Source organism: Pinus tabuliformis, chromosome 2_1 (assembly GCF_031772625.1).
Source record: "Pinus tabuliformis cultivar Carrire ecotype Pingquan chromosome 2_1, CPIR1, whole genome shotgun sequence".
NCBI lineage: Eukaryota > Viridiplantae > Streptophyta > Pinopsida > Pinales > Pinaceae > Pinus > Pinus tabuliformis.
The window spans coordinates 37,293,110-37,437,288 of NC_142299.1; the positions used below are offsets into that span (position 1 = coordinate 37,293,110).

At 39.8% G+C, this 144,179-nt stretch overlaps 1 protein-coding gene across 1 annotated transcript; it reads right to left on the reverse strand.

Moving 5' to 3' along the window:
• Positions 1–35,613: 35,613 nt before the first annotated feature.
• LOC149198658 (uncharacterized) lies at positions 35,614–99,864 on the reverse strand. Its single transcript, XM_089402101.1, has 2 exons — positions 99,444–99,864; positions 35,614–39,381 (listed from the first exon to the last, which is right to left on the reverse strand). The coding sequence occupies exons 1-2, from the start codon at positions 99,619–99,621 to the stop codon at positions 35,951–35,953; spliced, it is 3,609 nt and encodes a 1,202-aa protein (XP_089258227.1). The 5' UTR covers positions 99,622–99,864; the 3' UTR covers positions 35,614–35,950.
• Positions 99,865–144,179: the final 44,315 nt, after the last annotated feature.

Sequence of the window (144,179 nt, forward strand, 5' to 3'; positions counted from 1 at the left end):
AATTGCAAGGTCTGAAGCTTGCATTTTTGTTTTAGGGTTTTGGGCCTCAATCGCAAGCATGACATAGAAATATCTTAACTACAGACACTCATTGGTAAGCTCATATGTGTGACTAAAGCCTTCAGTCAGACACACAACTCGTCCTCCATGTGACTGGAAACTAGGGTTCTAGATTACAGTCATTGGCTTGACAAAGGATACTTTCGGCTGCAATCGTTGGCTTACAGGATCAAGGGAGCGACTGGAAACTCTCAGTTGCACACATGAATCCTCTTCCATGCAACTGGGACCTAAAGGTTGAAATTTCAGTTATCCAAAGTTTCCGCTCATTGGTTGTAGTGTTCGGCAGTTGACTGCAGACAGTGACAATTCTACAGGCTTCTGAATCAAGGTTTTGAGTATGAGCATTGTTGAATTCATTTTTGCTATATAGTTGTATGGATGAAGATATGGATCATTGTACTCTCTTTTGTTGAATCATTCAATGACAATCCAATAAGAAAAAGAAATTGAAAGGGTTTTCCCATAGTGGGTTTTGCCTTGGCCTCTGACCAATCCCGGTGTCTCTATGTGTGAATGTTTTTCTTCTATTGTGCCTTTATGTTCTGTTAGGGTCCTATAATAATAGGATTCATAATTTTGAATTGGCTATGGTTATTCTTGTAATATTGTACATATTTTTGCTTTCTGCAAAATGTTCCCATATTAAAATTAAAAAATGTAAAGAGGGTATGTCCTAAAAAAATAATCAAAGGACAAAAAGAAATAAAAATATCAAAAAAGAAAAAAAATATGAACACCAAAAAAGAGATAAAAATAGATCATGAAAGTGTGCAAATTCAAATGCCACGACTTTTTACTTTACTTTGCAAAATAATATTGTGTGCAGCTTGTCAAAAATGCCACAATCCATGATGGTCAAATAGTTTAATCCTCATTTATTCATGCTTTAAATTTCATGTTGATAGATAGAGAATAAAGATCTAGCCAAACTATTTAATCTTGGAAGATCAGTAGTTAGGTAGAGAATAAAAATGAGCTCAACAGTTTAATCTGAGCCATTGGAAGTTATAAGGTTAAAATTAGATAGTTTGCTTATCAAAAGAAAAAGAAATAAAGGGTCAGCAAGCTCAAATGAACCCAATGAATGAAGAGAAAATGCTAGGGTAAAAATTGAAATTCTGGCTTCCAAAAGAACACACTATACCAGAGCAAATTCAGATCCAAACCCTGCTACAATAGTTGATGATCCTGACAGAATTTTAAGAAAACCAAAAAAAGTAGAAACTCAAGGAAGTAGTAGTCAATTAATTAAAGCAAATGCACTCCCTAAGGAGATATCAAGTTTAGAGGATATTCAATTTGATCTATCATTTGAGCTTTCTTTGTTTAGAACCAAATCTCATAATTCAATTCATAATACTATAATAGACCCCAGTTTTATTCAATTTATTGAGTCAAAAAAGGTGCTTATACATCCTGATTTAGATCAACATGTTTTGGATACTTTTGATAAACTAGAAGCTTTAACCTCAACCTTGATAAGGCATATAGACGAGGCCTATCTTCAACAATCAGTTGAATTAGCTACCCTGACTGCTGCTACCCCTAAAATTTCTACAGAGTCTTCAAAAACTGTAAATACAACTTCATTTACTACCACCTCACCTATAATATCCACCACAGTTCATTCCCCTAAACTAGTTATTCCTCAACTTCCTCTTCAACTGAACATCTCAAGCTCATCTAGTTCATCCACAGCCATCTCAAGCTCTTCTCCAAGCACCACTACTTTACCCCCTAGCCAAGCTAGAACCTTGGCCATTGCAGACAAATATGCACCTTTGGTCTTGCCAGCTCAACTACATGCCATGCCCCAAGATTACCAAAGTAAAATATTTATGTTTGATGCTATTGGTCAGTACACTGCCCAACAGCATGTGAATAAAATGATTGATTACTTTGAGTTACATGAGATTGATGAGTCTGCTGTCCAAATGAGGTTATTTGCCCAAACACTGGCAGGGGATGTCAAGAAATGGTTTAAAGGTTTACCTACTAATCATATTGTTGATTTAGCTGCTTTCCATAGATTGTTTATTGACAGACAAGAAAAACCCTTTACAAATATTGTCTGAATATGAAAACATTATAAGAGCTCCTAATGAATCTGTTCAGGATTATTGTACTAGTTTCAACAGTATATACAATGTAATCCCTGCAAATATTAAACCTCCACCAGACCTAGCACTAAACAAATTTCCTGATGGTTTTGACACTAATATGCCTTACTAATTGAGAGAAAGAAACCCTGAAACATTGGAACAAATGAAAACTAATGTTGTTAGTGTAGAAGCCAATTTATTAGCTAAGAAAGCTAGGATGAGAAATGAGAAAAGAGTTACCATTAAGGAGGAGTCATCCACTTCAGATGGTAAAATAGACAGTTTAGCTAAAAGTGTAGAAAGGATAATGGATAGATTAGAAAATATGGAAAGAAAAACTTAGTGGGAAAATCAACAAGGACCCCCAATTAGAAACCCCAACTTTAGGAAAAATATTAATACTGGAAAAAATGTTATACCCGATCAACAGGTTAGACCACCTTTCTAGGAAAATTATGTTGAAGGTTCACAAAACCATGAAGAAGAGGATGACACCCAGATAAAACTATTGGGGATTAAAAATGAAGATATTGTTTTTCTTACTCAGGAAGAACATGAATTGTACATGTTACAACAATTACAATTAGAATATGGAGAGTCCTTTGACTTCAAACAAGGCTATGAATCTGCTATCTATGAAGTTCACAAACAGTATAGTTTTAGAAGTAAAAAGAATACAGAAGTTCCCACTAAGAAATCAATCCAAACCCAAACTAAAAAACAGAAGCTCCTGCGACCAAAGTTCTACAAATTCTCCCTAGAGGAACTCAGGAGACTTCTAGCCCAAAAATTGTAGATATAACTTCAGCTGAAACTCAAGCTGCAACTGTTAGTCAAACTATTCCAAATAAGAGAACTCAAAACAAAACTACTAGTGCCAAACTGAATTTCCAAGTGCTGATAAAGAAGATAGAAGTACACAGACCACAATTGCTCAAGAATATCTCATAAAATCAGGCAAAACTTAGTTTCCATTCAACATTAAGATTGAGATAGCCAAATTGAAAATATTAGTTCCTTTGACAGAGTTAGTGAAAAATGAATCATATAAAGCACAAATCATTCAAATACTAAACATAGGTGAAGGAGAAGATGTTGTAAACCTTAATGATGATCAACCTGAGTTATTATTTGGTCCAAAAATAAATGGCACACATCAGCAAGGGGATATTCCTCCATTCTACATTAGCTTAAATGTTCATGATAAAATTTTACATAATGTTATGCTAGATTCAGGGGCATCCTATAACCTAATGCCTAAAGCAATCATGAAAAGATTAAACTTAGATATCACCAGACCCTACAAGGACCTATTTTCCTTTGATTCCAACCAAGTCAAATGCCTTGGCCTGATTAAAGATTTGTGTGTGACTCTAGTCCAATGCCCAGCAAAGAGTATTGTTATGGACATAGTAGTTGCTGATATCCCACCCAAGTATGGAATGTTATTATCTTGCTCATCGGGAGAAAAATTGCAGGGATCTCTACAGTTAGACATGTCATATGCTACCATCTATATATTTGGTCAGCAAAGAAAGCTTTACAGAGAGACCTTGATGAAATACATGGTAAGTAGTGCAGAAAAACCACAGAATTACCCTATATACTCCATGCATTTTGATATGGACTCATTTATCTTGTATAATTCAGACAATGGCAAAAATGAAATCACAGTTGTAGAAGAAAAATACAAATCACCTGATAGTGAAAACATATTTCATGAGTCTCTATGGCATTTGGATTTTGATGGCTCTGTAAATAGATTAGGAGTAGGTGCAGGAGTTTGGATTCATAACATGGAAAATAATCATTTTGAAGGTTGTGCCTTTAAATTAAACTTTAAATGCACAAACAACATGGCAGAGTATGAGGCTTTAATCTTAGGAATGCAAATTGTAAGAAAACTTGGAGCCAAGAGAGTTTCTATCATGGGAGACTCGAAATTGATCATAAAACAAATTAAAGGAGAATATTCTGTGAATAATCATAGACTTAACCAATACAGAGGAATTGTTTTAGATCTTATTAAGGAACTTCTTGAAACTGATTTTGTTGTTATTCCTAGGAAACAGAACATGCAAGCTCACAGTTTGATCACTTTTGCTAGCACTTGCAAATTACCTTTTCAGCCCAACCACCAATACATTGTTGAAGTAAGACACAAACCTGTCATACTTGATAATCTGAAATATTGGCAGATTTTTTCACAATATTCTAAAATCTATGATTTCATGAATGTTGAAGGAGAGCTTCAAAACTGTAACATAGACACTGATTGTACAATAGATAACATCATAAATAGTGAGATAGATATAAATGTTTTATATGTAGATAAACCCACTAAATTCACTAAAGTAGAAATAGATAACTTAGAAAAAGTAGAAATAGAAGAAATAATCAATGATGATTCTAAGATTTTAAACCTTAAGAATAATTTTTTGCCTAAGGGATTAGTCCCATTAGAAGATTTGTTTGATTCAAATGATGTAGCTAGAAAACCAAAAATGGAGCCTTTAAGAGCAGACATAGAAGAATGTAACATAGGAACAGAAGAAAAACCCAAGCTTATCAAAATATCAAAAGCATTACCTCCAGATGAAAAGCTGAAATACATAAGTTTGTTCAAAGAGTTTCAAGATGTCTTTGCCTGGAGTTATGAAGACCTTAAGTCTTATGATACCAACATTATTCAACATAAGATACCCCTCAAAGAAGATCAAAAACCCTTTAAACAAAAGCTTAGGAGAATTAATCCAGTTCTTATGCCATTAATTGAAAAAGAAGTAAAAAGGATGTATGATGCACAAATCATAACACCAATTAGATATTCAGATTGGGTCTCTAATTTAGTCACTACTAGAAAGAAAACATGAGAAATTAGACTCTGTGTTGATTTCAAAAACTTGAACAAAGTGTCATTAAAAGATAACTACCCTCTCCCTAAAATGGACCACATTCTCCAGAGGGTAGTAGGGTCATCCAGAATTTCATTGCTTGATGGATTCTCTGGATACAACCAAATCTTAGTTCAACCAGAGGATCAAGTAAAGACTGCATTTACCACTCCCTGGGGTACTTTTATGTATTTAAAGATGCCTTTTGGACTAATGAATGTAGGGGCTACCTTCCAAAGAGAAATGGATATAGCTTTTGCAAAAGAAATCCATGACTTTCTAGTGGTTTACCAAGATGACATCACAGTGTTTTCCAAATCAGATAATGAACATCTAGATCATTTGAGAAAAGTTTTTATTAAATGTAGGAAAATTGGCATTTCCTTGAATCCCAAAAAGACATTCTTTGGTCTAGAATAAGGTAAACTCTTGGGATACATAATATCAAAATATGGAATTAGAATAGATCCAGCTAAAATAGAGGCAACCCTAAACATCACTCGTCCTAGAAACATAAAAGAATTACAATCATTTTTAGGCAAAATAAATTTTCTTAGGAGATTCATTTCTAACTTAGCAAAATTAATCAAAGAATTAAATAACATGTTAAAGAAATATTTAGCACTTAAGTGGACAGTACAGGCTAAACAGTGTTTTGAGGCAATCAAAGAAGCCCTTACTAAAACACCAGTCCTCGTAAGTCCTAATTTCAAAAAAGATTTTATAATTTTTTCTTTTGCTTATGAACATACTATTGCAGCAGTCTTGCTGCAAAAGAATGATCAAGGCTATGCGGAGCCTATTGCATTTTTCAACAAATCTTTGAGAGATGCTACATTAAAGTACAACATAATGGAAAAACAAGCACTTGCTTTAGTCAAATCTATTAAAGATTTCAGAGTGTACATCTTGTACTCACGCATCATTGCTTATGCTCCAAATTTAGTAGTAAAGGGCATTCTGACACAAAATGGGCCTGAAGGAAAGAGAGGCAAATGGATTGCCACTATTTTAGAATATGACATAGAAATAAATCCTACAAAACTTATCAAAGGCCAATGTTTAGCTAAACTCATGGTTGAATCGAACTATCAGACCTTAGATATAAATTGCATTGGTGCCCTAGATGATCAGGAAGAGATGGTGACTCCACAGATCAGTGAAGCTTTCATAGATTCACCTTGGTATGCAGATATCATATCTGTTTTACTAAATTTAAAATCTCCTCCTGGTTGAAAATGAAATTAATGAAATATTGTATCATAGACAATGCTTTATTTTGGAAAGATAATGGTGACATTTTATTGAATTGTTTATTAAAAGATGAAGCTAACAAAGTTATGCAAGAATTTCATGCAGGAGATTGTGGAGGACACCTATACTGGAAAACAAATGCTCATAATATTTCAAGGGCGGGTTTTTATTGGCCCGCCTTTTTTGCAGATATCAAGAAATATGTGACCTCCTATCACAAGTGCCAAATATTTGAGGGCAAAAGGAAACTCTTACCATTACCTATCAAATCCATCTCCACATAAAAGCATTTTCAACAATGGGGTTTGGATTTCATTGGGGAAATTCACCCATCATCTTCAGCCTAGCATAAATGGATTTTGACAACAATTGATTACTTTACTAAATGGATAGAAGTCATCCCTTCCAGACAAGCCACAGGCTCTATCATCATTTCATTCCTTGAGAACAACATCCTTTCTAGGTTTGGATTCCCCCAAAATCTCATTACTGATAATGCAGCTGCTTTCAAATCCAAGAAAATGGTAGACTTTTGTAACAGATATCACATTACCCTTGGCCATTCCACTGCCTATTACCCTCAAGGTAAGGGACTTGTATAATCCTAAAACAAAAGCCTTGTTAATATCATCAAGAAACTGTTAGAAGACAACAAAAAGACCTGGAACAAAAATTTGGTTAATGCCTTATGGGCAGAAGACTAACTACCAAAAAATTCATTGGTACATCTCCTTATCAGCTAGTATATGGAATGGATGTTGCTTTTTCCATCCTCTTTAGGAGTTCCAGTGATGAAAATGATTCAAGAGTTGCAATTAGAACCAAATGATATCCAAAGGAGGATAAATCAGACAATACATTTGCAGAAAACCAGAGATCTATGTCAAATCACAAGTGATCTAGGATAAAATAAAATAAAAATTGACAAGAAAACCAAAGTTGATGATTTTTACATAGGTGACAAAGTACTTAAATGGGATTCTAGAAGAGAAAAGGGTAAACATGGTAAATTTGATTTCCTATGGCAAGGCCCTTATATCATTTATGGTTACAGAGGTAACAATGCATTTTTCTTGAGACAGTTAGATGGAACAAATCTACCAGGAGGACCAGTCAATGGTAGAATGTTGAAGCATTACTTATCCACAGATTAACAGTAGTTCATTTTACTTTGCTCATTGTATATAACATTGCAAAGTTTAGATTGGATTGGATGGTAATATTTTGAGGTTGAAGCCCAGAGAGAAGGCCCTGAGCTTTGAAAGGTGTACCATCATATGTATGAATAAAGCAGATCATAGAGGAGCAGTTACAAGGAAACCACAATCAAAGTTTCAAAGGCTACTGATCTTAAAGTTCTTAACATTTCACCAGGAAATGCCATCTCCATGTGGAGCCACTGTTAGGGTCCTATAATAATAGGATTCATAATTTTGAATTGACTATGGTTAGTCTTGTAATATTGTACATACTTTTGCTTTCTGCAAAATGTTTTCCCATATTAAAATTAAAAAATGTAAAGAGGGTATGTCCTAAAAAATAATCAAAGGACAAAAATAAAGAAAAAGATTTTTAAAAAAAAAGTAAAAAATATGAACCCCAAAAAAGAGATAAAAATAGATCATGAAAGTGTGCAAATTCAAATGCCACCACTTTTTACTTTACTTTGAAAAATGAGATTGTGCAGCTTATCAAAAATGCCACAATCCATGATGGTCATTTAATCTTGATTCATTCATGCTTTAAATTTCATGTTGATAAATAGAAAATAAAGATCTAGCCAAACTGTTTAATCTTGGGAGATCAGTAATTAGGTAGAGGATAAAAATGAGCTCAACAGCGTAATCTAAGCCAATGAAAGTTATAAGGTTAGAATTAGATAGTTTGCTTATCAAAAGAAAAAGAAATAAAGGGTCAGCAAGCTCAAATACACCCAACGAATGAAGAGAAAATGTTAGGGTAAATCAAGGGTAGGTAGAAGAAGTTTTGCAAGTGCACAAGGTTGCTAAGTCAAAAATCACATTCATCATGCTTAATCCTATGTTTCATGTGCAAGAGGAATTGTCAAAGAGAAAGGATATTCATTAAAGCTTGTCTAAAAATTTCCCCACATTTCACTTCACCCCACATACTTACTTAATTAATTCCCCCTCATTATCCCTTCATTACTTGTAAAAGACCCTTTTCCTTGATTTTGACCTTTTATCCCTTTGTTTCACACATTTCCCTAGACATTAATCTTCAAAAATCATTCCCCCTTCCCAAAACCCCTTCCTTAAGTGTGAAACACATTCCCATCACAAATAATACATCCCCCCCTATTAATTTCCCTTTTTCCCCTTAAAAACCCACTAAACCCCTTTATCCTAAGTTATTTCCTAAAAGTCCCGCTTTATATTTCCCCACATTATAATTCCCCGACACCCTTTAACTCACCAAACCTTTGTGCATAGTTAAAATCCCCTGCCATATAAACCCATGGTCCCCACCTTTATTAACCCTTTGCTTATATTTAAAATCTCGTGATTACTTTTCAAATTAATCACGTTTTCATTATAATTAAATCCCGGGCCCCGCCAACCACATCCCAACTCCTTCCATGCAACTTCATCGTGTGATATCCCTCCGATCTCCCACCTCCAAATCCAACGGCGCATATCAATATCGCGTAGATTGACAATCCGACAGTTAACGGTTCAAAGGCACGCGAGATTTGCGGTTTTGGTTGGGCACTGTTTTACTACGTGGCAGCACCAGGTTATATCGCGTGCTTGTGAAAAATACAACCCCCCATCCAAAAGCGGTGTGATATGGCCTAAAACCACCTCCCCGCCTAAACAAAAACTATGCACTATTCATTCACCAATTCTCGCACCAAAATGTAACCATTATTAGTTAAAAGGCCAAAAAGCCCCATTTTGCTCTTTTTGCTCATTTTCGTTGCAAACCTCCGTTAACCAATTCCGATACCTTGCAACTTTGAACAACCAATTTAACCACCTCTTGCAAATAAAAGATGCTCCAGACACCAAATTGAAGCAATGAATTGACAATTAAAGCCTCAGTAACCTCTACTGCTACCACAGAACCCTGTTTGCGCACTAAATCGTCATTCTCTAGGTATTCTTGAAAGAACCAAAACGGCCCTGTAAATTCGAACTATGCACAATAGCTATTAAAAGATTAACTAATTAAATTAATTGAAATACCTTGTTAAACTCAAGAAAGTCTTATTGTGTGTCCAAAAACCATGTTCTACACACTGTAATTACCCTCCCCATTGTTTCAGACCTGCTGACCTTACTCATAAAGCCACAGAAAGAGTAATCCAGTTGAATATACCAAATTATGGCTTCTCAAACCTCTCTGGATGTAAGACCCCTACAAACCCCTCACCTGGATATTGACCATCTCCCATTAGCCCACGGAGAATTTCAAATTAAAGACATTGTTTCCCCTAGCTACCTACTGAAACTCCACTGCTGGAGTAAAGACAAGTTTTTGAACAAAATGATGACATTCACCTATGGGAGTCAAATCTGCCCAAGTACTTGTTCCCACAGGTACACCTATTCCCAGAAATCATCCACTTCTGCCAAGCTTGCTATGTTCCAAGTCAAAGAGCCATAGTCACCCCTGACCAACAGGTTTTATTCACCATTACTGCAAAGTCAATAAATCAAACGCTGCAGATCCAGCCAAACCCAAATGAGACCCCACTTTCCATTGAAGGCTTACTTGAACTCTACACAAAGCTAGACCATCCCAAGAAAGCTCATATCTTTCATACTTTCATCATAGAGGAGTCTCATACTCTTACAGATAGTCCTCCATATGTTGCCACCATTTTTCTAGGAGAGGCAGACATATTATTACCATGCTCTCTTGTGTTCTAAGATACACCACTGATGAGCATGTGGATGAGGTTGTTCTTGTTTTCCTTTCTATATTTTTCCCAGGCAAGCCTCCTACTACAGTTTATAACTATGCTCAGTTCTTGGCAGACATAATCCATGAACAATTTATCAAATTTCCAAATGAGAGTGTATTCAAATACTCATCTGTATTGTTTCACATGTTCCTTTATTTTCAGTCAAATAAGTTTCCAATCAGCATCCAAAAGATAGACACCAAGGGAAATCCAAGATCTGTCATCTTTTGGACACCATTGATCCAAATGTATTCCATTGTTTTTTCTTATAAAGAGTTTATTGATTCATTTGTTCATCCAGCTATAAAAATGCTAACCAGTAGCTATCAACCCAGGATAAGTGAGGAGATTAAGAGAGTTTTACAGTTGGCTAAGAATAGTAGAGTGGGAGACTGGTATCTATACCAGGACCACACAGAAATTAGAATATATGGATGCCAACTCACTCCCTACAAGTTGCCCAAATACCTCCCCGTGAGGATATTTGCATTAAAGTATTTTATGAAAATCATAAACTCTGATGAGGTTAACTTTCTGTCGGCTAGGGAGAAAACTCAGTTTAAAATCAAAAACCGATTGGGCCCTTTATTTGTAATAATAGGGAAGCTAGACAAGAAGCAGAGAAAATCTTACAGGAAATGAACTTCAAAAGCAGTTTCATGTGGCAGTATGACCCCAATGGAGTCAAACAAATCAAGGCTCAAGTTCAAATTGAGTCCTTTCATACATGATCCCAGGCCAGACATTGAAAGATATGCCAACTAGTCAGAATGGTTGGAGAATACATTGATAGATGTGGAAAATACTTTGATAGATGTGGAAAAGAAGATTGATACTAGTTCCTTCATGCAGGTTCCAGCCCTACAAGAACAGATGAGTATTACTCCCATCCTATAGACTCTAGCCAATGAGGACAGAAATGTAAAAAGAACCAGGGAAGAAGGTTCTAGCTTAGGGATGGACACTATAGATGACAGGTTTGAAATCAGTTACAGGAAGAGGCCCAAGCTTAATATTATAACTAAGCAAGAAGACACCATTGAGACAATTAAAATCACTGATACTAACACAATCGTGGGAAAGAGTAAAGGTCCAGCAGTTTTTTAGGAAACTCATCAACCCTCCACCTCAAACACTCAAATAATTGAAAAGCAGCTTAGCATTGAAGTCTCTTCATCCAGCAAGCCAGTGGATAGAGAAAGATATAAAAGAGAAATACAAGGAAATTAAGTTGAGGAATGAGGCATTAAAGGTTCAAACTTATGCCCAGTACTTCAAACAAACACCTACAAATCAAAATAGGTTAATGTCATCCTTTGACATTAAGACTGGTAAGATGAAAATGACCTTTATGCAGCCTATAGTGCAGCAGCCCGGATCATCAGTAGACTATAGGAAAACAGATTTTGAAGTTTTAGCTAGGGATGTTCACCCTATTGACCAAATTGACTTCCATAAACAGGCTGGTGAAATGATTTATTCCACCATGACTAACAAAGCAATGATTGTGCAGAAACTTCAAAGCTCACTGATAACATCACAACACAGTTAAAGCTAGAAAAGGCATCCTCACAGGCCAAGGACAACAGAATTAAGTCATTGGAAAACTTGGTGACTGAGATTGGATATAATCCCAATGATGTCAAGGTAGCAGAAAAACTAATAAAGAAGAATGAGGACATTGTTGCTTTGAAGAAGCAACTGAAGCTGCCTCATTCAGAACATCCACGGACCAAGGAGATCCTAGAGAGCCAAACCCAACATGAGGAAATGATGGATCTCATTCTTCAAATAAATGATCAATTGAAAGAAATGGAGAAGGAATTGGATAGCTTGATACAGCTGAAACAAGCCAGTCTTGAGACAACCACTGCCACTACTATCCCTACAGTAACTATAGCAGTTCCATCAACTTTGGCAACTTCATTGGCACCCACAGCTCCACTAGCTACAGCACTCCCAGCTACAATAGCATCTACATCAGCAACAGGTTCAACAACAGCAGCAGCTCAGCCAAGTGATGAGGCAAGTAAATTGGTCAAAGCCATGGAAGACATGTCCATTCAAACCATAGAAATAAATAAACTCAAACAGCAGATCACAAGTCTGGAGGATGAGAAGAAATTGGCCCAAATTATGCACAAAAATGAAGTACAGAAGTCAAACAGGTTGACTGAGAGGATGAAGAATTTGGAAAAAGAGTTAACATTGAAGGAGCCACTTGCCCAAGCTAAAGAACAGTTATGGGCCAATATCATTGACTCTGTCAATGATATTTGGCCATCTATACAAGTCATCTTTGAACAAAATGATTTAGTCAAAGAGGCTACTGAAGCAATTCAGAGAGTTAAGGCCGAACTTGGAGACATGCCAGAAGAAGCCTCAAGAATAATCCAATTCCTTAACTCTAAAAATAAATATGAATTGTAGGAGCTGGACATAGCTAACAGGACTGGCACTATACTAGAGGTGAAGAAAGTGCTCACCAAGAGGAACTTAATGATGCAGCTTGAGGACAAATGCCAAACCATGGAGCTGGCTATAGGCAGGTTCATGGTTAAGTTTGATATTTTGAGGCAGAAAGGTCTGCCAAATCCCTTGGTAATAAATGACAGATTAATGCCACATGAAGACTACAACAGGAAAATCAGAGAAGTGGCAAGAGAGTAGGCCAATAGTTCCTCTATGAAAGGGATGCCTACAGGAAAGGTTTTGTACCAGACATTTGAGAACCTATTTTATCTCCAGCATGAGATAAAACACCTTTTTGTGAACAAGCCCACCTTTTCAAAATACACAGAATCAGATGATGTCTACAGAAGAATGGTAAATATCAAATTACCAGATACAGAGACTTGGGAAAAATTAAATGATCTACTGTGAAATTGCAAGGTAAAAGTGAATACAAATAGTAAAAGAAAAGTTATAGGTCAACTAGGTCAAAGAGTATCAGATAAAAGGCAAAGTAAAAAGAACAGCCAACGTGGAATACCAACAGCAAAGGAGAAAAAATAGCAAAAGATCAGAGCATAAGACAGTACAGCCAAATAAATAGGGACAGCTTACAGCAGTTGAATATTTGTCTCTATCTTCTTGCATGAAGATATTTCTTTTTCCTAGAATAATTCCCTAAACAATTTGGGATATTTAGTAATAATTTTTTGTATAAATACTTCATAATTCGAAGTATAGAGTGTGGATTGCTTGACTTTACTATATTTGTATTGATCTGAAACCTAAGGGTTCATTGTACCAATTTTTCAAGTCAGCAGACGAGACTGAGTAATAAAGACATTGCATTACAGGATTCATGTGTTGGGCCACTTCAGTGAAGTATTTTTTGTTTTTCAAATTGTTATTTTTCTTAAGTGTTTCACAAACTTGCATGTTATCTAAATTGAATGAAATAACTGGAAATTTATTACAGAATTTGTTTAAGTACACTTTGTCTTGAACAGTGAAACATTTTAATGTTTTCTTCTGATATCCAAAGTAGGGAATCCTTCATTGCTCCCTAGTTTCGATTGACCCCTACCATTTCCCTCATTATCCGGTTTGAGGAACCCTTAATTGCTCCTTGACCGGGATTGAAAACCACTTCACCATCCAACCTAAAAGATCTGAATTCACTCAGCTACCTTGCCCTGTAAACACTATTTTTAGAACTTGATCCAGTCATGTTTTCTTGACACTTGACCCCATAGCCCAATGGTAAAAGACATTCCTCTATCCATCTAAGTCAGTGATTCCACCACCAACTCAAAATCAAAACCCAACCAAATCTTAAATAACTAGCCTAAAATCAATTAAATAAACATAGTTAAATCATAAAGAGAGAGCCCTCTCTGAGCATTAGGAAGGCTAGATCCTCATCTCAAAAGTAGGTTTGTGGTTACCTCTATTATTTCTTTCATAACAACTCTAGATAAATTTTGGAGTGATAACATGTTCCACAGCATTGATGATGATGATATTATTTTTTCTACATAGTTTCATATGTTGTTGAATAATGATGTAAATTTGAATAATGTTATGATGTTATGGAGCGAATTTAATGAGTTAAGAAAAATTAACATGGTATTAGAGTTGGGTTAAAAAAAGTCATGGAGATCACCCCTACGATGACACCATTGATGGAAGCAAGAGAGGATGGAGGAAACCTAGTATAATTTTAGGGTTTGAAGGAAACTCTAGGCAATTTGGTTATTAAGGTTTGATGGATACTATGAGGTTAGGGTTTGGAAGAAGCCCTGGTTTATGGCAAAGATCTGAGATATGAAATATAGAAACCCTAGCATGGTCAATGTAAAGATGCTCAAGCACTTGTGATAGATTTGATGAAGCCCTAGATGGGATAGTTTATATTAGGTTTGGTTGTTGATGAAGTTGGTGAACATATATTGAAGGCAACAAGTGGACAATGCACAGTGATTGATCCAGGTGGATATTGGTGGCCACCTGCCAAGTCCACCTGGACCCCCACCATTGTTTCTCTCAGCATTTTCAATTTCCTTAATTGTAGCACAACTTACTATTTTTAGCAGTTTTTCGAGTCCTAAACTTCCAGAGCCGTTTTGAGGCCCTAAATGACATTTTTTGGGAAATTTGGGGTCCATGGACCGATGTTGCCCTTCCCAAGGTGGTAGTGCTCGGATAGATATTTCTAACGAGCTATTGTACACGTCAAACGGAGATCGTATGCCAAAGTTATGACCCCGGGAAGTTGATGTACCAATTTACCCAAACGGGGCCCACAGTTTGGTGTTTCATCTTCTAGGGTTAGGCTTTGGAATGTTAAGGGTTTTCCATTGTTTCTCAACAATAAATAGGCCTTCGAGCCTCATTGTAACACAGTTCAGAGGCATGTAGCCACCACACATCTCTTCTCAAAGATAAGCTACCATCATCCTAGCTGGTTTATTTCCATTACTGTTTGTAAGCATATTTCAGTATTTTACATTAATGAAATGAAGTATTATTTCCGCTGCATATATGTGTTTATGGTTATCTTAGTAATTTGTTGCGTTCATGTTTGAGTCCAGATCAGTGGTATCAGAGTGGTCTGCTTTTTCTCTGTTTTCTTTGCATGTCCCCAACGAGGCCAGGATATAAGAAGTTAGGGCTTGAACTGGTCAAACCTTTGCAAGACCAGCCTCGCAAATCCCAACGGCCTCCCATGGCGGATGAGAAGAAAGACGAGGGGGCAGGAGATCCTATCAAAATCTTGCTCGAAGAAGCCCTCGAGCGACAACGGAACGCGATGATGGACAACTTTGCCCAGATCCTTCAGTGGCTACCCAGAAGCGACGCATCGCTTCCAACAGCTACTCTGGAAACGCCACGCCCTTTAAGGTACAAGTTAATTTTGAAATCCCCATATTCGAGGGTCAGATAGACGCAGACGCCGTAGATAAATGGTTAAATCTACTAGAGGTTTATTGTTGGGTCCCTATAATACTAGTGATTACCCCATTACTATTGTAGTTATACCCCTTATTTATATTGTTGTGCCCCTATTACCCCCATATTGTTATTTCTGTGCCCCATAGAATCCCTCTATTGTTATTTTTGTGGCTTTATATTATTATTGTTAGGTCGGCGGGATTATATTGTGACTCCTTAGACTCCTATATATAGTAAGGAGGTTTTGTCATTTGTATCATCGAAGAATTGTTCATTTATGTAATGTAAAGGAGGTTGCCCCCTCGAAGAGGCTGAATTCTAAGGCGTTGATCTATCTTTTCTATCTTTTCTTGAGCTGGTTTCATAACATTTGGTATCAGAGCTTTGGATTCTAGGGTTTCGTTGCTCCAAACAGGTCATCGTGGAATTTTCGCTATAACCTTTTTTCTGTGACGTTTCAGAAGTCGCAAAAAAAACCTATTTGAGAAGAAATCGTGCTGAACCTTGGGTCCAAATTTCAGAGCTTTTCGCGCGATATTTGCGGAGATATGATCTGATGAAGTTGGTCTTTTTGCAGACTCCTGAATTACATTCAAAATAGGTGTCCTGGGAAAAATCGTCATAACTTTCTCTCTGGGGATCGGATTGAAATTTCGTAAGAAGGTACAGAAAGAGGACGAGCTGTAGTTTCTTGTGTATGTGTTTCAGATTCAAAGGTGGAAACAGTGACTTGTGGAACATCGTACAAGTTCGCTCTAATGAACCAGTCTAAAAGCAAGTCACTGTGGAAGATTTCACATAACTCTTCCTTGGAGAATCCAATTTGGCTCAGACTTGTGGCATTGGAAAGAGGACACAGAAGGCTACTACAGGTAGCAATTTCAGAACTGGATGATCCGAAATTACAGAGATACATCAGATTCAATATCAGGCTTCTATAAAGTGAAAAAAGGTGTGTAGTTTTTTTTTAAATTTTTGTGTAAGCTTGGTTTAACGGAATTCAAAGGGCATAGTAAAGCATTATTATCGATAACTGATGCCCCGAGGAAAGAAAATGCAAACACCTAGTAAGGAACCTGAAAGCTCTAGCATGACTCATGAAGAAGAGGAAAAAATGCTACATGATATATCAAAATTACAAGAACAAGTGCAACAAATGTCACGCTCACAAAAGCTAACAGAAGCTAAGATAAGTGGCGTGGAATCTAAGATAAAGGGCATGGAAGCTAAGATGGATGATTCGAAGACAGATTTGAAGAGAGACATGGCAGATTTGAAGATAGATTTGAAGACAGACATGGAAGAATTGAAGAAGTTGCTACAAGAAAGGGTCACTAATGGTGAAAAGGTAGTAAAGGAAACTCATGATGAGAACAAAAGAAATGTTAATCATGATTCCATAGATGCTAATGTTGGATCGAAGAATCACCATATTCCAAAAATCGATATGATGGCAAGGATCCCGCCACATGGATATTACAGATGGAGCAATTCTTCGATCTCAATAATGTGCAAAACGCACAAAAGGTACGTATGGCAACTGTATATTTGGAACCAAATCAGTTTGTATGGTATCAATGGCTTTGCTCTCGTAAACAATTTATCACTTGGGAAATTTTTACGGAAGAATTGATAGCACATTATGAAGATACAAAAAGCAACACTTTTTTTAGCCAATTGATAAGTCTCAAACAAAAGGGTTCAGTAATGGAGCACATTGAGGAGTTCCAAAAATTGAACATAAGGGTAAAAGATATTCCAGAGGAGCATAGGATTGATGTGTTCATAGGGTCTTTAAAGGATAATATCCAACATGATGTTCGCCTTTGGGAACCTGATTCATTAGAGAAGGCATTCAGGTTAGCAAGAAAAATGGAAAGCAAAATTATGGCAACCAGGAAGCATACCACTCACAACTATAAAGACGGAAGTGTTGTTGCCCCTAGTCTTCCACAACCTATAAGGTTGACACCACAACAATTGGAAGAAAAAAGAGCAAAAGGGCTTTGTTACAGTTGTGATAGCAAATACACTAAAGGTCATAAGTGTGCTGAGAAGAAATTATTCTACATAGATTGTGAAGAGGAAGAAGAAAAGGAGCAAGAAAGGTCAAAAGAAGAAGATATACTCCAGGAACAAAGCCTAGATGAAGAACAAATAAATCTGACCATATCTTGTAATGCATTGGCAGGAATTACCACTCCTCAAACCATCAAGATAGAAGGACAAATCAAGAAGAAAAAGGTAATAGTGTTGATTGATTCAGGAAGCACCCACAATTTTATTCATTGTAGGGTAGCAAAAGAATTGAATTGCTTCCTATATCCAGCACCAGAGTGTCAAGTGATGATTGCAAATGGAGGAACAATAAATTTCTCTGGAAAGTGCCATAATATCAAGCTATCCATGGGAGAATATGTATTGACTAGCCCAATGCTTTCCATTCCAATGGGAGGTGCGGATGTTGTACTAGGAGTCCAATGGCTACAATCCTTGGGTACAATAGCTTTTAATTTTCAAGAACTTTTCATCAAATTTTCTACGGAAGGAAAGGAAGTTGAATTAAGGGGTATTGCAGGGAAACCAGGAAAGATAATCAGCTCTCATGGTATGACAAAGCTTCTAAAAAAGGAGCAAAGAGGTGTAATTGCACAATTATGCTCGCTAGATGTTTCCACATTGGAATCATCTATTTCTCCAGATCTCCAAAAAGTCCTGGACAATCATTCCAAGGTATTTGAGACTCCCAAGGGTCTCCCACCTATGCGTGATCATGATCATGCTATTCATCTGATTCCAGGAAGTGTTCCTCCAAACATCAGGCCGTACAGATATCCCTATGTCCAAAAAAGTGAAATTGAACGTATGGTTGCAGAAATGCTAGAGGCTGGTATAATTCAACCGAGTCAAAGTTCTTTCTCAGCTCCAGTAGTATTGGTGCACAAGAAGGATGGATCATGGCGCATGTGTCCGGATTATAGGGAGCTCAACAAGCTCACTATTAAAGATAAGTTCCCCATTCCTGTTATTGATGAATTACTGGATGAATTGCATGGATCAATTTACTTCACCAAGTTGGATCTTCGTTCGGGATATCATCAAATCAGAATGAAGATTGAAGACATTCCGAAAACGGCATTTAGAACTCATGAGGGTCATTATGAATTTTTGGTCATGCCTTTTGGCCTTACCAATGCACCTTCAACATTTCAAGGTTTGATGAATTCAATTTTCAAACCATTCCTTAGAAAATTTGTGTTAGTATTTTTTGATGATATACTAATCTACAGCAAGTCTTGGAAGGATCATGTTGAACATGTTGACAGGGTGCTACAACTATTGGAGGAAAAACAATTATATGCAAAAAGATCCAAATGTTTCTTTGGAGTCCAGGAGGTGGAATATTTGGGTCATATTGTATCTCATGAAGGAGTTAAGGTAGACCCTAGCAAAATTAAAGCCATTAAGGAATGGAAAATCCCCACATCCATAAAGCATCTGCGAGGATTTCTTGGGTTGACAGGGTATTATCGCAAGTTTGTTAAGAATTATGGGAGAATAGCAGCACCTCTAACAACATTATTGAAGAAAGATTCATTTTCATGGACTCCGGAAGCAACAAAGGCCTTTGAACATCTTAAAGAGGCAATGTGCCAAGCACCGGTCTTAGCTACACCGGACTTCACAAAAACCTTTATTGTGGAATGTGATGCTTCAGGAAATGGAATTGGTGCTGTTCTAATGCAAGATGAAAGACCCATTGCTTTTGAAAGTCGTCCAATCAAGGGAAAGTTTTTAAGCAAAGCTATTTATGAGAAGGAAATGTTGGCAATACTCCATGCACTTAAGAAATGGCGACCCTACCTAATGGGAAGACACTTCAAGGTAAAAACGGATCATGATAGCCTTAAATACTTTTTAGAACAAAGATTATCCTCTGAAGAGCAACAAAAGTGGGTCACAAAGATGTTGGGTTATGACTTTGAAATCATCTACAAAAAAGGGAAGCAAAATGTGGTGGCAGATGCACTCTCAAGAAAGGATGAGGATGTGGAAGCATTGTTGTGTGCCATTTCTATTATCCAACCAGATTGGATAAACGAAGCAAGGGAGGAATGGAAGAATGATGAAGAAGTGTGGGCACTTATTCGAAAGCTACAACAAGATTCCAGTACTTCTGATACATTTAGCTGGAAAAATGATTCGTTATGGTACAAAGATCGCTTATACCTCTGTAAGAATTCCCAGCTAAAACAAAAGATTCTTATGGAATTGCACACTTCTCCCTTAGGAGGGCACTCAGGATTTTTAAAAACTTACCACAGGGTTAAGAAGGAATTTTTTTGGGATGGCCTTAAATCAGATATTCAAAAGTTTGTGGCGGAATGTTTGGTTTTCCAGCAAAATAAAGTTGAAACAATTAAGACACCGGGTCTATTACAACCTTTATCCATTCCAAGCCAACGTTGGGAGGAGGTTTCAATGGATTTTATCACAGGTTTACCCAAGTCTGAGGGAAAGAGTGTCATCATGGTGGTAGTTGACAGACTTACCAAGTATGCACACTTTTGTGCATTATCACATCCATTTAAAGCCAGTACAGTTTCTACTGCATTTATGGAAACAGTTCAAAAGCTACATGGAAACCCAAAGATTATTGTAAGTGACAGAGATCCCATTTTCACTGGAAATTTTTGGACAGAATTATTTTCTTGTCTTGGTACTCAGTTAGCTCATAGCTCATCTTATCATCCTCAATCTGATGGGCAAACTGAGATAGTAAACAAATGTTTGGAAGGATATCTTCGTTGCTTTGTATCTGATAAACAGACACAATGGGTCAAATGGTTGCCTCTAGCTGAATGGTGGTATAACACTTCCTTCCATACAGCAACAAAAATGACCCCATTTATGGCACTTTATGGGTATCAACCACCATCCATCACATCATATTTAAGAGAAAATTCTAAGGTTCAGGCAGTGGAACATCACATCGAACATCAACAACAAGTCCTCCAACTCTTAAAGGATAACCTCGTGTTGGCACAAAATAGAATGAAACAACAGGTGGATCAACATCGCAGTGAAAGAAGTTTTGATGTAGGTGATTGGGTATTCCTACGGCTACAACCATATAAGCAAATGTCCCTAAAGCAAGCTAAGAAGGATAATAAATTATCACCAAAGTATTATGGTCCGTACAAGGTGTTGCAAAAGATTGGTACTATGGCATACAAATTGGAGCTTCCTGCAGCTTCTCGATTGCACCCAGTTTTCCATGTTTCATGTTTAAAGAAGGTTATAGGTGACAAGCTCCCAATTCAAACAATATTGCCAGAACTTGACGAGGAAGGAAAAATTATATTGGAACCGGAAGCAGTCACAGAAACAAGAACTCGACAACTACGAAATCGATCAATTTCAGAGTATCTTATCAAGTGGAAGAACTTATCCGCTGAAGATTCCACATGGGAGGATGAGAATTTTATGCAGAAGTATCCAGAACTACTCAAGCGTTGAGGACAACACTTTTTTGAAGGAGAGGGGCATGTTGGGTCCCTATAATACTAGTGATTACCCCATTACTATTGTAGTTATACTCCTTATTTATATTGTTGTGCCCCTATTACCCCCATATTGTTATTTCTGTGCCCCATATAATCCCTCTATTGTTATTTTTGTGGCTTTATATTATTATTGTTAGGTCGGCTGGATTATATTGTGACTCCTTAGACTCCTATATATAGTAAGGAGGTTTTGTCATTTGTATCATCGAAGAATTGTTCATTTATGTAATGTAAAGGAGGTTTCCCCCTCAAAGAGGCTGAATTCTAAGGCGTTGATCTATCTTTTCTATCTTTTCTTGAGCTGGTTTCATAACATTTATTTTTCTGTTCATGAATTTTCGAGTTGGGAAAAGATTGTTTTCGCTCTTCTCAAAGCAGCCCCCCACGTCAAGGACTGGTGGGAAACCTACTGCGAGTAGAAGGATGAAAATTCCGGCTCATTATTTTTAGCCGCACCCACCTGGAATTCATTCTGGGATGCCATCAAGGAGCAGTACTACCCTGTCAGAAGCTATGAGGATGAATACATAAAGTGGACCACGCTGCGACAGGGAAGGGACCAAGACGTGCCGAAGTTCACAAATATTTTCCATACCCTTCGCACAAACTTAGGTATCAAGGATTCGAAACAGCATTTGATACTCAAATATCGCGGCTGCCTGCACAAGTACATCCAGGAAGAAATAGAATTCCTGAATATCTCCTCGCTCAGCACAGCATATCGATATGTTGTCAAGGTCGAGCAGAAGTTTAAACAAAAGAAGTGAGACTTTGGATCCGCGAATCCGAAGCAAGGAAAAGGTGCCCCTAAACCACATAACAAAGGACAAAGCCAAGGTGGGGCAGCGCAAGACAACCCGCCAAATCTACAAGCAAAGAACAGTGCCACGAATCTGAAAAAGGACACGGGAAAATGGTGTGAGTTCCATAAGAGCTCCACTCACAACACAAGTGAGTGTCGGGCCATGCAGTCACTGGTGGCTGAGTTAAAGGTTTCAGAATCAGATGCATGTTCCGACTCTGAGTCAGAACCCGACAAGGGGAATGACAAAGGGAAGCAGATCATTGATGCGGATCCCAACGCCATTGTTGCTACCACCAAGATCCGGAAAAATGAACCCGAAGATCCAGAGGAGGAGGAGCGTCTCTTCCACTCCCAGATGTGGGTAAAGGGCTCCCCGCTACAGTTCATTGTCGATAGCAGAAGCCAAAAGAACCTCATTTCGGCAGAGGTCGTGAAGTGGTTGAGCTTACCGACCACAGCACATCCACAACCGTACACCATCGAGTGGCTTCACCAAGGACGGGATCTTCGTGTGAGCCAGCAGTGTCGCCTTCCATACAACATCAAGCCCTTCGCGGATGAGGTATTGTGTGACATTGCTCCCCTTGAAGTTTGTGATGTATTATTAGGACAACCATACTTGTGGAAGCGACATGTTGTGTATGAATCAAGGCCCCATGCTGTTATTATTACATTGGGAAATAAGTTGTACAGGATACCAGAGGTAGCACCACCTACCGCCATCTCTTTGATTACTACAAAACAATGCAGTAAGCTCATTTCCAAAACTGGGAAATTTGTTTTCCTGATGATACGCCCTCAAGGAAAGAAGAAGACGGTGGCCACGGCCTCCAGACAGGACCCCTCCGCACGACAACTACAGATGGACAAGGTCGTGGAGGAGTATGAGGACATCTTCACCTCCCCCGTAGGGGTTCCACTGCACTGTCAAGTCAAGCACTCCATCGATCTGACCCCAGGTGCACTGCTACCCAATGGACCAATTTATCGGTGCTTCGTTCTGGAGAATGATGAAATCAAAAGGCAGATTCAAAAGTTGCTGCAGAAAGGTCACATCCATCCAAGTTCATCGCCTTGTGGGAGCCCGATCGTGTTGTTACAGAAGAAGGATGGGACTTGGAGACTCTGTATTGACTATCAGGCGCTGAACAAGATCACTGTCCGTAATAGGTGCCCGATCTCGCGGATTGATGACCTCCTAGACCAACTAAAGGGGGCAAAATATTTCAGCAAGATCGACCTGAAGTCAGGATATCACCAGGTACCAATCGAACCCTCTGATGTGTGGAAGATTGCTTTCAAAGCCAAGGAGGGCCTTTTCGAATGGTTAGTTATGCCTTTCAGATTGACGAATGCTCCTGCAACCTTCATGAGGCTAATGGATGACATCTTGCATCCATTCACCAACTCATTTGTAGTGGTATACTTGGATGACCTTCTGATCTTCAGCCAAATTTGGGAAGAGCACCTCCAACACATCAGACAAGTTCTCCAAACACTGCGGCAACACAAGCTATGTGCCAATTTGGAGAAATGCAATTTTGGCATGACCCAGGTTCATTATCTGGGATACATTATTGATGAGCATGGGGTGCATGTGGATCCAGCCAAGATCCAAGTCATTCGGGATTGGCCATCTCCAACCACTCTAACAGAGCTCCGCAGCTTTCTAGGTCTTTCCAACTTCTACCGCAGGTTCATGTTGGGGTTTTCTCCTATCACTTGGCCTTGAGTCAAGTCACCAAGGGAGGAGCGAAGGCAAAATTCTTTAGGCCTGAATCTCAACAGAAGGCATTCATAGAGTTGAAAGATCGCCTCTACACAGCACCAGTGCTCGCGTTACCAGATTTACAACGACCATTTGAGGTCGAGACAGATGCCTCTGACTATGCTATTGGGGCAGTCCTTACTCAACACAGGCATCCAGTGGCATATCACAGTGAAACACTTTCAGACACAGTCCGGAAGTATCCCACTTATGATAAAGAGATGTATTCCATTATGCAGGCCTGCCGACAATGGAAGCATTACATTTTGGGGAAGGAAACGGTCATCCACACAGACCACCGACCCCTGTAGTTCATACAGACCCAAGGGAAATTGCAGAATGATCACCATCAGAAGTGGTCTACATACCTGCAACAGTTCCATTTGAATATCAAGTATAAGAAGGGCAGCACCAATAATGTTGCAGATTGCCTCAATCGACCACCAATCATGGCGTTAACCACCGTGCTCAACTCTTGTGGGCACAAGACTTCTGATTGGCCACTTCTCTACAAAAGCGACCTAGAATTCAACCACACGTACCAGACACTCTTGGAGGGTCGGCATGTTCCAGATTTTCACCTCCAGGATGCCCTGTTATGCCACCTGGGTCACCTTTGTGTTCCTTCAAGCGAGCGTGCCAAGATGATTTGGGAAGCACACTACAGTCAGGCTGTTGGGCATTTCAGGGTCGAGAAAACGGTGGCAGTACTGCATAAGTATTTCTATTGGCCGAATCTTCGACAAGATGTCGGGAAGTACATCAGATCATGTACTGCCTGTGCCATTTCCAAACCGACGATCAAGAAGCAAGGCCTTTATACCCCGCTGCCTACCCCTAGTCGACCTTGGGAATCCATCTCCATGGATTACATGTCAGGCCTTCCTTCCACTAAGCATGGAAATTACTGTGTTTTTGTGGTCGTCAACAAGTTCTCGAAGATGGCCATTATGGCGGCCTGCAAGAAGAATATTACAGGAGAGGCCACTGCTAAACTCTTCTTTGAACGAGTGTGGGTGCACTTTGGGATCCCACAGTCTATCATCTCAGATCGGGACAGTCAGTTCCTCAGTACATTTTGGTCCAGTCTCTGGTCAATGTTGGACACCAAACTCACTAAGTCCACAGCCTTCCATCCTCAAACTGATGGCCAGACAGAGGTTGTCAATAGGATGATTGTACACATTTTGCACATGTACAACTCAAAGCATCCACGCACATGGGACAAGAGCCTCCCCTATGTTCAGCACAACTACAACCGAGCTCTTCACAGCTCGACTGGCCACAGCCCTTTTCAGGTGGGCTTGGGATTCCAGCCACTATGCCCCATTGATGTGGCCATGCCACTTGCAACTACTCACACAGATTCGGCTCATGTCTAGTCTGAAACAGACAAGGCAACCAACTTCATTGAGCACATCCAACATATTCGCGAGCAAGTCGATGACATTCTAGAGAAATCAAATTCCAAGTACAAGCAGCGACATGATCAACATCGAGTGCCACACAAGTTTCAGGTGGGCGACAAAGTCTGGTTGCATTTGCAAAAGGAACGCCTTACTGGAGCCTATCGGAAACTGAGACCAATCCGCTATGGTCCTTACACCATTACTAAGGTTGTGGGAGACAATGCATTTGAGCTCAGCATTCCTCCATTCCTTGGCCTGCACCCAGTTTTCAATGTGGACCGCCTTCGGCCATACTTTCCACCATTGCTAGACACATCTGACATTGCAGAACAGCTCACACCCACAGAATTAAATCTAGATTGCATGGAACAAGCTGCAACTGATCGGATCATGGACACACAGATCAAGAACACTCGTCAATAGAATATCCAATTGTATAGAGTTGTTAAAGCGGGCCAACTCCTTCACCAGGGCAAGTGGCTCACCAAGGACCAAGTTCAGCAAAAGTTTCCTCATCTCATGGAGAAACTCAATGCAATGGGGACCATTGCTTCCTAGGGGGGAGGAATGATCTAGGTGGATATTGGTGGCCACCTGCCAAGTCCACCTGGACCCCCACCATTGTTTCTCTCAGCATTTTCAGTTTCCTTAATTGTAGCACAACTTACTATTTGTAGCAGTTTTTCAAGTCCTGAACTTCCGGAGCCGTTTTGAGGCCCTAAATGACATTTTTTGGGAAATCTAGGGGCAACATGGGTCCATGGACCGATGTTTCCCTTCCCAAAGTGGTAGTGCTCGGATAGATATTTCTAATGAGCTATTGTACGCGTCAAACGGAGATCATATGCCAAAGTTACGACTCCAGGAAGTTGATGTACCAATTTACCCAAACGAGGCCCACAATTTGGGGTTTCATCTTTTAGGGTTAGGTTTTGGAATGTTAAGGGTTTTCCAATGTTTCTCAATAATAAATAGGCCTTCGAGCCTCATTGTAACACAGTTCAGAGGCATGTAGCCACCACACATCTCTTCTCAGAGATAAGCTACCATCGCCCTAGCTGGTTTATTTCCATCATTGTTTGTAAGCATATTTCAATATTTTACATTAATTAAATGAAGTATTATTTCCGCTACATATATGTGTTTATGGTTATCTCTGTAATTTATTGCGTTCCTGTTTAAGTCCGGATCAGTGATGGCTCTTGAAGGCTGGTTCAAGAGGGAGATGATCACCTCTCATTAAAGATAAGTATTTTTCGATTTATGGTGCTCCTTTATGTCTTTACTTTTGCTTAGACTTACTAATCTAATTATTGTTTTCATTGTTACTTATACTTCCTGCATGTATATGCGAGTATTTGGATACCTCTAACTTCTTGATGAGATGTGATAAGTGGATCCTTCTTGAGGAATATGGCTAATGCAGAAAGACAAAAGCTAGTGTTGGAAAAGGAAAGAGGCACCTGATGAAAAGTTGACAAAATGTTGCAGCTGCCTATCTCAAATAGGAAGGTGCACGGGAATTTGAATACTATAAGGTACACATGGTATATTGTTTCATTATTGTGTTTCAGCTGCAATATTGATTGCAAGGTAAGCCCTCAAGTATGATGAGAATGTCATCTTCACAAATGACTCATGCATGCATATGAAAGTGATTTAGATTCATGAAATGGTGCACTTGGTATTGAACAAGTATCTTTCTTCTTAGACATGATGAATTTCTTAAATCTATGAAGCTACTTAGAAATATTGATTGATATACTTGATGTTTGGCTAACATCTATCATTATGGATATCTTGATCCCATTAAGAAGGCTAGCACCTTGATTCTAATAGATGGTAACTTGATACTACTGATAATGTTTGTATGGTAACCATGATATAGAAGTGTAATAATGAGATTATTGATATTTATTGTTGGTCGTGGTTAGGTTTTGATGAGCTTAGTAATTATGACATATGGTAAAATTGAATGACCTAACTTGATGAAAGTAATATTGTGTTCATGATCTTTGAAATATGAGGTTACACCTCTCACCTGCCCTAATCATATGACTCTTTCCCTTGATGAAAATTTGATGTCATGTTCATATATGATGATAAAGTAGTTGATGTTGACATGTCATGACCATGATGGATATATGTTTTAGAACTTGATATAGTTTGGTTCCATGATCTAATAATTTTGTTGATGCATGATAGTATTATGATAGAGAGGTTTATGAATTGAATAATAATGGCTAGATGGGTTGCTCATTCAAAGGGAGAATCTCTTCATAAGATCCCTACACCTATTTTCATTTGCATTATATAGAAGATTATTTATTGTTGAAGTAAGATTTATAGACATGAATAGACAAATATCTGATATTGTTGGTCTGCAGCCAAGCTCTGGTCTAAGAAGAAAGAGGTTTTCTTACTCTAAGCCTCCATTGCATGGAAGCAAGCCTAAGGGTGCGACGGTAGCCTTTCAACTACATGGAAGAAGACCTATGCGTGCGGTTATGCATGTAGGACACAAAAATGGCGTTGTGTATGAAATCAGAAGTTCACCTGAAGGATGGCAGTCCTACAAACATGGAGCAAACAACAGAAAGTTCTATGAGCAAGGAAGTTTGAATATTTGACTTACTATAGAGAATGTGAATGTGTTGACTAAACTTACGTTTGCAGGTGACCGGGATATGCATATCAATGTATCATTATGATTTAACCATTGAGGCGTGTGTATGACAGTATTTAATAACAATTGCAAAGGTTTAACTAGATTTGATTGATTGATATATATATAAGCAGTGTTTGGAGTTTTGACATGATGCTTGACAATAATTTAGAACTTTGACTTGATGTTGAGATATGTTTTGAGTTATAAATCTCACTGTGATAGCAAATTTTGGGTTTTGACCTGATTTCTAATGATTTGATTTGTCAACTAATTATTTGCCTTTGTAGCAATGCTATATGGGCATAGTGACTTTCAGTGACTTATATTGATACTCAATAGATATTCGATGTTGACATAATTAGCTTTGACATATTGGTTTAAGTATAAACAGTTGCAATTCAGTATGAAGTAATCTCACAATAAATGGATGGAACCTACATGACTTATCCTTGATGTATGCATCTATGATTTATATTATGATCATGAGGATGACTTGATGAAGTTTGGTTTGATATTACTTAATGATAATGTGTTGGCCTAACAATAGATGAAATCATAACTTGTTATTTGGATGTGAGCTCTACCTATCACCTGGTCCAAAGAATTTGATATAGTGATATTAAGGATTTTGGTATTAGTTTTGATTTGGCATCTAAGGCTTTGAGAAGCTGGCTTAGTTGATTTGATTGCACAATATTGATTTATGTAAGGTTGAGCATATTGGTTTGGTCAAGTGTTATGTTTGCAGAAAGCATTGTATGAAACAAATTCCTTGAGCCTACTATGCCTGTATTGACAGTGATCTAATGAAGCCAAGATGTGCCCATCCAAACCTCTACTTCAAAAGGGGTCCAAGGTATGACTTTGATTTTGGGTTTTATATACTGATGGTCTACTCTTGACAGGTAATGAGCCTCTGATGATCAAAGTAAGATGGAGTTGGCTTCTGAAGTTCAAAATAATGAATCATGGCATGATGAATCGATTTCTGATGTTGGGAAAAGAAAACCTATATTGTGAGGTTATTGAAGAGTTTTTTGAAAAAAGGAAATGTAAATCCTTGGACACTTCGATTGAATTTCAAGAAGTTGTGAAGAGATATTGTTGAACTTGACTCGAAAACGTATAGTTGATTGAAGCATTGATGTTCCATTTGAACACCCGTCTATATATATATATATATATATATATATATATATATATATATATATATATGTAGTGCATAGAACCTAAGTCAATTCATGATTGATCCGCTTCATACACATTGAGTTGTCATTGGGCACCCTTCGATATATTTGCATGGGATGGTCTATTTTTTAGCTGAGACATTCTTCTTATGATATGTGACTACATGGATGTATTGATGATGTTTGGGATCATTATTGGCGAGCACATTTGGTTGTTTCCTTAGTATGAGATCTTCCATGATATTTTGGATGAGAGGTTTGTAGCTTTAAGCACGATCGAGGTTGAGTATGATGTTGCTAGCATGGCTAGCTGTGAGGCAAGATGAAGAAGTTCTTTGGAAATTCGTTTGAAAAGGTTTTGGATATGACAAGGATACATTGTGATAATAATGAGTGTGATCTTATTGGAAGATATATTTAGTTGGTGTTGTTGTACGAGACAAGCTTAGACTTGTGGTTGCTACCCCCGTGAGAGGGAGGATGACTATGGTATATTTTTTTGTGATATGTATATTTTTGTTTATTTGATTTGATGTCCTATATGAACGGGAGACTGCTACTATTGAGACATGATGATTACCATATATGAGCACGATGATATGTTTATGATCTATAGAGACATTGAGCCAGCTCTTCCCCCTTGTTTGAGCTCCCGGGGTGTAGAATTGAGATGGAGGGCTCCTGGGGTTGAGAGATCTCTAGACAATACGGTATCACCCCTATCTGTTACCTATAAGGTTATAGATGTTTCTCCCCTATCTTGGTCTTTGTAGAGTATACCCCAGTTGGCATCATACCCACAAGTCAGGCTTGTTGGGATTGTCCCTCCCCGTCTAGCCAACGGGTTGAGGAGGCTTGGGGCATGTGATCTTTACCTTTTGGTAAGTCGGGTATCTAGCCCGAGCTCGGATTATGATGCAGGTGTTCTACCACATAACTCTTGAGGGTCAATGCTAGGAAGATTGGCAGGCAATAGGATGGGTTAAGATGTGCTCCTCTATATCACCTGTTGCTCGATATGGGGTTGTAGATGTTTAGCTCCCTCGTGAGATTTCGGGTTGAGATGTACTCCCCAATGTGATTTTGAGATGTGCTCTCTGATGTTGATGCGGGACATAGATTTGGCTCCCTGCTAATGCTTCCCAAGTGGTAGCCTTGGGCTCCCTGCTGGCAGTGATTCCGAGTGGTAGCAATGGCTCCCCAATAAATAAAGGGTGGTAGCTTAGGCTCCCCTTTGATGTCAAATTCTTCTTCTTTTAGATTCGAGAATGTTTAGCATATGTGCAAGGACAATCAAGAGGTAAGCAAGAATAAGCAATAGATGAATTAAGATGAACAGTGATAATACATTATGATGAGATACTTGAGATTGGATATGATATGATGACAGGATGACATGATGATCGATGGTCAGATATTGACATGTGGAATTCTCCCTAGTAGAGAGGGAGTGTTAAAATTTGCAACTAGGGCCAACTTCCACTTTGGATAGTTCATTTGATGGAGATAATGATTGCATTGAATTCCTTTTTTCGAGAGGACCAAAATCGACCTAAAGATCATCAAATTTGAATAAGGGAAGTATATTTTTGAATTATAAGGCCACATGCATATTTGATCAGGTCGGCCCTAAAGCAAATTGGACACTCTTGGAAGGCTATAAATACAAGTGACCTCCAACTCATTTGGACATCAACATGGAGCATTCTTCTATTCTCTTCTTTGTTTTGGCTCACACGGGTCTGAGGCTCATCCACAGAGAATTGGTTCGCACGAAGGAGAAATTGCAAGGTTTGAAGCTCACATTTTTGTTTTAGGGTTTTGGGCCTCAGTGGCAGGCATGACACATAAGGATCTCAACTGCAGTTGCTCACTGGCAGGCTCATCTGTGTGACTGAAGCCTTTCATTCACACGCACAACATGTCCTCCATATGATTGGAAACTACGGTTCTAGATTACAGTTGTTGGCTTAACAAATGCTACTTTTGGTTGCAGTCATTGGATTACAGGCTAAAGGGAGCGACAGGAACCTCTTAGTTGCACGCATGAATCCTCCTCCATGCGACTGGGATCTAAAGGTTGAAATTTCAGTTGTCTAAAGTTTGCGCTCATTGACTGCAGTGTTCAGTAGTTGACCGCAGACAGCGACAGTGCATTACAGGCTTCTAAATCAAGGTTTTGAGTATGAGCATTGTTGGGTTCATTTTTGCTGGTTAGTTGTATGGATGAAGATATGGATCATTGTACTCTATTTTGCTAAATCATTCAATGACAATCTAATAAGAAGAAGAATTTGAAAGGGTTTTCCCCATAGTGGGTTTTTCCCTAGTCCCTGACCAATCCTAGAGTCTCTATGTGTGAATGTTTTTCTTCTATTGTTCCTTTATGTTCGCTGCATTGATGATGATGATATTGTTCTTTCTACATAGTTGCACATGTTGTTGAATAATTATGTAAATTTGAATAATGTTATGATGTTATGGGGTGAATTTAATGAGTTAATGAAGAAATGCAATTATCAAAGCAAAGAAAAATTAACAAGATCTTCATTCCAACACAGTGAAAGACAGTTGTGAGCAGAGATGTGAAGTTTGAGGAGAGCATGGCATCTAGGAAGCCACATGACCCACTACCTACCTATGACAAAGGACAAGGGGCAGGAGGCTCTGAAGGATGAACAACGTTAAAAAGCTTCTAGTTCAAGGAGTTAGACTTTAGGAGGGGAGGAGCCAAAAGCTCCTCCTAGCTCTGTCAAAAGACCCAGGTGGTTTACACAAACATTAAAGGATGTTTAAGGGCATGTTGAGGCTCCTAGGAGCACATTTAGAGAGAACAAACCTTTGAAGAAATTTCCAACTATATGTTGCTAATGAATAGCATCATTGAAAAAGCAATGGACTAGCATGCTTGGAGAATGCCATGGTGGATGATGATGAGCAAAATATTGTGCCTAGACTGATGAGAAAGATAATTCCAAGTGGTTGTTCAAGAAGTCCCTTCCTCACTAAGAGGGAGTGTTGACATTTGAAGCATCAAACAAGAATTTCCTAATGGTTCTAAGTGTCAAGAGATGTGGAAGTCATCCAAAGCTTTCAACCTTCAGCAAATTCACTTAAATTAAAGCAATTAATTAAAGTGAAATACTTTTTTTGGGAGAGTTTAATCTAAAATAAAATGTAAAGGTTTTTAATATTAGTGAATTAGATGAATTTTGACCATTGGTCTTAGGAGAGGTGAGATCTAATCTAAACCATCAATCACTTTGGATATTCGGGTTAATTGATTTGGTCATAACTAAAAATTATAAAAGAAAGGGTAAATGAAGGGGAAAGAACGAAACATTTAGAAAAGGGAGTGATAAAAGATCTTTGCTCTAATGTTCAAGAGGGAGTGCTAAAGGACTTTCACCCATAAGAATTTAATCTCAAGGAAAAAATTACAAGCAGATAGCAACAAAAGGAGAAAAAACCAAGGCAGCCAGCCAATAAATTTGTGGGTTGAGTACAACCGTACAAATCGTAAATCCATCACAACAGTGACGCAACAAAGTTATATAGGTCACTGGAAGTTGTACACGCTGCAGGCAATTTTGTACAGGGCGCAAGCAACCATGCATGTCGCAAACAGGGTCGTACAAACCGCAGGCAACTATACAAAGTGTGGGAAAGGTTATACAGGTCACGAGAAGACTAGAAAAGTCACAAGCGGCCCATGCAAGCCATACTATCAGCTACAGTAGGGGTTTCTAATCAACTACACAGAGTGTGGGCAAGATCATACAGGTCACGAGAAGATGGGAAAAGTCACAGGCAGCCCATGCAAGCCATATTGGCAGCTATAGTAGGGGTTTCTCCGGAGAGATTCACCGTGTTTTGTTGTAGTTTGTATTTTCCTTAGTGGGCCATTTCCTAGTGAGAGATCCCTTGTATGCTTTGAAGAAATTTAATTGAAAGCATTTTTGAATGACATATAATTTCATGTGTTGTAGAAATTGGTTTTAATTTTGATTTGTTACCAATTAAAAACCCTAGTAGTGTACCTTATTAAGGAAGTTGTAATTTAAACTAATTTTCAGCAAGAAAATTACTATGAAGTAATTTGTCAATTTGCTGGAATTAGGAAATTTAAGAGAACTATTATAAGATATTCTAGCAAGATTTTACTGTAGTCACAATTTTTCAGCTATATAACTTAATGATTGGTATCCTCATTCCCTAGTAATTCTAGTTTAAAAATATATACTTTTCCACTTAGTGCATTCTAATTAATTCTTTATGAAAAGTATGGTAAGAAATAAATGAAATTAGTCTCCTAATATTATCATGCTTTTTCAACATATAAACAAATCCTACGGATAATTCTTTTTTAGTTACAATTGCATATATTTGTAACCATTGATAGCCAAAGATATTGTCAAATTTAATTTAGCTATTTGAGAAAAAAACATAAAACACCCACCACCACAAACACATACCCATCCCCAAAAAAGTCTCAACCAATATCAAAGCGTAATTGAAAATTTATACTAATCCAATACGTATTGGAGTGCTCAAACAGAACCTGATTCCTTGAAGTTCATATCCATAACTGTCAAACGGTATCAAAATAGAACTAACCATTATGGGACACTAGCAAGATTTGAGCCATAGTTGCAATTTTTCAACTATATATATTTATAACTTGATGTCTGGTTTCCTCGTTCTCTTTCTCAATCCTTGTTTAGGAAAGTACACTTTATCACTTAACGCATGCTAGACAAAGTGGATCATTAATTCTTTGTGAAGAGTTTGGTAGGAAATAAATAAAATTAGTGTCCTAATACTAAGATGCTATGTTGACTTTCTATATATCTACAGATCCTACAAATAATTACTTGTATAGCTACAATCACATATATATGCAACCCTTGATAGCCAAAGCTATTGTCAAATTTGATTCAGTTATTTGAGAAAGTGACATAAAAACCTCACCAATCCAAACACACACACACATCCAAAAGAAAAAATGTCAGCTGTCTGAAATGACGAAGTTTGTGATTACATGATAAACAAGCAACTGATTTCAAAAGGTCTAAAGGGCATAAAACCCGTCATGCATCATCTATAATGTTGAGTATGGTTATACCGTTGATGCTTGAAAACTTGAAAGATAAAAGTTATTTTGCTGTTTGAGGCATTTACAGACTAGAATTATATCGACCAATAGAAGTTCCAGACACTTGACTTACACTAGCACCAAGACGAAGAAGAAGAAAATAGGAAGTCTTTATCTGCATGTCAAAAAAATATCCTCTCCCTCCGGAGCATCATACGTGAAGGTGAATCGTTACGGAAAGGATTACCTGACTATTTCCTGTGGACCATGCTGGTTGATTTCCACAGGAGAAAACCACCATGCCACTTTAACATCTTGGAGCTATAGTTTGTAATCAAATACCATGCCTATGTTACCAGAAACAGGAAATGTACAACGAAATGGCAACAGGGATCAAACTGAGAAATGGGGGACCTAATTTCTCAGGGGTGAGAAACGTTTAATGTTTCAGCCCCCTAAGGCATAGCTTACCGAAGGGATTAGTCTCAGTGGGTGAGCTCAATCGGGTGGAACAGACTTGTTTCAAGGTGGACTTTGCTGTGAGGTCTCTGGTTCTAGTCCAGCTGGGGTTTGAGCAAACTTGAGTCCATCAGGTTTACCAGCTGCTAATGTAGCTGGCAGCTGGGCCGCCCTCCATCCAAATATTCTAGAGAAGATAAGGGGGATCCCACAAGATTTTCCTTGGGGGAAAAAATGGCCCAAGGTATAATACATATGCATGAATAACTTAATTTGAACTATCATCATACAAGAAAATTACAAAATTTTCAATTTTAGATGCATCATATTCATAAAAGAAAGTTGGACATAATTTGGGGTTTCGGACTAAAACCCAATCACCAAACAGGTTGTCCAGGGTTCGAGACATTTATGATCTTGCAAAGACCAAAAACAGCTACCAACGGAACCAAAATGGCCCCCAAAACAGGAAATGTGTTTAATATTGGTCAGAATGGTCACATTTTTGGGTTGTTTCTCCCAGAAATGGGGCAGGGCCGCCTTGTTTATGCCTCTAGTCCATCTTCAGTTCCTCTAAGGAAAAACAGTCCATTGCTCTTTTCTACGGTCAAAATTCCAAACTTGAAATCTCAAATAACTGTACAATAAGCCTTCTCAGAAAGCAAAACAGTCTGATAGGATTGCGGAGGAGTACTTCCTGATTGCTAAAAATAACCATAATACGATTGTCAAATCTCATTCTTTCTGTTCATACATCCAGTTACCAACATCAAGGTAGTAAGATCACCTTTGCCTTACAACGTTTGCTTTGCCACCTAGTGCTATAGTTATATTATGCAGCAGTCCTTTTTTATTCTGAAAGCTAATACTGGCAAGCATATCAACACAAGGCATAAAAATAATTCATGAGAATTGCACTTAAATAAATTCAGCAGAACAGAATTTAGCCTTGTTTGTAGTCACTCTCTATTAGCACATCAAAATGTATTTACAAAGTAACAATGACCATATCTGAAAGTTTAAATGACATTATATAATATAATACATTAAGGTAACTTCTTGTAATCTCAACGCCTTTCTTCCGTATATTTAAACATACATCCTGCAATCAGTTTACAGTAACTCTTTATGATTCCCACCACAATCTATCATATCTTGACATCTTATACCAGTCTAGTAAAACGTAGAACTATGACTCTGAATTTGGCAATTTGCACTCCAACTGAAAATCGAAACATATTAGCGTTATCATTATTAGATAAGATAACACATGAATCTGTGCGATTCCACTGCAGAGGGACAACCAACAAATAATAACAAACATCTGAATAGAGTAAGTGGCAAATTACAGCAAGCTTTCAAACCCAAGAGATACCCCATGTATCAAACCTTGGTCTGAAGTACTGCCGGTAGTAACGGAGCACAGAGGTTTTGGTGAACTCGATGTAATAAAATCTCCAAGGTCTTCATCTTCGACAAAGAACAATCCATGTAGACGTTTTGGTTCAATAAAATGCTCGTAGGTTTCAGTTTCAGAGTTTTTCTGAAAACAAACAGTTTCTCTACTTTGGTCAGGAGTATGACTGCACAAAAGAGATTCCAGGGACATATTCATTGGGATAGAATCAGAAGATGTAAATGATACATCTAATAGAGAGGATGGATCCATCTGAAATTTTATGGGAGCATGCTTGTCCTGATCTTCTGTGAAATTATTTGATCCAATGGCAATGTCGCCTTGCCTTTCCATCTTCACACCATTAAGCATATCCTCAAGTCCTGATAACTCACTTTCACATTTTCCAGAAAAAGGACTAAATGAAGAACTCTTGTCTGCAACCAGATCTTGCTCCTTATCAATTATAAGTTTGGTGGGCTTTGAGCACATTTTTGAAGATACAAGCTCTTCGGACCCTTCTAGTGGTCGAAGCTGCTCCTGGAAATCATGCATTATATTTGTTTCTTGTTCAAGTCTGCTCATGTTTGGGATAACATTAACTGTGTGGGAAACATTTATCCCTGGCATTTTTTCAATATTTTGTAGTTCACATTCAGTTTTATTTTCCAACGACATGACTTCACTGTTGTGGTTCATCGCCAATACAGCACCTAGCTTATGGGACTGTTCAGTTGTGATGACAACACCATCCTGAGGATCTGTAATATTCCTCCCTTTATATACGATAGGCTTGGAATCTTGACTGCCTTGGGAAGATGTGTATGCAACTGAGCCCATATTCTCCTGGCTTATGTATCGCACTCCCTCAAAAGCATTAAAAACAGCAGCATCTTGATAACAAAACCCCTCATGATCTGTATTATCTACTTCTGATGAGCGAAAATGTGTTGCTGTGCTCATGCCTGTTTTTTCCAAGTGAGAGAGACTGTCATGATAACAAACTTCCTTGCCATCTGTATTTTCTCTTTGTACTGAAACTGGAGGTGCTTCGGTGAAGGTGTCCATTGTTTCTACTTGAATTGGAGCTACAGAAGCTGAAAATGCAGAAAGTGCTGATGCTAAAGCTTCCTCTAAAGATAGTCCTGGATTTTGAGGAGTTGAATCCTCATAATAAAACTTGCTTGAAACCTCTGAACCAGAAAGTACCCCTTCTATTGAACATTGTACACTCTGGGAATCCTTATCTAGGAAATGTTCTTCCTTTGGATAGCCATGCTGGTCCAAACTACTGGATACTGACTGATTGAGGACAGTGTCTGGAGATATGTGAAAGCCAGCTTTTGATGGCTCTTCATGACAAGGCAATGAATGCATATTCTCTGACTCCAAATTTACAGAAGTACCCAGACAGGAGGCATCTGATGGCAAGATCACAGAAGAGCTTGAAGCATCACATACAAGAGAAGACTCAGTGAATGACATTGGAGATGCCCTTGGCATAGAAATTGAAGAAAGAACCTCAGCACACGATGGACTTGGTGTATTTACAGAAACTGTGTGCTTCAAATCATTGTCACTTAACGTTTCTGGGCAAGAAACTGAAGAATTCAAAAATGAGTTTGATGACAAACATGAGCCAGAATGAACAGTCACACCCTCCATTTTTGTCATCAGAGATTGGTTCGGCAGCATTTGATATGACTCAACAAGTTTAATCCTCCTTTCCATGTTACTCATGGATCTGTGCATATATTCCTCAATCCGCATACACAAAGCTTCTAATCTGTCCATACGTTTGCAGACATATTCAAACATCTTTTCTTCACTGGGTTTCTCCCTCATGCCCTCATCTACCTGATTATTTTGCAATTCTTCAGGTCTGCATTGCTCATCAGATTCTTCCATGTATAGCCCACCCATTCTGTCTGGAAACTTTTCAGCAATCTCGGTCATTTTTGTTGTATATGAAGTTTCACGTCCTGATTCATTCTTCCTGTTCTTTCTACCAAATATATTGTTTGTAGTTTCTCTAGAAGGTGGTGTACTTTGCATGGTAGTCTTGAAATTATTCTTTTCTGTTTCAATATTTTTTCCAACTTCATCCAGATGAGAATGTGGGCTGGACCCAGAATGTGGAAGTCTCTCCTGATGCATTAATGGCTCAGGTGAAACATTTTGTCCTGGCACCGTGCCAGCAGATAAATTTTCTCCCATGGAAGTTGCCATATCTGCCATTGATGGTGGATAACTGGATACAGAAGATGCTGGGTTGGAAGACTCCAGTTTGGGCCTGCTCATATCTCTCTCAAAATTGTGGGAATTAAAAGATAAGCCATGTTGTCTTTGACTCAATCCACCCCTTGACATCTGGATCATACCTGGAATAAGCATTGCCAGTAAAGAACCCCCAAATGGACTACCCTGAAGATTAGAGCTGCTAAAATTAATAGATTCAGTACCAGCTGTAATAGCTGAAGCTGGTAAGCCATAAACACAAATTTGATCAATCTCAACAGAAGACTTATCTTGCAGTGATAGCAGTCGAATAGTTAGGGACACACAAGGCTTAGCATCTACTAACTTAACAGTTGCCTCATAAAATTTCTTCTGTACAAAATTGCTTCTGGACAATGTTACTGAACTCTTATCTGTTCTAACTTTTGTGTCCACATTTGTTTCTACTAAATGTTTATTAGATACCCCTAAAGTTGCCAATTTCTCTTTTGTAACATTCTGATCAAAAGGTGCATCCTCAGTAGTTAAGGGTTTATGTTTTTCTGGGTCTAGAGAATCCTGGTTTGAAATTTTCGTAGCTTCATTTTTTATTGACTCTTCTGATTCCTGGATCGTTTTATTGCAAAAGGATTGAAGCTGAGCTATTCCTCCAGGTTCACCCAGAGAATTCATTTCAAATGAGCCTGAAAGTTTAACTTCAATCCAGCTATCTTCATCACTATAATGAGACTCAGCTTTTGTGTTTTCCTCTGAAGCCTTAATGCTATCCTCCTGGAGCAAGCTTTGGAGTGTTTGGCCCTTACCTCCATCAAGAATATCTGATGAATTCAGATCATTAGTCGACTCTATATCATATTTCTCCACCTTCAAAAATTGTTGGGTTGCATTTTCAATTGGTAAACTCAGCTCACTCTCAAGAGACTTATGAATGGAATCATCCCCGCTGAATGAAGAACTATCATCCTTACTAATGCTTCCTCTGACAGAGTCAGCATCATCATTTTGCATGGTAAGCTCACCACGGGCTGTGGAGAGATATTCATTGTCAACAGAAAGCTCTGGCTTATTGTAAAATTCAAACACTCGGGAAGTACTCCGGATGTACACACTGTGAACATCGCATAGTTTCCCTTCAAACTTGACTGCATAGCAAGAAACATGATTTGTAAGTATTAATTTGGACAAGATACATTCTAAACAGTCAAAGTCAACTGATTAATGCATAACAGAGATTCAGTTGAGTATTCACAGTTTCCAGAACATATATTAATTACTAAATATGATGTCTCTCATTATCTTGTATACAAGTTCATTTCTTCAATTATTCCTCATTTTGAAAAATGATCTTGAATTCTTTTCCGTAATTTTTAATTCTATTGTAGGGCAGCAACACCAAAAGTTCATTACTCCACACCATGGCGTATAGAGTTTATGCTTTCTTATGTAGAACCACTTGAGTACCATCCTACCACTCTTTGAAGTCGAAATCAAGCTTTAACTATTGAATTGAGCACAGAAATTTTCAATGCAATCACAGATTTCTTTTGCTCTAAGAATTTGCATATTGTTTCAGGGGATTGTGTTTTTTTGGTATGCTCTATGCTTAAGAGCAATTTACTTCAATTTCTTTATTAGCCCAATATCAATATCCAATTTAGCAATCACATCAGCATGATAGTAAAATGCAGATAGAACATAAACATAAACAGTAGAAGACATGCCAAGACAAGAGGACACAACATGTGGCACCAGCCAGGGACAAACCCCAATGTGGGGAAACCCTTGATCAATTCTTCTAATATTCTTAATAGTTCAGCAGAGAGAGATAGTACAAATTTACAAATCTGATCATTTATGACAGCAGCAGTCCAAAACAGCCCGGAAACAGCAAATCCAAACAGTCCAAAACAGCCCAGAACTTCAGCCTCCAACAGCAAATCCAAACAGTCCAAAACAGCCCAGAAAATTCCAGTCAAATGCTGGTCAACGAAATTCAAACTGCAGCCAGCAACTAGGGCAGTCAACGCTGGTCAAACCAAAGGTCAGATCACCTCGGTTTCCATGCCCAAATCTGCAGCCAGCCGAGGAGAAGCTGCCACACCCAAAGTGCAGTCAAAGGGAGGTCAACAAACGCAGCCCAAAACAGCAGCCTCTGAACTTCAGTCAAACTGGTCAATGCAGCTAAACAGAAAATCCTCCTTCCTTCGCACGTGTGAGAGAAAGCTGCCCTAATCTGCGTACCCAATCAAGTGAGGAGAGAGAGATGAGTGAAGATGAGATGATGAAATAATGCCTTGAGGTCTCCTCCTTTTATATGCAACGTTGAGGATGAACTGGGGGTAAAAATCTCTGTTTTGATTGCTGGCCGACCATGACAATTTGTCAATAATACAAATAAATTCATATCTTCATTTTTACATGTCGGAATCAGATGATCTTTAGATCAATCCTACACCTCTCGGAGAGAGGAATCCAAGAAAAATATCAGCTGTCATAAATAAGGTGACCCATATGGAGTTTGGCCCTAGTTGCCAATTTTAACACTCCCTCTCAACTAGGGAGAACTCCATCTGCTAATCCATCTGCAGTGGGTACTATCTCTGCCATCAATGCATTGCCCTGCACTACTCTGCTCTGCTGAACTATGAAGAAGAAGAAGTGATCGAGAATGTATCATACCATTCTCTACTAACCCGAAGTCAGTCCCAGATAAAAGAGTGTCTCATACCACTCTTACTGACCCAAAGTCAGTTCCAATCAAAAGAGAGTGTGTCATACCACTCTTATTGATCTGAAGTCAGTTCCAATTTCTCCCAGATCAATATCATCCTAGCATAGGGAGTACGGTAGTACACGATGCATCCATCAGTAGTACTATGGTCCCTATCCTCATTTCCCTACTCATTGGCCAAATGAGAGGTATTTCCCATGAGTCCCAAACTACATAGGTAGGATGTCTCAGCAGGAGAAGGATGAACCACTCATCCTGCCTACATGTCGCCACGGGGTATCACGGGGGAAGGTTGAACCACTCACCCTGTACACAGCAAACCACTAGGGGAAGTGAGAACCACTCACCCTATGGTTGCTCATCGCTCCAAGAAGTACCCCAAGCCCCCCGGAGCTCCAGAGCTCAATGTCCATATGACACAGGACCCTCACAAGAGGGTCTCTCCATGACTCCTAGTCGTTCTTTGAAAGTCAAGAATTTGACCTTTCCCAAGGGCTTTGTCAGAATGTGGCAACCTGCTCATCGGTCCCAATGTGATGGAGCCTTATTGCTACTCGTTGTACCATATCCCGAATAAAGTGTTATCTGATATCTATGTGCTTGGAGCGATCATGAAATACGAGATTCTCTGATAATCTAATCCCACTCAAGTTGTTGCAGAGGATCACGGTGGTATCTAGCACATGTCCAAACAGCGCACTGAAGAGCTTCCTCAACCAGACAGCTTCACAGGAGGCCATACTCGCAGCTATATATTTGGCCTCAGTAGTGCTCAAGGCAACCGACTTCTGCTTCCTGCTCATCCAGGATATCGAAGCAAAACCCAAAGAGAAACAGCACCCAGAAGTGCTCTTGCGATCCACCACACTACCGGCCCAATCAGCATCCGAATAACCATGCAGCCTCACATCTCCGACAGTGTATCTCAGTCCATGAGTGATTGTGCCTCGAAGATATCTCAGAAGATTCTTGGCACCAATCCAATGTAAATGATAAGGCTCAACCATATATTGGCTCAACGTATTAACTGCCAAACATATATCCAGACGGGAGTTCACCAAGAACATCAGTGGTCCTATGAGTTGACGATACTCAGAAGCATTTCCCAGTTCAGGTCTGGCAGCACTACCACATAACTTCTTGAAGTTAAGTTCCATAGGGGTTGTCACAGGCTTGCAGTCCACCATCCCAAATCTTTCCAATATCTTCACAACATATTTTCCTTGAGATAGGAAAATTTCTTTTGCCTTTTGCCAGACCTCTAACCCTAGGAAGTAGTGCATCAACCCTAAGTCCTTCATCTCAAATTCGGAAGCCAACTCCCTCTTACATTTGTGAATGAGAGGGTCTGCACTTGTCAGAAAGAGGTCATCCACATAAAGTACCAGTATGAAAGGTTTATCATCTTCAACCTTAAAGTAAAGGTTCGGATCGGCTTCACTTCTAGTGAATCTCAGGTTCATCAGATAGCTATTAATCCTCTCATACCAAGCCCGGGGTGCTTGATTCAAGCCATAGAGAGCCTTCTTCAACCTACCTACATAAGATTCCCGGTCATGGACCTCAAACCCCTCGGGTTGTTCCACATAGACTTCCTCTTTGATCAAACCATGGAAGAAAGCAATCTTGACATCCATCTGATGTAGGTTCCATCCTTGCGAGGCAGCAAGGGATATGATCAAGCCGATGGTGGTGTATCAGGCAACAGATGCAAATATCTCATCGTAATCTACACCTTTCTTTTGAGAGAAGCCTCGGGCAACAAAGCGAGCGAGCCTTGAACTTTTCTACACTTCCATCAATCCATGCTTGATTTTGTAGAGCCACTTAGAGGTGACAACCGATTTGTCCTTGGGTCTAGGGACCACATCCCAGACATCATTCTTCATAATAGACTGGTACTCTTCATTCATAGCATCCTTCCATCCTTGTTGCTCCATGGCTTCTTCAAATGATGAAGGTTCATTTTGAATAATAGTGCTCATGGTGGTCAAGTATCCTTGATACTTGTTCGGCTTCTTGCTCTCACGCAAAGTCCCCCTCAGTGCAATATGTCTTTGGGCATCTTCGAGAGTCTCCCTAAGCCATGAGGGTCTCCTCTTGGAGGAGGAGGGCTCTTGGGGAGGAGGATCAATAGGATCCATAGGTTCATCAACATCCGGCATCATCTCATCCTCTTTTTCACCCTGTCTTCCGGTGTCAGCTTCTTTGTCCTTCCTTGGGATAGGAAGGTTGTTGATCTTGCTGAGAGCCATATCTTCGTCAAAGGTGACATCATGACTTATTTCAACTTCCCTTTGACCAGCCACATAAATTCTATAGCCCTTAGAAATTTCGCTATAGCCCACAAAGATTCTTTTCTTCCCAGATGCACCCAATTTGCTTCTTGTCTCTTTCGACACATGAAATATACGGGACTTCCAAAAATTCTAAAGTGAAAGACATCGGGTTTCTTACCAGTGAACATTTTTTCGGGAGTCTTGGAGTCCAATGCTTGATGAGGGCATCGGTTTTGAACATACATAGCGGTATTCGCAGCTTCGACCCATAGAAACTTCGAAAGCCCTTAATCATGAAGCATGGCACAAACAGCTTCCACAATAGTACGATTCTTCCTTTCAACCACACCATTCTACTTGGGAGTGTATGGTGTTGTGGTCTCCCTCTTAATGCCAGCTTCTCTACAATAGTTATGGAATTCATTTGATTCATATTCAGTCCCATTATTAGTTCTCAATATCTTGATTCTCTTCTCAGATTGATTTTCAATTATGGCTTTGAAGTGACGGAACCAGGTGAACACTTCATCCTTCTTTTTCAAGAAGTAGATCCAAGTCTCGCGAAAATAGTCATCCGTAACGGTGAGATAATATAAGTATCCTCCCAAAGAGTTTACGGGCATCATCCCAAATATGTCGGAGTGGATCAACTACAATATATCGGTGGTCTTTCTATTACTTGAGGGGAATGGTCCCCTTGTAAGTATTCCTTCAGCACATCCCGGACATATAGCTTCATGCTCTACTTGTTAGAAAATTATATATTACGGAGCAATGGAACACATAAAATATTGCAGAAATATAAACACAGAAAACACACAAAACAAGAGAGACACAGATATACGTGGTTCACCCAGTTTGGGCTACGTCCACCCCGAACAGCGAGTCCTTCCTTTCTATTATCCAGCAAAATGAAGAGACACAACCTACAGCAAATCCGCTGTAATATCCTCCGTTTTCTCTCACAGTTTCACCTCTCTGTTTCTCGCTCACAGAACACACATCTATTTCATAGCCTCAAATACAATACCCTCATACAAAGAGAGGGGTTGCCTTCTAGGGCAAAAAACCCTAAACTAAACATAAGTTCTACCGTCAGATCATCCACCTAATGAACAGCCCAGATTGACTAGAAATTACTATACTTTTACAAGGCAATTTTACATTTGTTTTTAGCTTCGGGGCGCTGCCCCCGAGCCCCCGCCGGGGGACCGCTGGCCCCCGGACCCCCCAGCCGGGGGGGATCGGCCCCCCCGGACCCCCGCGGGGGGGACAAGTCCCCCCCGCACCCCCCCGCGTGGAGGGGTGTACAAACTTCCTGGGGTATACATCCGGCTGAAACAAAGACCTCTGAACAATCATGCTCCACACACAACAATCTCCCACTTGGATAATGATTGTAGAAAATCCACCGTTGCTTCATTTGCTAGACAATGACTCCTCTTTGGACCTGGTTGTTTCTCATCTTCATTGTCATCCTTGAAGACCAATTGAAACTGAGCATATTCCCAGTTTCTCCCTGGTTACAACTTTTGTTAGCGTATCTGCAGGATTTTGGCTAGTGTGTATCTTTTCTAGCTTCAACTCTCCATCTTCCAACACTGATCGTATGAAATGGTACTTGAGCTGTATGTGTTTAGTCCTGGAATGAAATGTTGAGTTCTTTGCAAGATGAATGGCACTTTGGCTGTCACTGTATAACGTGCCCTTATCATGCTCCTTACCCAATTCACCCAAAAACCTTTGTAACCAAATCATTTCTTTACTAGCCTCTGTAGCAGCAACATACTCTGCTTCTGTTGTTGAAAGTGCAACAACACTTTGGATTTTTGAAACCCGACTGACAGTTGTTCCTCCAACAGTAAATACATATCCTGTAGTGCTCCTCCTGTTATCTCTGTCACCTGCCATATCTACATCAACGTATCCCTGTAGAGAAATGTTTGCACCACCAAAGCATAATGCTTGATTTGTGGTACCTTTCAAATATCTGAGAATCCATTTCACTGCCATCCAATGTTCCTTTCCTGGATTATTCATGTACCTGCTTACAACTCCCACTGCATGTGCAATATCAGGCCTTGTGCAGACCATTGCATACATTAAGCTTCCAACTGCTGATGCATATGGAACTTTAGACATATAATCCATGTCTTCTTGGGTCTTTGGGCACATTTCCTTGCTAAGTTTGAAATGGTTAGCAAAAGGTGTACTAACTGGTTTTGCATTGTGCATGTTAAATCTTTTCAACACCTTTTGTATGTACTCATTCTGAGACAATGTTAATTTACGATTTTTCCTGTCTCTAGTTATTCTCATACCAAGGATTTGTTTTGCAGCTCCCAAATCCTTCATTGCAAATGAATTTGCCAATTTTCTTTCGAGCACATTTATTTCCTGCATGTTAGATCCTGCAACAAGCATGTCATCTACATACAATAACAATATAATATAGCTGCCATCATTTTGCTTTTTCAAATAAACACAATGATCAGAGTGACATCTAGTATAACCTTGTTCAGACATAAACTTGTCAAATTTTAGATATCGCTGCCTTGGAGCCTGTTTTAAGCCATACAAGCTCTTCTTCAACCTGCACACTAGTTTCTCCTTCCCTTTCACCTCATATCCTTGTAGCTGCTGCATATATATCTCTTCCTCCAAATCCCCATGGAGAAAGGCTGTCTTTACATCTAACTGCTCAAGATGCAAACCTTCAGCTGCCACAAGACTTAAAATAGTTCTGATTGAAGTCATTTTAACAACAGGAGAAAATATTTCATCAAAATCAATACCTTTCTTCTGTGCAAACCCCTTCACCACCAGTCTAGCTTTATACCTCTGTTTTCCTCCATCTTCTTCCTTCAGCCTGTAAACCCATTTATTCTTCAATGTAGTTTTTCCTACAGGCAACCTGACTAAATCCCAAGTCTGGTTATGCACTAAGGAGTCCATCTCTTCTTCCATGGCTACCTCCCACTTCTTCCTGCTTTCAACCTGCATTGCTTCTTCATAACATTCGGGTTCACCGGAATTAGTCAACAATAAATAATATAATGAAGGAGAGTATCGTTCAGGGGGTCTACTTATCCTGGTAGATCTTCTAACACCACTTTCAGGTGTTTGGGGTGCCTGTTGCTGTTGTGGTGGTTGCTGTTGTTGATTATTATTATTTTCAGACACCTTTACCTTTTCACTGATTTCATCAAGAATTGCGTATTCCTTGTTTTCTTTTTCCTGTTTCTTTTCCTGCAACTGATTCTTATACAAGACCTTTTCATTGAATATTACATCTCTGCTCCTAATGATTTTGTGATTTTCGTAATCATATAAGCGATAACCAAAATCATTAACACCATATCCAATAAAGGTACATTTCTTTGACTTTGCCTCAAGCTTTGTTCTATTTTCTTTATCAATATGGACAAAGGCCTCACAACCAAAAGGCTTTAAAAAGGAGTAGTTTACCTTTTTACCTGTCCATGCTTCCTCCGGAACACCACCATCCAAGGAACTTGAAGGCCCTCTGTTTATTAGATAAACAGCGGTATCTACAGCATCTGCCCAAAACTGTAAAGGCAATCCTGCATGCAATCTCATGCACCTTGCACGCTCCATGATTGTTCTGTTCATCCTTTCTGACACACCATTTTCTTGTGGTGTTCTTGGAACTGTCTTCTCTCTGCGAATTCCATGCTCTGAACAGTACCTATCAAACTCTTTGCTGCAATATTCACCTCCATTGTCTGATCTAAGACACTTCAATTTCTTTCCTGTCTCAATCTCAACCAAAGCTTTCCATTTCTTGAAAGTATCAAATACATCAGATTTATTCTTAATACAATAAATCCAAGTTTTTCTAGTTGCATCATCAATAAAAGTAACATAATAACGAGAGCCACCGAGAGATGATACCTAAGCAGGTCCCCATACATCTGTATGCACAAGCTCTAATTTTTCATTCTTCTTTTCTTTCCCAACTCTGAGAAATCTGACTCTCTTCTGTTTTCCAAAAATGCAATTCTCACAGAAGTCCAAATCAACATTCTTCAAACCCGGCAACAAATTCCTTGAGTGAAGAATCTTCATCCCCTTTTCACTCATGTGTCCGAGCCTATGATGCCATAATGCTGCATCTGCTCCTTTGGAAGTTAAAGCATTAACAGAGTTAGAAATACCATTGCATAAATACAATGTACCAACCTTTTCGCTTTTTGCTATTACCAGGGCTCCTTTGGTGACCTTCCAAGCTTTATCTGTGAAAGTTGTCACACAACCTTCACCGCCTAACTGCCCTGTTGAAATCAGATTTTTCTTTAGATCTGGAACATGCCTTACCTCCTTTAATAGCTATTGATTTCCATTCTGTTGTTTTACAAGAACCTTACCCATTCCAACGATTTTACAGGGTTTATCATCACCCAGACGAACTTGTCCAAAATCTCCTTGAACATAGTCATGAAAGTATTTCTTATCAGGTGTGGCATGGAATGAAGCCCCTGAATCTACCACCCAGGAATCAGTAATATTTTCGAAAGAAAGAATCAAAGCATCTTGTAACACCTCACCTATCACATTTGCTTCGTGATTGTTTTCTTGCTGTGCATCTCCTTCTTTTCCCTTCCGAGATCTACAGTCTTTCTTTAGGTGTCCTTTCTTTCCACATTTCCAGCACACTATCCCCGATCTGGACTTGGATCTGCCTTTCCTTGATTTACTGCGATATCTTGAGCTCTTTCCTCTTTCCATTTTTCTTCCTCTAGACTCTACACTCAAAGCATTTCCCGATGTCTCACCGGAGCTTTTCCGTCGCATTTCCTCGCTAAGGATAGCACCGACAACATCATCAAACTTTAAAGTGCTAGATCCAGAAACGGAGTTACTAATGGCCATTACCAAACCATTCCAACTTTCTGGTAATGAGCACAAGAATAACAGAGCTCTAACTTCATCATCAAAGTTTACCCCTACAGAACTTAACTGACTTGTAACTGTATTAAAATCATTTAAATGGTTTGCAACAGATCCACCTTCCGATATATTCATATTAAATAATCGTTTCATAAGAAATACCTTGTTTGAGGTCGAGGGTTTTTCATATAGTTTCGACAACGTCTGCGTCAAACCCTCTGTCATGGTTTCCTTCGAAATGTTGAAGGCGATTGACGCAGCAAAGCACAACTGTATTGTTCCGAGTGCCTTTCTATCGAGAAGGTTCCATTCTTCGTCTTTCATACCCGTCGGCATCTTTGTTTTTCCGCCCAATGGTAGGTACAGATCTTTCTGATACAGATAATCTTCCATCTGCATCTTCCACAGCGAGAAGTTTTGGCCGTTAAATTTCTCGACCCTAAACTTACCATTTTCCGCCATTGCTCCCACTCGAACCAGGAACCCTTCTTTCCTGCGAGTTTATCAGCCAAATAGACCTTCGGCTCTGATACCAGTTGTTAGAAAATTATATATTACGAAGCAATGGAACACATAAAATATTGCAGAAATATAAACACAGAAAACGCACAAAACAAGAGAGACACAGATATACGTGGTTCACCCAGTTTGGGCTACGTCCACCCCGAACAGCCAGTCCTTCCTTTCTATTATCCAGCAAAATGAAGAGACACAACCTACAGCAAATCCGCTGTAATATCCTCTGTTTTCTCTCACAGTTTCACCTCTTTGTTTCTCACTCACAGAACACACATCTATTTCATAGCCTCAAATACAATACCCTCATACAAAGAGAGGGGTTGCCTTCTAGGGCAAAAAACCCTAAACTAAACATAAGTTCTACCGTCAGATCATCCGCCTAATGAACGGCCCAAATTGACTAGAAATTACTATACTTTTACAAGGCAATTTTACATTTGTTTTTAGCTTCGGGGGCGCTGCCCCCGAACCCCCCAGACGGGGGGGATCGGCCCGGACAAGTCCCCCCCGCACCCCCCCGCATGGAGGGGTGTACAAACTTCCTAGGGTATACATCCGGCTGAAACAAAGACCTCTGAACAATCATGCTCCACACACAACACTACTTTGAACTCAGGCATACCTGTCACCATCTGTCTCACATCGGGAAGAGCCTTATAATGAAGATGGGCAAACCTCTGGTGCCATAGTTCAGATTGTAGAGATGTGTCACAAGACATGGCTCCCAATGGACTTCCTCCAACTTGATACAAAGTGTCAACCCAGAACCCAAGAGTAAAAGCATCTTTAAAATTCCTTTTCCAAACACATACCTTTCCATCGATGAATGCCACCTTGTATCCTTTGTCTTCCATTGCCGAAATGGACACCAGGTTCTTCTTGAGATCATGTACATAATACATATAGAACTTCTTGTAAATGAATCGTGTTACCCTGATTCAATTGAAGGGTAACATTCCCTACTCCCTTTATGGGATAGGTGGCATCGTCTCCAAGACTAATCTCCAAGTTTGTCTCCTTCTCTATCAGATTAGAGAGAGCTTCCTTGTAACCACACTAGTTGATTCGAAACGCGTCGACAAAGGTCTTTCTTCATGTGATGTACGCTGAAGTTCTTCTTACAAGCTTCCTTGTACCCGGTGAAATGCCTTGAGGCACCACTATATATTTGCCAATTCCCCAAAGTGTCCGAAGGAGAGGTAGTGGAGAGGGCCGATATGAGACAGTATTCCTTTGGCTTATTGTTAACAACATTTGACTCTTCATACCTGGAGTTCCTTGCTTTCTTAGAGGGTTGACCATTTCCTTGATGTCTCCCACTCCTTTTTCCTTTGCCATTGAACCTACCATTCCTTTGATTGTTGTTGAAGTTGCCCCTAGAATGATTGTGATCATCATCATGTGATGTGTCCCTTCTATTTTGACACTCCCTTGCATAGTGGCCAAACTTATTGCAAACAAAGCACCTACCCTTCCTTCCACCCTTTGATCCAGGCTTTCCATTGGAATGACCTTTAGACCCTGCATTATTTCTCCTTTTGGAATGAGCGGAGAAAGCAATGGGGTTGCCTCTATTAGGAGGCATTTCTTGCTCCACCATTCTTGTTTCTTCTTGAATGCATCTCGACATTAATTCTTCAAACCCTGGAATTCGATCATTATTGAGAATAGTGTTGGAAATAATACTGAGAGGGGGGGTGAATCAGTATTATCAAATCAATAAAACTTTTTCCTTATCATACTCAAATTCATATACGCGGCTTCAGTTCAGGATATCCGCGTATATACGCGACTTTGTTAAATGAAACTATCGTACATACAGTAATCTTATGATTCAGTTAGTTTATCTTCAGTGAATGCATCAGAACATTATTAACCATATTAACAATAAACAGGAGCAGATCATCACACATAAAGAGCACACATGAACACCATGATATAAGGTGGAAACCTAATGTGGGTGAAAACCACCTGCTGCAATTTGTTTATATCTTCCTTTAATAAGAAACTTCTTTTACAATGTACTGGTGCAGTCCTTTACTAGCACGCAGGCTACAACCTGCAGAGGGCTACAACCCTCTTAGCTCTTGTACTAGCCGATCCATTTACTAGTACGTAGGCGCAGACCTACTGAAGGCTCCAACCTTCACTCGTTTTCCAGCTACTCCTGGAAGGGAGCTACAACCCCCTGGCTCTTGTACTGGCCAATATGTTTACCAGTACGTAGGCGTCGGCCTACGATCATCCAGGGACCACGTTTCATACATTTTCATACTGGGTCCATAAATACAAAATAATCACCACTGCAAGACATCCATCAATTACACCTGCATCACTGATCTCTGAATCACCCAATACTGAAACACTGAAACCCTGTCAATAGCACAGTCACCAGAACTCTGCAACAATAACCAGATACACTTGCAACTTCAAATATAATGCATACGCTACTATGATGAACCAAACCCACGTACATACGCGCTTTTACCAAAGCCAACCCACGTACAGATATGCAAATATTTACTCATAACATTGCAGCTGTTCCAAACAGCAGCCATACCCAGATCATAACATTCATACAATAAACATGCGTCAATAGATCTAGTCTATCCATAATCAAACCATATTAATGATAATCATTCCAAGCCTTAAGATCCCAATCCATCGTTCATCTTCCTTCACATGAGTGCCTCCTTGGTTCAGATCAAGCAAAGCATCACCAACCCATGTCCAACATACTAGATCTCACACTTCATCAGATATCATCACATGCACACCTTCTCCTTGGCCTAATGATCTTCTCCTTATATAGGTTTAGGCTTCTCTCAATACCATGGTCCAAAACCATGTAGAAACAATACTTTGGACCCAATACCTGGGTTCAACACTTCGGACGCAATACCAAGGACCAAAACCATAGGTCTAAATACCACGGACCCAAAACTTCATTTTCCAACATGTACGCACATTTATTTCTGTGAACTTGCGTGTGTACGTATACACGCCTTTTGCTCAGCTCAATCACGTGTATACGCACTTTCATCAAGTATAACCCGCGTATACCTTTCTTTTGACCTACTGCACTAGATCTGCCATCTGATTAAGTTGCCATCACCTGTATCATACCTCTGAGTGAGTTGCCATCAAGGACAACACCTGTATCATAATGCCAACAATCTCCCCCTTTGGACTTGATGGCAACCACTACACCAAGTCACTCTCCCCCTTTGACATCAAGGGCAAAGGGCGGACCAAGATATTCTCTTCTTTGATATACATTCTGCTGTCCATACTCCCCCTGAGTACATGCTGAAGTTTCTGATTGAGCTCCCCCTTTGTATATGCCAAGATGTACTAATCCGTCCATGCTCCCCCTGAGCACATGCAAGGTCTGCAAAAGCATAACATGACTCTATACATACATCAATCTCCCAATCAAGTGGGAATACACCATTTTTGACTCATCCACCCAACCAAGTGGGGATATACCAAATGTTTATACATGACTCATTACATCATCCATCCCATGCATAGTGGGGTAACAAAATACATCATATGACTCACAAAGACCAAGGACCTAAACAAGACCATGATAGTTATCAGCAACTATCATACACCATATGATCTACATTATAAGCATCTAGCATCCAGACCTGTAACCTGCAATCCATTCTTTTGACTGACCAACAATAAGTAGCAAGATGTATCATTTAGCTACATAAGCATCATCACCAAAGACTTCTAACCATCATGCCAACAATGCATTATTTGAAGTATATGCTCCCCCTGAACCTGTGCCATGCCATCATCAACCAGTGACTGAACCATATCAGACTTCTGTACTGTTGCTTTTCTTCAGAACATCATATACGCGACTGTGCAGCATATAACTCGCGTATATACGCGACTTGTCTTCATGAAACAAGCGTATGAGATTTAGAACACAGAGGTTCCACATTTTCAACTTCCTCTGAGTCTGTCATGTCTGTGTATACTGCTATGCCACATCTTTCTGGCTGTACTTCCTTTTTCTTCCATATCTTCAACTGTGATGATGTTTTCTTCTTTTGGTTTGGTGTCCACAATCTTCTCCTGCATTCTTTCGCTATATGTCCAGGCTTGTTGCATGCATAACATCTTACATGTTTCATATTCCTCCTAAAACAGTCAATGGCTTTGTGACCAAACATATTGCAAGCAAAACAATATCCCTTAAAGTACCTGGAACGTGATGATCTTTCTGTTTGACGGTCTTGAACCATTCTACTTCTGCATCTGGCTGCAACATGTCCAAGATTATGACATACATAACATTCAACATTATTCATTGGAGGAAATAATCGTCTATCACTTCCAAAGTTAGGAGCAAAAGATTTTCTTTGAGGAATTCCTTTCCTTGGCTGTTGATGGGGTTGTCTTCTCATCTCCTTGTTGATCATTTTTTATTTCTCATTAGAGTTCCTTGCCTCACCTTGTGAGCTAGATTCACCTTTAGCAGATTCATAAAAACCAAGACCAGTTTTGATAGCAGGCGACCTTTGACTACTAAGAATATCATCCAAGATCTTAGTACTATCTTGAAATCGTAATAGTTTATCTTTTTCTGCTAATTTACCTTTCAAGATATTTACCTCAACTTGATGTTGTTCTTCCTTTTCCAGACATTGCTTCGTCAAAGTTTCTTTAGACTTTCTTCCTTCTTCCACTTGTTGCCTTAGTTTGAGAATCTCATTTTCTTGCTCTTCATTTAGCACCTGCAGCATTTGTCGTACTCTGGAGGCACATTCCAGCTGAGCTTTTAAGCTGATAATTTCTTCTTTGAGGGCACTCTCCCTTTTGCTAGGTAGATCTTGTTGATCTATGATTTTATCTGATGCTTCATTTGCTTGTCCATCTTCAATCTGAGGTGATTCAGGATCTGAATACTTGCTTCCACTCAATAGCAGGCTGTCATTGTTCCTTTGAGCTGTCTTCTTCTTTTGACGCGCTCAATAGCAGGCTGTCATTGTTCCTTTGAGCTGTCTTCTTCTTTTGACGCGCTTTCTTTCCCATTGTTCTACGGATCTCCTTCAAGCGATCAAGCTTCTACCGAAGGACCTGCTCTGATCCCAATTGTTGGAAATGATACTGAGAGGGGGGATGAATCAGTATTATCAAATCAATAAAACTTTTTCCTTATCATACGCAGATTCATATACGCGGCTTCAGTTCAGGGTATCCGCGTATATACGCGACTGTGTTAAATGAAACTAGCGTACATACAGTAATCTTATGATTCAGTTAGTTTATCTTCAGTGAATGCATCAGAACATTATTAACCATATTAACAATAGACAGGAGTAGATCATCACACATAAAGAGCACACATGAACACCATGATATAAGGTGGAAACCCAATGTGGGTGAAAACCACCTGCTGCAATTTGTTTCTATCTTCCTTTAATAAGAAACTTCTTTTACAATGTACTGGTGCAGTCCTTTACTAGCACGCAGGCTGCAACCTGCAGAGGGCTACAACCCTCTTAGCTCTTGTACTAGCCGATCCATTTACTAGTACGTAGGCGCCGGCCTACTGAAGGCTCCAACCTTCACTCGTTTTCCAGCTGCTCCTGGAAGGGAGCTACAACCCCCTGGCTCTTGTACTGGCCAATATGTTTACCAGTACGTAGGCGCCGACCTACGATCATCCAGGGACCACGTTTCATACATTTTCATACTGGATCCATAAATACAAAATAATCACCACTGCAAGACATCCATCAATTACACCTGCATCACTGATCTCTGAATCACCCAATACTGAAACACTGAAACCCTGTCAATAGCACAGTCACCAGAACTCTGCAACAATAACCAGATACACCTGCAACTTCAAATATAATGCATACGCTACTATGATGAACCAAACCCGCGTACATACGCGCTTTTACCAAAGCCAACCCGCGTACAGATCTGCAAATATTTACTCATAACATTGCAGCTGTTCCAAACATCAGTCATACCCAGATCATAACATTCATACAATAAACATGCATCAATAGATCTAGTCTATCCATAATCAAACCATATAATGATAATCATTCCAAGCCTTAAGATCCCGATCCATCGTTCATCTTCCTTCACATGAGTGCCTCCTTGGTTCAGATCAAGCAAAGCATCACTAACCCATGTCCAGCATACTAGATCTCACACTTCATCAGATATCATCACATGCACACCTTCTCCTTGGCCTAATGATCTTCTCCTTATATAGGTTTAGGCTTCTCTCAATACCATGGTCCAAAACCATGTAGAAACAATACCTTGGACCCAATAGCTGGGTTCAACACTTCAGACACAATACCAAGGACCAAAACCATAGGTCTAAATACCACGGACCCAAAACTTCATTTTCCAACATGTACGCGCATTTACTTCTGTGAACTTGCGTGTGTACGTATACGCGCCTTTTGCTCCGCTCAACCGCGTGTATACGCACTTTCATCAAGTATAACCCGCGTATACCTTTCTTTTGACCTACTGCACTAGATCTGCCATCTGATTAAGTTGCCATCACCTATATCATACCTCTGAGTGAGTTGCCATCATGGACAACACCTGTATCATAATGCCAACAAATAGTGGTTCTAAATATATACCACTCGGACGGGAGTACTCCAAGGGTAGTGATAGTAAATTCCCTGTCAGGAATGACCTCTCCAATCGACAGAAAATCATTCTTGATCTCAGTGATCCTTAAGAAGTAGGATTGAATATCCTCATCCTTGCCCTTCTTAATATCCTTCAATTTATTTTTGAGAAATAAAATTTGATTTGCATCACTAACCTTGAACATGCTGACCAACGTATCGTAGATTTCCTTGGAGATGTTTAGATCGGAGATATAGGCCACCAGACACTTGTCAATGGAGTCTCTAATAATCTTCTTCGCTTTGACTTCAGCCTTGTTGTACTTATTCTTTGTAGCAGCCGGTGCATTTGAACGAGGCTCAGGGATTTTACCCCTCACATAATCCAACACTTCTTGTTCTTCCAATGTCAGATCAAGAGACGTCTTCCATTCATGATAGTCAGACTTTTCACAGAGCTTGCCTTCAACCGGGAAGTGGGATGAGAAACCCATTGAGCCTTTTGTCCATGTCCAACTGTCTTCGATGATTGCTCTTTCACTCTTGCTTGGGCTTTGTCTTCACCTTAGCTCCGATACCATGTTAATTTTTCGTATGTTCTATGCTTAAGAGCAATTTACTTCAATTTCTTTATTAGCCCCATATCAATATCGAATTTAACAATCACATCAACATGATAGTAAAATGTAGATAGAACATAAACATGAACAATAGAAGACAAGCCAAGACAAGAGAACACAAGATGTGGCACCAACGAGGGACAAACCCCAATGTGGGGAAACCCTTGATCAATTCTTCTTATATTCTTCAATAGTTCAGCAAAGAGAGATAGTACAAATTTACAAATCTGATAATTTATGACAGCAGTAGTAAAGCCCTAACCAAAAAAGTCAACGCTGGTCAAACAGGGCAGAAATCTTCCTCTAAGCAGCTCGGTCAAACCCAATGAACTTTGGCCTCCAACAGCAAATCCAAACAGTCCAAAACAGCCTGGAAAATTCCAGTCAAATGCTGATCAACAAAAGTCAAACTGCAGCCAGCAACCAATGTCACATGGTTCGGGTTCGGGTTTGAGTTCGACAATGATTAAGTTCGATTTGAATTTGAATTTTATGATAAGGTTCGAATGAGGTTCGCCATTAAATTCGAGTATATATATATAATTTTCCTAAATTTAAAATATAACCCAATATAATATTTATACATTAAATTTTTAATGCTTATATTATATAATATAAATGAAATTGCCTCGTCCCCACACATATATATAAAACATAAAATTTTATTAAATTTAATATATAACTCATTATAATATTAAAATATTATGTTTAATATATATGAAACAATATATAACAAATTATTTATAAAATTATCTTTCTATAAGATATTAAATTTAAAAGCAATTAAATTAAGTTAAATTTAATAAATAATTTATTATAATATTAATATATTATTTTTTTAAAATATATAAAACAATATGTATCTACAACAAATATAAAACTATACTGATGTGATTCAAATTAAAAAAAAAGCGTTAAAGCTTATTCCCTAACCTACCGAAGCGTCATTCCTCTGCGTAACCTATCAAAGTGTTATTCCTCTCTGTGCGAGTGCAACTCCATCGATGGTTTCTTAGCATATATTATATGTAAAATCGTTGGCTCTCGGACGCGTGATGGCCCTCATATAGCATACGGTTATCTTTGTGCACATTTTCATCGTGATGGTAAAATTTGAATATAAATTACCTTATGGAATGTCACAAAAACCATTGTCTATGCGCTTAACGACCCTAACAAAGTTACCCTTCATCTACACGCTTGACGACTAATCGATAGGAACTTCAAAATTAAAATATGGCAGACGACAGACCCAGTACCGTAAAATAACGCAAACGAAAAAGCAAACTTGAACCGAACATGATCGAACCTCATGCGAATTTGAAAATATTTTTGAGGTTCGCCGAATTTCGAACCTAAAGGTTCAAATTCGGCGAACCCTGTGACATAGCCAGCAACTAGGGCAGTCAACTCTGGTCAAACCAGAGGTCAGATCACCTCGGTTTCCATGCCCAAATCTGCAGCCTGCCAAGGAGAAGCTGCCACACCCAAAGTGCAGTCAAAGGGAGGTCAACATTAGTCAACACAGCCCAAAACAGCAGCCTCTGAACTTCGGTCAAACTGGTCAATGCAGCTAAACAGAAAATCCTCCTTCCTTCGCACGTGAGAGAAAGTTGCCCTAATCTGTGTACCCAATCAAGAAAGGAGAGAGAGATGAGTGAAGATGAGACGGTGAAATAATGCCTTGAGGTCTCCTCCTTTTATGTGCAACGTTGAGGATGAACTGGGGGTAAAAATCTCTGTTTTGATTGCTGGCCGATCATGACAATTTGTCAATAATACAAATAAATTCATATCTTCATTTTTACATGTTGGAATCGGATGACCTTTAGATCAATCCTACACCTCTCGGAGAGAGGAATCCAAGAAAAATATCAGCTGTCATAAATAAGGTGACCCATATGGAGTTTGGCCCTAGTTGCCAATTTTAACAGATTGACTGTTAACTTATGTACACTTCATTTTGATTTTAAAGTATTTGCATTTGATTTTTTATGGGATGAATTGCTTATTGTATTATCAGCTGCAGATAAGAACTTGCAAGCTTGTCATTATCAGGATTCACAGTTTCCAACATGTTTGGCTTCATCTGGATATAGTATATACAAGATTTTCAACAGGATTCAATGGATTATGTTAGTTGTCCATAAGTCATTGATTCATCTGTTTCTTAATCTGCAGAAATCTATAATATGCCATCATCAGCTATTAAAAGTCTGTGGAAAGCACATTCAGAGTCCGTGCAATAAAAGCTCACAGGATGAATCTTGCATACTTACAATATCATGGCTTTATTAAGCTTCTGTATATCACCACAAACAACAGAGTAGAATGGCACCTTTTTTCAGTTGTAGATGCATTATATTCAGAGTCTGTGCAGTAAAAGCTCACAGCACGAATCTTACATACTGCCAATATCATGGCTCTATTAAACTTCTGCATCACCACAAACAAAATAGAGTAGAATGGTCCTTGTGAAGGGCTGATTCTAGCTTTAACAGCTGGGATTAACTCTCCCCCTTAATCTGTTTCTATCTTGAATATAGATTTAATACCCTTCACAAGGGAGTATTCTATTCAGTCTGGCCCAAAAAAATAAATATTAACATAATCAAATATAAGCAAAGCTAAATTTCCATATTTGCAGGTTCCAACTTCAGAACTAGAAGCAACGCACATCAACCTAGGTGTTCACACCTCCAACTATTGCATAAAAATAATTTTCATAACCAAGATGACTAAGGGAAGTTGACGGTTGAAACGATAATGAAATTGTGTATCTATGGTGAATACTTCAGAAAACCCTGATCCAGCATAAACTATGAACAGAAAATCACATAAACAGAAGTGAATCCAACAAGACAACAAGAGATATTACGCCATTAAAGAATCAATCACTACCAAATACAAGGTGATGATACCAAATACTCATAAGGTTTGTATTTATACACAACCTATGAGATAGGTTGCCTTCCCCCATAAGAGGATTGCGCCCACATAAATGCCTACGTCAGTCTTAGCCAACTAGAATAACATAAAATAATGATGACTAAATCAGATATTATATCATAACCTAGGAATACAATAATGAGGGAGCTTAGTGATAGTGTCAAGTAATCACAAGTGAAGATTACCATCATTTCAACAACCCTCCTCAATTTGGGAATGGGGTAATGGAAAAAGATGATAAAGTACAAAAGATGGACTGAGCATACCCAACTCAATAGAGAGACAACCATAGCTGCAATAAGACAGTGTGGGTTTGTCAAGACCCAACTCGTTACTCAATACAAACAGGAAGGATTTATGAATACGAACTGCTCAACTCCTGAAGAAATGCCACAACTGAACTGCTCAACATCTAGGGAAATATGATCTTTGATCTATCCATGTAATAAAGTAGTATTGTAAAGAGACGAGTACAAGAGAGAGGACAAAAGTGGACATTTCCAACTCAACGACAAGTCAACCATAGCTGAAAGAAGAGTGTGTTTGTTATGATCCCACTCAATACAAAAGTGTACCTGTTACCTCCCCAGATGTACCTGGTTAGGACTTGCAATAAGCCACCAAAGTTGAACAAGACACTTGTTCAAATTTCCAGTTCAGAAGCCTTGTAGGACAATTTTGCCCCTTTCTTTTGGTTTTCTTCTCTATGCAACTTCCGTAACCCATGGGGGAAATTGTAATAAATGATGTTATTACAATTTTGAACAAAAGAATTTTGATGTGATTATCGCCAAAAACATGTCTCAAAAACTTGATATGGATCACAGAAGCCTTAATTCAATAATGAACAACGTCGTCAGCCCATATTTGGACAAATTTGTATTGGTTTTTTGGATGGCATCTTTGTTGAATCTTGTAGCTTTGGTCGGTCTTCATAATCTTATTTTAGCCCTACAATTAATGGTAAATACAAATTGAATCTCAAGTCAGCTTCAAAAGGAGGGAAAATGAATTTTGAAATTTAAAATTTTGTCACCTAGAAGATCAAGTTGGCCAGCCCCAATGCTTCAAGTCGGTCTGACCCTTTGACACACCTATTCGAGCCCATTAAGATACTATATAAAGGCACTCGTCCTCCTCCTCTTGAGCAATCAATTCAGATCACTCTTTCATATACATATCTTTTGTTCATATGAAGGAGAGGGATATAACAGATCAAGTGTCTGTGTAGACCGAATCTCTGAGGCATAGCAGATCGATTGTGTGGGCAAACCGAAATCTCTGGTCAGACATAGTATTTCTGAGGCAAACCAAGTTTTTTAAGGCAGACCAAGTTTTCTGAGACAGATTGAGTTCTCTAAGGCAAGACCAAGATCTCTGAAGCAAGCCAAAATTCTCTATGGCACAGTTGACTGAAATTTCTAAGGCTACTTATCTCTATTTGACCAGGTTTGACCCAGCATTGCTTATGATCAATTTGACCTTGCTTCTAATTGGATATCAGATTGTATCTCTTCTTGAAATAGATAAATTTCTCTAGGAAAAGGTTGTTGGGTTTTTCTCTAGAAGAGGGTTTTCCCAGGGTAAATATTTGTGTCTCTTGTTTGGTTGTCTCTTTATGATCCTACCATCGTTAATGTTTAACCTGTTGAGATCTTCTGTGTAATTGCTTAATGATGAATACGAATATAAGGTTTAAATCCTTAGAATAATTATCAAATTAAAAGACCTTGAAAATTCAACATGGTATCAAAGCCGGGGTGAAAGAGCAACCTTGAAGAAGCCAGCTTGGTTAAAGTTATCCTCTAAGGCTTGAAGATCATCTTAATGAAGAAAAATCCTAGTCCAAAACTCTGTTTGCAAGAAAGAACGAAGTAGGTCAAGAATTGTTTGTGATCTAACCTAGGTAATTTGTATCTATAAAGAGGGTCGAAATCCTCAGGACTGGGTCGTAACTTATTTGAGGAAGACAACAGGCAGAAGGAGACCGAGAACACCTCTAGAGTTTATCAAAAGAAGCCTAGAGGCCTAGAAAATCAGGCCCGATATTTCTCAATCTAATGTAGAGGCCAGCAAAGTTGTCATTTGTGCAAGAAATTTGCTAAAGTCTGCAAAGGAGGTTTTAAATATGCATGATTTGATAATTCCTCGAATTATAATCCTTAGAATGTGAAGTATATACCATTGCTCAATTCACAGTGATTTCCTTTGGGATCAAAATTCTTGTTGACCGAAATTTTGGTTTTGTTTCTAGGCTTTGACTGGGGTTTGACCGAACCTTTCTGTGGTATTGCAGGACTGAATTTTGGCCCTTTGAACAGCAGTTACAAGCCGAAATTTGGCCCCTTGACTAGACATTGACCAGCAAGCAGAAGGTTGACTCTTCTCTCTCTTTTGACTGATTTTTGACTTGGCATTTAATGTGATCAATGGTTGACCTTTGACTGGATTATTCTAATGTACAATTTGGACGAATTGAACTCTCTCTTAAGGAAAGATTACCAAGTCAAATAGCAGAGAAATGTAGTCAATGCTGGTCAACAGAAATTAAAGAATCACATTACCAGCAAAGAATCCACAGTCAACAACTCGGTCAAATAGCAGAGAATGTAGTCAATGCTGGTCAACAGAAATTAAACTAGTTGGTCAACAGAGAGAAATCTTCTTCTTCTTCACACGTGTGAGCAGTATCTCCTTGCTAGATAGGTCGAATGAATGAATTGCGATGATAACCAAACGGAGTCCAATGAATGCCAATATATAGTAGACCAATCAAGTGGGTTTTGACCTTGTGTCAAACCACTTCAAGAGGTGAGGTTGACCTCTCAAGCTGGGACCGACTTGGACAGTTAGAAAACAAATCATTTCTCCTCTGATTTTGACAATTAAAATATCGACTGCAGCTACTATTTTTCAAAACTCCCTCTTAGCCAGGGAGGTACTTTTCATTCTCTCTCTCAGATGTACAAGTCTCTTCATAAGTAATGATTAATAGCATCAATTTCGTCCCTAAGCCAAAGCCAATGGCATCAAGGTCTGAACTAACCATGGGATCAATCAATATGAGGCCAAACTCTCCAACCATATCAAATGGTTTCTCAGTGAAGCAAAACGACCCAAGAGAGTATGCAAATCAATCTTCCCGACCAAACCCACCTGTCTCTTAGTCAAACACAGTGACTTAAGGAAGAGAATTCAAAATCAATGTCTCCAACCAAACCCATTGGTCTCTCAATCAAACACAATGACCTAAGGGATCACTCCAAGCCTCAAAATCAAACTCCCCAACCATAATGGTTTCTTAGTCAATCTCAATGACCCAAGGGAGTAACCAGAACAATCTTCCCAACCATAAACTATGGTCTCTCAACCAAGCCCAAGAAAGATTGTTAGTCTCATCATGCTATAAAATCAATGCTCTTCTCAACCACTGCAAGCTTTTCTCTAAAATAAGCAAACTTCATCTAGAACAATGGCTTTGTCAAAACATCAGCAACCTACTCATCAGTATGGATGTATTCAAGCCTCACAACTCCTCTCTGGACAATATTCTAGATGTAATGATACTTGATCTCAATGTGCTTCAACCTATCATGAAAAATTGGATTCTCAGGAAGCTTTACACAGCGTTGATTGTCACAAGATACCATGGTCGATTCTAGCACCTGATCAAACAAACTAGCAAACAGCTTTCAAAGCCAAACTGCTTCACAACAGGTTGAACAGGCAGTTATATACTCAGCTTCAACCGTACTAAGAGAAACAGAAATTTGTTTCTTATTTGTCCATGATATCATAGCAAAACCCAAGCTAAAAACAGAAACCAGAAGTGCTATTTCTATCTTTAGTGCATACAGCCCAATCAAAATCTATAAAACCAAATAGTTGAAATTCTCCATTAGAAACATATCTCAAACCATAATCAATGGTGTCACGTAGATATCTCAGTATATGTTTCACTGCAACACAATGCACATGTCAGGGTTCAACCAAGAATTGGCTCAACGTGTTCACAACATAGCAGATATCAGGTCTAGTGTTAACCAGATACTTCAATGAGCCAATCAATTTATGATACATAGAGGGATGAATCATATCAAAATCAGAGTCTTACAGCTTCTTCAAATTTGTCACCCATTGGAGTATCCATGTACTTATAATCAATCATGCCAAATTTCTGAAGGATTTTAATGATGTACTTTCCTTGTCCAACAAAGATTTCACCGAGCTTTTTCCATATTAGATTTTAGAAATCAGCTCCCTCTTACGCTAGACAATGAGATTCTCAACCCCTGTCAGAAATAGATCATCAAAATACAATAGCAAAATCAATGGCTCACCTTCAACAACTTTGAAGTACAAATTTGGATTAGCATCACTCTTTGTGAAACCAAAACTCAACAAATAGCCATCAATTCGAGAGTACCATGCACGAGGAGCTTGCTTAAGCCCATACAAGGCTTTCTTTAATTTACAAACATGTGTCTCTCTATTGTGTATCTCAAAGCCTTGAGGTTGTTCAATATATACTTTCTCTTCAATGACTCCATTAAGAATAGTTTTAACATCCATTTGATGTAGTTTCCAACCTGTAATAGAAACAAGGGCAATAATAGAAGAGTACCTAGCAACAGGAGCAAATGTGTCTCCATAATCTTCTCCCTCTTCTTGGGAGAATCCGTGGGCAACAAATCTCGCTTTGTAATTCTCAATGCTTCCCACAGCTGCATGCTTGATTTTGTAGATCCAATTGGAAAACACAAGAAGTTTTCCTTTAGGTCTTGGCACAATTTTCCATACATCATTTTTCAATATGGACTAGTACTCTTCAAGCATAACATCTTTCCAAATTTAATATTCAGTTGCCTCTTCATAGGTGGATGGCTCGAACTCAATGATCTTACACATCAATGTTGCACAACCTGAATACTTATTTGGCCTCTTGCTTTCTCTAAAGATGCCACGAGGTGTTGCATGTCATTTTTCTTCTTTTAAAGTTATTTCAAGCCAAGATGGTCTTTTTTAGTTTCAAGTACAATGACTCTTGGTGAATCAATAGATTCATGTGGTTCATCTGACTCTTCTAGAGGATCTTGTTCCATAGGTTCAAGTTCTTTAGGTTTTGATTCCACATTCTTAGGAGCCACTTGCATCTCATCATTAGAGTCCAAGTGTGATCCTTTGGACTTCCAGAAAGTAGCATCCTCATCAAAAATGACATCCCTACTAGTTTCAATTGATCGTTGTCTTGGTACATAGATTCTGAAAGCTTTTGAATTTTCACTGTAGCCAACAAAAGTTCCCTTCTTCCCGGAAGGTTCCAACTTTGTCCTTTTCTCCTTGGGCACATGAATATAAACAGGACAACCAAAAATTCTTAAATGTTCAACATTGGGCTTATCACCTATGAAGACTTCTTTAGGAGTCTTATATTCCAAGATTCGATGTGGACATCTATTTTGAATATAAACAGTTGTCTTTGAAGCTTCTTCCCATAAAAACATACGCAGCTCTTGATCATGAAGCATGGCTTTGGCAGCTTCCATAATAGTTCTGTTTTTCCTTTCAACAATTCCATTATGTTGAGGACAGTAGGGAACTATCATCTCCCTCTTAATTCCAACATCCTTGCAGAAAGAAATGAGCTCCTTGGATATGTATTCTCCTCCATTGTCAAATCTTAATGTCTTGATCTTTCTTCCTGTAGCATTTTCAACTTATGCCTTGAATTCCCGAAACTTTTCAAATACTTCATCATTGGTCTTTTAGAAATAAATCCATGTTTTATGAGAGTAAATTTAATGAAAGTGACATAGTACAAATGACCACCCAAGGGTTTGTTAAACATATGTCCACAAACATCATAATGTATGAGGTCCAAAATTCCTTTGGACCTACTACCACTGCTAGTAAATCGTGCTTTGACATTTTTCGCGAGCACACATCCTTTGCAATCTCCATCATGTTTAATCTTGATCTCAGGTACACCTTTAACGAAATCCTTCATTCTAGACAAAGTTTTGTAATGAACATGAGTGTATCTTCGATGCCATAGTTCACAACGATCGAAAGCCTTATATATCAAGGCTTGAATTGAGTGTCCAATGAGATGATATAAGCCTCCTATTCATACACCAATGACCTTAACAAATTCAAAAGAGGAGTCTTTCTTCCATACTAGAACTTGACCATCAACAAAGGCAATTCTATATCCTTTGTCTTCAAAAAATGAAATGGATAACAAATGCTTCTTCAAACGAGGAACATATAAAATATTGTTAATAGAGACATTACCTCATGATTCCAATTGGAAGGATGATGAACCAATGCCTTTAACTTCATACTTGTTATTGTCTCCAAGCTCCGCCCTTTGAGATATCTTCTTTTCAACTAATTCAGAGAGATTATCACGACTTCCAATCATGTGCCTAGAGGCACCACTATCCACCAACCAAATTTCTTCATGACCTATTATGGAAACTGTGAAAGGAATAAAAGGAATAATCATCATCACCGGTATCTTTATTCCTAGGCCTCCTCTTGTATGAAGGTTCATTAAGATCAGTTGTAGAAGCATGTTGCTTCCCTTTTCAGTTTCAATCATTATTCTTTTGAGGACACCCATTTTGATAGTGATCATATGCTTGGCAACAAAAACATTGAACAGTTGACATGTCCCTTCTTTCTTGAGATGAGGAGGTCCTCTTTGTGGAGCAAGTCCTCTTCCTAGAGCAGGTCTTCTTCCTATACTTATTTGAAATTTTTCAAAATTTCTTCTTCCCTTGCTATTCTTTGAGTGGGTTGCAAAAGCTTGAGAATCTTCACCTGGGTTTGGAATCTTGCCTTTAGACATGACCTTAATTCTTCTTGGGTGCAAGCTTCCCATAGTTTATCAAAGGTAGGTGCATTTTCTCTGTCGTTGACACTTGATGCAAAAGAATCCCAGGAGTGAGGCAGACCATTGGGTGCTACAGCTACTAGTTCTTTATTGGGTACAACTTCATCAATAGCTTTGAGTTGATCTCTTAATTGAGATATTCTTACGAAGTATGATGCCACTGAATCATTCTTTGCCAACTTCACATCACAACATTGATTCCTTAAACTCATGGATTGTCCAATATTGTTGATGGTGTATAATCCAATGAGAACATCATACATTTCCTTGGAAGATTTATGATAAGATAAGGAATTGGATGATCTCTAGCAGATTCCACAATGACGCTCATGGCTATGATGTCATCTTTGAACTTGTCTTTTCTTGCACCATCATCTTTTGGCTAAATAACTTTTCCTTTCACAATAATCAATACCTTATTCCTTGCAAGAACAAGGTCAATTCTAGTCTTCCACGCTCTAAAGTTTATAGCTCCTTCAAGCTTGTTTTCTGCCTTCATGAAGGAATTCATGATGAAGATGATCAATCAAGACAGAAGATTTAGGATAGTGTTTCTTCAAGGGGATCTCAATGCTCTTTTTCCTTCACCAAAGCTCTGATACCATATTGATTTTCTAGTTACAGACAAGACTAAAACAATTTTTTGATCTGAATACTACTTCCAATGATACAATTTTGACTTCTTTAGAGCATTCCAATCATCATGTAGTTACGCTTGGAAAATTTCAACCATTAACTTTAGTAGAGCAATAGAGAGCATAGTAAAAACAATGAAACAAGAGACACCAAAATTTCTTGGGACAAAACCCCACAAGGGGGAAAACCCAGTAATCTTTCCTTATGAGAGAGAGTTCAATTCATCCAAATTGTACATCAAAATACTCCAATCAAAAGAGAAAGAAGAGTCAATGCTCACTGACAAAATCTGGTCAAGGGGCTGAATTTCGACCTGTAGCTACTAGTCAAAGGATCGAAATTCGGTCCTGCAATTCCACAAAAAGATTTGGTCAAACCTTAGTCAATGCCCAAAAACAAAACCAAAACTTCAGTCAGCAAAAAGGCAAAGATCCTCAAAATATTTAGCCTCCAATCCATAGTTAGCAACTCGGCCAAACAACAGAGAATCTAGTCAAGTCAACGTTGGTCAACAAAAGTTAAATTAGTTGATCAACATAGAGAGAAATTTTCTTCTTCGCACGTGTGAGCAAATCTCCTTGCTAGATAGGTCGAATCAGTGTTGCACGAAGCGCCCCCCCCCCCATGGTTCCAAGCCCCGAAGCGCGTCCCGTACGGAAGCGCCTAGGAAGCTTGGCCAGAAGCGGCGCTTCCGAATTCGGAAGCGCCGCTTCGGCATTTTTTGCCGCTTCCTGGACTTTTCGGAAGCGTGGCGCTTCCGAAGCGCCGAAGCGCGCTTCGTACGGCGCTTCGGGCGTCGGAAGCGTGGCGCTTCGGAGGGGGAAGCGTACGCTTTCGTACGCTTTTGGAAAAGCTTCCGGAAAAGCGTTTAGAAAATCGTTTTTTTTTTCAATTTTTATTTTTATTTTTGGTGAGTTTGCTTGTTGGGGGTGGGTCCACCTTGGGTTAGGGTGACGAATGAAGGCAAAAAAAAATATAAATATAGCAGATGCTCCCTCATGGTAATGTTAAATTCTTAAAGTAAAAGTGACATTCTCCTTTATTTTTCATTTTCATCCTTTTACTTAAATTTTTAACATTACCATGAAATGACTCAGGATGTTTGAGAGTGGTTCTAGCCTCATTGGACTTCATATGGAGAAAATAGAATTTCATATCCTATTCAAAATTCAGCAGACTTAATAGTTTTCAGGAATTCAGGATCAATGGGATTGTGGCATTTCATTAGATTATATCAAGTATGAAGGTATGCGATTAGCATTTAATCAAGAGCACCAAGCCCTATATGTACCTAGTGTTGGTGGTGTTAATTGTTGAACTCCTTTGTCACGTGGCACGCCCTTAGCAAAAAATTACTTTTCAATCAAGTCAAAATCATCGATCAAGCATCTTAAGCTTTTTCTACCATATTTTAAGTCTTGAGTTAGGTAGTTTGATCAAAATTGGGCAATGTTGACTAATATCCCTAGACAATCGAGGTAGAGGCAAAGGCTAGACAAGAGGAGAAGAATCTAGATTCTAAATGGTTGATGCTCGAATAATTAATCATTAATGTACAATGGATGCCATATCTATCTTGATTTATGCAAAAATATGCATGTTTTCATGTCTTCTACAATTAATTTGCTATTTGGGATGTTTGTTTTGAGTATAAATGCAAAAAAATATAAAAATATATATATATATATAGCAGACGCTTCCGCGGACGCTTCGCTTCCTAGATTTTTGGAAAATGACGCTTCCGCTTCCAAAAAACGCTTCCGCTTCGCTCCCGCTTCGTGCAACATTGGGTCGAATGAATGAGTTGTGATGATGCCCAAATGGAGTCCAATGAATGTCAATATATAGTAGACCAATCAACCCCTTCAAGAGGTGGGGCCGACTTGGACAGCTAGAAAACAAATCATTTCTCCTTTGATTTTGACAATGAAAATACCGACCACAGCTACTATTTTTCAACGCCTGTGATTTTTATTGAAGGTTACACCAGATGGATGTAAAGATTGTTTTTCTTGATGAAGAAATTGAAGAAGTGTACATAGAGGTACCTCAAGTTTTTTAGGTACATGAAGGAGTCTCTTGCTTGCAAACAAAAGAAGGCTTTGTACAGGCACCTCAAACTTGGTATTCTTGGATTAATGGATCAAGGTTGATTTTGTTATCATATGACTTGTTTCCAACGAAAGCAGAACTCACGTGATAGAGGGAGCAGTTAAGCTTTGCTTCAACTTCAGAGGGAGTTGACCTCTGAGTTCAAGATGAAGGACCTAGACTTGATGCACTACCTCCTTGGTCAAAGAAAGCACCCAATCAGGGTGACTGGAAAGCAGTTGTGATGATGGCTCTAGTAAAGGAATGATTGAACCAAGGCATGTGGCTCAACATGTGTTGAAGTACCAGCATGGTACAGTCGGATATGGATTGAAATGATGAAGTGAGGTTGTTGTAATATACAGATTCAAATTAGACAGAGAGTGCAAAAGACAGAAAGAGTACATTAGGATGTTTCTTTAGTTTAGGCTCCGCTATCATTTCTTGGATGAGCAAGAAGCAGACATTTGTTGCACTCAAACTGCAGAGACCGAGTATATTATAGCTTGTTTGGCGAGTTGTAAAGCAATATGGCTTCATAATCTATTTACAAGATTGTTTGATCAGGTGCAAGAGACGACCATGATGACAGGTTGAAGTACATTGAGATCCAGTACCAAGACATGGTAAAGAAGAGCGCAGTGTGGCTCAAGTACTATTTTACAGACACGCAGGTTGCTGACAAAGCCTCTGTCCCAAGATGAAGTTTGTATACTTCAAGGACAAGCTTGGAATGCCTCTCTCAATGAGAGGGAGTGTTGATGTTGCAGCATCGAAGACAAACATCCTCTCTAGGTCAAAGGTGCTGACCAGGTTGCCATGTAATATGGTTAGGGAGAATGGTCTGAAGATTATTCAGGCCCAGAATTACTCCCGGGTAGGGTTGAGTGGGTGCCTTTAGCATCAGGCTTAGAATTACTCCCCAGTAGGGAAAGGTGAACCACTCATCTCTATGAACCATCAATCGTAAGGGAAGGTGAACCACTCACCCTACACACATGACAACCACCATAGGGGAAGGTGAACCACTCACCCTATGTATCATATATCATCATGAGGTATCACAAGGGAAGGTGAACCACTCACCTTGAACATAGCATACCTATAGGGGAAGGTGAACCACTCACCCTATGGTCACTCATAGCATCAAGAAGTACCCCAGGGCCCTAGGAGCTCCCAGAGCTCAATGTTTAGCCAAGATCCTCTTAGTATGGTCTATCCACGACTCCCAGCCTCTCTCTGAAGGAAGATAAACTTAACATTACCAAGAAGCTTTGAGAGGGAATCTGCACATTCATCCTATAATGATGTAGCTTGATTGCTTCTTGTTGCAAATAGGCAATGGTGGATATCAGCAAGTGCACAAATAGCTCACTGAAGAGCTTATTTAATCGAATGACTTCATAGTAAGTTGTGCTTGCTGCTTTCAACCTCAATGGTGCTCCCAGTGTTTGATTCGTCCACAAAGTAAAGTAAGTTCAAAAAGATTATAGCACCTAAATGTGCACTTTCCATTTACCAGCAAATTTCGGCAATGTACTTCATATCACAAAAACATCTCAATAAGCAGTTATCCTCTATGGGGCTTATTCATAGATCCACTCAGAGTCTTTATAGTGAGACATATATTAAGTATTTATCGAGAATACCAAGGATTCCATAAGATATATATATCAGCAGCATCTCTATCTCATCAGATCTTTAAGTGCATCAAGGCTAGGTCTTCCATCTTAACTTCCACTTTCTCTTCCATTAATAAAGAATAGGGTTATCATATGCAGCCTCGAAGCCATCATTGGAGTCATCATATTCAGTTGTCATAACTTGCCTTTATCAAAAATCATCAGGTAAGAGAAATCATCAGGGATTTTATAGCTCCCTCTAAAATCTTGTTTCAGATGATCATCTAGCCTTGGATCATAAGCTTCAATTACGAGAGATGAGGCTTTTTACGTAGTAGCTAAAGACTCATCATGGTCCTACTTCAGGGAGAAGAAATTTTCTCATGAAATTATTGCAAACTTATCCTTCCTTGTTGGATGACTACTAACAACACATCGAATTACCCAATTCATGATTTCGCATTAAGGCACCTCTATTTTCTACTCATAGGGGTTGTTAAAAGGAACAACCAAAGTACACTTCTTCTCCCAGCTGCCAAACTTTCAAGGGTACTCAAGGGTGCCAACATGAGCTTCCACTGATTCAGCTAGTAGATAAGGATATGAATGATAGCTATCAATCTTTTCAACAAGACTTCATCAGCTGCAACGTATCTTCACACTGTCCCTTCGAAAATAATTCTTTTAACAGTTTTTGACCTTTGATTAGGGCTTCAAACTTTAGTCTATAGAATGCTCAGAGTGAAGTTGTAAACTTTGCTAGGAAAACAAAAAAGTCCTTTCTATGTTGAAGCTCAATCTATCTTCAAAATAAGGAAGACTTTTCCAAAACAACAGACCAAACCAAGGCACCAACTCCCTCTAAATCGGTTGATTGTTCTCATGGTTTTAATCAACAGAGGGTCTAGACCTTTATATCACAGATCCGCATTCTTGTATTATGGCAATCAACAAAATGTTGATTTGGGGTAGCATCGGATAAGCTCTAGCCATGAAAATTGGTGGAGAGGCTAAAGCACATGAGATCTCTAAGTCCCAGAAATGGTTTGGGCAGATTCTACCCGGTTTGGGAGATATTAAAATAATTAATATTTTTAATGGAGTTCCTAAGTCTAAACTTAGGAAAAATAAAATATTAATGGGTATTAATATAAAACTAGGTTAGAAGGTTCCAAAAGACATGGATCAAGCCAAATCTAATCTTAGCCATTGATTAGAGATGTAATCTCCGTCGTTGAAAGACCAACAGGAAAAGTATAAGAGGAGGCTTGAGGGTCAGTTGGAGAACACACTAGAGAGATCATTCATTTGACTTTCTAGAGCGGGGTTTGCTAAGAGAAGTTGAATCAGTGATCAGTTGCAGCAAGGGGCAGTAAGTACAAGGCAGAGGGCAGAGACAGTGCCGAGAGACCAGCGCAGAAGCAGAGAGAAGCAGACGCGGAGCAAAAGGGAGCCACGCAGAGGCAGCAGAGACTGGGCAGAGCCAGAAGGGCCTACGTCATCCACGCAGAGGTTGCAGGAGTGACGCAAAGAGCCAGAGAGGCTGTGTAGAGCCTCAGAGGGCTAACGTAGAGGATTTCAAGCTGACGTAGAGGCCAAGAGGGCTGACGCTGAGCTTCAGATTCTGCTGGAGAGGGATTTCATAGAGCAGGCTTTCCGAATACCTGCTTGTGCCGAGAGACCAGCGCAGAAGCAGAGAGAAGCAGACGCGGAGCAAAAGGGAGCCACGCAGAGGCAGCAGAGACTGCGCAGAGCCAGAAGGGCCTACGTCATCCACGCAGAGGTTGCAGGAGTGACGCAAAGAGCCAGAGAGGCTGTGTAGAGCCTCAGAGGGCTAACGTAGAGGATTTCAAGCTGACGTAGAGGCCAAGAGGGCTGACGCTGAGCTTCAGATTGTGCTGGAGAGGGATTTCATAGAGCAGGCTTTCCGAATACCTGCTTCTGAAGAGAGGTATTGTTGCCGATTTTGTATCGTTGTCGGGTGAGCCAGTTGGCACCCAGTTGTACTCGAGGATGTACTGCATAATAAATAACCCTCAAAATTGTTGCACCAGTTTTCCGAAGTTGGGTTTTGCCGGGGACGAGTTGTCCAAAAATAACGGTGTCACTTGTGTGTTTGCTATTGCTTTCAGCTGTTGATCTGTAGATGGTTGAGACTGTATTGTATTTATTTTGATATTTATATGTTTAAATAACTTGTTCATAATTAACAAATAGGAGAAATAAACCAGAGAATACAGATAAAATTTCTAAAGGGTAATACTTAGAAATTTCAAAACAAAAGACCAATATTCTAGATATACAAGACTTCATAATAGGGCTCTTCATACAGGGATGATATGAATCTACTATCACTGTGGATCTTCTTTGCAGGCTCTCGGCTTTCTTGCAAACCAGCACACCCAAGATTTTTCTTTTGAAACTCAGATATTAATGAGAATGCTGACCCATTCAAATAAACCCTTATCATGTCAGCTTACTTAGCAAATAGGGATAGAATATATCCAAATATATATGAGTTTAAGCTGACCACGTCACTGTAGAAGGTACAAAGTTCAAACCATAGACAGAGACTTATACTACAGGTCAACGAACATTCTCATTACTGCATGATGATCAATCTGAGAGCAGGGTAAAGATTCATCGACGCAAGTCTCCTTCATGCACCGTCTTTTCTTCCTTTATGACAAAGGCTTGAAAATAAAATAGTGTGAGGCTTCTTCTAACAATTCTTCAAAAATGAGCACTTCAAGTGTGTTATAACCCTTATCCTAGATGCCAAAGACAAAGGAGCTGTAATTTCTTTTACTGATCGATCTTGTAGCTTCTTCATAGAAGAAACTCTTTCAAAAGATGATAATTAAGCTATTTATATCTGTCTTGTTCACAACTTCATTTGTGAACAAGACTGTAACACGGAGATTGATTTGTAGGGACTGCAACATATTATCACAATGTTGGACTGAAAAGAGGCCATAAGAGATGCTGAGTTGTATAAGAGATAGCATACCACTGAGTTGCCATACAAGGAGCTGTTGATGCCGTATAGCTTTCTATGGTAACCAAGAAATTTCATAGGGTTCTGCATCAATATGGCCCTTTTGCTTTAGACTGTTTCTTCAAAAGTGAATGGCTTCATGTTTTTAAGTTTCCAAGGAGACCATTCCTTCTTAATTGCCTACTAATGTGACTTCAGTTGAATCTCTGATCTACTCGAATATATTGCTACCAATATAATGTTGTCAAGACTCAATTATGCAAATATTGTTCTACAATAGCTTGTACATTACACTGACATTAGTCACAAGCACTGCAAAATAGCCTTAAGAGCACAATCGAGAGGTACTGAGACCCTTGTAGCAACAATATGACTGTGTCATCCATATACTATGATTGAACTATTAATTAATGAGTACCATACACAGTGAGCGAGTAACTTTGCAGAGAACGAGAGTCATACAACTGAGCATCAAAATCGAACCATGAATTGAAAGACATACCATTCATCATATTGAAGTTTCGAGACCATACCAGTAGACCGAATTTTCTCTGGTAAGGGTTTTCAAAGTATTGAAGTATGCACTTAAAATAACGTTACTGAACATAACCCTTCAACTACAGTGATGCTCTATAAATGTGCTCCAAGAGGCATTTCTTATGATGCGGGAGGACAAATATGAATTCTTGGAGACAATCTTCAAGAAGTCCGCTTCTTTTGACTGAACAGGCTTGGTTTCTATCATATATACATATGCACAAAATTGTTTCTTTTCTATTACAAGAGTTTGACTTCTTATACTTTTGTACAGGACTGATATTTTTATTATGATTAGACCATAGCAGAAGAAAGTAACCTTCATCATGTAGAGGTCAACTATAAGAGATCGAGGGCAGTTCTAAGACAATCTGCAAGAGACAGCGTGTGGTCCTGTAAAGTCTGTAAAAGAATAGACACAAGATAGAATAGACCTATAGTGACAGAAAAGGAGAATAGTCCAAACATAGATTTCTATACCATACTGAGCCATGCGAAGAATTGCAAATTGTGCCATCTAATTATGCCATCCGAAGGGATGGAGCAAGTTGTGCCTCAGGGCAAGAATACGAACTTCAGGTAGATCCTTTTCTTTCCTTACTAGGACTAGCAACATAGATTAATAATATAAGATTTCCGATCATTAAAGAAGAAGGAGGCCAGAGAGAATTGCCAACAAACCTTTCAGTGACAGCCTTTTACCCTTGCTTGGGCTTGACCTCTCATGAGCTTTGATTCCATGTTAAGTTTTAGATTAACATGTTAGGTCAATTACTTCATGGTTCCACATAAGCCCAATTTTCGTTTCCATTTCTTTCCATTAGCAATCACATAAACCATTATCACATTGATAGTAACTGAAGAAAGAACATAAGTAACATGTGCAGAGGACAATCCGAGACAAGAGAACACAGAAATTGGCTCAAGCCAAGGAAAAACTCCAAGATGGGGAAAACCCTTTATCAATTCTTCTTATCATTAATATTAAATGTTCAGCACACAGAGAGAGTACAATAATTCAAAATCAAAATGACTTGCCAATTTGAAGATCTGATATCATAGCCCTTAGACAAGAAGATGACCCAATCAAACTGCAATTCTGGCACCAAGGGTTGGGGTCTTCTACTCTGCAATTCTGGATACTGGTTAGGGCACAAACACAGTCAGCTACAGCACCCTATTCATATCATCAGACCTTCTATTAAGTGCGGCCTTCAATCCCTCCAACAATTTGTTGCTCTTTAGCCTTCTTCTAAGCTTCAAAACGAACCACACACCCTCATGATCAGGCATAGCAGACTGTAGCCTTCCTTCTGTAGTTTCTCGGCGTCCTAAACAAAGATCTCAAGGCCTGCGGCCTGCCTATAGGTGACGTAGACAAGTGTGGCCTGCTTCTAGAAGATATTTGCCCCAAGCGCTATCCCCAAAACATCTTTAGATCAGCGCTCATGCAAAGCAGCAGCCTATGCTTCAAACTCGGACCTATAATTGAAGATAAATGAGCCCAGAACAATTCACAGATAATCCCAGACTTTCTCCAAACCAACCTCAGCCTCCTGCCTGTGGAACTCGACCCATGATGGAGACTAAAATGATGCCAACCTTAACCTCATCACCTTCATTGGAGATCTTCTTTCTTCTGTGGCTATTTCAAAGAGAAGAAGAATGAGATATGGATGTTTTTAATGAGGTTAGAGGTCACATCCTTTTATAGGAGATGGAGAGAGGTTTAACTTGGTTAATTAACCCCAAGCTGACCTTGATGAGTTACACATGAGTGGGCTTGTATTCAAAAATATATTTTTCCTTATCCAATTTTAGTGATCTTTAGGTCGATTTTGGTCCTCTCAAAAAGAGGAAGTCATTGCAATAATCATCTCCATTAAATGAGCTGTCCAAAGTGGAATTTGGCCCTAGTTGCCAATTTTAACACATGTTGAACTCTTAATGAGTATATTGTTGTAACAGCCTTGAGCGCTGAGTTGACAAGGCTTCAAGCTTCTGCAGAATCCAATTTAGCCTTGGTACCATCCTCAAGATGAGAGAAAGTGTTGAAATTTCTAAGTCTGACACGTTAGAAACCCCCACTGCATTATCTGGTTTAATTTCTCCTACTTGTTTATTCCATTAAGAAGTTATTTATAAATATAAATACTGAAATAAACACAAATGCAGCCTTAACTCATATACAGATCAGCAACTGAAATAACTAAGACAAACACACAAGGGACATTGCTATTTTTGGGCAATTATCCCCCGAAAAACCCAATGCGGGAAAACCGGTGTAGCATATATGAGGGTTTTATTATTATGCAGTTTTTGAATACATCTAGGGTGCCAGAAATGGCTCATCCAACAGAGAATGCCCTCGGCAGTAGTACCTCTCCTTGGAGATAGATATTTCCGCTGATCAATCACCGGATGAACGATCCCACAGCAACAATGGCAGCTCCTTAGCTGGACAGTCACCAAGGACTGCGTCACCCTTCCTGACTCACCAACATTCAGTCTGCCCCACGAAAATTCTCCCCACGCTGCCTCTTGGCCCTGCGTCAGCTCTGCTAGCCTCTGCGCAGCTACTAAAGCCTCTGTGTCAACCCCTTGGCTCTCTGCGTCACCCACGTTGGCCTCTACGTAGCTCCCAGCTGCCTCTGCATCAGCCTTCCTAGGCTCTATGTTGTCTCTTTGGCACTATCTTTGCCTCTCTACTATGTATTCTCAGCCTCATGCCAAACTGCCCCTCACTGCAATAGATCACTGGTTCGATTATCTCAACAAACCCCACTCCAAAAAATCAAACTGACTGATCAATTTGGTGTACCTCCAACTGACACTAAGCCTCTTCTTATCCTTTTCCTGTTGAGTCTTCAACGGCCGAGATTAAGTCCCTAATCAACGACTAAGATTAGATTTGGCTTGATCCATGTCATTTAGAACATTCTCACCCAGTTTTATATTAATACCCTTTAATATTTTAATTTTCCCAAGTTTAGACTTAGAAACCCCATTAAAAATATTAATTATTTTAATATCTCTCCAACCGAGTGGAATTTCCCCAAACGATTTATGGGTCTTGGAGATCTTATGTGCCTTAGCCTCTCCACCAATTTTTCATGGCTAAAGCACATTCGATACTACCAAAAATCAACACTCCCTCTTAGCGAGGAATGTGCACTAGTAATGCTCCACCACTGAAACATCACATTGATTCTTACGCACTGGTACCTGTGCTGATGCTTGCCTGCTGCCTCACATCATCTGCACTGCTGCTTCCTATACTGCTGCCTATGACACTGCCACTGCCACTGCTACATTTGAATCGCAACTCCCTCTCAATATGTTGCCCATGCTGCCCCTAACACTGCCACTGCTAACTGCTGCACTGCTGCTTCTTGTACTGCTGCCTATGACACTGCCACTGCCACTGCTACATTTGTACTGCAGCTCCCTCTCAATATGTTGCCCATGCTGCCCCTAGCACTACCACTGCGAACTGTTGCACTGCAACTCAGTTAGCGAGAAGTAACTGATCTACCCAAATGCTGACATCCCGATCAGTCTGGAAGTCTCATGATGCTGAAGCTGCCCTTGCTGCTATCTTGTGCTCCCTCTGCTACCACTACGCTACTGCATACACCTCTGTGCTTCTCGCACTGCTGCAACCTCCACTGCGTTGCCTCAGATTTCTGGACCCAAGCACTTCCTTGTTGCTCCACTACACTTTGCTCCATCTGTCATCTTGCTACTGTCATTAAGAGCTCCCGTAGTGGGATATGATCCAAGAGTTTGGGCACCTCAAGGATCCTACCCCTAGTATGTAGTCCTCCTGACTACAACTCAATGTCTCCCCACCTCTTCTGTAGAGGTGCATGAGCACTCATGGCACAATCGTTATCAGTCTCAACGTCTTTCTCCGCCTTAGCTGGAGCTGCCTTGGAATCGGAAGCCTCTCCCTTGTTTTTATTCTTGGGACACTGGGATGCATAATGTCTAAGCTCCCCACAACAAAAGCACTTCACCTTGGAGATATCCTTCTTCTTCCTCTTCCCCTGTTGTCCCCCAGATGCTAGAGCTGCATCCTCCTCCTCTTTCTTGATTCGTCCTCCCCTGCCACTTCTCCCTGCCTTGGTTATCCACCTGATCTCTTCTTGGCGAAGAGCTGCCCACATCTCCTCCCATCCTGGAAGAGTAGCCCTTCCCAAAATACTTTGGACAAATGTCTCCCACTCCTCAGAGACTGCATTCAGGGCAGTCCTCACCATGAACTCTAGATCCGGTGTAGACCCTACGGAAGTAAGCTAGTCACGAATCTCCTACAATCTGAGGAGGAATGGATCTATTTGCTCTCCCTTCTGCATCTTATACAACCGCAGTTGATTTTCTAACTGCATCGCAACGGAAGTGCCCTGATACAATGTCTTCAAAGTATCCCACATCTCCTTTGTTGTGTTCTTTTCAGCAATATGTGGTACGACATGATCTTTGACCCCGTCTAGGATCATGCACTTTGCTCTCACCATTGCATCCTCATACTTCTCATTCTTAGTTGGGTCGACCGGGATAGCCATGGTTCTCAAGGCAAAGTCCTTGATGCGATGTCGATCCAAGACTGCCAGGATCCTGGCCTTCCAGATGACAAAGTTGGAAGCCCCGTCCAACCTGTCCTGATCCCTCAGTCCGTTCACTAACATTTCAGCTCCTCTTCTATACTCCCTCTGAGATTCGACTCCCCTCTTGGAAATCTCCCTCTGAGTCTTGATTTCCCTGCTGGAAATCCTCCCGCCAAATGTCAAACCGCTCCTCTCCAATCCTCCTTGTAACTGCAACTCCGATCTGGATTTCTTGGCTAGAAATTCGTCAAGGTAACGACTCCCTCTACCTTGGTTTTGTCCCCTTAGGTATTGTTTTGCATCGACAAAAACAACACCCCACCAGCTTCTCAATCACAATCTACCCACAGCTCCCCAAGCCCCGGCAACTAAAGAAATTGAGCCTTTCCGGCTCTGTGCAATCCCGACAACGGCAGAATCTGCTCCTCCTGGCCACAGCGTCGATCCTTCCTGGCTAAGAAAGATGACCGGGCACTGCGTAGGTCTGATCTGCCCCTCTCTACCTCTGCGCTGACCCTCCTTCTGGCTCAAAATGATGACGCAGGCCCTCTGCGTCACTTCTTCTCTATTGCTTCTGCTCTGGAACAACGTTGTCTCTGGGGACAGCTGCGTCACTTCTTCTCTATTGCTTCTGCTCTGGAACAACGTTGTCTCTGGGGACAGCTGCTACTACTACAAATTCTTCAAATTACTTATGGTGCCTTCAATTCTCTTGTGATCTACAATGCTCTGATACCATGTTGAAATTTCTAAGTCTGACACGTTAGAAATCCCTACTGCATTATATGGTTTAATTTCTCCTACTTCTTTATTCCATTAACAAGTTGTTTATAAATATAAATACTGAAATAAACACAAATGCAGCCTTAACTCATATACAGATCAGCAACTGAAATAACAGAGACAAACACACAAGGGACACTGTTATTATAGGACAATTATCCCTGAATAAACAATGCAGGAAAACCGGTGCAGCAGATATAAGGGTTTTATTATTATGCAGTTTTTGAATACATCTAGAGTGCCAGAAATGGCTCACCCAACAAAGAATGCCCTCGGCAGTAGTACCTCTCCTTAGAGACAGATATTCTAGCTGATCAATCACCGAATGAACAATCCCACAGCAACAATGGTAGCTCCTTAGCTGGACAGAGAAATCTGCTCCAAGCTTCTCTGTTGCTCTGTGTCACTCTACAGGGACTGCGTCACCCTTCCTGCTCACCAGCACTCAGTCTGCCCCACGAAAATTCTCTCAACGCTGCCTCTTGGCCCTGCGTCAGCTCTGCTAGCCTCTGCGCAACAACTAAAGCCTCTGTGTTAGCCCCTTGGCTCTTTGCGTCACCCACGTTGGCCTCTTCAACCTCTGCGTAGCTCCCAACTGCCTCTACGTCAGCGTTCCTAGGCTCTCTATTGTCTCTCTGGCACTATATCTGCCTCTCTGCTATGTATTCTCGGCCTCGTACTGAACTGCCCCTCACTACAACAGATCACTGGTTCGATTCTCTCAGCAAACCCCGCTCCAGAAAATCTGTTAATTTTAGGTATGTTTTATGCTTAGAGCAATTTATTTCAATTTTCACAGTTAGCTCAAGATCTTTTCCAGATTAGCAATCACATCAGCATTAAAGTAAACTGCAGATAGAACATGAACATAAATCGCAGAAGACAAGCCAAGACAAGAGGACACAAGGTATGGCGCTAGCCAAGGACAAACCCCAATGTGGGGAAACCCTTGATAAATTATTCTTCTATGTTCTTCAATAGTTCAGCAAAGAGAGAAATAGTACATATACATCAGAAGTCAACACTTTGACTTGACAAGATAAGAGCAGAGATCTTCACCATGAAGATGACATAATGAGGTGGCAAATCTAATGACAAGGACTACAAATCTAAACTTAGGTGACAGCATATTTCTTTAAGGTGATCTCATAACCATACTACATCCAACCATGCTGCATCCACTCATGTTGCATCTTCCAGAATGTTGTCCTTTTCCCTCAGTACTAACTGTCACTGCCATATGAGCTGGTGCATCAAACTTCAGTTCTCATCCTTGATACAGTGATGATCCAAGTTGAGGTTTCAATACTGCCATAATTGCAACACTGATTTGTGCAACCCTTAACACAATGTATGTTGCTGGCCAGCAGCAAGTAAGGTCTACACACAGTACCCACCTATCTTTATCCTTGAACAGCAATGTCTTCCAATCTTCTCCTGAGAGATCTTCTTAGACAGACTTGATTGACCTTCTTTCTGAGGCTGCACTAGACACAGTCACTTGATGCATAACGTGGTGACTGGTTAGGGTATTTCTTCATTGTAGTTCTGCCCCTCAAGAACAATGTCAACATGCTCAGAACAGATCTCAAATGAGTCACGCTGTCACCTACAACAATGTGGTATAAGGACATATCCTCTAAGCTGTGATATAGTTACTTTTAGTTGTCTTTCCTTACAGCATCTTAAGGTACCCTCAATTGCTATGTATAGAAGCCTCCCCTTTGCTGCGTGTGAGTGCCTTTTCTTGTTGCATATAAACCTCTTGGATTGTGACCAGACAGCGTATAGATTAGGTGACTTTCAAACCTATGGCAAGGGCTCTTTTAGAGCTTCCTTAGACAACAGATGGAAGGTCCCATATATATCTCCTTGCTACGTGAACAAGACTCCTCTAGGACTGTGTATATATCCTCTCTCTGACTGCGGATAAAGAGTCTCTTTCTTGCTGCGTATAGGGTCAATAGACAGCGGCTTCAGGCCTTCATTTAGGGCCTATATTAGCCCTCTTCTCATTTGCGGATTGAGCCTCTTGAGACAGCGTATAGAGGCTTATTTATGCTACAGTACTTATAAGTCACTTCTTTTCTGCGTGTAGGTGTCCTCATAAGCTTGCGGCTAGGGCATCATATTAGGCCAGCGTATACTCTTAGTGTCTCTCCTTCACTAAAACCCAAAGACATGGAGAGGAGGAGATCACATGAAGAGTATATGTGTGTGACAAATGACTTCTAGTCCTCTTTTATTTATACTAAAACGTAGAGGTTGAATAGACATGGTTGTTGGGCTTCTGAGCCTACATAAATTGTTGGCCGACTTGACAATTTGTCCATAATCAAAATAAATTCATATCTTCTTAAATACTTATCGGAATCGGATGATCTTTAGATCAATCCTACACCTCTCGATGAGAGGGATCCAAGAAAAATATCAGCTGCCATAAATAAGATGACCCACATAGAGTTTGGCCCTAGTTGCCAAATTTAACACTCCCTCTCAACTAGGGAGAACTCCATCCATTGATCCATATGTCCAACTGTACTATCTCTGCCATCAGTGCCCTGCACTGATCTGCTCTGCTCTGATCTGTTGAGCTTTGCTCTGCTTTGCTCGAACTATGAAGAAGAAGAAGTGACTGAGGATGTATCATACCATCCTCCACTAACCCGAAGTCAGTCTCAGAGTGTATACCATTTTCATTGGTCCTAGACCAGTCCTCTACTGACCCAAAGTCAATCTCTGAGTGTGTACCACTCTCACTGGTCCCAGATCAATGGAGGTCATCCTAGCATAGGGAGTACGGTAGATACAACGATGCGTCCATCAATAGAACTACTATGGTCCCTATCCTCATTTCCCTGCTCATTGATCAGATGAGAGGTACTTCCCATGAGTCCCAGACTGCATGGGTAGGATGCCTTGACAGGAGAACTAATCATCCTATCCACAAGAGAACGAATCATCCTATCCAGTGGATGCCACGGAGAACTAATCATCCTGGCCCACAGAAGAACGAATCTTCCTATTCCACAGTTGCCACGGAGAACGAATCATCCTGGCCCACAAGAGAACTAATCATCCTGTTCCATAGTCGCCACGGAGAACAAATCATCCTGGCCCACAGGAGAACTAATCATCATGTTCCATAATCGCCATGGAGAACAAATCATCCTGGCCCACAGGAGAACAAATCATCATGTTCCACAGTTGCCATGGAGAACAAATCATCCTAGCCCACAGGAGAACTAATCATCCTGTTCATAGCGCACCACCAGGGGAGGGTGAGTCGCCCTGTGGTCGTATGTTGCTCCAGTAAGTACCCCAAGCCCCCTAGAGCTCCTAGAGCTCAATGTATGCAATATGCAGGACCTTTTTGCAAAGGTCTCTCAACGACTCCAAGTTGTTCGAGAAAATCACAGATTTGATCTTTCCCCAGGGCTTTGACAAAATATCTATGACCTGTACATCAGTCTCAATGCGATGGAACCTCCTTGCTTATCGACTTACCATATCCCAGATAAGGCAGTATTTGATGTCTATCCGCTGGAGCAATCATCGAATACAGGATTTCCCAATAATCGAATCCCACCTCTGGTTGTCAAAGAGAATCACAGTGGTATTCATCATGTGTACAAACGGCTCACTTACGAGCTTCTGCAACCATGCAGCTTCATACGAGAACATACTCGTAGTTGTGTATTCGGTCTTGGTGGTGCTTATAGCAACCAATTTATGCTTCCTTCTCATCCATGATATCGAAGCAAAATCCAAAGAGAACCAGCACTGAGAAGTGCTCTAATGATCCTTCACACTGCCTGCTTCATCAGCATTCGAATAATCATGCAGTTTCATATTTTTGGCAGTGTATCTCAATCCATGAGAGATTGTGCCCCAAAGATATCTCAGAAGATTCTAGGCACCAATCCAGTGAGGCTCAACCAAATATGAGCTCACCATGCTAACTACAAAACATATGTCCGGATGAAAGTTCACCAAGAACATCAACGCAAATGAGTTTATGAAACTCAGAGGCATTTCCCAAATCTGGTCCGATATCACTACCATATAACTTCTGAAAGTTAAGATCCTCGAGGTAGTCACAGGCTTGCAGTTTAGCATTCCACATCCGGAATCCAACTCCCTCTTACTTCTGCAAATGAGAGGGTCTGCACCTGTCAGAAATAGGTCGTCCTCATAAGGTGCCAGTATGAGAGGTCTATCATCCACAACCTTCGAGTAATGGTTTTGATCGGTTTCACTCCTAGTGAATCCCAGCTTCATCTAACAGCTATCAATCCTCTCATACTATGCTCGGGAAGTTTTGCTTCAAGCCGTAGAGGGCTTTCTTCCACCTATATACATGAGATTCCCGATCATGAATCTCAAACTCCTCGGGTTGTTCCAAACCTGTGGAACTGCTACATGAGGGGAATGGTCCCCTTGTAAGATTTTCCTTTGGTACATCTCGGACATGTACCTTTATGCTCTTTTTGAATTCAGGCATCCCTGTCACCATCTGACTCACAGACCTGCGGTGCTATGTGTCAATGGACATGGTCCCAAGTGGACTTCCTGCAACTTGATACAACCCTGAACTCAAAAACATCTTTGAAAATTCTATTTTCAAACACGTACCTTTCCATCAATGAGTGCCACCCTGAAACCTTTGACTTCCATTGCTAAAATGGACACAAGGTTCTACTTGCGATCAGGTACATAAAAGAGATTTTGTAAATGAATTGAGTTACCCTCATTCAATTGAGGGATAACATTCCCTACACCCTTTCCGGGATAGGTGGCATCAGCTCCAAGTATAATCCCATGATTGTTTCCATCTCTACCAAATTAGAGAGTGCACCCATCTATCTGATGAAGTGCCTTGAAGCACTACAATCAATAAGCCAGATTCCCAAAGAATCTGAAGGAGAGGGCCAATACAAGATAACGCTTCTTTATCTTATCAAAAACAACATTTGATTCTTCATACCTGGGGTTCCTTGCTTTCTTTGAAGAGTCGACCATTTCCTTGATGACCTGCATTACCTGTCATTCCTTTGATCATTGAAGATGTCCCTGGAATGATTGTTATCTTCATCAAGAGATGTGTCTCTGCCATTCGGACACTCCTTCGCATAATGGTCGAACTTATTACAACCAAGGCATCCACCTTTCCTTCCACCCTTAGATCCGAACTTCCCAATGAAGTGATCTTTAGGTAGGCCATCAGAAACTTCCACTGCGCCATTCTGATAATATTCTCTGCTTCGACTTCACCCTTGGTGAATTTGATGAGGGATGAGGAATCCACTAATTCTTTTGTCCTTTCCCAACTGTCTTCAGTGATTGCTCTTTCACTCTTGCTTGGGCATTGTCTTCACCTCAGCTCTAATACCATGTTAATTTTAGGTATGTTCTATGCTTAGAACAATTTATTTCAATTTTCACAGTTAGCTCAAGATCTTTTCCAGATTAGCAATCACATCAGCATTAAAGTAAACTGCAGATAGAACATAAACATAAATCGCAGAAGACAAGCCAAGACAAGAGGACACAAGATATGGCGCTAGCCAGAGACAAACCCCAATGTGGGGAAACCCTTGATAAATTCTTCCTCTATGTTCTTCAATAGTTCAGCAGAGAGAGAGATAGTACATATACATCAGAAGTCAACACTTTGACTTGACAAGATAAGAGCAGAGATCTTCACCATGAAGATGACATAATGAGGTGGCAAATCTAATGACAAGGACTACAAATCTAAACTTAGGTGACAGCATATTTCTTTAAGGTGATCTCATAACCATACTACATCCAACCATGCTGCATCCACTCATGTTGCATCTTCCAGAATGTTGTCCTTTTCCCTCAGTACTAACTGTCACTGCCATATGAGCTGGTGCATCAAACTTCAGTTCTCATCCTTGATACAGTCATGATCCAAGTTGAGGTTTCAATACTGCCATACTTGCAAGACTAATTGTGCAACCCTTAACACATCTATGCTGCTAGCTATGGCCTGCGGCCTAGCCCAGCAACAAGTAAGGTCTACACACAGTACCCAGTTATCTTTATCCTTGAACAGCAATGTATTTCAATCTTCTCCTGAGAGATCTTCTTAGACAGACTTGATTGACCTTCTTTTTGAGGTTGCGCTAGACACAATCACTTGATGCATAACGTGGTGACTGGTTAGGGTATTTCTTCATTGTAGTTCTGCCCCTCAAGAACAATGTCAACATGCTCAGAACAGATCTCAAATGGGTCACGCTGTCACCTACAACAATGTGGCATAAGGACATATCCTCTAAGTTGTGATATAATTACTTTTAGTTGTCTTTCCTTACAGCGTCTTAAGGTACCCTCAATTGCTATGTATAGAAGCCTCCCCTTTGCTGCGTGTGAGTGCCTTTTCTCGCTGCATATAAACCTCTTGGATTGTGACCAGACAGCGTATAGATTAGGTGACTTTCAGACCTGTGGCAAGGGCTCTTTTAGAGCTTCCTTAGACAGCGGATGGAAGGTCCCATATATATCTCCTTGCTGCATAAACAGGTCTCCTCTAGGACTATGTATAGATCCTCTTTCTGACTGCGGATAAAGAGTCTCTTTCTTGCTGCGTATAGGGTCAATAGACAGCGGCTTCAAGCCTTCATTTAGGGCCTATATTAGCCCTCTTCTCATCTGCGGATTGAGCCTCTTGAGACAGCGTATAGAGGCTTATTTATGCTGCTTATAAATTCATATCTTCATAAATACTTATCGGAATCGAATGATCTTTAGATCAATCCTACACCTCTCGATGAGAGGGATCCAAGAAAAATATCAGCGGCCATAAATAAGATGACCCACATGGAGTTTGGCCCTAGTTGCCAAATTTAACAAAATCAAACTGACTGATCAATTTGGTGTACCTCCAACTGACCCTCAAGCCTCCTCTTATACTTTTCCTATTAAGTCTTTAACAACAGAGTTTAAGTCCCTAATCAACAGCTAAGATTAGATTTGGCTTGATCTATGTCATTTAGAACATTCTCACCCAGTTTTATATTAATACCCATTAATATTTTAATTTTCCTAAGTTTAGACTTAAGAACTCCATTAAAAATATTAATTATTTTAATATCTCTCCAACCGGGTGGAATTTCCCCGAACGATTTCTGGGTCTTGGAGATCTTATGTGCCTTGGCCTCTACACCAATTTTCATGGCTAGACCACATCCGATGCTACCACAAATCAACAGAAAGTGCCCAGTAGGTTTCTATGGGACATGAGTTTCATCCAAAAAAGAAAAAAATATTGTAATTTCTGCAATTATAGGGACATAGAGAACAACCATTGAACGTTGGATTTTTTAATTCAGGTTTCTCCAAGGTAATCTCTATTGTCCATAGTGTTTATTTGGATGTGTTGCTTGAGTTGTTGACAGACCAAAGACACTCACCATCACAGGTAATTTGCTTTGGTGGTAATTAATTCCTGCACTCAATTTAATACTTATGCGAACCTCCATTACACCATCATCGATTTGCTTGAATTGTTGGTCTAATGTACTTAATTGTGTTCTAATTAAACCATATGTTAACAGCCAACAAGTCGCTATGGTCTGTTTAAACCACATGTAATCACACCTCATTGCATTACACTCTCTACAATGAGGGGTCTGGGTGACTACCCGTCGTCATCCCCTTGAGTTGTTCCAAACAATATACATCAAAACAATTACAATCAATAAATTCTCCATGTTGTGTGCATTGATATCTACCTACAGCCACACACATACAAACATATGAATGGTTATAGTTTTAACCATGACAAGAAGATTTGCTATGCTTCTTGCTTATGGCTGGAATGTATAATGAATAGCTAGATATGTTGTTAATTCAATATCGAGTTTGAACATTTAGATATACAATGTGTGTTATTTAACTAGCTTAACAGAATTGGAGTGCACTTGTTTGCCTGGGTTACTAGATCCACGAGGTTTTGATGCTGGATCCGTGTATCTGCATTTCAAATACAGATCCACCTAGATCCGCGTAGGATCCTCCATGTAAATAGATCCTTCAAACCTGAAAATGGATCCCATACTACTGTAAGGCTCCTATGCCAGCTAGACCTCACATGTCAGATCCCAAGCAAATAACATTAGAGTTTTTGGTTTTTTTTTATTTTTTAAAGGATATTTGTCACCTGTTTGAAACCCTATAAAGCAAATATTCTATTTAGATTTTTAGTTAATTTACTTATTAATAATTTGTAGGTTGTGTAGTTGTATAAGTAAGTTATTAATTACCTATAGCATTTATAGCACATGATAATGCTAGCTAGAAAGGTCTAACTGTTAATTTTAGGCAAAAATGGTATGTTCTATGCTTTAGAGCAATTTTACTTTAATTTCTTTATGAGCCCAATATCAATTTCAATTTAGCAATCACATAAACATGTAAGTAAAATGATGATAGAACATAAACATAAATAGTAGAAGACAAGCCAAGACAAGAGGACACAAGATGTGGCACCATCCTGGGACAAACCCCAATGTGGGGAAACCCTTGATCAAATCTTCTTTTAGTCTTCAATAGTTCAGCAGAGAGAGATAGTACAATTTACTAATTTTGATCATTTATAACAGCGGCAAAAGTGTTGAAATTTCAAAGTCTAACTCGTTAGAAATTTTCCTGCACTATCTCATTTATTTCACCTACTTGTTTAATTACTGAACAAGTTATTTAACCATATAAACACTGAAATAAACACAATGTAGTCTCAACCATCTACAGATCAACAACTGAAAGAAATAGACAAACACACAAGGGACACCGTAGCATCACCCTGTTCATCCACCACTAAGCATCACCCTGAACATCTGGCAACGGTACCTGTGCTAATGTTTGGCCTTCTTGCCCAACACATCCTTTGCACTGCTGCATCCTGTACTACTGCCCATGGATCTACCACTGCCACTGCTACATTTGTACGACAGGTCCTCTACATCCGTGTTGTTGTTGGTCCTTCCTCCCAACACTGCATCTGCACTACAGCCCTCTCTCATCACGTTGCATTGTGTTGCCCATAGCACTACCACTGCTACTGTTGCACTACAACTCAGTTACTGAGACGATGGTAACTGATCTATCCAACTACTAACATCCTTGTCAAGCTAGAAACCCTCCTGATGTTGAAGCTCTCTCTGCCTCTATTATGTGCTCCCTTTACTACCTCTACGTTGTTGCAACAAACTTTGTGCCTCTCGCACCGCTGCAAACACCTTTGTGCCTTCCTACACTGCTGCAACCTCCTTTGTGCCTCTCGCACTGCTGTAACCCTCTCTGCGCTGCCAGGGACTACTGCAATCTAGCACTCTCTGCCGCTCCATCTGCATCCGCTTCTACTGTCACTTCAGGGCTCCCGTAGCCGGATATTATCTAAGAGTTTGGGTACCTCAAGGATCCTGCCCCTCATCCCCTGTAGTCCTCCTAACTATAGCTCGATATCACCCCACCTCTTCTCTAGAGGTACATGAGCACTCATGGCATAATCGTCTACCTCCTTTTCTGCCTTCGCTGGCGCTACCTTGGAGTCAAATGCCTCTTCCTTATTCTTCTTCCTCGAACACTAGGTTGCATAATGGCCCAGTTCCCCACAGTTGAAGCACTGTAGCTTGGAGAGGTCCTTTTTCTTCCTCATCCCCTACTGCCCCGCAGATGCCATAGTGGCATCCTCTTCCTCTTCTTTCATGACGCTGGCTCCTTTGCCACTACTTCCCGCCTTGGTCAATCGTCTGATCTCTTCTTGGCAAAGAGTTGCCCACAATTCTTCCCAATATGGAAGATTCACTCTACCAAAATGCTTTGGACGAATGTCTCCAACTCCTCGGAAACTGCGTTCAGGACGGTCCTCACCATTAACTTCGAATCCGGCGTGGCCCCTATGGAAGTCAGTTGGTCCTGAATCTCCTACAACCTACTGAGCAAGTGATCTATCTACTCCCCCTTCTGCATCTGATACGACCGAAGGTGATTCTCCAGTAGCATCTTCCTCTACACGGAAGTGCCCTAATACAATGTCGTCAAGGTGTCCCACATTTCCTTTGACGTATTCTTCTCGACAATATATGTTGAACTACATGATCCTTGACCCCATCAAGGATTATGCACTTTGCCTTGCCCATCGCATCCTCGTATTTTTCGTTATCAGCTGGGTCGACTGGGATAGCCACGGTTCTCAAGGCGAAGGCCTTGATGCGATGTCTATCTAGAACGGACAGGATCCTAGCCTTCCAGATGACAAAGTTGGATGCCCCATCCAGCCTATCTTGATCCCTCAGTCCATTCATGGCCATCTTTGCTCTTACTTTCTACTCCTCTGAGTCTCTACTTCCCTCCTAGAAGTTCTCTCTTTGACTCCCTCTGAGTCTCTACTTCCCTCCTGGAAGTTCTCTCTTCAACTCCCTTTGAGTGTCTACTTCCCTCCTGGAAGTTCTCTTCTAGACTCCCTCTGAGTCTCGATTTCCCTCTTGGAAATCCTTCTACCAACAGTCGAATCGCACCTCTCCAATCTCCTTTTTTCCTGCAATACTAAACTGGATTTCTTGGCTAGAAATCCGCCTCGGTAGCGACTCCCTTCTACCTTGGTTTTGTCCTGTTAGGTATTGTTTTGCCTCAACAGCAACAACACCCCGCCAACTTCACACTCCACAATCTGCCCACAGCGTCCTATGCCCCAGCAACTGAAGAACTAAGCCTCTAGGCTCTGCACAATCCCGGCAGTGGCTGAATCACTCCACTAGCCAACTGCATCACTCCTACTTGGATGAGCAGGATGACATGGCTCTTCGTGAGCCTCTTCTACCTCTCACTGCTTCTACATTGGCCCCTTCTCTGGCTTGAACTGATGACGCAGGCCCTCTACGTCAACCCTTTTCTGCTGCTCTCTGCTTAGGAACAATTTTTGTCACTCGGGACAGTTGTTTCTGCTGCAAATTCTCTGATTCAGCTAATGCCTTCAGCTCTCCTGTGATCTGCAACACTCTGATACCGTGTTGAAATTTCTAAGTCTAACCCATTAGAAATTTTCCTGCACTATCTGGTTTATTTTGCCTACTTGTTTAATTACTGAACAAGTTATTTAACCATATAAATACTAAAATAAACATAATGCAGTCTCAACCATCTATAGATCAATAGCTGAAAGAAATAGACAAACACACAAGGGACACCATTATTTTTGGACAATCATCCCCCGAAAAACCCAACTTGGGAAAATCAGTGCAGCAGTTCTGAGGGTTTTATTATTAAGCAGATTTTTTTAGTACAACTAGGTGCCAAACTGGTTCACCCGACAGAGATCTCTATCTGGCAGTAATACCTCTCTTCGGAAGCAGATATTCTAAAAGTTTGCTCCACGAAACCCTCTCCAGCACCTCTCTGAGGCTCAGCGTCATCCCTCCTAGTCTCTGCGTCAGCCTGAAACCCTCTGTGCCAGCCCTCTGAGGCTCTGCGCAGCCTCTCTGGCCCTCTGCATCACTTCTACAGCCCCTATGTCACTCACACAAGCCCTCTGGCCCTCTGCACAGTCACTGCTGGCCTCTGCGTGGCTTCCTCTAGCTCTGCGTCTTCCTCTCTGCCTCTGCGCTAGTCTTCCGACACTATCTTTACCTCTCTGCGATGCACTCACTACCCCTCGTTGCAACTGATCACTGGTTCGATTTCTCTTAGCAAACCCTGATCTAGAAAATCGAACTGACTGATCACTCTGGTGTGTCTGCAACTGACCCTCAAGCCTCCTCTTATACTTTTTTTGTTGAGTCTTCAACGGTCGAGATTACATCTCTAATCAACGACTAAGATTAGATTTGGCTTGATCCATGTCATTTAGAACCTTCTAACCCAGCTTTATATTAATACCCATTAATATTTTTATTTTCCTAAGTTTAGACATAGGAACCCATTAAAAATATTAATTATTTTAATATCTCCTTCACCAGGTAGAATTTCCCTAAACCATTTCTGGGTCTTGGAGATCTCATGTGCTTTAGCCTCCACCAATTTTCATGGCTATAGCACATCCGATGCTACCCCAAATCAACAAAAAGAGCCCTAACCAAAAAAGTCAATGCTGGTCAACAGGGCAGATTTCTTCCTCAATTCAGCTCAATCAAACCCGATCAACTTCGGCCTTCAACAGCAAGCCTAATCAGCCCAAAACAGTCTGAAAAAGTCTAGTCAAAACGGGTCAAAAAAGGTCAACCCTACAGCGAGCCCTAGTACAGTCAACGTTGGTCAAATAGGATGTAAGATTGCCTAAGTTCTTGTGCCCAAATCTGTGGCCTGCTAGGACAAAATTCCTCCACCAAAAATCGCACTAAAACAGGTCAAGACTTGGTTAATGCAGCCCAAAAACAACGTCTGGAATTTTCGGTCAAACCTGGTCAACGCTGAAACAGAAAACCACTGTCCTTTCCTTCGCACGTGTGGAGAGAGAGGTACCCCAGAAATCCGTACCCAATCAGATGAGGAGAGAGAGATGTGTGAAGATAAGTGATGTCCAAATGAGGATGAGGCATCATGAATTTATAGGCAAGCGTTGAGGATGAATAGACATGACTGTTGGGCTTCTAAGCCTACATGAGTTTGTTGGCCAACCTTGACGATTTGTCAATAATATAAATAAATTCATATCTTCATTTGTACATGTCAGAATCGGATGATCTTTAAATCAATCCTATACCTCTCAAAGAGAGGAATCCAAGAAAAATATCAGTTGTCATAAATAAGATGACCCATGCAGAGTTTGGCCCTAGTTGCCAATTTAACACTCCCTCTCAACTAGGGAGAACTCCACTTGCTAATCCATCTGCCAATCTGTACTATCTCTGCCATCCATGCACTGCTCTACTTTGCTGAACTATGAAGAAGTGATCGAGAATGTATCATACCATTCTCTACTGACCTAAATTCAGTCCCAATCAAAAGAGAGTGCCTCATACCACTCTTACTGACTTGAAGTCAGTTCCAACCAAAAGAGGGTGTCTCATACCACTCTTACTAACCCGAAGTCAGTTCCAATCAAAAGAGAGTGTCTCATGCCACTCTTACTGACCCAAAGTCAGTTCCCATTGATCCCAAATCAATATCGGACATCCTAGCATAGGAAGTACGGTAGTACACGATGCGTCCATCGGTAGTAATATGGTCCATATCCTCAGTTTCCTACTCATTGGCCAGATGAGAGGTACTTCCCATGAGTCCCAGACTGCATGGGCAGGATGTCTTGGCAAGAGAAGGATGAACCACTCGTCCTGCTCACCTGTCACCAAGGATTATCACAGGGGAAGGATGAACCACTCACCCTGTAAACAGCAAACCACTAGGGAATGGTTGAACCACTCACCCTATGGCTGCTCACTACTCCAAGAAGTACCCCAAGCCCCCCCGAGCTCCCAGAGCTCAATGTCCATCTCATACAGGACCCTCAGTCTCTCCACGACTCCAAGTCGTTCTCAGAAGGCCAAGAATTTGACCTTCCCCAAGGACTTTGTCAGAGTATCAGCGACCTACTCATCCCAATATGATGAAGCCTTATTACTCCTTGTTGTACCATATCCCAGATAAAGTGGTACCTAATATCTATATGCTTGGAGCGATCATGAAACACGAGAATCTCTTATACTCGGATCCCACTCTAGTGGTCACAAAGGATCACGGTGGTATCCAGCACATGTCCAAATAGCTCACTGAAGAGCTTCCTCAACCAAACAGTTCAAAGGAGGCCATACTAGCAGCTATGTATTTGGACTCGGCGGTGCTCAAGGCAACCGATTTTTGCTTCCTGCTCATCCAGGATATCGAAGCAGAACCCAAAGAAAAACAGCATCCAGAAGTGTTCTTGCAATCCACCACACTACTAGTCCAATTAGCATCAGAATAAACATGTAGCCTCACATTGCATCTCGAGGCAGCAATCCAATGTGTATGATGAGGCTCAACAATGTATTGGCTCAATGTGTTAACTGCAAAACATATGTCTGGACGGGAGTTCACCAAGAACATCAGTGCTCCTATGAATTGACGATACTCAGAAGCATTTCCCAATTCAGGTCTAGCAGCACTATCACATAACTTCTTAAAGTTAAATTCCATCGGAGTAGTCACAGGCTTGCAGTGCACCATTCAAAATCTTTCCAATATCTTCACAACATATTTTCCTTGAGAGAGGGAAATTTCACCTGGCTTTTGCCAGACCTCTAATCCTAGAAAATAGTGCATCGGTCCTAGGTCCTTCATCTCAAATTCAGAAGCCAACTCCCTCTTACATTTATGAATGAGAGGGTTTGCACCTGTTAGAAAGAGATCGTCCACATAAAGTACCAGAATGAGAGGTTTATCATTTTCAACCTTAAAGCAAAGATTCGGATCGGCTTCACTTCTAGTGAATCCCAGCTTCATCAAATAGCTATCGATCCTCTCATACTAAGCCCGAGGTGCTTGCTTCAATCCATAGAGAGCTTTCTTCAACCTGCATTGAACTTCAAACCCCTCAGGTTGTTCCAAATAGACTTCCTCTTTGATTTAACCATGCAAGAAGGCGGTCTTGACATCCATCTGATGTAGGTTCCATCCTTGCGAGATAGCAAGGGCTATGATCGAGCATATGGTGGTGTAACGGACAACAGGTGCAAATATCTCATCGTAATCTACACTTTCCTTTTGAGAGAAGCCTCAAGCAACAAAGCGAGCATTGAACTATACTTGTTGCTTCACGGCTTCTTCGAATGATGAAGGCTCATTTTGAATGATAGTGCTCATGGCGGTCAAATATCCTTGGTACTTATTCGGCTTCTTGCTTTCACGGAAAGTCCCCCTTGGTGCAATGTGCCTCTCAGCATCTTCGAGAGTCTCCCTAAGCCATGAGGGTCTCCTCTTGGAGGAGGAAGGCTCATGAGGGAGTGGATCAATAGGATCCATAGGTTCATCAACATCAAGCATCGTTTCGTCCTCTTTTTCACCCTGATTTCCTGTGTCAGCTTCTTTGTCCTTCCTTAGGATGGGAAGGTTGTTGATCTTCCTGAGGTTCATATCTTCATCGAAGGTGACATCATGACTTATCTCAACTTCCTTTTGACCAGCCACATAAATTCTATATTCCTTAGAATTTTCACTATAGCCCACAAAGATTCATTTCTTCCAAGATGCACCCAATTTGCTTCTTTTCTCTTTCAGCACATAAAAATATACGAGGCTTCCAAAAATTCTAAAACGAGAGACATCGGGTTTCTTACCAGTGAACATTTCTTCGGGAGCCTTGGAGTCCAATGCTTGATGAGGGCATCAGTTTTGAACACACACGACGTATTTGCAGCTTTAGCCTATAGAAACTTTAGAAGGCCTTGATCATGAAGCATGGCACGGACAGCTTCTACAATAGAGCGATTCTTCCTTTCAACCACACCATTCTACTCAGGAGTGTATGGTGTTGTAGTCTCCCTCTTAATGCCAGCCTCTCTGCAATAAACTTGGAATTCATTGGATTCATACTTGGTCCCATTATCAGTCCTCAATATCTTGATTTTCTTCTTGAATTCGTTTTCGATCAAGGCTTTGAAATGTCAAAACTAGGTGAACACTTCATCCTTCTTCTTCAAGAAGTAGATCCAAGTCTTGCGAGAATAAAAGGTGAGATAATATAAGTATCCTCCCAAGGATTTTATGGGCATCATACCAGATATGTCGAAGTGGATCAATTGCAGTATGTATGTGATCTTGTTATTACTTGAGGGGAATGATCCCCTTGTAAGTTTTCCTTCGACACATCTCAAACATACACCTTCATGTTCTACTTTGAATTCGGGCATACTTGTCACCATTTGTCTCACATCGGGTAGGGCCTTATAATGAAGATGGGCGAACCTCCAATGCCATAGTTCAGATTGTAGAGATGTGTCGCAAGACATGGCTCCCAATGGACTTCCTCCAACTTGATACAAAGTGTCAACCCTAAACCCAGGAGTAAAAGCATCCTTGAAATTTCTTTTCCAAACGCGTACCTTTCCATCGATAAAAACCACCTTGAATCCTTCATCTTCCATTGCTGAAATGGACACTAGATTCTTCTTGAGATTGGGTACATATAGTACTTCTTGCAAATGAATAGTATTACCTTGATTCAATGGAAGGGTAACATTTCCTACTCCCTTCACGAGATAGGTGGCATCGTCTCCAAGGATGATCTCCAAGATTCTCTTTTTCTATCAGATTAGAGACGGCTTCCTTGTATCCGGTGAAGTGCCTTGAGGCACCACTATCAATCAGCCAATTTCCCAAAGTGTCCAAAGGAGAGGCAATAGAGAGGGTCGATATAAGATGGTACTCTTTTTGCTTATTGTTAACAACATTGGATTCATCATACCTAGAGTTCCTTGATTTCTTGGAGGGTCGACCATTTCCTTGATGTCCCGCATTCCTTTTTCCTTTGCCATTGGACTTGCCATTCCTTTGATCGTTGTTGTTGAAGTTTCCCCTGGAATTGTTATGATAGTCATCATCTTGAGGTGTATCCCTTCTATTAGGACACTCCCTTGCATAGTAGTCAAACTTATTTCAAACAAAGCATCTTCCCTTTCCTTCCATTTTTGAATCTCGGCCTTCCTTGACTTTGCTTCTTTGAACCTGCATTGTTCTTCGTCTTGGCATGAGCGGAGAATGCAGTGGGGTTGCTTCTATTAGAAGGCATTTCTTGCTCCACCATTCTTGTTTCTTCTTGAATGCATTTTGACATCAATTCTTCAAACCCTAGAATTCGATCATTGTTGAATATAGTAGTTCTAAATACATACCACTCAAGTGGGAGTCCTCCAAGGGTGGTGAGAGTAAGTTCTCTGTCAGGAATGACTTCTCCAATCGAGAGTAAATCATTCTTGATCTTAGTAATCCTCAAGAAATAGGATTGAATGTCCTCGTCCTTGCCCTTCTTAATATCCTTCAACTTATTCTTAAGAAAGAGAATTTGATTAGCATTACTAACCTTGAACATGCTGACTAACCTGTTGTATATCTCCTTGGAGGTCTTCAATTCGGAGATATAGACCACCAGATGCATGTCAATGGAATCTCTGATAATCTTCTTCGCTTTGACTTCAACCTTATTGTACTTGGTCTTCGCAGCAGCTGGTGCATTTGAAGGAGGCTCGGCGATTTTACCCTTCACATAATCCATCACTTCCTTCTCTTCCAAGGTCAAATCAAGAGACATCTTCCATCCATAATAGTCAGATTTATCATGGAGCTTGTCTTCAGCCGGGAAATAGGATGAGGAACCCATTGAGTCTTTTGTCCTTGTCCAACTATCTTTGGTGATTGCTCTTTCACTCTTGCTTGGGCTTTGTCTTCACCTTAGCTCTAATACTATGTTAATTTTAGGCAACAATGGTATGTTCTATGCTTTAAAGCAATTTTACTTTAATTTTTTTATGAGTCCAATATCAATTTCAGTTTAGCAATCACATAAACATGTAAGTAAAACGCTGACAGAACATAAACATAAACAGTAGAAGACAAGCCAAGACAAGAGGGCACAAGATGTGGCACCAGCCAGGGACAAACCCCAATGTGGGGAAACCCTTAATCAAATCTTCTTTTAGTCTTCAATAGTTCAGCAGAGAGAGATAGTACAATTTACAAATTCTGATAATGTATAACAGCAGCAAAAAAGCCCTAGCTAGAAAAGTCAATGCTGGTCAACAGGGCAGATTTCTTCCTCAATTCAGCTCGGTCAAATCCAGTCCACTTCAGCCTCCAACAGCAAGCCTAGTCAGCCCAAAACAGTCCGAAAAAGTCCAGTCAAAACTGGTCAACAAAAGTCAACCCTGCAGCCAGCCCTAGCACAGTCAACACTGGTCAAATAGGAAGCCAGATTGCCTCGGTTCTTGTGCCCAGATCTGCGGCCTGCTAGGACAGAATTCCTCCACCAAAAATCGCACTAAAACAAGTCACACTTGGTCAATGCAGCCCAAAAACAGCTTCTGAAATTTTAGGTCAAACCTGGTCAATGCTAAAACAAAAAATAACTGTCCTTTCCTTCGCACTTATAGAGAGAGAGGCTGCCCAAAATCCATACCCAATCAGATGAGGGGAGAGAGATGTGTGAAGATGAGTGATGTCCAAAGGAGGATGAGGCATCATGAATTTAAGGCAAGCGTTGAGGATGAATAGACGTGACTGTTGGGCTTCTGAGCCTACATGAGTTTGCTGGCCGACCTTGACAATTTGTCCATAATATAAATAAATTCATATATTTATTTGTACATGTCAAAATTGGATGATCTTTAGATCAATCCTATACCTCTCGGAGAGAGGAATCCAAGAAAAATATCAGCTGTCATAAACAAGATGACCCATGTGGAGTTTGGCCCTAGTTGCCAATTTTAACACTAACACACCAAAATTTTAATTTTCCATAATTTAATTAGATCAATCTCATCCAATTCCAAGTGAAGAGTCCTCTTAGAACAGTACGATACATAGACTATAGCACTGTATTCATTTACCATTGTAACTAGATGGAAATTTTTAGATTTTAAGGCAAATTTCAAGGACGATGACAGGTTGATCATGATGTAGAGTTGAAATATTCAAATGATGAGCCTGTAGACCCATTTTTGGACATGTTGAACCTACTCTACATCATCTTATAAATAGAGTGATCATTAATGAGACAATTAATGTAGAGATGAAATATTCAAATGATGAGCCTGTAGACCCATTTTTTGGACATGTTGAACCTACTCTACGTCATCATATAAATAGAGTGATCATTAATGACACAAAATTGATGTAGAGTTGAAATATTCAGATGATGAGCCTGTAGACCCATTCTTGGACATCTTAAACTTATTCTACATGATCATATAAATAGAGTGATCATTGATGAGGTGCACAATTTTGTATCTACAGTTATCCTCTTTTGTATAAAGCATGGTGCATTATAATTTCAGTCTTCATATTTATAAACTATCTAATGATTTCAGTTCCAATGTTATGATTCGTGAATGGTTTTGATTTTTAACTTTGAATGTTTTTTTTTAAATAAATAAAATAAAATATTATTGTATTTTTTGTACGTGGTGTTTCCACAAACCCAGATGCTGCTTTTCAAAAAATTTCCATTTTCTGTTAACTTAGCTTGTTTCCATAGTTGGATTGGTCTTAGCACTACACAGCAAGTAGACAAGTCTTGAAACCAAATATGAACAGTGCCCTTCATGCTTAATAGTGAAGAGGATCCTGAGAAGCTTCATTTCAGTTTGACAGTGTTAAGGGATCCGTGTGGGCAAGACAAATGCTCCATGGGCCTACCATTTACAGATCTTTTGCATGATGTCTTTGTTGCACTCAATGCACATCACTGATCTTTCCGTCTGGTTGCAAACTTGCAATTCACTCCATTATGTAAACGTTGCCTTTCTAATTCCTTTTACTCTCAACTTTAGACAAAGGTTTTAAATATGCCATTGTCTTTACAGATATTTAAAAAATAAACAAATAAATAAATTACGAAAACATTTCAACCATTAAAAAGATGAACATCTAGGTTCTGGCCCATCAAAGAAATTTTGTTCCGGAACATTGAAAACGAGAAAAGTTTCGGGTTTTGATAAATACCCACCATAAGGTCTCAAGCAGGGAACATCGTCTATCATTATTAGTATATGTCGGACATATGCTTCAGTATTTTTCTCAAATTAGAATTTTCCAATATGACTTTTCCCCAAATCAGAATCGTATGAAATCCAAACCTGAATTCATATATGGTAACTATAGGCTCGGCAGCAGGGCCGAGCAGAGTTTGGTTCATTCTCCAAGTCAGGTCTGAAACTTTGGTGGACATTGTACTATTAAAATATACCTAAATTCATAAACAAAGCTTTTCCACTTTAAAATACGTAAAGGATAACCTGTGCAGTCTGCAGCGGATGAAATCAATGATTTTGAAACCAAAATTAGCAGCAACCAGGTCAATAATTCACCCAAAATTAAGACAGATTCCTTGATCTAGTTGTTGAAATCAGTGTTGCCAGAATCGCCAGGTAATTAGGAATCCCAAAAAAAACACCACAACCTTTTTTTGTGTCCTGTATCTAATGGTATCCCTATTCTAACCATTTTATTTGCCAGACTTCTGTCGAATTATGCTCATAACCATCTTAGAATCAACCGGTAGAGACTGGAACCCATAATTAACCCCAAATTTTATCAAATTAGAAAGCGCAGGGATTCATATTATAAAAATTGGTAAGCCATAAAATTCTCTGGAAGTAGTTTGAGAGATACTGCATACTAAATAACATGTGTGCGGCATCAATTTTCACTGTGATGGCGCAGATGGGAACTTACGGGTGATTTCGCATGAGCCAGAGCCCTGGGGAGCTGTCAGGACGAGCGGACGAGATTCGATCCTCGGCGGTTCCTCCGGAGGAATATGACGGTAGAATATAAGCGTCTGGTCAAGTGATCCAGCGGATTGAAGCCAATTGGTTTCTCCGATGCAACCCATCTCTATGTCATTCTCCATATCTGGCTTTGCTTTCGTTGCTATTCTCTGTACTGATCCTGCCTTGCCTACAAATAGTCAGTCAGTTACCCCTGCTGTTTTCCAGGGAATAAACATAAGCTCTTGCCCAATGAATTCAGAGGTGAAAATGAACGAATGGAACGAGTTCAAATATGCATAAAAGTCTCCCCCTCCCCTCGAGCACACTTCCCACCATGCGGGTGGTTAAAGTTCAATTTTGATGGTGCCTCAAAGTCCAAATCGAGCTGTGGGTTCCAGTCCGTGCTAGTAACTCCTCTTAAAGGTCTATAAAGTTATAAAGCTCTGATTTGGTGATACTTTATTTGAGATATTGTTATATGGGAGCAAATGAATTTGTGATTAATAGAGTATTTAAATATTTGTAAATAAAGTGACAGTGCATAAGTTAATGATTAAGAGTATGTGTTTTGGTTATGGGTTTAAATTTAGAATTGGTAGTTTATTATATTTAAATAGATTTTGAAAGTTTAATTACTTTATAGATAAGGGATTTTTGTTTTTCTCATATACTAATTTATTCTCTAATATTATATTATTATTATTTTTAGAGAGAAGAGGAAAGGATGGCAACCGTTCCGAACAGCTGATACAGCTAATCGCAGGTTTTTATCCTCTGTAACTGTCGGCTCCATTACCAGACTCGTTGTCACCCCTCGCTACCTATTGGCTACCCTCCACGCTTTTTGTTGACCTCAGTGTTTCCTGTTACCCCCAAATTTGCTGCAGCATGGAGAAAATGGACATCGAGGAAATTGATTACTCCATTGACCCTAACCTCGATATCCCTATTTTTGGAAGACCTAACCCTACGCCGACTAAAATCGTTCCACGAGAAACGACTGCTCTGTTACGCTCTGTCCCGCCTCTCGTGGTCACCTTACCTGGCCCGTCCACATCCAGCCTCCCCTTCGCTACCCTCTCCATCGACTCTCCAGAGCTAGACTGTCCCCCGCTCTCACCGGCGACCCTTCACTTGCTCACAGCTTGTTCGCCATCATCCCCGTCCTTCGAACCCTCGCTTCCCTAAGACGTCTTTCGCTCGCCTCACACCGCTCCCACTTCCAGGCTTGAACATCTTGTCGTGCCTGTGCGACATACCCTTGAGCCTGGCATCCCTTCTTCCTCTACGGTGGTTACATCCTCGACTTTACCATCTGGGTGCTTCGAAACCCCGGTCATCAAGGTTTGGCACTCTGCGCAGAGTCACCAGCAGGAGCACCAGGGCACGACAGATCCTCTACAGGACCACCCAACCGTGTCCAAATCTGGTAAGCAAAAGGTAAAGTGTGTGAAGCCCTCAGGGAAGGATCTCACCGTCAAATTTGGAGAAGGACTGAACATGGGTGAGGTAGTAAATACAGCTGGCAAGGTTCTGGTGGGTAGGGTTAGAGGTCGTGCCTACTCCGTGGAACGAATCAGCCTTTGGGTCAAGGAGATCTGGGGCAATATCTTCAAAGACCTACCTGAAGTGCAGAATCTGCCCTGCGGTTGGTTTGCGCTCTATTTCCTACAAGAGGAATACACCAACTGGGCCCTTGCTCGATACTGGCACATCGAAATGGCCCCTATCATGTTGAAGCGTTAGAGCCTGCTCTTCTATCCTGAAAGAAAACAGATTGGGTTAGGCTACCTGGACTTCCCCTGCAATATTGGTCTGAAGATGTGTTTATCCGAATTGGGAACGAGCTGGGAACGTATTTGGATTACGATATGACCTATATACAATCCAAGAACAAATCTTTGGCTCGCATTCTAGTACACCTTGATACGAGATAAGGACTCGAGGAGAAAATCACCCTGCAATGGAAGAATTTCACCAGGATACAAATCTTGGATTACAAGGGAGTCCCCTTCAGATGTCGCAGGTGCCACAAAGTGGGACACTTATTCAAGGAATGCCCATTGGTGCGAAGGGACTCAGACACTCCTAAGGGACCAAAAGGAGAGGCAGAAAAGGCTCATGCATCCATCCCTGGGTCGACTCCACTGGCTGCCATGACAATGAGCAGGAAGGGCTCTCCATCTCACCAGGCTACTACTAGCACTCCCCGTCCTCCCTCCCCACCGATGACCAGATCGAGGGCTGCTGCTGAGGCTACTCACTCCTCGGGTATTCCTCCTCTCTCTAACTCTGTTTTTATTTCTTCTCCTGCATGTACTGCACTGCATCTGCATCGGTCCAGGATTACTCCAACTCCACCATCCCCTGCCCCCTTGCCACACACATGTCGGTCCACTCGACCACCCCCCCATCCTTCCCTCCTGATCCCCCTCCCTCCCCCTCCATCATCCCTACACTCCTCTCTGATCCACCCCATCCCTACAACATCAAGCCCTGCCTCCCCCTATCTGAGGACTACTCTACCCCCTCAGGCTTGGGCATGGTCCCCTCCCCCCACCCCCTCAAATCCAACAAAGGTCGTAAATCCCATTTATCTAAAGCTATCCTAATTGCCGGGCGGAAGTGGCCTCGGGCAGACAATCATCACTTGAACGGGTTCTTAGAGCTATGAACACCCATTCAAATCTGCCCCCATGAAGTGGCTTTCCTTTAATTGCAGGGGCCTGGCTAGCTCACCCAAAAAGCTAGCCCTCAGAAGACTCTTTGAATCCGAGTTTGTTGATATCATTTTCCTACAAGAAACTTTGGGAGCGGCTGACGAGACCTCTCGTACTCTTGGCTCTCTGAAGCCTAGTTGGATCTTCCAATCCCTCATTGTCATAGGGAGATCAGGAGGTCTGGCCATGGGATATAACCCCCGCACCATCAACCTGAAGGCCTCCTAGGGGGGTGCTGGTTTCATTGGCACTAACATTTTTTCATCTGAACTGGGGATGGACCTCCGCCTGATCAATGTATATGGGCCATGTCATAGCAAAGAGGCCTTCTAGAACCGCTTTCTCAACTTATCACTCACTTCCCGGGATAATCTCATCATCAGTGGTGACCTGAACTTCTCCATAGGTTTCGGGGAATCTTGGGGGACAAATGCACAGGTAGATTCACTTACAGAGACTATGGAGTTGCTGCTTGAACAACATCATCTGATGGATATCCCTATGATAAAGCCCATGCCCACCTAGCGGAATCAGAGAGTGGGTGAGGCAGCTTTGGCCAGGAGCCTGGATCGATTTCTAATTAAGGACTCTCTGATACAAAATCTCTCCCTATACAAACAATGGGTTGGATCTAGAGGTATATCGGACCACTCCCCCATTTATATGGAGATTTATGATCCCCCTCAAAAACCAAGGGCACCGTATAAATTCAACTCCACTTGGCTTGCGAACCCATCCTACATACAGCTTGGTTACTGATTTCTGGCTTACAAACCCGCCAACCAGAGGGAGATCTCTGGCAGAAGGCTTCTGCTCCAACCTCTTTAAGCTCAAGAGACTCTCCATTATCTGGGCCAAGGAAAAAGCTAAGAGGGATGACCATACCCTTGCCGAAATCGAACTGTCATTTACCACTCTTCTAGATAACCAGAGTAGGGGATTCATAACAGCTGATGCAAAGTCTCACCTAATCAATCTGGAAAATTAGAGATAAATTTTTTTGAAGGAACGAGAAGAAACCTGGCGACTCCGAAGTCTAGCTGTCTGGCTACAAGCTAGAGATGAGAACACCAAGTTCTTCCAAAACTTTTCCAAGGGAAGGAAAGTCACCAATACTATTTGGAATATGCCCATGGAAGATGGGACCATGACAACTACCTTCAATCATCTCTCCCACCTGGGGAACTCGCATTTTAGGCACCTCTTCAAGGCTCCCCCTGGTGCCACTCTTGCTAAAGTTGTAAGAATTGCGGGACACTTCCCCAGATTTGTGGACATGGATAAGGTTGAGGAGCTCACATCCCCCCTCACTCAAGCGGAACTAGAAGGTACGTTGAAATGGTTCAAAAAAGATAGAAGTCCAGGGCCAGATGGCTGGACAATCGAATTCTACCTTGCTTTTTTTGAACTCATTGGACATGACCTACTTAAGGTGGTGGAAGAATGCAGGACTTTTGGGCGTATGTATGAGGCCATTAACTCCACCTTCATTGCCCTGATCTCTAAATGTGATTCCCCCGCATCCTTTAATGATTTTTGCCCCACCTCCCTTTGTAACTGTTTATACAAAATCATCACCAAGATACTTGCTAATAGGCTCAGACCCATCCTATCTCGCCACATCTCCCCTGAACAATTTGCTTTCCTACAGAACAGACAAATCCATGAAGCAATTGGTACTGCCCAAGAGGCCCTCCATTCCATCAAAACAAAAAAGCTAAAAGGGGCAATCCTCAAAATTGACTTAGCTAAAGCTTTTGATCGGGTCAGCTGGCTCTATATCAAAATGATCCTCACCCATCTGGGTTTCCCCCCTCCCTTCATTGACTGGATCATGTGTTGTATCACCTCGGCAACCTTCAGTGTCCTCATAAATGGTTCTGCATCTCATTTCTTCCACGCTGAGAGAGGCCTTCGGCAAGGCTGTCCACTTTCCCCGCTTCTTTTTCTGATTGTAATGGAAGGCCTCAGTAGACTCATTGCATCGGCCAAGAGGGACGGGCGACTACAAGGGCTGAAAATGAGTGACCACTGCTATCTCACACATCTTCTATTTGTTGACGATGTCCTTATATTCCTAAATGGAAGTCATAGGGACTCAACTTCCTTCCATGATATCCTCACTCTTTTTGCCCTGGCTACCGGCATGGAAGCAAATCACTCCAAGTCTACCATCACCCTCTCCAATACATCTCCCCTGGAAGCCAGAATTTCTCATCAACATTTCCCCTTTCAACAACATCATCTGGAGGAAGGCCTCAAGTACCTAGGGTTCTGGATCAAACCCCACTGCTACAGGATTGCAGATTGGATTTGGCTTGTGATCAAAATTGAGAAGCGACTGACAAATTGGAACCACAGATTCCTATCCAGAGCTGGTCGACTTGTCCTCATTAAATCTGTCTTGGAGGCTACCCCCATTTATTGGATGTCGCTAGCCTGGATTCCTAAAGGAATTCTTGCTCGCATTCAGAAGATCTGCTGCAGATTCCTTTGGAATGGATACAAAGAGGGAAAACCTTTTGCTTGGGTAGGATGGAAGCACATCGCTCTCCCAAAGAAATGGGGAGGATGGGGACTAAAAGACCTCTCTGTATTTTCACATGCTTTAGTAGCCAAGATGGGTTAGATCCTGCTCACTACACAGAACCTCTGGACTGAAGTCTCATACCACAAATATATCTGGCCTCATCATCTTATGGACTAGATTCGTATACCCGCCTGGCCTCGAACAGGGGTATCTATGGTTTGGAAAGCAATCCTGCATACTATGCCTTTCATAAGAGAGGGTCTCGCATGGAGAATAAATGATGGCAATTCGGCCCGTATAGGTATGGATCCATGGATAGGAGGGGGGAACATGCATCAATTACCTCCAGGTCTCATCCAATTTCTAAAACAGAGGCATATCAATGTGATCGTCCAGATAGCAGATTTAGAGAACAGCTTCATCTTCGAACAGGCATGGTTATCTGCTCAAAACTTCGGTATCCCCGAACACTGGCAACAGATCTGGGAAGGGTGCATAAATGCCCTAAAATAAGCCCATGTGCACATCAAAGAAGGTCCCAATTAGCTAATCTGGACCCTGATCGATCATAGTAAGTACTCCCCAAAAGCTGGATATCCCAACCTTCTCAACGAGTGCAAACCACATGTACTTTTGGACTGGTGGGGAAAGATCTGGAAGCTCAAAGCGCCACCTAGAACCAGACTCTTCATGTGGAATGTGCTAAAAAACAAAACACCAACCGGAGCAAACCTTATGCGTCGATCTCACTATGGACCACATTGGTGTGTTCTTTGTAAACAGGATGAGGAGACAAATGACCACTTATTTCTTCATTGCCTGAAGTGTGCGCAGTTGTGGCAACATGTATTAAACCTCCTTTCCAAACATGGCAGCTGGCAAGGTCTTTCGATACTTGAAGCATGGAACAACTGGACGGTTGCAAATCATGATACAAAATCTCTATGCCTCCCTCTCCTTATCTGTTGGTCTATATGGCTGACAAGAAACAAAATCATCTTCAAAGGAATAGAGGCCCAATGGCCACTTACAGCAACAAAAATTATCGCAACCTACCATGAAATCCCTGATGAATCTCACCCTCCTACAATTTGCTCCCACACCTCTGAGACGATCGATTGCTCCATACCGTGGGCATACTTTGATGGAGCCGCCCAAGCACAAGGATGTGGTTGGGGGGGGGGGGGGGGAGGGAATCATTTTATTCCTATCTGAGCAACAACACTACAAGATACAATTGGGATTGGGAGAGGGAACCAATAACTTTGCAGAACTGATCACACTTATACATCTCCTGCATTTTGCACTGGCACATTCATGCATTAATCTACAGATCTTCGGAGACTCTAGAATCATCATTAATTGGTTCAATAACGTTAATAATTGTCACGCTCATACACTTAGGAACATCTTGGATGAAATTATGGATTTCAAGGCACAATTTAACTCTATCACCTGTCAACACATTTACAGGGAACATAACGAGGCTGCTGACAAATTATCCAAGGAGGCCACAACACACCCCAGAGGCCTGTGGATGATTCAGGAACAATTTGGTGCCGAACAGTATCAGTATTATCACCAGCCCTACATTGATAAGGCATATCCTAGGGCGGACATGCCCTAAATTTTTGGTTTATTTTCAGTTGATACACAATATCTTTATATGTATATATTTATGTTTCTACTTTGTTTACTAGACAAAATGAGCACACCCTGTGAGGTGAATATGTACAGCTTTTTTGGGAATGGCTTCGGCCATAACTTGTATGTTTTTGACAGCTACTTGACTAGCTTAGGCCAAACAATTATGCATATGCCATAGGCATCTACTATATGTAATTTTTCAAAAATAATGAAAGATTACGATTTTTCCTTGGGAAAAAAATTATTATTATTAGAGAAATTTAATCTTTATTGTCGGGGGATTTTTATGAGAGAAAGAGAAATAAAATTCATTTTGGATGAAGGTAATATGCATAGGTTTTATTGACATGAGATGATTTTAAAGAGATGTTATGATATATGACATGAGCTTTTTTCTATATTATTGGGGTGCTTACGGCATTGCAACATGTTCGAGATTGGTGGTACAAAAGGTCGCATGATCAACAAAAGAGGATGAAGTAGCTCTACATGGTGACGATGTTGAGTGGATAATGGTATTGTGAAGGACAACAGTGATGCTAATATGTGGTGGTGTTGTTGAGGACAATGGCAATGACACGATAGGTGGTGGTGTGGCTAAGGGCAATGACATGATAGGTGGTATTGTTAATGGTGGTGATAGTGCCATAATAAGTGTTGCTGTTGTTGATAGTGGTAATAATTCCCTAATCAGGTGGCAATGCTAAGGGTGGAGGTCAGGGGGGTGGCGGGTGTTCATGCTAGTGTTGCACTAGTGTCACTACTAGTATTAGTGGTAGAGTGCTACTTTACAAGTTATTCATTTGAATACTACTTTATGGTACATAAATTATTTGACATAAATGGTATTTATTAGATGTGCATTTTTAAACTTATGGAATGCATTCGGCACATCAACTCCTTGAGATATATTAGTTTTAATTTTGTCACAAGGAGCCATTAGTTAGACATCCAAAATCATCCACCCATTGAAAACATCCTATCATTAGTACCATTGTAGCAAAGCATTCCAAAATCTAAGGTTGACATTATTTGCAACTTCGGTTGCTTAACTATGTTTACTTAGTGCATTTGAGAAGAATATTTCTCATCATTGTTGTGCACCATCCATTATTTCCTTGTTGTGGCATATTAGTTGAGCAAGAAATTTTCCTCTCGACCTTTTGAAGTTTTATTCTCTTCTTCTCTTTCTAACATTAACACATTAACAACATATGCTAAATCTGATAGAAGAATAAAATTATGTCATTATATTTTAGGGATGAAATAGTGCAAGTAAAAATGCTTAAATTAGTAATATTATGTCATATATAAATTTGGCATATATGAGATATTTGTCATCACTTATTAAGTTAATTTGTTGTGCAATTTATGTTAATGAAATTTTACTGTTAATTTAATATATGTAAATGTTTTGTCACATATAAATTTGACATATATAAGATGTTTTTCATTACTTATTAATTTTATTTATCATATGATTTAATGATTTTTTAATATTATCTATTTTAATTAAAAAGTTTATGAGGCTTTGGATTCATAGTGAATACACCCATAGATAATTAAAATAGCTTATGAAGCTTTGGATTTATGGTGAATACACCCCAGATCTGGGTGATGAACAATAATTAAAGGGAATTAATTGCCTCCATGAATACCAGCCCTAGATTGTATGACGCAAAGAACTAGCAGCACCACAGGCATGCTCTCCCTAGTGCTCAATGTCAAAGACAGGTAGTCGGTAGCACACCCTCCCTCACCATTTATGGCCTGAGCTAGCCAAGCACACTTATCATGCAACATGGTAAGTTGGGCATTATGATAAGAAGCACAACAACATACAAGATTGCAGTTCCAAAATTCAGTAGCTCACAAACGACACAGGAATTTGGTCTGGAGGAATTGTTGTAGATATGGCGAGGGATCGCAGGTGCCATGGTAAAGGCAGAAGAGGGAGGGGCATGCCACCCCTCCCACCCTGGCATGGATAGGTCTATGAACACTTTAAGAGCAACATCCCTCGTTTTCATCATCATATGGTTGTCTATGTTGAAGCCCAAGAGCTTTGAACCACTAGAGATCACCACTGGGATCTACACAATGTTCTTGGTCACCACTTTAGGGACCAAGAGGATGCGACTATTTTGCTCGAAGGAAGCATTTTGGATCTCAACTTCCATCTAATTCTCTCCAGAGTTCTGCTTAACAAGGTTGTTGGTACTCTAGGCATGCAGCTCTAGAACTCCTCCTACACTTCAATTACCACCATTAATGACTCCACCTCGCAATCCCTTGTCCAGTCAACCACGCATCACACCAAGCTTTGCAATTATTCGCCTAAGCATCAACGACCACACAAAGACACCTAGAGCACTTCTACCATCTCGAGTCCCTCTGGAAGCACAGGCGTCCACATTAGCAACCATGTTGGAGTGCAAACCATTCAGCAGAATGAGCATCTCTCAGCGTCCGATCAACCCACCTCCACGGGGCACCCCCTCCTCGATAATGATGACTATTACAAGCCTACCCTAGTGGTTTGGGAAGACCTTCGAGAGCATTAGTTGGGTAAGGCACACATCTCCATGTAGTTTTCATAACCACCACATAGTGTCTCAATGCTTTTTGAGTTCCTTTCCCAAAGTTATTTCATGTAATGATGCAAAGAACATTCCAGAAAGACATTTGGTTTCTCCTATCTAGGCAAATGTAGCCTCCTACACCATTACTCTTTTGACTTACAACCTCTTGGCCCCTAAGTCTAGTTGGTATCTGTCGGAATAAAGAGCACTCTAGCATGTAATTTGTGTATAGCTTATGTAATACAAAGGCTTCTAACTTACAAAAGAAAAATAGTGAATGTGTACATTATTAAGGCACTCCTTCCGATGGGTCAATCGCTCAAATCCCCCATGAAATAATCAAAACACAAACACACACACACACACACATAAACTCTAAAACAAAATTTATTCTATATATTAATAATAACCTTATAAATTCTATAATTATCAAAACTCATAGTCTAACTATTAGATGAAATGGCCCTTTCCGAGGTATGTTTTCTTGTTAATTTTGTTCAAAAATTTGGTACAATTTTTTAACAATTATAAGTTTAAGTTGTAAATATCGAATGTTTTAGAGGTTTTTCAGGGTGTTGAATCCATTTACACATTCAAAAATGCATTTTAAACAAGAAGATATAACAATCTCACTGGAAATTATATTGTCGAATTTGAGTTAAAAAATCATTTCATTTATTGGTTAGATAGTGTCATTATCAAATACCTATATCATTTTGCAATAATAAAAGCACTCATATACAAAGTCACTGTTGCACAAAAATTGTCACCTTGACATTCTGCAATCTGTGTGAGTCCATTACCACTCATACTTTCCTCCTTTGCAAGTCTTAAGCCTCAGTTCTTCATATCAAGCCTTGAAAATAAGAGAAAGCCCTCAAAAGTCTATAAAACTCTGGTTCCACACTTTCTCTTAGCATTCCTTGCGGTTCCGCACCTAAAGGTCATGTCTCCTATGCACCTGAATGCTCTGTCTCTGTGTTATGGGTGCGGGCCCGTGTAAAAGTAAAAAGGGCGCAAGTATATTCTTAAAAACTCACTTTAAGTCATTTCTAGAAGCTTTTGGAAGGAATCTTGAGGTGACAAGTTCGCTCCTTTAAGGTTCATGCATCCCATACCTTAAGGAGCTAACCCCTTGATGTGAGGAGCTTATCCCTTTGAAGGAGGACTCTATCCCTTCATAGGTGGATCTGTAACCTCCTTCCTTTGCACTATAAAATGAAGCGTTGGGCTGGTTACTGGAGAGGTTGAAAGCTGAATATTTTTGAGGTGAAATGTTGCTGGAACTTAGTCTTCCTAATTGAGCTTTTGTGAGGAGAGATTACATACCTCTTTGATCTCATTTGGAAGAGTGTGAGGCTTGTCAAAGTACAGGAGATTCCTGTTTCGGACCCTAGGAAGAGCTTGTACAACATCAAGGCACCAAAGGTTGCAAGGTTCTTCTATTTCAAAGTTAATACAAATAAGTTTATTTTTCTCAATAAACTGTGTTTTATGGTTTATTTTATGGATTCCTTGATCACCATAATGAACATGATTTATGATATTAGCTATGCAAGTGTTATTTGATGTGTGCTTGTTTGTGATTGCAGATTCTCAAAAGGAAACTCTTTCGGACGGTTGAAGGATGGCTGCTACAAACTAGCGTTGGACTTAAGGTAGGGTCTAAACACCTCTATAGTTTTTATTAATGAATCGCAATATGTTTAGAGAAAGGTAGATTTGCTTGTCTTGCTTGTTGCTAGATATCTTTTGATACTAGGGAGATCGGCCTTGTCCGCAAGATCGAGTTATCTAGCCAACAAATTGGCGACTCCACTGGGGAATTGAATTTGGTTTTTGGTTTTCCTTTTTCTCTGACTTGAGAAACTTGTTCTCGTTTCTGGTTTTTGCTTGATGTGTGTGGGATTGGCTAGTTTTTAGGATCTGGATTATTTTTTGTTTTTCTGAAGTTTTCAGGGGACCGCACTTTATTTTTACAGACAGTGCGGGCATTTCCGCACTTTTCCTTTAGTACATAGAGCGGTACCGCATCTGGTTCTTCTGGAAGCCTGCGAAACCTGTCAAATTTTTTGAAAAACCTAAAATGTTTTCTACCTGTTAAGTTTAAGTTTTATTTACGGCTTTTAGTGTCTTCCTAGATCTGCATGTGTTCTGTCAAAAATCTCTTGTGAATAAGTTCCATTGTTATTTTTGTTTTAGATGATTTTCTAGAAGTTTTGCATGCCTGGAGTGGTTTTCACTTTGTCTCTGTAGTGACTCAGAGATCAGAAGCTTGAGAAACCTTAGATTACCCTAGTGTCTTTTTGTCTTCTTGATGAGTCCGACCTGTTTTTGAAATCTGTCCTTTGTGAGAAATAGACTTACTTTTCTCTTTGCAAATCTTTGAACGAACTTGGTTATAAGTTTTGAATTTCATTTTTATAAAAGAAAACGTATTTGGATGTTTTTTGATTGATTTGTTATTCTGAACGAATTAATCCTTAGTTTACTGAGCAACTAAGTAAAACGTCCTAAAAAAGAATTCAAGCTTTTATACAATTAGGTTTTTAGAAGTTTTTAGATCTCAAGATTAGTTTTGTAGTTTTGAGTGTTTTCTAGAACTTGTAGATCTCTTTTGAAAGAAATTGTTTTTTGTAGTTTTGAGTGTTGAAAAAGGAAAGGGATTTATTGTGAGCATAATTAGTAGTCTCGTTTTGAGTTCTTATTGAAAAAGACAAAAAGATTTTCTTTTCATTTACATGTTGAAAGAAAGATTTGTTTCTCAAAGATTGCATTCTCAAACTCTTTCTTTTAGCTAGAAATTCATTGAAAGAAAAACAGATTGTTTATCATTTTAGGTTCATTTTTTTAGTGTTTTTGGAGTCGAGTCTTCACACCATCAAAGTTTCATTTCCATACCTATTGACTTAAGGAACAACCCATAAAAGTAACGCTTAATTAAAATTTATCTAGCAATCTTTTTTATTTCTAGGGCTCTTATCACCAATATAGCTTAGGCTAGTATCTTGGAGTAGGGAGTAATTAACTCTCCAAGATAGTTAAAACAAACAAGTAGCTATATCTTGCAGTAGGAAGTAAATCCAATTGTAATTGATATAATCTAGGAAGCTTCTCTTAAAGGAGTCAATCGTGAGATCATGTCCGAACCTTTGAGACAATAAAGTCTATCTCATTGGGAAAGATAGAATATTTGTGCGTATTATAAACGGTAAACCTCGGATTAACCATTGTTGAGGAGCCTGGGGTCACTTGTTGGTAAACCTTGGATTGATCATGTTGAGGAGCCTTCAAGGGGATTGAGTTTTGTTACTCTGCCCTTGCGCGTAGATCGGATCGTAGACTGTTCCCCCAGTTGTATTTGTTGTTGTTGGTAACCTTAGTGTCCATAAACTTAAGATTATTTCCTAAGGTGACGGTGAAGGACAGATCTCACTGTACCTGGAACAGACATCGACTAGACTCACTTGGACTCTTTGGGGGGTTCTCTTCACTCGAGACGGTTTTGTGAAGAAACTTGTGCCAGTCTGTTTCATTAATCAGGTTGTCGGGGTAATTGTTCCAACCGCCCTTTCTGTATTGAATTCTACGACGTTGGATTTCATCACCAACTAGTGTTTTTGGTACGGAAAGTTATTGTTTGTGTGTGGTTTGAACTCTTAGATTTTTTAGGCGTGTGATTCAATTGTTTGGTTCTTTAGATATTTTAGGTGGTTTTATTGAGATTTTCTTTGTTTGCGTGTGAGTAATTAAAAATTTAATTGCGGCTGAATTACCGAGACAATCCCGTAGACTTCAGGGGCAACCTCTCGAGTATACACCAAGCCAGCTTGAAGGGCTATGAGCTCTTGTATCACCTAGTGACAGTAAAGTTGGGTCACTAGAAACCGGAGAGTCATCTTTAATTGTTCATCCTGATTATCAAGTTCAAGCAACAGAGTATATTTCTAAACCAATTTCATTTTCCAAAGTTACTGGTAGTATTTCTCCTACCAGTGAATTAGCTGAAGAACCTAAAATTTCTGAACCTGAAACCAAACCTATTGCTACTCCATCTTCAGGATTTGCTTCTCCAACTTCTAGTGGTCCTGGTTCACCTAGGGTAGGAAGTATCATTACCCAAAATCTTCCTTCTGGACTCATTTCTATTGAAGAACTTGTTAGTCCGGATGAAGATATAACTCTCCCTGAAAATCAACCAACTTTAGAACTTAGGGAGCATGAATCAATTTTCTACAGTCCTTTTAGGAGTGACGCTTGGTACGTATCATTGACAAACTTTTTAGAAAACCCGGGTCTTAGTTTTTCACCACCTCGAATTCCTTTTCATCCTACACCTAGAGGTTATTATCCTCCTTTGAATATGTATAAATGGTCATCCATGTTTTCCCAAACATCGGAAACTTTTTTATATGGCGGTCCTTCTGTTCCTTCGGGGTATCAGTCACTCACTGATAGTTTTTCAGGAGCATCTCTTCAACCAATTGAACATGAGATATCAACTGGTAATAACGGAACTCAAGCGTTGAGCGTAGAAGAAATTTTTATGATGTCTGGTACTATTCCAAATCCGCAACCCCAAGGTAGTTAGTTACCGTCTGGAGGGCAACCTCAAGGTAGTCAGTTACCGCCTGGGGGCAACCTCAAGGTAGTCCACTATCGCCTGGGGGGCAACCTCAAGGTAGTCAGTTACCGCTTGGGGGGCAACCTCAAGGACAATAAATACCGTCAAGATAGTACATACCTCAAGGTCAACCCCAGACTCAGTACATACCTCAAGGTCAAACCCAATATCAATATATACCTCAAGGTCAACCCCAGTTTCAGTACGTGCCTCAAGGTTGTCAACCTCAAGGTCAGTACCCAACTCAAGTTTTACAACCACCTTCTAGTCAACCATTTTTACAAGGAGATGGAAATGTACCGCTTAATTATCAACCCTACGTTCAACCCGGTTATGGTTCTCCATATGCACAACCTTTTGTGGGTCCATACTCTGGAACAAACATGGTGTGGGATCTGTCTCAAACTCAACAGACTTTGCAACCTAACATGCAATTAATTAATCAACCTGGACAACCTTTGGTTTCTGGTTCAACCTAGCAACCTGTCCAGCCTATTGTTCAAACCTTTGCACCTGGTACAGTTCAGCAGCCTGGGCCTAGTTCACCTCGAACTCCGCCTCAAACTACTGCAACTACTGCAGCTTCTGGTCAACTTACAACACCTGTTTCTGGAGTATCAACAGCTCCGGTTTCTACTACCCCTACCTCAATGCAAATTCCTCAAGTCTCTGTGCCTCAGTCAGGACCTATGGTTCAGACTTCGGTCCAGATGCCTACGGGACAAGCTAGTATGATTGCTACAATTGCCACAAGTCAACCACAATTTACGTATCAACTATACCAAGGGTAGTATCAATTCAGTCCTACTGTACAAAACCCAGTTTATCAGTATCAACCGTACCCTGGCTATACTTATCAATAGCCTCAACAACCCCAGTTTCGTCTAGTTAACCCTGGTTTCCCAAGAGGTTATAAAATTCCTAATGCAAATCCGATTCCAGGTTATCCTGGATATCCTCCTCCTAGAACTGGTCTCACCACTCAAGGTTTTCGCGACCCTAACCGTCAGTTACCATTTATTGCAACTTTAGATTTACCTGATTTATCGCGCCTTACGAACGATCCGATTTACTATCTTCCGTATTGGCCACCAATGCCTGATAAGTTGCCCAGTGATATCCCGAAGTTCGAGGGTAAGTCAGGAGAGGATCCGTCAAATCATGTGATGACTTATCACCTCTGGTGTGCATCTAATTCCATCGTTGATGATTCCATTCGCTTACGTCTTTTTCAATGAACTCTGATTGGTCTTGCTGCCAAATGGTACATTGAGTTACCACGAGGCTCTTTTTATAATTTTAGTCAATTAGCTACTTCTTTTTTAACTCATTTTCAGTTGCCTGTCAGATACGACAATGGCACAAAATTATTAACTTCATTAAAACAATCCATGTCCACATATATTTCTGATCATATTCATGAATGGCGACGTAGAAGGCGTTTAGTGAAAGTTTTTATTCCGGATCAAATTTTAGCAGAATGGTTCGTTAAATCGTTATTACCTAAAATCATTGAAGTTGTAGTTAAGGCAGGAGTTGTTACTGAAGAGCAAGTAATTGCTCAGGCTCAGTACCTTGACCTCGTTTATACGCAGTCGGGTACTTTACATGAAAAAATCCCCGACCTTCCGAAACACAATCAAATAACTACAGCTCCTTCAGGGTCTCATGCCGCTGATGGTATGATTGGTTCAGTTAGTACCAAAAGCAAGAAGAAATCTTCAAAGAATTCTTCTCCTATTATAACTTTACCAGATTCCCCGACAGGAGACTCTTCCGCTGAAATTCCTGCCGATATCCATGTCGTAGAATCATCTACAGCCAAATCAAAATCCGGTGGTAAAAAGAAGGGGAAGAAGAAAAACAAACAAAACTCAAAAGAGAAAATAGAAAAAAATGAATCTACTGACGATAAACGTAAACCTCGCTGTCCTTGTCTCATTTGCGACGAGGATCATTTTACAAGAGACTGCCCACATCGAGCTGAGGTTTCGAAAATCGTCAAAGGTTCTGAAACGCCTACTATCTTGAAGGATCCTTTTCCTAGCCAAGATAGTAAGATGATCGGTTCTTCCTCAATTGCCTCAGAAGAACCCATTATGATGATGTCTCATATCAGGATTGCGATTTGATCGCAAGATTATGGTAGTAAAAATCCTGTTGGTGGTAAGGAAGCGGAATATTCTAATTCAAACCCATCAACTACAACTCCTCCTAGTCCCGATCCGCTACAGATCGAGAAACCTAACCCTGAATTAGTAATCAAACCGCCTGTTAAAGGTATATTTCAGAAGTCAGCTTTCAATCCACATGCGAGAGTTGCTCAGAATTATAACATTGTTGAAGACTTAGCTATTTCCCCTTTAGCAATGTCGGCTTTGGAAGTGCTGCAATCATGCCCAACACATCGTAAATTACTATTGTCTGCTATAGGAGTTGTTGACATTCAGGATTCGAACCTAATTATCTTCGATTTAGAAAATAGTACACCTCGTCTCCCTCATCAAATGGCTTTCCAGATTCCAGTGTTAGTCAAAAACAAACCTTGCTTTCGGACTATGATTGATGAGGGAGCTTCTACGTGTATTATGTCGATCCAGTGTTGGAGATCGCTTGGTTCTCCGAAACTCAATCAGTCCCCGATGATTCTAAAGGCTTTTGATGGCTGAGGGTTCCATCCTTTTGGCATTTTGTAGGATTTACCTATAGGGGTCGAAGGCAAAACTGTAAATCTAGATGTGGAAGTGGTTGATGCCCCTTTAGATTACAACCTTCTCTTGGGTCGCAGTTGGTCTTACGTTATGATTGCTATTGTTTCATCGGTCTTTCGGGTTATCAAGTTTCCTCATAACGGAAAGATCGTTACGATAGACCAGCTGACTTATTTTTCATCTGACCCAACCTCTTCAGATAGTATGCAGCATGTCGATAAAGCAACTATCCCTTACAAGGATGTTGGGGTAGGTTTGATTAAAGATTCTGGTTTACTAGGAACTTTTTCCTTCCCTCCTCCTAATGTATCGCCTTCTATTGCAACTATTCATATGATTTCATCTAACACTATTGCTTTTGATGATCCTTGGAACGCACCTTCCGATTCTGAGGTGGATTCTATTGGTAGCGCAATGCCTTTAAGTCCCTTTGAAATTGCATATCAGGCTGTACAATTGTTTTCTGACTCTTGTTCAACCGAAACTGATCCAATGAATGTGGTCCATGGGGAATCACTTTCAATATCAACCTCAGCTTCAACAACATTTTCTGAGCCTGTTCATACTGATGAGCAGATTCGTGAACTTTTGTTGGTTGATGATTTACCATGGGAAGATCTTCATCATCGATCTTCGTTTTTACCTGAGCTTGATCATTTTGAAAATGATTTTTCATATATTTTTACTACTGACTATGTCAAAGAACCACAGAATCCATTGCAACATCCTGATTTTGAGTTAAATTTGGGAAATATCTCTCGTATGGTTCCTATTGACATTTCAGTTAAACCTGGAATTATTGAAAACATTCATATAGGTGCTTCTTGTACGGACGATGAAATCCAAACTTATAAAGCCCTATTTCAAGAATTCCGCGACGTGTTTGCTTGGTCATATGAAGAAATGCCAAGAATCGATCCATCAATTGTTTTCCATGAAATTAAAACTTACCCGGATGCTAAACCTGTCTGGCAACGTTTGTGTCAGATACATCCGAGAAAAGCTGCTGCTATTAAAACTGAAGTTGAGAAATTACTTCGAGCAGGTTTCATTTATCCAATTCCTTTAACGTATTTTGTATCGAATATTGTTCCTGTTAACAAAAAACAAGGAACGATAAGAATATGTATTGATTATAGGGATATTAATCAAGCTTGTCCTAAAGACAATTATCCAACCCCCTATACCGATCAAATTATTGATGATTGTGTCGGCAATGAAATGTTCTCCTTTATGGATGGTTTTTCTGGTTACAATCAAATCAACATACTCCTTGCTAATCAACCAAAAACGACTTTCATTTGTCCATGGGGGACTTTTGCTTATTGCAAATTACCTTTTGGATTGAAGAACGCTGGAGCAATTTTTCAACAAGCTATGTCTTACGCATTTCATGACATCAAGCACATTGTGCAGCCTTATCTCGATGATTTACCTACCCATTCATTACGTAGATCCGATCATCTCACTCATTTACGAGCTATCTTTATGAGATGTAGGCATTATCGAATTAGGTTGAATCCACACAAATGTGTTTTCTGTGTAGAAACGGGTCGTTTATTGGGATTTGTCGTTTCAAAAGTTGGCATTCTTGTCGATCCCTCGAAGGTTGAAGCTATCGTAAAATTACCTCCTCCTTCGACTCTTCACCAACTCCAAAGTTTGCAAGGGAAAGCAAACTTTTTACGTCATTTCATTCCTAACTACGCCGAGATAACAAAAGGTTTTACCAGGTTGTTGAAACAGAATACTCCATTCTTTTGGGACGAGATAGCTGACAAATATTTTGATGCACTCAAACACACGTTGACCCATGCACCGTTATTGCATCCTCCCAATTACAACCAGGATTACTTTTTGTACCTCGCCGCTTCTCATTCCACCATTGGGATGGTTTTAGTTTAGGAAGATGAATTCAACAGTGAACATGTGATTTACTATCTTAGTCAAACTCTGCATCTGACTGAAATTAAATATTCACATGTGGAGAAATTTTCCTTGGCAGTTGTCCAAGCTATCCAAAGATTTCGTCACTACATCTTATTACGCAAAACCACAGTAATTTCTGACCGTAACCCTATGATGTATATTTTGACCAAACAATTGCTAGGGGGCAAGTATTCCAAATGGATAGTTATCCTACAGGAATTTGACTTGGAATTTGAAAAATCCAAGGCAAAGAAATCTTTGGTTTTTGCGGAACTGATGTGTGATTTCCCACGTACTAATATTGACACTGTGGCGGAAGAGCCCATTACGGACGAATTCTTGTTTCTTATCAGTACTCTTGATTCATGGTATGGAGATATTATTGTTTATATCCAAACCCAATCTTTTCAGCCTGAAATCTCACGATCTCAGTGATGGAAAATACGTTTCCAATCCCAACCATACAATATTATTAGAGATACACTCTATCGTCATGGGGCAGATTATGTTTTCCGACGTTGTCTAACTCATGAAGAAGCTGAAAAGGTTCTGAATGATTGTCACTTTGGAGCATGTGGCGGTCATATGTCTGGGTATGCCACAACCCAAAAGATATTGCGCGCTGGTTATTTCTGGCCATCCTTATTCAAATATTGTATCTATGCAGTCTGGAAATGCCACAATTGTCAAATTTTTTATCGTAAGATGCGTGCTCCACCCGCTCCTCTCCACCCTATAATTGTTGTCGGTCCTTTCACAAAGTGGGGTATTGACTTTATTACATGTAACCCTCACTCGGCCGGGGGGCATGCGTATATCATCCTTGCGGTAGATTATTTTACTAAGTGGGCCGAGGCGATGCCTACATTTTCGGCAGACGGCAAAACTGCTGCAATTTTCGTTTTCAATCATATAATTGCTAGATTCGGTGTTCCTCAAGCTATTATTACTGATCATGGAAGTCTTTTTGAAACATCATGATGACTGAACTGACAGATCAACTTGGCCTACGTCACGATAGTTCTACTCCATATTACCCACAGGCTAATGGTCTGGTTGAAGCTATCAATAAAGTTCTAGTCACTATGATCCAACGAATCATTGGTATTCATAGGTCGAATTGGCATAACATGTTATTTTTATCACTTTGGGCATATCGAACCTCAGTGAAAACATCAACTGGTTTCACTCCTTTTCAACTAGTTTACGGTTTGGAAGCAGTGTTACCTATTGAATGCGAAATTCCGTCATTACAAATAGCCATAGAATTACTCCCAGCCACTTCTGAAGAGGAGAAACGTTTTTTGTACTTAGCTCAGTTAGATGAGAATTGACGCAATGCTTCATTAGCAATCGAAACTCATGCGAAACGAATAAAAGCTCAGTACGACCGAACTGTTACACCTCGTAATTTTTCGGAAGGAGACCTTGTCTTACTATACGATCAAGCAAACAATAAGCTAGGGGCTGGAAAATTTTTACCTATGTGGCATGGTCCTTATATTTTTAAGCGAAAGCTGGCAAAAGGGGCCTATGAATTGGTAGATTTTGACAGTGTCTCTTTGGGTAAACCTAGAAATGGGCTTTATCTGAAGAGATATTATGCTTAAATTTTGGTGTGGAGATTTTTGTTAGATTAGTTTCTTTATAGCTGGTGTGTTTTAGATTAGGAAAGTGTGCCTAGTTTAGAGAGTGCTTTTATCATTATTCCTGCTTATCTTGATTTTACTCTTGATATTGCAGATGTCGACGTCTCTTCAAACATACATTGGTTTTGCTGATGGTGCTTGTCGTAATACATGGAACATTTCTTCCGCAGCTTGGGTTATCTATTCACCCTCTGATGAGTTAGTATCTATGCATGGGGTAAGCCTCAGTCAAACAACAAATAACATTGCAGAGTATAGTGCAGTGATTGAGTTATTATCTGAATCTATCTCATTGGGATTCGGAGTTTGATTGTTAGGTTGGATTCTGAACTCATTGTATTACAGTTTAATAGGGTTTATGCCATTAGAAATCCAGTGTTATTAAGATTATTCTTGAGAGTTCGTCTCTTGGAACGTGAATTTGTGTACATTGAATATCAGCATATTCCAAGATATTTAAATACATTAGCAGATGTAGTTGCTTCTCGTATGATAAATAGACATTTTCAATAACCAAAACAGTAAATTTAAAACAAATTCCATAACATGTTACACAAGATAGCCAGTAATAGTGATATATCATAGCATAGAAGTGTGTCAAATATACATCGTCTTCGATCATAGGTTGAAAAATACCTTATGATCGGCAAAAATGATAGTACAAAAAGGCAAAAATGTCGTGTGAGTCTACAAAAGCGATCATCCTATCCCTGGTGATGATCACGATAAGAAACCACTGCTCGGGCCACCCTACAAAGGAACCTCCTAAAAGGCCCTGGGACCCCAATCACATATCATTGTAACCTAAGTGGTATATCATCTATGCCAGTCTCTGGAATGTCTGCTATCAAATGCTCTAGATGATTCTCCAATTCGGTCAAGGTCTCTGTAGATTGGTCCTGTGGGGCCGGTACTGCTGCAACTGGGTGTCTCCTCTCATAAGGTTGGAGAGCGGCTGGTCGTCGTGGACCCACATTTGCATTTAAAACTTTTTGTTATCAGTTTTGGACTATTTAAAAAAAATAAAAAAATAGAAAACTTAGAAAGTGTTGAAAATGATTTGACCTGAATCATCCCACGGCTCTCCTGGTGGAAGAATCATGTTTGGGTCACCACGATAATCCATCCCATCATATGTAAAATCCCGAATCACAAAAAGTTGGTTCCTCAACCAATGAAAATATTCAAGCAGAAATCGAACAACCTCTGAACCCTCCTCAGGATGACAGGCCATCACTGCAACCCAACGCATTATCCTAGGCTCTCGAGGAAGACCAGCCTCAACAGAAAGCTGCTGTGGGACCAACATAGGGACCCTCTCTAGACCAAAGCTCACGACCAGGAAACCATATCCAAAGTTTTTTAGTTGCCTGTTCTTTGCTCTAGTTAGTTGGCCTTTTACATTCGCCAACACAGCCTCGCACCAGTTGAAGATGGTACCTCGATAACAGTCTACTGCCATTTGCATCTGGGATCCGGTAGCTACATGTAATGCTGCACTCCCACATAGTCTGGTGACAGTGAATGCAATAACCTTAAGTTCAGGACGAGAGATAGTTTTAATATCGATCTGTTTGTCCTCTGTTTGATCATTGCAAAACTCCAATCGGAGACTAGCGATAGACTGGCCACCTGGCCTAGTCCCGAAAAGAGATAATCGTTCGCCTCTCTTGGGCAAACCAGTCAAAAAATATATGTCCTCTAGCTCAATTTTGAGCCGGTGGCCACCAATCATGAAACACTGGTCCTGTATGTTCCACCTATCTACCAACCATTGTAAGAAGTCTACTTGGGCCCTCATGCTGGGTATGGCCCAAAATTTAAACAGTCTGCATGCTCTCAATGCATCAAATATGGGTTGATGATTTATTTCGGCAAGGTCCACATCCTCATGCTCGCGTTCCCGCCAAATAAGCATTTTGTATGTCCTACATTGCAAAAAAGACATATTAGAACAATTTAGTTCAAAAAAATTTGGGCGGAAGTGGAGAAATTTGAAATTTTAAAACCTATTTCATGGGGTCTGCACCTGCTGGTTATGGACAGTGCGTAGGTCCACACTCATCGTAAGAAATAGGTGCGGACCCACGACTTTTTTCTTTGTAGAAAAAGTCAGGGTCCGCAGGGGCCGCATGTTGTACCTGCGGACCCCCGTGAGCGTTTTTCTAAAGCAAATTCTCCTTAAAAAATCAATTTTAAAGCCTAAAAACGAAATGTAAACGGTTGAAATGCAAGATAGGGATGATGTGGATTACCTGGAGCTGACGGTTTTCGATTCCAACAGATGGATTTTCCGCAATCTTCACAGGAAGTTTCTTACCCAAAAGCTCTCACTTCTCACTCTGAAATCAAACGGTAAAAATGAATTTACAAAAGCCCTTTTTATAAGCTTTTTTGAATAAATGAATTTTTAATTTATTTATTTTTCACTTTAAAAAGGTAACTTTTTGATGCATTTTTATTTATTTTAAACAGGTATGAGTAATGTTTTGAGTTTTTGTGCAGAATATTGGATTTTTCGGGGAGAATTGATCATTTTCAACAAAGAGTACTTTTATCACTTTTTCGAACTCTTCCAAAATTTACGAAAAAGCGAAACATTGGAGTCCTCTTTAAGCTCTTTTCTGACTCGTAAAATATGAAAAGATTGTCGAGTTTTTCCCCTTTTAAACTCGTTAAACAGAATTAAAAAGGCGGTCCACTTACAACTCTTTTATGACCATATAAACATGAAAAGATCGTCGGACTATTGTCGTTTCAAGTTCGATATTGGTTATAAAACGACGTGTCTGCTTTTTTACTTTTTTCAGATCAGAGCCACTAATTATGAAAAGTACTCCTTGATCGTAATGGTCAAGTGGTTCTCTCAAGTATTATTTTATACTTTTTCGGGCTTGAGGGACACAAATTTATGAAAAAGGACACCCATGGAGTTTTTTTAAGTTTTTCTTCTGACTCCCTAAAATTGAAAAACATTGAGTTTTTCCTATACTAGACTTGTTAAAATTTAACAGTAAAGGACCTGTTCAATTTTAAACAGGAACGAACCACTCTTTCTTAGGGTTCGAATTTTAAACTAAGTTGGACTTATCCGAAGGGTGAGCTTATAAACAAGCAAATGTTATCCTCCTCAAGCTTGTCAAAAATAAAGAGGTACTTGCCAGAAATGGTGGGGGAAAAGAGAGAAAAATGAACCTGTTTGTTATACTTTATGTTTTATAAAAGCAGTTAACCACTCTTGAACACGACACTTTTTGTTTACCTGGGTTGGGAAATCCTTTGCCTAACAGTTAATCAAACCATATTGAAAGTCTTCAGCCGGTTTCTGGGTATTAGATTTGGGTCAATTGTCACCAAACCATCTGCAGTGTCGTTATGCGTTCAAGAGGTCAGTTCAAATAAACCATTCATTTGCAAAATATCTGTCATCCATTTTGACCATCCTTGAGTTAGTCCTTGCCAAATATATTTCTTCAAAACTTGATCTATGATTTCGTGTTATGGGATTGCCTATGACATATCGCTTTCTATCGAATTCATCTCATTATCTAGAAAGATGATCTAGAAATCGTCAGTACCTTGGAATCTGCATCCCCTAATGGCAGGTTTCTCGCCTTCGACGACAGGTTGCATCATTAACCTTTGATCAAAGGATTCTATGACATGTTTAACATCAGCTCATTTATTCACATTTCATGGATTGTACTGAGTACTTTGAGAGCCATTGACATTACTGGTGGTTTCTCTCACACTTGTTAACAGTTCACATCATTCACTGGTAATCAAGTGGTTTCTACCGTGTTCGACTTCGACACATTCATTCACATGGATATAATCGTACTAGTTCGGGAAGCAGATCAAGACCCTGGATCTAGTTTCTACCATCTAGGCTACGAGGAATTTTGTTATTCATTATACAATGGACTATTCATAAATAGATGGCTGCGCCCATACTGTGCCTATATATGTCTATACTCGTGATGTATTACAACTGTATCAGAGCAGTTTAATTAGTTTTCTAGTCAGTTTTGATCTGAGTATGGGAATGCCTACCTCAGCGATGATATGTTCACATATATATATATTTTGCATTGAATGTTTTTACAGGTTCCGACTGGGGTGTCCACAGGATGATCCTTGAAATGATAAAGTACTTCACTCTTCTTAGATGACAAATTCTATCTTCATCTATTATAGACTTCGCACTTTAGGGGGCAATCTGTTGCACAAAAATTGTCACCTTGACATTCTGCAATCTGTGTGAGTCCATTACCACTCATACTTTCCTCCTTTGCAAGTCTTAAGCCTCAGTTCTTCATATCAAGCCTTGAAAATAAGAGAAAGCCCTCAAAAGTCTATAAAACTCTGGTTCCGCACTTTCTCTTAGCATTACCTGCGGTTTCGCACCTAAAGGTCATGTCTCCTGCGCACCTAACCGCTCTGTCTCTGTGTTATGGGTGCGGACCCCTGTAAAAGTAAAAAAGGCGCAAGTATATTCTTAAAAACTCACTTTGAGTCATTTCTAGAAGCTTCTGGAAGGAATCTTGAGGTGGCAAGTTCGCTCCTTTAAGGTTCATGCATCCCATACCTTAAGGAGCTAACCCCTTGATGTGAGGAGCTTATCCCTTTGAAGGAGGACTCTATCCCTCATAGGTGGACCTGTAACCTCCTTCCTTTGCACTATAAAATGAATCATTGGGCTGGTTACTAGAGAGGTTGAAAGCTAAATATTTTTGGGGTGAAATGCTGCTGGAACTTAGTCTTCCTAATTGAGCTTTTGTGAGGAGAGAATGAATACCTCTTTGATCTCATTTGGAAGAGTGTGAGGCTTGTCAAAGTAAAGGAGATTCTTGTTTTGGACCCTGGGAAGAGCTTGTACAACATCAAGGCACCAAAGGTTGTAAGGTTCTTCTATTTCAAAGTTAATACAAATAAGTTTATTTTTCTCAATAAGCTGTGTTTTATGGATTCCTTGATCACCATAATGAACATGATTTATGATATTAGCTATGTAGGTGTTATTTGATGTGTGCTTGTTTGTGATTGCAGGTTCTCAAAAGGAAACTCTTTCGAACGGTTGAAGGATGGCTGCTACAAACTAGCGTTGGACTTAAGGTAGGGTCTAAACACCTCTATAGTTTTTATTAATGAATCACAATATGTTTAGAGAAAGGTAGATTTGCTTAATCTGCTTGTTGCTAGATATCTTTTGATACTAGGGAGATCGGCCTTGTCCGCAAGATCGATTTATCCGGCCAACAGTAACCCATTCTTATATTCTATATATATATATATATATATATATATATGAAATAGGTAGATGCATAATAATAGTAGTTGAATATATATATAAAAGATAGATTTGATTTGGGTCATGGCAACTTATGGAAAGTGGAAGGTGTGAAACTCTCCATAAATTATAAGATTCCAAGTTTGTTGTAGGTAGTAGTCATCGATGTTAAGAGTATAGAAATGGCAAGTTAAGTAATTTGCTTCTTATTTGTGTTTAAGTTCAATGATTTTAAAGTTTGATAAAGTTTTGACTGTTAAAATTTTGTAAACAAAATTAGGTATTAAATTCAACATACTAATTTTTTTTAAATTATAACTAGCCTGGATCCATCTTAACTCTAGATCTACTAAGCGCCAAGAGGGATTAAATCTATTTTCATTCTATAAGAGGTTTGCATCTCAGGAGGTTAGATCCTTCACGACCCTTGGTAGGTACAAAGTTAAGATGGATCTAAGTTGGTTTAATTTTCCCCTTTAAATTGGTTATATTCCACGAGTACCATGGGTCATTTTTATTTTTATATCTTATTTTGACAAAGTTAAAATTTTTACACTACATTACGTTCCGTTACAACATCTCTACCATATTGGGTTGGAAAGTGCCTCTTAGAGAAAATATATAAAATGCTAAAAATCATTATAAATCTTATATTAAGAATTGTTGTAACACACAGATATATATATATATACATACATATATATATATATATATATATATATATATATATATATGACAATAAAATTTAAACGTTAAAATATTTTTTTAATATGCATATGTTTCTTTTATATATTTAATTTTTAAATATTATATTTTTATAATGGTTTATATGTATATAACAATAAAATTTAAAAATTAAAATATACATAATTTTTATATTTTATTGAAATATTACATTTCTACTAAAGTGTTTTATATATATATATATTAATTTAAGTGTATATAGTATAAATAAAAAATTAACACACATACATATCTATATAAAAATATAATAAATAATAAATTAAAATAATTTTTTTATTTACATATATATAATTTTTATATATTTAACTTTTATATTTTATTGGAATATGTTGTAGCGGCTACAACCACCCTCCAAAATTTTGCATATGCCTTGATTTTGGAACCTTCTTTTCTATACACAGGAGCTTATTTTGTATTGTTATCAAGTATTCATGATTTGATCAAGACTTATCATTTTTATATATGCTTCTCTTTGCTTATTTTCACACTTAGTTGATCTTTCTAAGTCACAAGCTAAACTCCTGACTTGGTCCTACAGTAGTTCTGGGCTTACCTCCAGAAATTGCGTAATGCATGAGGGCAAGCTAACCTTGATGATTGGAATTGTGCAATCCAGATTGTTAGTTCTGCCTTCAGCTCAGAAATTGCGTAGTCATGGAAGGAAGCCCAGCACTGAGCCCAGAAATTGTGCAACCCATCACTGAGCTCAAAAACTGCGCAGTGCACTGAGCCAAAAAGTTGCTCAATTCCTCAGAATTGCGCAATCTTTCCCAATAGTGTGCATGGCAAGTTTCTTGAAGAAAGAAAGAAAGAAATAAATAGATAATAATAATAATAAATAAATAAATAATAAATAATAATAAAAAAGCAATTCCTAGAAACTATGGATTCATCATTAGTTTCTTGAAGGTGGCACAATCCCTATTTTTAGAAATTTCTGCCAAGTGTTGCTCTTTCCTTGATTTTAGGCATGCACGTCAAAAACCCTAATCCGCCCAAATCTATTTAATAGACACCTCTAGAGCTCTTTGCACATTCGATCTTGGAGCTCTAGCATTCTCGAGGAGATCAAGGAACCTTCGGTGCAGATGTCATCGCTTTTTTCGGGTGAGTTTTGCTTTTGTCATCTTTTGCCACTTTTTCTGTTGCTTTTTGGCATTCCGCTTGTTTCTCTTCATGGTTGCTTGCGTTTTAACTTGAATTAGCTTGTAGAAGTTTTGTATCAGTTTGTCATTTTCTCACTCATAAGTGTCGCATTGATTTTCTTGTTTTTGCACACCGGAAATCATCGTTTCGAAGACTCTCCTCACACATTTGTTTTTCCTTCCATTGTTAAGTTTATGCACTTGATTCACGTTGATTCATCCACACTCAAAATCACATCATCACTTAGATCTACTTGTTTCCCACACTTCCACTGGGCAAATTTTCACTTTCCCTTCATTAGTTTTCATATTGCCTAACTGGGCATTCCGCAATCCAGAAGCTCAAGCTGAGGCTTTGCCTCTAAGACTGCATAGTACACAGTAGAGGGTGGCCCAACTACGCATTGCACAATTCCAGGACTTAGTCTGCCCCTTGGCCACTGAGATTGCGCAATGCGCTGTCTCTCCGAGTCACTGCCCAGGCTGGACTGTGCATTGCGCAGTCTCAAGCCTCAGGCTGCACCCTGGCTACTGGAACTGTGCAACGTGCAGTTCCCATAGCTAGTTTCCCTCACTTGTCCAGAAAAATTACATAGTTTTTCTCACTAGTGCGCCAGTTTTCTGCCTGATCTTGCTGTGAAGGTAGATTTGCAAGAGGCTAATGTTTGATTTCCATGAGTGTATTTTCTGCCCAACAAATACCACATTTGTTGAGCACTTCTCTCAAGTAGTCACTGTTACCATGGCATGTTGATTTTCTAGTATCTTGGGAGGTACTCCAATCCCTAAGGTACAGGAATTGGAGGGAAAAGTGCCACAAGAGTCACTTGTGGGCTTGGAACCCAAGCATGGGGTTTTTCACCCATTGGGATTTGGGCCAAAACCATGAATAATTTGAGCATGAGAAAATTTGAGGTGACAGATCTTGGCATGGCGATTCCAACGCTTTGAAGATCAGTCAAATCGGAGCTCTATAACTTGAGTTATGATTTTTTGAAGTTGACAATTAATTGTTGGAAAGACAAGTCATGTCGGCTTGGTCCAAAAGTCATGTCTCTTCAATAAATTCGTAGAACCCTCTTATGTGTATAAATAGGAGGTGTGTGTGAGATCATTTCTCACATCCCAAGTGCATTTCAAGCATAGAAATACACCTATATATGGCAATGAAGTATAGGAGAAGAGGATGAGCTAATTGAGGATTGTTGAAGGGTTATTTGTCTCTCATTACAGGTTTGAGTTTGTTGCAGAGAAAGACAAATGAGAAGGTGATGTTTATGGGTTGTTTGTGTAAGCTAATGGTAGTAATTTCCAACTCCTGTTAGGCTACATTCCCTTGGAGTCCAAACAGACTATTTCGAGCTCCCTTGAGGCTATTTGGGAGGACCGTATAGCTTGTGCCTTGTGCTCATAATAGTGCAAGTTTGTGCAGGACATTTCAAGAGGGTAATAGGCCTAGACAAAAGCTAAAATGGCAACGTGTGGGAATAAGAATTAAAGGAGAGGAAGCTATAGGTTTTTAGGTGATGGTTGGAGTAGTTTAGGGTTGTAATGTATGCAATGGATGCCCTAACCAGTGATGAACTACAATAGTGACACTTCAACGCAAGGTATGTATAGGTGTACTTAAGTTGTTTGGATGCTAGGTGGATGGTCCATGTTTGGACAATTGTAGCAACCTATTGGTGTCATTTGGAGGACTTTTCGTGGAGGTCAAAATTCTATCCTAGGAGCAGAACTTGCAGTGAAGGATTGGGTGCCATTGGACTGGTGGAGGGTAGCATGTTGGCTACCCAAAGTAGCCCTAAACTAGCAGTCTTGAGGTGACGAAGGTAGTTGAAGATTGGGTGAAGTTTGGAGCCTTATGAGTAGTTCTTTGATGGACGAAAGAGGCTACTAGAAGGTATACTGGAGCTCAGGTATTAGCTAGCCTAGAGAGTAGACTGGATCAGCCTGTGTACACATAGCAGAAGTGACTTACATCAGTGTTAGGTGGCATCCATCCTGGAATCTCTATGTGTTTTCCTTTGAAGGACTAAGGGGCAGCTAGAGAACAATACACAAGCGAAGGACCGACAGAAAAAGCTATGACATAGAAGTTGCAACGAAGATTGTCATTGTATCTTGTATTCCATAGACTGTTGTATTATTCATATTGGTTTAATATAATGAATATTGGGTTGTACATTATTGTACAATATTTGTTAAAAATTGTGTATACTTGTGCATATGTGATTTACTGCTTTATATTTTCGTTGTGCAAAGTAGTTCTTGTTGAGATTCTTGGTTTGGTAGCGTCAAAGATTTTAAGATTCTAACCTAGACCCAAGATCGTAGAAATTCAACATGGAACCTAAGAGAATTGCTTCAAAAGATACCACTGAAAGCAGTACCAGGGAAGCAGTTGAGCAAACTCTAGTAAACTTTCCAGTATATTTAAACACTCAATTGTATGTAGAAAAGGACTCATATCTTACATGGAAGAAAGTAAATGAAGCTTTTTCAGAAAATTACTTCGTAACAGATCTAGAGGACTGACAGGTATACATTAATGTCAAGAGATCAGTGCTACATAGGGTTGCATGCAGATATCTAGCCTTCCCATGTGCAAATGTAATCAACTGGATTCTCTCACATATTGATGCAAAGATTCTGACTTTGAGCAGTGACATCGGACGAAGGCTTGCTACTTTTTTGGCAGCGGATTGCAAACGTATGTACCATTTTCTTGAGCCAGAAACACGCATGGATTCACTCTTCTATGTCACCAACAACTATGCGATCACGAGGGATGTCGTTAAGAGTTGGGTGAAGGAGTGTTATGAAGAATTTGGAATCTACAGATAAATACTAATTCCCTAGATAAGTAGCCTTATCTAGAACAACAGTTTAAAGCACTTTAACCTTTTTCTATAAACAATAGATAAGACAAAGAGAATGAGAGGACCTACTTGTACTTTCGCTTTCATCTTGTCTCCTTTGTATTGGTCGTGTCGCTCCTTCCCATACTTAACATGCTTGAGAAGTACCTGTAAACATCAACAAAAGACAAAGAACCAATCAAAGCAAAAGATATATTGATTACAAGTAAATGGAATCAGATACATTCACACATATAAGCATCATATATTAAGATAGGCATATGGAAAGAGGTGTAAATACTTTATTGAATAGAAGGAAGAATTACAACCGTGAAGCCTGATTCGAAGTCACTCCTCCAGCTTTGGTTCCATCCACATCACATCATAAGAATGGCATTCCAGCAACATAACAACACTTACAATAGTCTCAATTCTCAAACTAACATTATCTCCTTACAATTCATCAAAGTCCAGCCCCTTTGATCACTTAGATGAGTGCTCAATTTATAGGAATATGGAGGAGGTTTTGTCATCAACGAGGGTATTGAATGGCCTTCCATACTTAGTGTAGAAATTCTCACTGTAGATTAACCTGATTATGCAATATAACTAAAGCAAAATACTTAATCAACTTCTACAATCAAACTTGCGGAAGCTTAATAGATTTGAGCAAGATCAAGTGGAACACATATAACAGAGAAGAAGAATCAATACACATGAAACACAAAAGAATACTCTGGGGAAAGCCTCAGCTAAAAACCCCGCTATCTATATTATCATACAAGGTGGAAATACATCAGAATTATACAAAGCCTTAGCTCTCACAGCTAGACAGCTCTCAGTACAATCCTCCTGGATGCTCATAGGAAAACAAGGTGTCTCACAAACCTTCTCCTCTGCCCTCCAAGCCTCCTATTTCCTTGCGCTGTTTCTCCTGGGTGATCCTACTGTTACCAAGTGTAACATTGATCACTCACACTGATCTCACACTTTGTAAAACTGCGCAATCCTCAAGGAACCTTGTTCCTTCTGCATGGATGAGTTTCCTTTATAGGAAAACTCATGCAACTGATAGTACAATGTCCCTGTCTTTAATCTCAACTGGGTCTTTCTATGAATAGACATGCATGAGTTATTTATGAGAGAATCCTCAGTTATCTGGAGTACACTAGTTGGATGCATGCATGCATTAACTGATTGAACTCACAATTAGTTCCTCAAATTGTTTGGAACTACTTTATCTAGACATAACTCAATTAATTGAGCTAACTAATTACAACTCAATTACAACTCATCCTTATCTCCTTAATCAAGGGATAATCTCTTTAATTTAAGGTATCATTGTTGCATGACTTCACAAAGACTTCTAGCTTGAATTTCTCCAACTAATTAACTCAAGATGAATTAAGTAATTATTTTTGAAGCAACTGGTGAGACTAAATTCAAATTTGAATTCACAATTCTAATTCAAGGACAAATTAAAATTGGAATATTCTGAATGCTATTTTTAGCATTTCTCGTTGTTATTTTCAACACTCCCTCTCAACAAGAAAGGAATTCAACTCGATCCCAATCCTGAACCTTTGGAATGTTATGCATGCAACACTTCTCTCTAGTGTTGTTTCTCCAGCAACTTCAGAAACAAAAAAAAATAATCAAAACTAAATCAGTATGATGCATCTGTCATCAAAGTCTCTAACTATTATTGCCTCTGTCGATTGAAAATTCTGCGCTTCTACTGACTCTGCCTTTCTGCACTGTTGTCAATCCTTATTTACGCTCTTCAGTATCTGATTGCTCTAGCCTCTGTCACTTTGATCTCTGACTACATCAATTGCACTAATTCCTCCCGCTACTATGTACTTTGGGCTCCCGTAGCAAGGTACGATCCATGAGATAAAACCTCTCAATGGACCCTGCCCAATTTCAGCCTTCTTGGGACTATCACTTCACATCGCCCCGCCTCACACCTGGAGGTATGGCCGCATATGATCCCTCTGCTGACCTGGCTCGAAATTTCCCCCTACTGGAGGTCTCTGCATGAGTGAATGCCTCCACTTGGTCTCCTCTCAGCATCTCCAATTGTGGCTCCTCCATAATTGTCTGAGACTATTAGAGAATTATATATTACAGAGCAATGGAACACATAAAATATTGCAGAAATATAAACATAGAAAACGCATAAAACAAGAGAGACACAGATATATGTGGTTCACCCAGTTTGGACTACGTCCACGGAGAAATAGCCAGTCCTTCTTTTTATATCATCTAGCAAATTGAAGAGATACAACCTACAACAGATCCGCTGTATTTCCCTCTTCGCTCTCAATCTCTTCTCTCTTCCTCACTTAGAATACAGATATGCATAGACGCAATACAGTTCCCTCATATATAGCGAGGGGTTGCCTTCTAGGGCAAAAAACCCTAAATTAAACATAACTTCTACCGTCAGATCTCCACCTAATGAATGACCCATATTGACTACGAAATTACAACATTTTACAAGGCAATTTTACATCTATTCTTAGCTTCGGGGGCGCTGCCCCCAATCCCCCCACCAAGGGGGGGCTCCCAAAGGTTGCAGCTACCCCCCCCCCGAACCTCCCCTGCAACAAATATTTTACGGGCGGCGTTGCCGCCCCATTACGAACTAGGGTCCAATGCGGTGATACCTTTGAATACAGAAGATAATCAGGCTCCACACCTAACAATATCCCACTCAGAGACTGATTATAGCAACTCCATCGCTGCATCATTTGCTGGACAATGACTCCACTTTGGACCTGACTATTTCTCATCTTCTTCATCATACTTGAAGACCAATTGAAACTGAGCAAATTCTCAGTTTCTCCCCGACTACAACTTTTAACATATCTGCAAGATTCTGGCTAGTGTGTATCTTTTCCAGCTTCAACTGTCCATCTTCCAATGCTGACTATATGAAATGGTACTTGAGCTGTATATATTTAGTCTTGGAATGAAATGCAGAGTTCCTTGCAAGATGTATGGCACTCTGGCTGTCACTGTATAACTTGCCCAACTCCTGCTTCTTACCCAATTCATCCAGAAACCTTTGTAACCAAATTATTTCTTTACTAGCCTCTATAGCATCAACATACTCTGCTTCTGTTGTTGAGAGTGCAACAACACTTTGCAGTTTTTAGACCCAACTGACAGTTGTTCCACCTACAGTAAACACATACCCTGTTGTGCTTCTCCTGTTATCTCTATCACCCGCCATATCTGCATCAACATATCCCTATAGAGCAATGTTTGAACCACCAAAGCATAATGCTTGATTTGTGGTACCTCTCAAATACCTGAGAATCCACTTCACCGCCATCCAATGTTTTTTTCCTAGATTGTTCATGTACCTGCTTACAACTCCCACTGCATGTGCAATATCAGGGCTTGTGCAGACCATTGCATACATTAAGCTTCCAACTGCTGATGCATATAGAACTTTAGACATATGAGCCATTTCTTCTTGAGTCTTGGGACACTCCTCCTTACTTAATTTGAAATGGCTAGCCAAAGGTATACTCACTGGTTTTGCATTCTACATATTAAACCTTTTCAACACCTTTTCTATGTACTCACTTTGAGACAATGTTAATTTGTGATTCTTCATGTCTCTAGTTATTCTCATACCAAGGATTTGTTTTGCAGTACCCAAATCCTTCATTGCAAATGAGTTTTCCAATTTTATTTTGAGCATATTTATTTCCTGCATGTTAGAACCTGCAACAAGCATGTCATCTACATACAATAACAATATAATATAGTTGCCATCATTTTGCCTTTTGGGATAAACACAATGATCAGAGTGACATCTAGTATAAGCTTGTTCAGACATAAACTTGTTAAATTTTAGATACCACTACCTTGGAGCCTGTTTTAAGCCATACAATCTCTTCTTCAACCTGCACACTAGTTTCTTCTTCCCTTTTACCTCATATCCTTGTGGCTGCTACATATATATCTCTTCCTCCAAATCCCCATGGAGAAAGGTTGTCTTCACATCTAACTGCTCAAGATGAAAATCTTCAGCTGCTACTAGACTTAAAATAGTTCTGATTGAAGTCATTTTAACAACAACAGAAAATATCTCATCAAAGTCTATACCCTTTTTTCTGTGCAAACCCTTTCACCACAAGTCTAGCTTTATACCTTTTTCTACCTCCATCTTCTTCCTTCAACTTGTAAACCCATTTATTCTGCGATGTTGTTTTACCTGCAGGCAACCTGACTAAGTCCCAAGTCTGGTTATGTGCTAAGGAGTCCATCTCTTCTTTCATGGCTTGCTTCCACTTCTTCCTGGTTTCTACCTGCACTGCTTCTTCATAAGATTCTGGTTCACCAGAATCAGTCAACAATACATAATATAATGAAGGAGAGTATCATTCAAGGGGACTACTTGTCCTGGTAGATCTTCTAACACCACTTTCAGGTGTTTGAGGTGCTTGTTGCTGTTGTGGTTGTTGTTCTGGCTGTTGATCATTATGATTTTCAGGCACCATCACTTTTCCTGTGATCTCTTCAAGCACTGTGTATTCTCTGTTTCTTTTCCTGCAACTGATCCTTATACAAAACCTTTTCATTGAATATGACGTCTCTGCTCCTAATGATTTTGTGTTTTTCATAATCATAAAAGCGATAACCAAAACCATTAACACTATATCCAATAAAGGTACACTTCTTTGATTTTGCCTCAAACTTTGTTCTATTTTCTTTATTAATGTGGACAAAGGCTTCACAACCAAAAGTCTTTAAAAAGAGTAGTTTACCTTTTTACCTGTCCATGCCTCCTCTGGAATACCACCGTCCAAGGAACTTGAAGGCCCTCTGTTTATTAGATAAACAACAGTATCTACAACATCTGCCCAAAATTGTAAAGGCAATCCTACACGCAATCTCATGCACCTTGCACGCTCCATGATTGTCCTATTCATCCTTTCTGACACACCATTTTCTTGTGGTGTTCCTGGAATTGTCTTCTCTCTATGAATTTCATTCTCTGAACAGTACCTATCGAACTCTTTGCTGCAATATTCACCTCCATTGTCTGATCAGAGGCACTTCAACCTATTTCCTGTCTCATTTTCAACCAAAGCTTTCCATTTCTTGAAAGTATCAAATACATTAGATTTATTTCAAATACAATAAATCCAGGTTTTTTTGGTTGCATCATCAATAAAAGTAACATAATAATGAGAGCCACCAAGAGATGATACCTGAGCAGGTCCCCATACATCTGTATGCACAAGCTCTAATTTTTCGCTCTTCTTTTCTTTCCCAACTCTAAGGAATTTGACTCCCCTTTGTTTTCCATAAACACAATTCTCACAGAATTTTAAATCAAAATGCTTCAAACCTGGAAACAAATTTCTTGAGTGAAGAATCTGCATCCCCTTCTCACTCATGTTCTCGAGCCTATGATGCCACAATGTCGTATCTTCTACTATAGAGGTTAAAGCATTAACAGAATTAGAAATACCATTGGATAAATACAATGTACCAACCTTTCCTCCTTTCGCTATTACTAGGGATCCTTTAGTGACCTTCCTTGTTTTATCTATGAAAGTAGTTACGCAACCTTCACCTCCCAACTGCCCTGTTGAAATCAGATTTTTCTTCAGATCTGGAACATGCCTTACCTCCTTCAATAGCCATTGATTTCCATTTTGTTGTTTTATGAAAACTATACCCATTCCAATGATTTTACAGGGTTTATCATCACCCAATCGAACTTGTCCAAAATCTCCTTGAACATAATCATAAAAATGTTTCCTATCAGGTGTGGCATGGAATGAGGCCCCTGAATCTACCACCTAGGCATCAATAATATTTTCTAATGAAAGAATCAAAGCATCTTGCAACACATCACCTGTTATATTCGCTTCATGATTATTTTCTTGCTGCGCGTCTCCTTCTTTTCCCTTCCGAGACTTGAAGTCTTTCTTCAAGTGTCCTTTCTTCCGGCATTTCTAGCACACTATCCCCGATCTGGACTTGGATCTACCTTTTCTTGACTTACTGTGATATCTAGGGCTCTTTCCTCTTTCCATTTTTCTTCCCTTAGTCTCTGCAGTCAAAGCATTACCTGATGTCTCACCGGAGCTTTTCCGTTGCATTTCCTCGCTAAGGATTGCACCGACAACATCATCAAACTTTAAAGTACTAGATCTTGAGACAGAGTTACTAATGGCCATAATTAAACCATTCCAACTTTCTGGAAATGAGCACAGAAATAACAGAGCCCTAACTTCATCATCAAAAGTTACCCCTACAAAACTTAACTGACTGGTAACTATATTAAACTCATTTAAATGATCAGCAATAGATCCACCTTCTGAAATCTTCATATTAAATAAACGCTTCATAAGAAATACTTTATTTGAGGCCGAGTGTTTTTCATATAGTTTGGCCAATGTCGACATTAAACCCTCTGTTGTCGTTTCCTTTGAAATATTAAACGCTACCGACGCCGCTAGGCACAACCATATTGTTCCAAGTGCTTTTCTATCTAGAATATCCCATTATGCGTCTGTCATACTCGTCGGCTTCTTTGTCTTTCCGCTCAATGGTTTGTAGAGATCTCTCAGGTACAAATAATCTTCCATCTGCATCTTCCACAACTGGTAGTTTTGGCCGTTAAATTTTTTGACCCTAAACCTACCATCTTCCGCCATTGCTCCCACTCAAACTAGGAACCCTTCTCTCCTACGAGTTTATCAGCCAAAAAGACCTTCGGCTCTGATACCAGTTGTTAGAGAATTATATATTACAGAGAAATGGAACACATAAAATATTGCAGAAATATAAACACAGAAAACAAATAAAACAAGAGAGACACAGATATACATGGTTCACCCAGTTTGGGCTATGTCCATGGAGAAACAACTAGTCCTTTTTATATTTTCCAGCAAACTGAAGAGATACAACCTACAGCAGATCCGTTGTAATTCCCTCTTCGCTCTCAATCTGCTCTCTCTTCCTCACTCAGAATACAGATATGCGTAGACACAATACAATTCCCTCATATATAGCGAGGGGTTGCCTTCTAGGGCAAAAAACCCTAAATTAAACATAACTTCTACCGTCAGATCTCCGCCTAATGAACGACCCAGATTGACTATGAAATTACAACATTTTACAAGGCAAATTTACATCTATTCTTAGCTTCGCGCCCCCCCGGACCCCCCGTGTAGCGAATATTTTACGGGTGGCAACGAAACTGGGGTCCAATGTGGCGATACCTTTGAATACAGAAGATAATCAGGCTCCACACCCAATAGAGACTTCTTTTGGGGCTATATGTTGAGAGGTAACTTACTCTCCTTCTCAACCACCAAGTCTCTAACATTTGCCTTGCTCCTCAAGGCTTTGCATGCATCTTGAACCTCAAGAGCATACAGGTTCTATACCCGTGAACTGATCTGTTTCACCTGCCCCGTGGTGATGTGTTTAAGGAGAACCTTTCCCTTACTGAAGATAACATCGTAGCCTTTGTTCTCCAACATCGCGATCGACACCAAATTCTTCTTCAGTCCAGGCACATACTTCACATCTGTCAAGGTGATAAGAGCTCCATGCTCCCTCTGAAAAGAAACCGTGCCCACTCCTGAAACATTATACCTTTCATCGTCACCCGTCTCTATGCACATCTTGAGGTCTTTCTCCTCCAAGGTACTGAATGAACTTTTATCGCCGATCATGTGCAATGAGGCTCCACTGTCAAGAAACCAAACACAACCCATCATCGAAGACACCATGCATGCGATGAGGGTGAAGTCCATTTCGCACTGAGAGGCCAATGCCTTACCTTCATATCCTTCCGAGGATGCCTTCTTGGACTTCTTCGATGGGAAATTAGTCACATAATGACCCATCTCATGACAATTAAAGCATCTCACTTTAGATTTTTCACCCTTCTTCCCTCCATGAGAAGAATTTGATTTGGGATGAGAATCCTCCTCCTTCCCTTTCTTTGCCTTACTCACTAAGGCCAGATTTTCTTCATCCTCCTTGGATGAAGAACCATCTCGTGTGCTCCTCCTGATCTCCTCATGCATGAGATCCGACCATAGTCATTCCCAATCCGACAATTTCTCTCTTCCATTCATAGAGTCTTGGTAGCTATTCCAGCGCTTTGGAAGACTGAGGAGAGCCAGGCTCACCATATCATCATCGATAGTGGTTATTCCCACACTACCACGCTCATATTTGTAGGTGGTGAGCTTGTTTAGGTATGTGGAAATAGTGTTGCCCTTCTCCATCTTGATTTTCCGAAGCTTATCCTTGAGCACCAGTTTCCTCTGGTCGCTAATGTTCTGATATAGGTCTTGATCTTTCGAAGCCACTTATGACCTTTAGTGTATTTGCTATCACAACTGTAACAAAGCCCTTTTGCTCTTTTTTCTTCCAATTGTTGTGGTGTCAACCTTATAGGTTGTGGAAGACTAGGGGCAACAACACTTCCGTCTTTATAGTTGTGAGTGGTATGCTTCCTGGTTGCCATAATTTTGCTTTCCATTTTTCTTGCTAACCTGAATGCCTTCTCTAATGAATCAGGTTCCCAAAGGCGAACATCATGTTGGATATTATCCTTTAAAGACCCTATGAACACATCAATCCTATGCTCGTCTGGAATATCTTTTACCCTTATGTTCAATTTTTGGAACTCCTCAATGTGCTCCATTACTGAACCCTTTTGTTTGAGACTTATCAACTGGCTAAAAAAAGTGTTGCTTTTTGTATCTTCATAATGTGCTATCAATTCTTCCGTAAAAATTGCCCAAGTGATAAATTGTTTACGAGAGCAAATCCATTGATACCATACAAACTGATTTGGTTCCAAATATACAGTTGCCATACGTACCTTTTGTGCGTTTTGCACATTATTGAGATCGAAGAATTGCTCCATCTGTAATATCCATGTGGCGGGATCCTTGCCATCATATCAATTTTTGGAATATGGTAATTCTTCGATCCAACATTAGCATCTATGGAATCATGATTAACATTTCTTTTGTTCTCATCATGAGTTTCCTTTACTACCTTTTCACCATTAGTGACCCTTTCTTGTAGCAACTTCTTCAATTCTTCCATGTCTGTCTTCAAATCTATCTTCAAATCTGCCATGTCTCTCTTCAAATCTGTCTTCAAATCATCCATCTTAGCTTCCATGCCCTTTATCTTAGATTCCACGCCACTTATCTTAGCTTCTATTAGCTTTTGTGAGCGTGACATTTGTTGCACTTGTTCTTGTAATTTTGATATATCATGTAGCATTTTTTCCTCTTCTTCATGAGTCATGCTAGAGCTTTCAGGTTCCTTACTAGGTGTTTGCATTTTCTTTCCTCGGGGCATCAGTTATCGATAATAATGCTTTACTATGCCCTTTGAATTCCGTTAAACCAAGCTTACACAAAAATTTAAAAAAAAACTACACACCTTTTTTCACTTTATAGAAGCCTGATATTGAATCTGATGTATCTCTGTAATTTCGGATCATCCAGTTCTGAAATTGCTACCTGTAGTAGCCTTCTGTGTCTGAAATTACTACAGGTAGCAATTTCAGAACTGGATGATCCAAAATTACAGAGATACATTAGATTCAATATCAGGCTTCTATAAAGTGAAAAAAGGTGTGTAGTTTTTTTTTAAATTTTTGTGTAAGCTTGGTTTAACGGAAGTCAAAGGGCATAGTAAAGCATTATTATCGATAACTGATGCCCCGAGGAAAGAAAATGCAAACACCTAGTAAGGAACCTGAAAGCTCTAGCATGACTCATGAAGAAGAGGAAAAAATGCTACATGATATATCAAAATTACAAGAACAAGTGCAACAAATGTCACGCTCACAAAAGCTAACAGAAGCTAAGATAAGTGGCGTGGAATCTAAGATAAAGGGCATGGAAGCTAAGATGGATGATTCGAAGACAGATTTGAAGAGAGACATGGCAGATTTGAAGATAGATTTGAAGACAGACATGGAAGAATTGAAGAAGTTGCTACAAGAAAGGGTCACTAATGGTGAAAAGGTAGTAAAGGAAACTCATGATGAGAACAAAAGAAATGTTAATCATGATTCCATAGATGCTAATGTTGGATCGAAGAATCACCATATTCCAAAAATCGATATGATGGCAAGGATCCCGCCACATGGATATTACAGATGGAGCAATTCTTCGATCTCAATAATGTGCAAAACACACAAAAGGTACGTATGGCAACTGTATATTTGGAACCAAATCAGTTTGTATGGTATCAATGGATTTGCTCTCGTAAACAATTTATCACTTGGGCAATTTTTACGGAAGAATTGATAGCACATTATGAAGATACAAAAAGCAACACTTTTTTTAGCCAGTTGATAAGTCTCAAACAAAAGGGTTCAGTAATGGAGCACATTGAGGAGTTCCAAAAATTGAACATAAGGGTAAAAGATATTCCAGACGAGCATAGGATTGATGTGTTCATAGGGTCTTTAAAGGATAATATCCAACATGATGTTCGCCTTTGGGAACCTGATTCATTAGAGAAGGCATTCAGGTTAGCAAGAAAAATGGAAAGCAAAATTATGGCAACCAGGAAGCATACCACTCACAACTATAAAGACGGAAGTGTTGTTGCCCCTAGTATTCCACAACCTATAAGGTTGACACCACAACAATTGGAAGAAAAAAGAGCAAAAGGGCTTTGTTACAGTTGTGATAGCAAATACACTAAAGGTCATAAGTGGCTTCGAAAGATTTTGGTGACCCATTTAAGTTGCTTTGGAGAAAAAAGTTGTTGTTTGAGGAAGTATGTTAGACCATCATGTTTAATCGTAATCTAAAAATTCCTCCCCATGAGATATGGACACCAAGTCTCCACTGCATGAAGGATAACCACAATTTCCTTCTTTTATGTGGATTTTCCCAAATTACAGTCACACAATTGCTTATTGGTGAATGCCAATGGGCATCCTTCTTGTATGAATATTGCTCCTAGACCTCTTCTCGAGGCATCACAATCAAAGACAAAACTCTAACACTAGAGTAATGCACATGGATTTTTTTAAAGCATTGAATGCATGTGTGGCTTCCTCACTCTAGAAAAAGGAATTATGCTTAAGAAGTAAATTTAGGGAAGCTACAATTTTTCCATAATTTTTCACAATTTTCTTGTAAGAGCCTGTAAGTGCTTAGAGTCCCCTTGAAATATTTAGTGTTTTTGGATGTGTCCAATCTTTCATAGTTTCCACTTTCTTAGGTTCATCATGTACTCCTTCTTGTGTCATAATGTGACCCTAATTTTCAAATTCAGGAACCCTAAAAGCATATTTGGGGCACTTCACAAATAATTGGTTGCCTCTTAATAATTGAAAGAACTTATCAACATGCTCTATGTGTGTCTCCCATGCTTTAATATAGATCAAGATATCATTGAAGAAGACCACCACAAAATTGCATAGGAAGGGTTTGAAAATCTTGCTTACGAGGCTTTGGAAAATGGATGGAGCATTGCAAAGACTAAAAGGCATCACAAAAACTCATAATGGCCTTTTTTATATTCTGAGAGTTGCCTTTGGGATGCCTACCTATTTAATCCTAATTTGATGCTATCCTAAATGTAGATCAAGCTTAGTGAAAAACCTTGCTCCATGAAATTAATCCAAGAGATCATCAATAACTTGGATGGGAAATTTGTCCTTGGTTGTCAGCTTATTGACGGCTCTAATATTAAAACACATGTGCCAAATTCCTTCCTTCTTTACCACCACGATTACCAGTGATGAGTTAGGGGTTGTATTGGGACACGTGACCCCTGCATACAATAGTTATGAAATGGCATTCTCTTGTGCAAAAGGGTGTTGATAAGGATGTCCATTTGGTGGTTGAATTCCAGGAATTAGGGGAATTCCATAGCCATGTGCTTCTTGAGAAGGGGGTAATCCCTTTAATGTCTGAAATACTTGTTAATCTTTGTCAAGGATCAGATACAAATATGCGCTGATTTTTTGTGTCATATTTTTTTTTTTGGTGTGGTTCATGAACACCCTGGTCAGTGAGTGGTCGCTATGTCCACGAAAAAATCTAGGCTAATCGACCCTCGACCTACTGGCAAGACCTAACCCCAAGGGCTTTGGGCATAATCGACCCTGTGACCTCCTGATGGTGAGGCACGGTTTCTGACCAACTGAGCTAACCCTTGGGGATATTTTTGTGTCATATTATTGATGCCTTGTATGGCATTAAATTGGGCAATAACATCATAGTGGACTTTATTTAATAAATTCTCCATATTATGAGAGTCAACTATTTTAGGGGAGCCTACCTTAAGCCCTTAAAGGGTGTGTACATGTCCTCTTTAGTGGAATTTTTGAAATCCATTGTGACTAGTCCCAGTGTGCATAGCCATTATACCCCCAATGCTATATCACAACCACACATGTAAATGGAAAATAAAAGGGTTGTGAGTTGATAGTCTGATATACGAGGTTTGGAATTTTCACATTTTCCCCCACATATCTTCATAACTCCATTAGTGATCATTATTTGAAAGTTGAGCACTATGTGTACTAAACAATAGGCTTCTTTTGAAAATCTCTTGTGATTGAAATTGTGACTATTGCCACTTTCAACTAGGACTATAACTTTCTGGTGCTTTATGTATCTTATGATATTCAGTGTTTGTGGAGTTGAAACACATGATAATGCATGCAGGAAGAGTAGGGCTTATTTAGGAGGACACGATGATTCAATATCTACTTGATTTTGAGGGTTGGTTGCTTCAATTCATGATATCGATTTCTCTTTAGCAGTTATGTCTTATGTCAGGGACTTGAGTAGTCATATCGATTTGGAACAATTTATATTCTTGAAATTTATGACCTATAGCATTCATCACAATTGTAGTAGAATCCATGTGTTTGGTGGTCTATCATTTCTCTTGGAGACAACCTTTGTACCTTTAATGGATGAGTAGGAATGGTGCTTGGTGAATTACCTTAGGGAGGATGAGTGTGAGAAATGAAAGCTAGTTTTTTTATTTGCGCATTAATCACCATTCTAGCTTCTATATCCCCCTCAACTACTTCTTACCACGTAGTTGGACACTACCTTCTGACTTGTTCTCAAATCTCCTCCTTGAGACCACAAATGAAACATTCTTTATAGAAGAAATCTATTAATTTCTCTGTACAAATGACTAATTGCTCAAAAGTTAATCTAAAGTCAATGATTGAGTCAGTTTGTTATAACTTCATAAGCCACCACAAATAATGAGTATCCCTTTGGAAACATGCATATATAGATCTAACAAATTGACTCTAGGAATTATAACATGAATACTAATTTTTTAATCCCAATTTCACCATTACCATCATTCTTTATCCCAATACAAGAATCACACATCGAGTTTCATCATGTCATTAGTAATACTCTAGAGGGAAAAGTAATGTCTCATTTGAGTGACCCATCCTAATAGGTTAGAACTATCAAACTTGTTCAATTCCACCGAGTGTAGAAATTCCTTCTAGATTTAAACTGCTAATTGTAATATGCTAAAATAACAGGCTTGAATCTACTCTACTCATCAGTGGAAACAATTAAACAATCATGAAATCATGAAGCATACAAGAGAAAGAATTCAATCAACACATTACACAATGATTTCCTATGGAAAACCACAACTAAAAATGCCTACTATCTATATATTGCATTATTCAGAAAACATGAGAAGATTACAATGATTTGCTCAAGCCCGAGCAACCTTTGCACTATCTCTATTTATCTCACAACTTCCTAGACAAGACCAGGCCAATACTTAACCAATTTTCTCTTTGCCCAAGTCCTATTTCCTTGCATTGTTTCCTTGGGAATTATCCCCCTATTAATTAGGGAAATTCCTCAATATGGATTGTGCAATCCTCATAGGCCTTCCTCTGGCTGCATGCACCACCTATATAATTCAGATGATTATAAAACTGATAGTAAACTGTCCCTAAACTTCAATCTCAACTGGGTCTTTCTCAGATCTGACATGCATGAGTTAACTATGAGTGAATCATCAGTTTACTATTTGATCACTGCAGGCAACACCCCACTCCACTGCAGGAAGCACCACACTACTAGACCTCTCACTATTTCCTCCAACAGTTGGAACTAGTTTCACTGACTTTAACTCAGTTAGACTGAATTAATTAATTACAACTCAAAATAAACTCAACCAAGGCTCCTATAATGTAGGAGACACTATACATTACTCTAGTTAGACC

Excerpts from the sequence above, each read along its gene's own strand:
- LOC149198658 (XM_089402101.1), bottom strand. The coding sequence starts at position 99,621 with ATGGAGAATGACATAGAGATGGGTTGCATCGGAGAAACCAATTGGCTT. Across the intron at positions 39,382-99,443 it reads TGGCTCATGCGAAATCACCC|TCAAGTTTGAAGGGAAACTA; the intron begins GTAAGTTCCCAT and ends CTTGCTATGCAG.